Here is a 121,296-nt window from a genome sequence, read left to right on the forward strand (position 1 = left end):
CATTTAAAAAAAGTCAGTTATTTTAGATTGTAAACTACAACACGAGTATGAGAGCTATGCAGACTAACCCACTGTCACGTCATTTAAAGGGGTGGCGCATCTCACCCCACCGAATCAGGTGGTGACAGTACCACCCACAATCGTTCTAGGAAGCGGACTCTGACTGAACACGTAGTATTTTCTTTGATAAATAAAATTTATAATTTAATTTTGTAAATTTAAGAGTGCTTCAAATATGACGTTAAAACAGGGTTTTATGTCGTTACAAGTGGGTTTTTTAACATTATCTAGTATAGTAAAGTTGTGGGACCGATAAAAATTTGACGTTATTTTAGGGTTGTCGTTACATCCGATGTCGTTATAATCGGGTTAAACTGTATTAATAAATGTAAAAACAAAAAAAATTATATTTTGAAAGTTAGATTTAATATAAAAATTATGCCAATTAGCGACATCTAATGTCAAAAACATCCCAGTGCAGAAATGAGATATCTCGGGTCCACAGGTGAATGTCATTATGTTTCGACCTGAGATATTTGGGAATAGCGGGAATAGGTTAAGATTTCTATAATTAATTTATATTATAGTTCTTTACTTATAAATATCTTTTATTAAATAAAAATGTAAAACTCTTTCTTGTACAGAATTTGTTGGTGGAAATATCAAAACCACTCTGGAGCCTCTTTCATATGATTCCCCATGATATATTTTGATATGTTTATTCCATTCTATAATTTTTGCTAGCCACTCACCAGTAGGTTTAATAAGCTCTCCATAAGACAAATGCTGAACCCATGATGGAATGCTATAGTTATGGTGATTTTTAATTTTGCTAGTGGAATTACCCAGATTTGGGAATTTTTCTTTATATTTATAGGCAAGATATTCTGCTATATATTCGAGAGCATTGTGAGAAGTTTCTTCAGAGATTGTGTTAAAGTCTGGATTGCAAGTAGAGTTTTATGAAGATATATTTGAAGAAAAAGTAGTTCTACATTCAATAGATTGGTTTGTATTTTCATATGATACTTCTACATGTGCTTGCTCTAAAAGTTTGGGTATAATATATTCCTCTTGTGTTTGATCTGTAGTATTTACTTTTGACTCTAAAATACCAGGATTCTTACCTAAAATAATAAATTTAATCCTATTTATAGGATTCAATGGGCTTGAATGTTCATTAGAATAATTTGAAAAAAAAAGTTTTCATGACAATCTTGATAACTTCTGAGTGCAGATGTATTTTATGTCAAAAATTGATTTCATATCTTGGAAAAGATCGATTATAGATTTCATTGAGATGATCATTTCTTTTTGGAAAATTTGGAGGACATTTTTTCCACTTGCTCTCATTGTTGAGATTATTTTTATCATTTTATTTAAATGTGCTTCTTGTAATTCCAAATCTACACCATATACAGTTTTGCTTGGAACAAAACCTTTTGATGCATAGTTATTAAAAATGTCAAACCACATATTTATATCTCTAATAAAATTACCTAATCTCTGCCATTTTCTTGTCTGTATTGGGAAGGTAATGTAAAAGAGCTGTAGCCACAGTATTTGATAAAATCTGAGCTGCCAATTTAACATTTTAGTGCTGGCTTTTTTGACAGTTTAAATGTTTTTGATTAATTTTTTAACATGAATTCACTTTGGTATTGATAAGAGAAATGAAGGCTTGCAATGAATTTTTGTTTATTACAGAACCATTTTCAAACTTATAACCTACATCAATGAGTCAGTTTTGCAATAATTTTGGTAAATGAGGAGCATCTGCAAATATATATACATCATTTTTTATATTTGGATGAAAGAAGAACGTTTCATTGATATTCGCATTTAATTCTCTCCATAAACTTATGTTACTGCAACTACAGTCACTGATGCAAGTTATTACATTATATGATATTGAATAAAGTTCTGCTATTATTTTTAAAAGTATCTCCCTTTGTCATTTTTTGATCAAATCCAATATAAACAGGTTGCTTTCAGTTTGAAAAAAGACCTCTTGCCATGATGACTTGCATTTGATTGCAGATCCTAGAACTTCATCTGCAGAGACATCATACTCTTCAAATGCTTTAATTTTGACTTTATCAAATGAAAGCACACTGTTTTTTTGAAAGGTGTAAAATTTTCTTCAGCCAATTTCAACATTAATAAGACATCTTTTAATATATATTCCTTGTTGTAAATTTACTTCAGATGTCCATTTCTTCAAAGATGATAAAGATGGCAAAAGATAATGCAGTTTATTTTTTAAATATGAGTAGCATTTCTTGCTGTAATACCTATCTTAATGTAAAGGCTATCAACATATGTGTTCCAGTTAACTTGAATTTTCTTTTTTGATTGTAATAAAATTTGATTTTTTGTAAAGACCTGTGTCAACAAATCTGTAGTTATCTGGTTTGATTTTGTAGATTTGGATGACAGATATTTCTTCTTTTGTAATATCGTAGCAAATCGTTTACTACTATTTTTTTTATAATCTTCTTTCCATTTTTCATATTCTGATTTAAAACATTATATTCTAACAGCTTCTTATGTTTAATTTTGTAATGGTATTCATCTTTAAGAGTGTTACTATTTTTATCATTATGTTTTAAAAGATTATTAACTTGTTTTTGTTTTGAACTTTTCTCGTTCTATAACTGTTAGGTTCATTCTGTCTGGTAAATTTAATGTAGAGACAGCTGTTTTCTTCAGAATCTTTCTAACTGGTAAACCTAAAATAGAAAAATATTCTTCAATTTTATACTAAAACAAGCAAATTAATATTCACATGCAAAAACAAGTAACATATATGAATGTACTATACTTATGACTTACCCAACAATTCACTTTGTAAATCTCTTTCATAATCACTTTGAACAAAATGAACAGAACATATTCTATTTGCATCTGGATTAAATTTATTATCCCTTTTGCAATGATTCATCCATTCAGACCTAATACTTTTAGAAATTAAGTCTCTTTGTCTAGGATGTTACACTTTCTCTTTTAGCTTTTACTGCAACAAGGTTATTATTGCAACCATACACAGGCATTTTGTTTTTCACCTAACATAAAAATATAGCTTTGAATATGTAATGACTTATATTTAAATCGTCTTACTTTATAAGCAACTTAGTCAAATAAACAATTACAGAAATATTAAAATAAATCACTTTGTTAATCACAAAATTGGACAAATATTGAAATGAAAACTAAACGTGCGCATGCTGCTATATGTAAACAAAGTGGTTGGGTCTCATGCTGACATCACTAACTTTACATTCCTGGCTAACATTGCAGAAAAGGAATCTGGCTATCCTAGTATATAGTATATAGTCCTTGCCAATTACCCATAGATGAGTTTTGGGGTCATTTTTTTCCCTCTCCAAAATAAATATCTAAAATACATAGGTTTTTTTGTCATAGGAGCATGATCCTACAACATGTTTATGGCAATTGGTGAAATAATAAATGTTTTAATAAGGCAGTTAGTATGGATTGATATTCTTTCCTACAGAAATAATTTGCAAAATAATTACTACTATGTTTTCTAATAATTATTATGTAATTAATTTTTTTTAACAAATCAAGCAGATAAAAATATAATGAAATAAAATACAAGAATATCCAGTTTTTTAAATAGAATAATGTAATAACTATGATTCAAAAAACAAAATATTTTAAAAAAGAATTGAGATGATATACAAAAAGTCAATATCATTAGTATCATCATTCTGTTAAAAATATTAAAATATATATATATAACTTGTATTTACTCAAATGTAAGACATCATTGAATTTAAGACACACCTTAATTCCTGCATACTTACCCACAGATTTTCTTTTGAAAATAGCAAGTTTGAGACAAATTTATTTCACAGGAAAATAACTTATATATTAATGTCTTTTGTGGTATCAAAGTCAGAAACTGCTTCACTTTGTGTTAGATTCTTCTGAATTAACACTGGATTCGTTGTTCTTCCATTTTCTTATGTGTAATCACCTTCAATGCCATTTTAAACATTAAAAATGCAGTTTCTTGAAAGAGTGCAGCACAACTTTTTCTGTTTTTTTTTAACTGACTATTTATGAGACTATATTAATAGAGTAATGAGATTGAACTTATATATTTACTATTACAAATATTGTTTAAATAAGATCATTAAAATTATATAATGGAAGTAATGACAGAATTAAGACACATGGCACTAGAGGTTATTACTTATAATATATTACATTGAATCTGATGTACACCCTTTTTTAGATACAAAAGTATGAAAAAAGTGCATCTTACATTAGAGTAAATACAATATATTAAAATTAACTAAAATTTGCATTAATAAACAATTCTTATATAGTTTTTTTTATGTCAAATTAAGCTTTTTGTTAGAAATAATAGCCCTTTCATTCTTTTGCTACATGGAAAAATAACAATAGATACTTATAATGCAACTAGATTTACAATTAATTATAAAAAAAGTTTGGATAATTTCAAATTTTATGAATCCAAGAATCTAATTTTAAGTAAGATCTTAATTATCTCTCTTTAAAATTTTAACTACATTGTTTTTATTTATTTGTTGCAGTGATTCACAATGACTAAGAAAGAAATTTTAAATAGTTGTTAAAATTTTGAGAAAGTTATAAAATAACAGGATTTGTACTTTTAGGTTTTTATATTTAAATTGTAAAATTAAGTATAAAAATAAAATATTAAACTTTTATAAGAATTATTATATAAAATCTCATTTAATTAATTTGTTATACTAAGCAAGCTTTAACAAACCTGTTACAATTAAAAATTTGGTCAAAAAAGTTCACATTAATTAAAATAGAAAAAAAAATTTGACTGCCTTACATAAAGTTATACATATACTTCATATATATTTTATGTAATAAAAATAAATTATAAGAAAATAAAATTATGAATCTTATTTTAACTAAATTTTATTAAATTTATCTTATGTGTTAAAAGTATATTTAATGATGATAAATAATACTTTTTAGGTTATGCCTGGACTATTGCTTTGTTTTGTTTTAAGATATGATGCTTACAAAAAATCACAACTAAGCTCAGCAGAAGCAGGTGTTCCTCCTCCTAATCAACTTAATAAAATATCTTATTTCCATTGTTCATTGATAGGATATTTTTTAGGTAAATCATTAAGAGAGATTTATTCTTTTATTTTAGTTGTTTTATATCATAAGACATTCATAATATCTAGCATTATTCAAATACTGATGGAAAAAAATCACTAATAAATGCATAATGACATATAATTAATTATCTCTGTTCATACTACACATGTTGCATACCTCTATACATTCATAAAAATTAACTTTATTAATTGAAAAATATTGAGTAATTGATAAAACAACAAAGTTAGATGTTAAAAATTCTCATACTGTTACAAATAAACTATTACTGTACAAATAACTACTGTTTATATCTTAATATAAACAGAAGTATCATGATGCATTTAATTAATAGTGATAGGTAAGAAGTGTTTTGAAACACATGCCATAAGCAAATATTTGCATTTTCTATTTTGTTTCTACCTTCTGCATGTATCATGCAATATTTTGAATTCACCATTTCACTAGAGACTAATTGAAAAACTATCTAAAAATGATCATTATTGATGATAAATTTAGCATCATTTACCTTAAACAAGCAGCATTTTGTTGTGTTCTTACAGTTTAAATGTTGTTGAAATAGAAAAGTTATGTTATTAAATAGAAATATCTTTTTTGTTTTTTTAATGAAAGTTTAAACTATTTTACTGTTAAATATCTGTAATGATATATTTTTCAAACATTCAAAGAATTCTATTCTATTCTAGAAAGTATAGATTAATGAAATGTAGTAACTGTTAAAATTATTGATTGTGTAAAAGCTAGAAGGCTGTAAAACAGTTATTAAGAAGTAAAATGATTGCTTCATTTGTATGAAACAATCATACTTGCTTCATACAAGTGAAACAATTAAGCTTGCATTTTAAGCTCAATTATAAATCAGATACAATGAAAGATGTGAAGACATCTTTTAGTTATATATGATTTATAATTGAACTTACAATATAAGTAGTTTAAACGAAGAAAGAGTAACTTTGATTGAATTCTAATTAGTAGTTTGTTCTTGTTCTTTCTAAATTGACATCATACAAAAGGTGCCGAAGAAAGATTCTTATTATACAAACTCATAATACAAAAATAAAGCAGTCTATTGAAATGAGGTTTGTGATAAAAGAAAGAATAACTCAAAAGTGTTTTAGTGCAAATGTTTATAATGGTACAGTACTAGTGGCTTGCGGAATTAAAAATGGTGTTAATATAGGTAAAAGTGTAATGTGTGTGTTGTGATTAGCTAAAACAAAATCATTAAAACTGTGCAAAGAAAATATTACTGAAACTACAGAACACCACAAACACCACCACCAAGTGTCCCTTCAATTTACGCTTGAATGCAGAAATTTAAAGATACAAGAAGTGTTCAGAACTCAAAAGATTATGGCTGCTCATCAACATTGTATGAATCCGGAACAGGCTAGAGAATTGTTCTGTTAGAGTCTAAGGAATTCAGAGGTTTTTTGAATGTGTGCTAATAAAATAATCTTTGATTTCTTTTACTGTAAACTGCATGTCAATAGACCATTTTGTTTTTGTGTTTATGAATTTGAATTACTGAATCTTTACTACTATTCAAAGTAGTAAAGATCTTTCTCAGACACCCTGTATATTTTTGGAGATATTTATAATTATGAAGTAGTTAAAATATAATTAAAATATATTTCTCTCTATTAAAATATGTTTAGTTAAAAAAAAAATTAATACCTTTACATAATACAAGTATTTAAAAATTTTGTTTTGAAGGTAATTTTAAATGATATAATTTTTTTAAAAGGTTTATTGACAGCTACTGTATCATCAGAAGTATTTAAAGCTGCTCAGCCAGCTCTTCTCTACTTAGTTCCATTTACTCTGTTACCTTTACTTACGATGGCTTATCTAAAGGTAAGAATAAATTCTGAAATTACCAGACTAATTACTATTGAATATATTGAGATTAAAATTATTCAAAAACAAGACTTTTTTTTCTGCTGTCAAAATTTAATAGACCTTTTTTATATACCGTATTTACTCTCATATAAGACAAGGTTTTTATTCATTTATCACAGCTTCAAATTCCTAGGTCATCCTATAAGCGTGAACGAAAGATTCTTTGCATTTTTGCAAGTAATTTTTGTGAACAGTGTATTCGCAATTTTTACTGGATGCTTACCGTCTTGTATTTAAAAACAAGTATTTTATCTGGATCATTTGAATCATTCTTGTATCTTGTCAGGAGTAAAGATGAATAGCAATAAGAATAGCAAAGCTTTTGAATTGAATTCCAGATTGAAATTCCAAAATCACACAGGAGCCCGATATAAGTTTTAATCCATTCCCACGTGAAAACAGATGATTATTCGGAAATCAGAATTTGGATAAACTCGTAAGTGTAATTGATGGAGAGTGGATTTGACTGTTAAGAATTGGCAAAAAAAAAGGTTCCCGTTTGTCCAGCTTTACATAAACAAATTATGTTGTCGATTATTTTGATCTTTAAAGTCACACCTTGTCCTATATGCGAATAAATACAATATTTTTTAAATAATTGTTTTAAAGGTTATGTTATTCAAAAATTTAAATGTGTATAAATTAAATACTTTGAATAATATACTCAAATATTCTAGGTTAAAATGTTAAAAGTCTGTTTAAATAATCTTTTTGATATAGATTAATAGTTTTATTTATTCTATATATTAATCAAACCAAAAAGATGTAAAAATAAATCATTTATAAGAAAATATAATTAAGTTTTGATTTTAAAATATTAAAAGATTTCAGTGTCTTTGAGTTTTAATTATCCATAATCAAGAGCCTAGTTCTTTATTCTGTAATGTCGTTATTATTTCAGTTTGTTTGTAGAGAACTGTTTAAAAAAGTCGTATTTGTTTTACAGAAAATTTAGAACTTTCCATTAAACAGATTATAATTTTGTGTAATTATATACTCAAGAAATACTTGAATATTTTATTTTTTTGTTCATATGCAGATGTATAATATTTTTTGAATAGTTACATATATTTTCTTAATAGTTATTTTAAAAGTCTTTAGTTTTCTCAAACTCTTTTATATCATGAATACAGTAGATTCTTGCTGATCCAGCATCTCAGTTATCGGGCATACCCATCCAGTGTAATTGCTTATGCACTGTCTTGTTTACCAGGTTTCATTTCTTTGTAGAATATTGAATTTTAGTGCACTGTATTATTTGCCATCCTGCCTCCAAAAAGAATTGCTACTGAAGGGCAACAGGTCCTACCATTCATTGATTTTAGGCCCACACACACTCATGCAATCTGCCACCCAAGGTTGGCTATATTAGCATAGTCTGCTGTACATAAAATATGATTTTTAGAAATGTATGTTTTTAAAGTTAACTTATAATTTTAATTACTTACATTAATTGATGAATATATATAATATTTGCATCCATGCCAAATCTTATACTTTTTAAATGAATATGAATATGATATTTTTGAATATTTTTTATTTTTAATAATACTTTAGTTTTCTAATTTTGAAGTTTAGTGTTTAATTGTTGGCATTCAATAGGATTTTAACATTGTTTAAATGTTATAATTTGTAAACAATCTGTACAATAACTTTCAAATGGACTAGAATTTTATTTTAATACCACAATTTAGTTATACTTCTCTCTGTGTTGTCTTGTATTTTCAACTTTTAATATATACAATTTCTCTTTTTTTCTTATTAATTAGAGAACTCATTATATTTAATAGGTATCATCTGTATCAATAATTTAATTTTAGGCTGTGTACACATTCGGCGTTTTGCATTGCGTTAAACGTGCGTTAGCAGCGTACACACCACGCGTTAGCTCGGTGTTCGATGACCATTTAGTGGAGCGTGAGCACTGGCTCAGTTTGGAAATGGACGTGAAAGTAATTGCTTGTGTGTGCCTCCTCCATCATCGCTATAAAAGACGATGGCAGAGGCAAAAAGAATTTTGGGTGCACTCAATATTACGAGATAGACTGACGCATGGAATGTTTGTGACGTTGTATCCAAAACTAAGACAATATGAACCCAAATTTTAAAATTCTTCTAGAATATCTATAAAATCATTTGACAATGGCTGGTCTCTTTTAGATTTCATCAATAAATAGATCAGTATCAAAATGATCATTCTCCATTTTGGCCAACGTACGTCCACTCTACCCGAAAGCGTGCGATTGAATGTACAACAACATGGCAGCACATATATCTCAAAGTGTGCGGCTGACACCCACGAAACACGTGTTCTAACAAAAATCTATCAACGCACGTTTGAGTATGTATACCTATGCAGAACTCTTGGTTCTTTAAAACTCCTAATGTGTACATGGCCTTATTTTAAATTTTTTTAACAAAGTCAATAAATGAATTAAAAATACTTGTATTATATTTAATGAGACATGCCATTATATAATTTGTAACATTTTTATGAAACTTTTTTTAACATTTCTATTTATTGACAAATTAATTGAATGTAATTTATAATAATTGTAATATTTTAAACTTTTTACAGGGAGATCTGCGACGCATGTGGAGCGAACCTTTTATAGTTACTCAACCATCTAAACATCAAGAAGTTTGAATTAATCATAAAAATAAGACTATTATAATAATTGACTTGACTGTTGCTAGGCAACTGCACTGCCCAAACCAAATGCTATAGCCCCAGGCAACTAGTCCTTTGATCTCCTGAGGCTAGAAGATATTTTGGAGGCCATCAAAGAATCTCATCTAAATTTTACAATAAGGTGTAGAAATTTGCTAGATATCTGTTATTGGAATTAAGTTGGCAAGATTGGAGTGCCTTATAAGTTGTGAAGAACTTTCATGTTTGGAAACTTTGTTTGAGAAGTTTATAAACTTGATGCTGAAAGGAAAGTCAGTTTAGCAAGACTTTAAAAAAGCTTAAAAAGTGAAATTAAATATCAAACAAACAGATCATGACGTCAATATTTAAATCCACATAGAGAATTTGAACAGAACTTTATACAAGATTTTTTTGTGTATTAGTCTAATTTGTTGTTTGTGTTTTTAGAGATCAATTTTTTTAAGTTTCACAAAAGTAAAAATAACTCACATAGGGTTGTCTCGTTAAATATTTTGCATTTTAATTTGAAAAAATGTCATTGCCGACAAGCAGATAACACATGAAAGCTTTTCTGTAAGAAAGGCAAAAAAAAACAATTTTGGTGCATTCCCAGAGTTTTATAAATGCATGTTTTGTTGGGCTTCCAGAATATTTGTTTTTCATATATAAAATTAATATATAGTTAAATTGCCAGTTTGAATCTAGATCTGACAATTTGAAATAACTCAAGATTGTGAGATATAAATATATTATATATATAAATATAAAATATATCTGGCAGCTGTAAATATAGAAATTTATTATGGGAATATACAATTACCCATAATTTATTCACAAATAGAAACAAAACAAGTACTATTGTTTTAAATCATCAGGGAAAAGCAACATAGTTTCTGACACTCATGGTGCAAAGTAATTTAAAAATCTAAGGTATGGTACCAGCAGAGTCGAAAAAGGAAAAGAGTGAAATGGTCTTGTACAGATACATCTTATTTTAATTCCCTACATTTTACAATTTATTCTCCAGTAGGGGTTGTGGATAGAACACTTTTGTTGTATAATGTGTCACATTTGTAAGATTTTGTATGTGATTTTGTTCTTTATTGTGAATGCACACTGTGTGTGTATACAAAGTCTGCAATATACATAAGTCATTGAAATGTCCCCTAGTAGAAAGATGTTCTGCCATTTTGATACTTGAATATATTTAAAGGTCTCTGTAATAAAGTAATCATACCTTTTACAATTACTTATGTGGAGTGTTTCTTTTAATTATTCTTGCATGTACAGTTTTTTATAATCTGTCATAATATTGAAATTTAAAATTTTAAATATTATTAAAATCTGGATGACAAAAACTCTGATTTTTAATGGCACTTGCATAATTTGGTAAGTATTGTATGTTTAAAACATTCTAAAACCCACTAACACCAAAGCACTTATGAACAACTTTTTCTGGATGCAAGCTTTGTAGGTTCTGGTGGGTTGCATGCATTTTTTCTTGCAGAGTTGTAGATTTTAAGCCTGTCAAGTCATCATTATCACTGTCCATGGGAGTAGTGCCCGTACCATTTTCACCATCCTTTTCCACCTTTCTCTGTCTAGGGCACAGTGAACCAGTTCCTGAATACTATTTTTGCATCATTCTTTCACATCATCCATCCATTTCCCATGTGGGTTGTCTCTTATTTGTCTCCTCCATGATTCAAAGTGTTAGTTTTAATTTCTCACGTGCTCATTCTACAGATGTGACCAGAGAGACCGTGTTTCCTTTGGATGGCACATTGGAATAGCATTTTCTCATATTGGACTCTTATAAACTGTCATTTGTAACCCTATCATGCCAATCTACTCTGAGTAGCTTCCTATAGCATTTTCTTTCAAAGACTTCTAGTCGTCTTCTTGCTTCCTAGTGTAAGACCCATGCCTCACAGCCATTGAGTATGTCCAGAATTTTTAATTTTGTTTTTATTGTAATGGTTTGACTTTTTCAAATGTCCAAGGCTTTGCAGATCCTTTGGCTACTCTTATTTTTATTTCTTTAGGATAGTCTAGATTTTCAGTCAGCTTTCTCCCTAGATATATAAATTCTGTATCCTTTTCAATTCTTGTTCCATTTTGTTAATTCCTTTTGCCTTAATTTGACCTTCCAAATAACATCATCATGGTCTTTTCTAAGTTCATGTGCAGTCTGTATCTCATGCATTCTTCATTTAAGATAACTGTGTTTTCCAGATCAGTTGCATTTTCTTCAAGAATTACAGTATCGTATGCTAATCTAAGGTGGTTGATTCTTTGATCATGCACAGATGTGTCTTTGATATCACTTCTGATGCATTCCATTGCCCTTTCTAGCAGAATTATGAATAAAAGTGGCAATATTGGGTCTCCCTGTCAGGTACTTTTCTTGTTTTAAACCATCTTTTAAGACTTCCAAAATTTCTCACTGCTGCCTTGAATTTTATTAATGTCCTGTAGAAGTTATTTTTATGTCCACTGAAAGGTACCGTCCTATCGAGTATCAACATACTATATAATCTCCAGTTCACTAGTTACTAAAATAAGATATGCTAATGATATGCATACTAGTAATATCAATAATCTCTTCTATACACACTGTAAAATAAACGACTTACTTCTGCTGTAAACCAAAACAGTGCTTATTTCCAAATGTTTTCACAAACATTTTCGAACTTAGTTCTTCTTCAGGTGAATAAAACGGGTAGAATCGATGTTGTTCGAAATATGAACGCAATGTTCTAAGGAAACTCGTGCAATCATCGTATTAAACTTGCGCATGCTCTGTAGATAGAAGGATCGCTTTTGGCTTCACGGACCCTGACATACAAGCTGTATTTGACGAGGCAAAGATAATTTACACCACACAGCTAATACACCATTTGCGCTGGATGGAAGCGATATATATCTATAAAACAGCAAGAGAAGACAAGTGTATAAACAATAAGGATGAACTATCCTTATCGATAGCATGGCAAACTCTTATTTACGACACTTGAGAAGCCAAAAGCGATCCTTCTATCTACAGAGCATGCGCAAGTTTAATACAATGATTGCACGAGTTTCCTTAGAACATTGCGTTCAGATTTCGAATAACATCAATTCTACTCGTTTTATTCACCTGAAGAAGAACTAAGTTTGAAAACGTTTGTGGAAATAAGCACTGTTTTGGTTTACAGCAGAAGTAAGTTGTACTAGTAATATATAGTTTATTCTCATTTTTTCACTGGTCAAGTTTAGTTTGAATGTATTTTACCATGAATATTGGCTTAATTACAGTTGCATAATGGCTCAAAACAGAAAACAGGTAAATAAAATTGATGTCAAAGTCCTGGGGAGCTGCACATTAGGACCTCACAAACTGTAGGTTGCTCATGATTGTTTCAAAGAATCTCTCATTAAATTTGCTAAATTACTTGAGGTTTTATTTTGCAATATGCTAATAAATTGACAAAATATATATCAGTAAAATATTCAACTTCATGTATGAAAATTATTAAAAGCATTTTTTCTGTATTTGGTTAATAATTGATTTTCAAATAAAATTAAAATATTTTTGTTAACTGAGAAAAGTAAACAAGAAAAAGCAGTTTTGTTGAAATTAAAATACTACATGATTTTAAAATATTCTATTAGAATTACTCTATTTCTCTTAAGAATGCTTTCATGTATAATAAAGATTAATATAATTACATAAAATTAAAAAATATATACCTTGTATAATTTCTGTAGAAAATAACCATACTGGTTATTCAATGATGCTGACTGGGAATGATTGGTGCCCACAGCTTCCTACTATGGTACTCGCTGGCTATTACTTTATTCTGGCATGGTGTTGTGTATATATATATACAAATATAAACATAATAACTATAAAAGACTATAAAAAAAATTATTTTCGTTACTTAGTTTCATTATAAATCTAAAAATTAATACAGAATATATAAACTTTCTAATACTTTGATAAGTTTATTTTAACATTAAGCATAATGACGAATATGCTTTTAATTATTATTATCCTCATTTTGTCATTTACTTTAAAAAAAGGAATTCACTTTGTAGTGCTGAAAGACTAGTTGTAAGGTTTAATGTTGATTATTTCCTATTGGATGTCTATTGGCATCCAGTTTGAAATATTACAATATTGAAATATGGTATTTTAAAGATTTTAAGATAAAAGTCAATGGAAATATATAGGAATAACTGTAGAAAGAAGCTGCGTAGAGCTTTACATTGGGTGCATTGCCTGGTAAAGCTGCTCTAATATAGCTGGATAAGCAAACCAACATGACCCATTTTATTTGAAAAGGACTGTGTTGTTGGTTTATCCAGCTGTATTAAAGCTACAAGGCAACACATTTGCTGTTATAGAAGAGTAAATATCTTTTAGTCAAGATCATCTGATAACTTGCCTCAAAAGAGTTATTCAACATGTATATCTTACTAAATGGGGTATTCCTTTTCTAAACCTTGGATTTGAAATTTACCATCAGTCTGTCAATGATTTCCATGCTATATTATGTTTGAAGATAACTGAAATTTTAAACTATCTATGAAAATGTTACTTTAGTATGAATTCAGCTTACACTCCACATTAACATTCCACCAGTGGCAAGTAGATAAAAACCACTAAATGTGGAGTTTTCTTCTTGTTAGTAATATCTAAATGGGCCAGTTTCCCATAAGAGACCATGCCAGTGGCATCCCCTAGACAGGTCAGCTATGTCTCCCATTGCTGTATATGAATAAAACCAAACCATATTTTATCATCATTGGCTGTATCCAGAAATTTGCTCTTTTAGTTCAAAGCAAAGTAAGCGACAGTATATAAACATATATAAACATCGCTAAACCCGATGTAATATAGCTAATCACCAAACATATGCCGTAAGTGACAGTGATATCTGTACACAGTTTTTATATCATGAATAACATATTTAGCAGATTTCTTAAAACTTTCTTCCCTGTGGGCACTAAGAGCCGTTTTTTAGCAAGCCCTTTATGGTATGGGTTCACTGGGGTAGTGAGGGGCAGAATGCCCATCTGAAAAATTGTTGGGACCCTCAATCCATCCAGATTAGATCCCAGTTAGAGAGGTAGGCTGTCATTTGGCCATCCAGCTGTTGCATCTTTAGCATTTCTGCACCCATAGTAATTAACCTGATAATTGACTATTAAATAATTATCTTGAAGCAAGACATTGTATAGTTTTAAAAAGATTTAACTCTAACATAACTAATCTAACTGTTCATGTATAAAATTCATATTGTATGTAAAGACAAGCAAACAATTCTCTATCAATTTTCATCTTTTCTCTCTTGCCATTATCAATAAAAGAGAACGATAATCGGGCTAGCCGCGAGAAATCCAGATAGGACTCGAATTTGGACTCCTATGGTGGATAATGTCTCACCGCTCCTCTAACCGGCGGATTTTATTATTTAAAAAAATTAATTATACATTAACATAAAATTAAATAAAATTTAATTATTACATAAATTTCATATAAGACATACAATAAGAATAAATTTTATATTGATTTTATATAATAACTAGTAATAAATTTCAATTATTATATAAACCAAAAACACGAAAGGTCATCTAAAAAAAAAGCAAAAATATGGCAGAAATTATAATTTAAAAAAAATACAAAATTGTTTAATACTTTAATAAATATTGCAATATTATTAATTAAAAAATATAAATTAAAAGAAAAAAAAAACTGAAATACTGTATAGAGCGACACAGTTTAACATACGCCGAATTAGGTTCAATTAGAGTGACAAAAAATTATAGTAATGGTAATAATTACTTTAATCTACTTTATAATTTTAATAAGCAGAAATTATAATTAATTAATTATATTTCGGCTAATTTATGTTTAATTACGATTTAGTATACGTTGCGGACATGTACGATTTCATCCGATAACGGCGGATGTAAAGATGGCGAGGGAGTGGTTGACATAAGTCCTCTGTTTCGACATCAGGAAGTTTGTTTATCTAATACGAATCAGTATTAGATATAACGATGATAGATAAGTAATAGTTGATACTGGTAATTTGAGGAGCGTGTATGTGTGAGTGTGTGTACAGTAAATAGGAAGATGAGTGTGTTTAGTGATTTTCAAACAGCCTGGGCTCAACGTTTTCCTGGATGCGAGTTGCCAAAAGCTTGGGAAGATGATGTTCGAGCGAATTTGGCTAAACATCAGCACAGGGTATCTTATCTTAGAGAAGAATTAGAAAAAGAAGAATTCTATGTAGAATACTTGGAAAGTTTATTGGCTGATGTCGATAGAGTTAAAAAATCCTATGGAAGCGAAGCCAGTGCTGTTGGCGAAGAAAAATCGTCACATTCGAGCGATTATAATAGACGCAGCTTGCAGAACAGCTGTGAAACGCTGGAAGGAGGGTTTGACGGAGCTTCCTGCGAAAGCCTGTTCGATAAACACGGCGGCAGTGGTGTTCGAGAAGGCAGTGAAAAGGAGAATGTCCCCGTTACGAATCCGGAGAGTCAGACAAGTAAGAAAGTCGGAAGCAGCAGCAGTAGGACGAGCACTGCCAGTTCCTCCAGCCTTCACGAGGGTGCAAGCGCCGATTATGACGGAGAACATTCCAATCCGTATGTGACGGTCATCGAAGTTGGAGGTGGTGCCGGACAGTCCGATGCGCAGGGTCGCGGCGAGAAGATTCGCCCGTCTGGGTCGGAATCATCCATTAGTGAAACTGCGGTTGGTTGCGAAGAGACGAGTAAACACAGACTGGAAGAGAAAAGAAGTTCAGGATCATACCAGAAGAAGAAACCGCCGACGCCTCCTCCTAAAAAGTCTAGAAATTTAATTTCGACACAGCTCAGTAGGACTGAATTAAAACTGAATAAATCCAAAGTGTCCAGTGATTTGCCAATCGTGGGGCAGCTGAAAAACGATTTGAAACAGAATGAGACGGAAGCTACAAAATTGCCAGGAAATATTGAAAAATTGGATTCTAATTCGTTTCGTCCTCCTTTACCACCCAAACACGAAATAAGTCAAGAATTATTAGACTGTTTGCATTCCCCGTTGCAAGAAACAGAAAATTTTGAATTTGACAATGGCAACGTGACTAATACTAACCAAGAAGGGAATGATAAAACTTCTTTGCAGCTAGATTATTTTAACGACAATCAGACTATATACGATACAGTGGCACCCGACGAAGTTGTACAAACTGATCTTCCAGAAAATACGTACCGTTTATCACAAAATTTATCAAATAATAATACCATAGATAATGCAGAAAGCGAAGGCGATTATGTTGTATTTTCGGAATGTGCTTTTATTCCACAGAAAAGCATATCACACGATATTCCAGTGTCAAAATCTGTTACTAGTGGTGATTCGAATAAAGGTCTAGACAGTCCAGATTATGCAACATATATGAATATTGATTACTTCTTGAAGAAGAAAGAGAAATTCAGTATAACTTCGCACGGAGAATCATTTGCCGTAGATTCGGACGACGACGATCATGACGACGCCTTATTAGTACATTCTTTTTCTAGTGATCAAGAATTGGGCGATAGTGGGACGACAAACGAGGATGTTAAAGGTTTAGAAAGTAATCCATCAACTGTAACCGACGATGTGTTTGATGTAGATTCTGGTAAGTCAGCTGTTATGTATTATTTTGTCTTTATCAAAATTGTCTTTCTTTTTTCCAAATTATTGAATATTTTAAAAGATCTTTTGCAGATAAGATCCATTTCAAAATTTTTTTTTTTTGGACTTGCATTGAATATATTGATAATTTACAATTATATTATTAATGGTGGTAAGATTTATCTCAAAAATATATTTAGTAAGACATTTTTTGGATGATGATGATGTAAATTTAATCTAATTAGCCATAAGTAATGTAACTACTAGTCTACTTAAATTACATTTGGATTTTGAACTCTATTACATTAAAAAATAATAAACTATACATAATAACCATATGAATCATATGGTTGGGATTGATATATCTTTAACTTTGATCTGCAACAATGGCATCTCTAATGCCTTACTAATGTTATCTTTAATAAAATTATTTCTTGATTTATGACGATTATACAATTATTATGTATTAACAAAACTATAACAGTTAACTTTGTAGACTACCTTTACCTCCTATTTGTAAATATTAATTAGTTAAAGTTTTTTTCTTTTCAATTTATTATTGAAAATAGTTTTATTTATCCATTGGTAGGAAGTAATATTTGACTAAGAGCTTTGGAAGATAAACATTTGCTTGCCACTCTAGTTTGATTATTCAGTTTATAGATTAATTGTACATGATCTTGAACATTAAAACTACATTTTAACTCATTTGAATGGTTGAATTTATTCCATTTTTTGTGCATGTTTTACGTAAAAGAACAGTCTAAATGTTGGTTGTGAATCTTGTCATTATACCCAGGTGCATCATTTGTTACCACCTGCTTGACTTATTGCAGCTGTAACTGTTAAAGTGTAGTGGAAAATTGTAGACATAATAATATTTATTTTTAATAATGTCTAAAATTACATTAATTTAATAACTGTTTAATGAGACTATTTAAATCAATGATTATCTGCAGTTTTTTTTTTGGCACTATAATGTCTAGTACCTCTGAAAATTATTTGAATAAAAATGTTTATAGAATTAATAGATTTTAAATGGATATGATGTAAAAATAATTATTGTAATAAAATTAGTAACAGTTTATGCTCTGTAAATTTTATATAAATTATGCTACATTTTGATTCTGTCAAATTTTTTATTTTTAATTACTGCAGTAGCTTCGCACTGTCATAAATTTTAATTTAACATAATTATAATAGCAACTTTATGTATTAAGGTCAAAATTAACATTTTAGTAATAGTTGGAATAGCCAATGACAATTTATAATTGCATATTCTATATCATATATAATAATAGTTTCCTAATATGATGGTTTATAACTATGTTTGATACAATCTATTATAATTTTGCAAAGTATAGATGATGAATTATTAATGATTCTCTATGTTATAATTAGTATGTAGAATTAATTCAGGAAAATTATCTATTAAAATAATGGTTAACAACAAAATAAATTAAAATAATGCAATTATCAGTGTACTTAATTAAAGAATGATTATTAATGAAGAAATTCAAGCAACACCAAATTATACCAATATCAATTCATTAATTGAATTCCATCTATATCATAATTTGTTATAGGACATTATGAAAAATTACCTTGATGTTTTATTAAACAGTAATTATTAAGAACAAGTCTATATTTAAAGTTCGGGAAATTTATCCTTTAAAACTGAATCTATTTTGTGTATTATATATTAAAGAGGTGATGACTATCTAATTAAAGGTCACACTGACACTTATATTTGTAGTTCAAATACTTGATTATATAAAAGTAAAAAAAAAAATGCATGATTCAGCTAAGTTAAATTTTCTGCATTTTCATAATTGACTTAATGAGGGGTAAATGATATTGAAATATACAGTATCTGATACTATTTTAGTATAACTGCATTGAGCTCATTTATCTATGTCAAGATTATTTTGTAAGAAGCACCTATATTAATATTTGGATTAGAATTTTGCAAGAATGAACTAGCCATTGTAGTTAATCTGCTGAATTAATCAATGCATCTTTAACAGTGGGTGAAGTGCACTTTCATCTGTCCATGCCTGAAGAGGACCATTAACTGGGTTAAAAATATTAGCATTTCTTCAACTTTATGTACTGTTAAAAGTGCTTTAAGTTACAGAATTTAACTATATTGATATATTTGGAATGTATATTTTGAAGAAAGTTTTTAAATTGTTCTTGTTATAATCAAATATGTTGTACAAAAACAAAAATTACTTTTGACATCATTGAGGCTCTTTTTAATATATATCAATATAAAAATACCAATGCTTTGAAAAAGAAGTGGCAGCAGCAAGTAAAATGTCTGAAGTTAAAAAAAAAAATTGTTAGTACCATACATTTCATGTGAAGATTTTAATCTTCACATGAAATGTATGGTACTAAAAGTTTTTTTAAGATGAAAAAATCTTACCAAATGTTTCATTAGTTTTATTTTACTTACGTATCTAACAAATGAAAACTGTTGAATGTGAATATTGTTTTATGCATTTAGTTTAATGTAGAAGTAACTTAGATGCATTTCATTTTAAAACAATTTAATATGACATGAATTTGAATATAAAAAACACATAAATGTATTTTAGTAAATTATATCTATTTACTCTAATGATATTTTTAAGAACTATATTTTGCCTGTTGTATTATTTGTAACTTTTCAATTAATACATCTATTATGGTTTCATTGATCATTATAGATGAATTAATAGAACTGTGAATTGTATTATCCATAGAAGTGGTTTTACTGTATTACCAGTAATCAACTGAAGTTAATGGATTAATTAATGAAACTTGGAAAAATATATATATAGTCATATTCTTTTTAATGTTTGTTTATGATACAAAACAAATTTTTTATGTTCATTTATTTAAATATTAAAATATGAATTTATTTATGAATGATTTTTATTATATGATAACATAAAGTAACTGTTAAAAAAATCTTAACCATGCTTTTTTGAGGTCCTTTAGTAGATAAGTGAAATTACTTTAACTTATTAGTTATGATATGTACTGTATATAATAATCAATCCTGCTCTGTCCAAATATAATCTGATGATCAATCACTATGGTGAATGATTGTTATAATTAAATTTGGATAGTAATATATATAGTAATAGTATAGTAATATATATTTCAGATCTTTTGTACATAAAAAAATTAATGTCATAAGAAGATTATATATGCAAAGCAGAGATTAAAAATATTAAAAGTAACTATATAATAAGTTTAAAAATTAAAGTATTAATATCTTTTTAATCATGCTGATAAAATTGTTTATAAACAGAATAATAATTACTTTGATTTTTTAGGAAAATTGATAAGAATCTCATATTTTTTTTTAAGATTTCATCTATTGAGATAAAAATAAATGATTTATAATTCATTTCTTAGATCTTCAACAAGCTTCAACAAGAGTTTATAATGATTAGTGACACTCTTAAATGTTTAAACATTTTGCAACTAACAATATATTATATTCTTTCTTCTAAATTTTCTTTTTTTTTAAGAATTAAAATGTTTTTGTTAGCTTAGATAATAAGTTTATCCACAGTTAAAAATGTTTTTTGTAAATGTTAAAATGTATAACAAATGTATTTGTTTAAGCAGTTTCATCAAAGTTCATAAATTTATTACTTTTTATCAAAAATTTGAAACATTTATTTTTGATTTAAAGAAACAATAAAATTAAACTTATAACTTATCAGTTAGGAGTATTATTAAAGCCAAAAGTTACAGAGAAAATAAAAGTTAAAATATTATATATCAAATTACAGTATTTAATTTATAATTTAACATGATTATATGAATATAAATATTAATTGTATCAATATTATTTTTCTAACACTTTGGTTTTTCATTTTATCATTATGCTGATATTACTCCTAACAACAATATTGTTTGTTAAATTATCAGGAATTCATTGTTTTGAATTAAAATTTAATTATTATTCACAAAATATTTTAGTCAAAACATTTTTAAAGAGTGTAATAATGTTTTTTTATATTGTTTAAATAAATTTTTTAAATGTTTAATATATATATATATATAATTTATATAAATCATTTGCAGTTAACATTTTCCGATAAAGAAAAATATAAACTAGATAATTTTTTTTATATAAGAATTAGGCTAATTGTTTCAGTTTTCTGTATCCCTTTCCACTCTGTTGAATATCTGACATTTAAAGTAACTGTTCAAAGTTCAATAAATTATGCTTAATTACAATGCTGTAGTTTTGTAATACATTCTGATGCTGTAAACTATAAAAATGATTAATAAAATAGATCATTTTTATAATTACAACATCAGAATTGATTTTTACGTCTTTATTTTGATTCATAAAATTTATTAATTAATTAATTTTTTCTAGTACATTTTTTAAACAATTGTTTATTTGTAAAATTAACCATTTGATAATTGCTTACTATGTAATGTAGACTTTAATAATTAAAAATAGCAATTTAAAAAGACAGTAAATAAGATAATTATTTTTAATTTTAAATTAAATCATGAATACTGTATTAAATAAATTTAACTTTGATTTTGATTGGAGTAAATTGAAAGTTTAATATAATTTCTCATTTTTTTAATCAAAATATTATAAACTCTAATGGTTTATTTTTATCAAAATAATATATAAATGGTTAATATAGTAAAAATCCATAAATGTAAGTAAAGATAAAATTCCTTATTCTTAGAGTTCAAAATCTTTTTGATATTGCTTTCTAGTGCTTTTGAATAAGTGATGCTGAAAAGCACTAAAAATGTCAATATTAAAAGTCTACAAAAACATTCACAGAAGCTTGAAACGAGATTTCTAATCATTATCTAATGCTTTAACACACACTTTTTTTTTCTCCTGCTTGTATGCCTGAAGATGGCTGATGAAGAGACTGAAAATGTTTGTTTTTTTAAGAAAATAATTGCTGAAAGAAGTGTTAAAGCATTAGGTAATAATTAATTAAATGTGTCTTTAAACTGCAAGAAAATATTTAATATAAAATAAGTTTATCATTAAAACATTTTTATTGAAGTAAACCTTGCAGTTTTAATATTTAAATATTAATTTCAAACGGTTCAAACAGTGTAAAAACAAATCTTAATTTAATATTTATAAGAATTCTGAAAAGAGTTTTAAAAGTCTTTCTATAAATATTTAATTAAATTAATTTCATATCTATCATATAAAAAAAACTTGTTTATTCATTAATTTTTCTTAAATAATAGAAGTGGAGTCATAATATGAATCAAAAAGTTGTTTAAATTATTTATTAATAATATAATAATTAATTTCTTAAAAAATTATGCCAATAATTTATGAGTATTGACACAATATAAAGATAAAACTGAATTATATTCCAAGTGCAAAAATCAAATTCTACTTGGTTTTTCTCAGTCATTAATTATACCGTTTTTAAGATAGCATAATTCTAGTGCTAAAAATTTAGAAAGTATTTAATTTATGTATTTGGAACAATCTTAGATGCTATTGTGTGTTATTATTTACAATTTTTATACATTTTTGATGGTATTCTAATAATTTTCAAATATAAAAAAAGTGATGTTGGTTTATGCAAAGAGAAGTTGGCACACAGTCAAATATCTGATAGAAATATTATATATTGTGTAACTGCAGAGATAAAAAAATTATTGTATATGTACTATGGTGTAAAATTCTAATTTCTTACAAATTTTAAAAGTAAATACTTTTATTTCTAAACAAAAAATATTTAAATTAAAAATTGCAACATAAATATCTTTTAACTTGAATTTTTTTTAAGAAAACTTGTTTACAAAATGGAATGACTTTGCACTCAGATAATAACTTAAAAATATTAATCATTTAAAATTTCTTAAACATGAGAGTTTTCCATAAAAAATTTTATGACAATTCGTTGAATGTTGTATTACGATGGTAATGACACTCATTTTCTTTAAATTTGTTTAGTTCTGAGGAAGAATGTTACCTTGAAGACATTAGTACTTTATTGCTTTTATATATTTTCTTAAAATAAATAGTTTGGATTGCTTAATAATATAATTGAATAAGATATATAGGATAAATATTTGAGTGTAGAAGACAGAGAAAAATAGAGAAACAAGTTATGAAAGGAAAGAATGACAGAGGAGATAATCGTCAATGAGATTGGAACAGGCAACTTGCAAATAAAAGTTTGAATTTTTAATATTTATTGTCAATAATACTAAATTATTCAAAATATAGGAAAGATTTGTTTACTAACTGCTCATCATTTTCGATCTTCAGACAGTTTGGAATTATAATGTACAAACAAATTGTCTACAAATTTCAAGAAAAATTTTTTTTACTTAAGCAAACTACAGTAAAATGTTTAAATTATCTGAAAAATTGATTAAGCAAAAGCAACTTCAGAGAGTATTAATTAGTTTCAGAGAAATTAAAAACATTTTATGTAATAACTAAGACTAGGGTATCTAGGCATTAAAAGTCATATAAATAATTATAAAAAAATATCATATAATATATGATTTTTAGTGCCTAGATGACCTAGCTTTAATTATAATAATTGTCCATAGGCCTGCTATTAAACTATCCTATTATCAGCACCAGTGTTAAGTTTTAAGTATTACAGTGAAAATGGAAAGGCATAATTAATGAATCAAAGGCTTGTAATGCTTCACTGTGCTTAGGTACAGTGAAGCATTAGAATGAGCACAGTGATGCATAAAAACCAGCATTCTGAAGCATAGGCTGATTTTTTTAACTCTCATGACAATGAAGGAAGCCAGGGATTTACCAGAGTTAAAGAAAAAAAACTATGTAAAAGAAGCAAAATAAGTCCCAAAAAAAACTTCACTTTACATAATAGTAAAAGATGTATTAAATTTTTACTTTAAAGTTTTATCAATATGTTATAGATAGCAATGAAAGACTAGTGCTTGGTTTTTTAATAAATTAGATTTTTTTTTATTACTTCTTCCCATCGTATGAATTAGATCTTTACATTTTATGTTTTTGCTTTGTGCTAGAGTTAAAATTAATATTCATAGTTTATTTAAGATATTTATCTTTATTCTTTCCCTACAGTTGTGATCAATTATCCAAAATTGTCTTGCCCTGATTATCTGAAATAATCGAGGTGGGACAATTTTTACCATAAGATTCTACTTTAATTTTAGATGTATTAAATTCATATAATACCATGTTGATGAATTAGATTCTTCTTGTACATTTGACATATAAGTTATTTTAATATTAAAAAATTCTTATTAATGTAATAATATGTACTTCTGAAACATGTTTTCTAGTAAAACTTTTTATTTATATAAAATGTAAATCAAAATTACATGTTTAAGTAAATGAACACTATTTATTTTTAATTTCCACTTTTGATGATTATTAACTTTGGTTTTATCAATAACTTCATGCTTAATACTGTATTTCTTTGGCTGTTATGCCATTTGAAGTCCATCCATTCATTTACTGTTTATTTCATTATAAAATTTAAACAATTTAACATTTCATTTTTGTAAATTTAAAAACTTTCTTAATATTTATTATTAGATTTAATAAATTTCTAATTTTTAAATTAAATGTAAGAGAATTTTTAGTAATGATTAAAAGTTTAAACTGTTTATAATTTTATGAATTATCATTCAGTTCTATAAATAAATAAATAAATGTACAGTTGAGTCTACTTGAGAGCACTCTTGGGATTGGGAGCTCTAAGTAAAGCTAGATGATTTGCTGAATTATTGGGCTATGATTAGGCTAAGCTAATAATTAGATATTAATTAATTTGTCTATAAGTAGGTGGTTAAGCTGTTATCTTGTGATAATTTTAATAATTATAGTAAATTAATTTTAATTTAAAATTTCTGGAAAAAAACAGTCGGTCTGGAGCAGGACTGAAACCTGCAATTTTTGCTTACCATGTAGATTCATTGCCAGTTATGCTATCCAGACCTCTGTCTGATCTTTGTCAGATCATCTGACTTTACTCAAAAATCAGGAGCTCTGTATAACTTACAATACACTTGGAAATGTTAAAATTTATTATCATATAATTTCAGTGTACTTACATATTGGTTTCCATTTTTGTGTCATCAGTTTTATTGTTCTATCAAATAACCAGTTAAAACAGCATATTTACCAATCACACTATCTTTCATTTCTTTCCAAAAATATAGTAGGTGATCTAGCTGAAAAGCAGTGAACATTTTTCTTCCAAAATTTCTGAATACTCTTTAATGGGATGTACAGTACAGTGTAAAAACTAAGTAAAATATTGTTTTAAAGTAACTATCATATGATTTCTTAAATTCAATTACTAATCACTATTTGGTTTGTGAAGATATAGTACATGTGATCTGCACTGTTTACTCATATATGGACTGTTTATTTTGAAAGTAGTATATAAGTCCATTTTTTCTTCTTTCAAGATATTTAAAGGTTGCATTTTAGTTGATTCAAAAATATAAGTGTACTAAGTTCAGCAATTTTTCTATGAATTTAGAAATATATAAGCTGATTATATAAATGAGTTTTATGTGAATTTAACAAAATGAATTTATTCTTCCTGGGCTGTAAATGGACTTACACTACTTTCATAATTATTGAACTGTAAAAGTCACTAAATTTTGTGAATTGCTTTTTGTCCTTATGTTATAATATGAAACTATGAGCATTAATTTTTGGCTCTATGGAAGAATTATCACACACTATTGATGTAGTTGGAGTAATCACACAGAAGTTGGTAGATACAGGTTTACCAACTTCTGTGTGATTACTCCAACTACATCAATAGTGTGTGATAAGTCTTCCATAGAGCCAAAACTTAGTGCTCATAGTTTCACATCATTAAATTTCAATTATTGGGCTGCAATTTGAAAAAATTGTAGATCTGTAAATTACCACTCTTTTGTCTGTCTGTCATTTCTTAATGTCAAGAATAGAGTTAGATAGATGAAAGCCGATACCAAATGTTGAAATCTTTGGGATAGGAGGCTCCGATTAACTATATATGAACTTCCAATCCAATAGAAACTGGAAGTCATGTTATTTCAATGAAAAAATGTTTCCTTGAAAAAGTTAGCAAGAGAGTTGTGCCATCATTTATCTAACAGGAAAAGCATGAAGAAAAGGGGCAAGACAGTACTAATTTGAGATGGAGAACATATATTTTAAATTAAATAAATTAAAAATATGATTAAAAATTGCAGCCCAACATTGCGACAATGCCACAATAAATAATTGCTTGTTAAATAAGTTTTATTCTTCTCTGATAAGAAGCAGTCCATAAATGATGTCCACACTGGAAAAGGGTGTGGGTTAAGACAAGTTGGACAAGGAAAAGGGAAGGGGTTGAGTGTCACTGGATGCCCGTTTATTTTATTAAATTTGTTTAACCATTTTATTGTATTTATTTCAAAATTCCATGTATGTTTCATTTCTACTTATGGTATCTATCATTTATAAGGTGATAGAGGTTTTAGTGGAGGTTGAGTTTTATTGGACATCTGAAAAGTGGAAGGTGATACGGAAACTTGAACAAACTGGGACAAGGAAGGAGGGAATGTAAAAATTTCAAGAAAAATATGGACGTAATTTATAGACAGCTCCTAAGTGCTTAATTAGACTGTGGAAAATGGACTTGCACCACTTTCATAATTAATGGTTATGCAATGTCATTTACTGACAAAGTCTTCAATTGATCAAAGTGTATGGTTATTTTAAAATACTAATTGTGAATTGTTTTTAAATAAAAAAAGTTCACACTAAATTATACGTGAATTATGTGATTTCTCAACTTTTTTCCGTAAATAGACTTACACCACTTTCAAAATAAACAGTTTATACATTTTGTAAAAATAAGGCTGACGGATTTACAATTTAATAAAATATAACAGAGACTAAAAATGTCTTCACATTTTCATCACATCCAATCACCAGTAACAACTATCTTCGACTGAAGATATGACCTTTCTTTAGAGGCTACGCCTCTGCTAAAAAAAATGCAAAACAGCTGTTTTTTTACAAAAGAAATATTATATTTATAATTGTGCTGGGATTGTAATCTGTAAATTTTTAGACTGTTTTGCATTTTTTAGCAAAGGCATAGCCTCTAAAGAAAGGTTGTCTCTTCAGTCGAAGATAGTTGTTACTGGTGATTGGACGTGATGAAAAAGTGAAGACATTTTTAGTCTCTGTTACATTTTATTAAAGTTTATACATTTTATTGCATTTTTTAAATACATAATGTGTAAAAATTCTCATATGTGTCTAATAAAATGGGTTCATTATGATTCTGTAAGAAATCTTTTGATTGTTCATTTATAAGAAAACTGGCCAATAGAAGGTTTTATCAAAGTTCAACAAAAATAACATAGTATAAAGAACCCTGTTGTCATGTGCCCATGTACCATAAGATTAAAGATAGATGACCCTTAATTACCCCCATATCCCACCTGACAAGACTAACAAAAAAGGGAATATTAGTTAAGGTACAAGGTTCATTTGGTGTCAAATTGTATTAATAAACAATTTGTTTTTCGGGAACCGGTTTGGTCTAATTTTACCTGGTAACAGAGAAAGACCAGTCTGGGACCAAGAAAGGGGAATTATAACCAATAAAGTGACAATTTGCAAGACGAAAAGATATTTAAGCCCAGGCTACAAGAACACTTCGTTCTTTGCCATGGTGTTCCATGAGGCTATGTCCTTTGTTGGGGTGCTTCCTGCAAGGTTCCATCTTGTCCTTTGCTGATGTATCCTCCAAAAGTTATAGACCTTTGTTGAGAGAAACTTCAGAAATTTCAATCTGCATTCACTGGACATGGTTTTCTGTTTGAGAACTGGACTTTGAATGCAACATCCAGTCAGCGATAGGAAACCACCCTCATCGCTGGACTTTCCTCTTCTTTGAAGACTATGAACCAAAGTATACAAGGACTTCAATCCTTCATGCTTTTTGTAAGTTATTTGTAAGTTAATTGTCTAATAAATGGGTTGTGTTGTTTGTAGACGAGGCGTCAATCTCTGACTCCACTGTTCCCATTTGTCATTGACTGTTACTACTGACAGTCCAGACTGCAGTGGAGATGATAACGATATCAGATATAATCATTATTATTTCATTTTGAAATCTCCCCCCCTCAGCCTCTCACATTAATTAATATTTCAACTTGCTAACTCAATTCAGGTTGTCTTTATAATTTCTTTCATAAAACTAACAATTTTTATAATACTGTTCAACCCTTTACTAACACCGGAAGTATACTACACTTACAATTAAAAATTGTAATCTTCATAAAGTTCGAAAACATTTGTGGGACGATCTTTTATAGGATACACGCCGATAACAGGTTCGATTTTTAATTGTAAATTTTTACAATGCTAACATATATATTCTAAATGAATAAAAGTTGAATATTAGATTTAAATAAAAAATACAAAAAATTTTAAAAGTTTTCTGTGCTGAAACTAACTTAAAACTTCAAGTATGACTAAAATTAAGCTTATTATATCATAAAAACTGTCGAAATGTGCTTCATCAATGAATAAACTTGAAATGTAGGCCTAAATTTCTTATTTTGGTTTTTTTTTTAGTTAGAAATATAAAGTATTATTATTAATACAGTACTTACAAATATTGAAACTTGAAAATGACTTAAAATAAAAATTAAAGAATATAAATTTTTAATGTGTGAATGTTTTACAAATATAAATTTATATTCTTTAATTATTGACATCAGAACTTGTTAGCACATCAGTTACATCAGGTTTTATGCAACTAATGATGGATTGGCAAGTTCAAAAGTATTTCTACATTTTTTAAAAAGTTTGTTTCTTTATTAAATTTATATGAATATACTTACTTCATAAATGTAATGTGTACTTTTATCATTTAAAATTTACAAAAATAACTTATTAATTGATACTTTTTACATAATATCTATTATGTTAAACTTCAAGGAAATTAACAAACTCTCAAACATCACTGTAATGAAATATAACTGAATAGCATGGCAAGACATTAATTAAGTTAATTTCATAGTTATTGGACTGCAATTTGGAAAAATTGTAGACCTATAAATTTCCACTGTTGCTGTCTGTCCTTACTTAATCTCGAGAATGGTGTTAGATAGATGAAAGTCAAGATCAGATATGGAAATCTTGGGAGCTGGAGGCCCCAATTAACTATATAAGAACTTTTGGTCGAGACTGGAAGTCATGTGAATTTAATTTAAAAATTTTTCCCTAAACTGAGATACTGTACATAATGTCTGACATGACACTTGTTATCAGGAAAAGTATGATGTACAGGGGCAAGACACTACTAATTTGAAATGGAGAACATATACTTTTAAATTAAATGTGAAATGAAGATAATTTAACGAGTAATTTCACTTTTTCTTATCTAATTAAGAATATGATTAAAATGATAAATTATTTCTGTACATTAATTGTAAAATCATTTTACCGATCTTATATTTATTAATGGAAATTTATAATCAAAAGCAATTCAATAAATCATTAATATATGTCGGTTAGGCCCTTTAGTCAGTTAATTTTGTTTTTTTTCGTCACGGATAATAAACTTAAAACACTACAATAACGGCACAGTTATTTGATAGAGCGGCACTCGATTCTTCCTTTCGTGACAAAATCGTAACACTCTTAACGAGCATATTAAGAAAGCGTTAATCCAACTGATATTAATTAAATTTAGGTGTTGTGAAGCCACAAGTGGATGAGGAAATAATTGAGGCGACATTGAGGGGGCAGAGAGGGTGCTGTCTCCGTGAAAGATATCTATGAGACATGTAGTCTTGGCCAACGTTTTGGAACCGGTTAGCCTGTGGAAGAAGTCGCATTGCTTGCAGGTGCGTTGTCTCGTNGTATCAGTTGATATAATTTTTATATTTATTGCAAACCATAATTATGGAGCACACAAAAGCTTTAAGTGTTTTTTAATTATACATATAAGTTATGTAATCATATTTGATATTATTTCATGTTAATAATATACTGTAAAATATTTAACATAGTTCTGTAAATATATATTATCATTGTGCTATAACCTCTGGTATTGATTCTAAATTAAGAGATTTTTGAGTAAATGCCAGATATTAGCTAACTTATGTAGAAGATAAAGATCTGTTTTTATTCATTAGTCTAAGACATTGATCATTTGATGTCTGAACTTAAAGTTTACTCACTATATGCAGACATTTATGATTGCTACTTTTCCTGAATGAATATAAGTATCCATGCCATTTAATTTTGTGATAAGTTATTTATAGGTAAATTTACTGCCTGTAAACTTAATATAGCGTGTCCTGGAAAAATCAGCAATATTGAGACTGTAAGAAATATTTTGATATATAAAGTATAATGTTACATGATTTAGTATATTTGATTGAACAATAGCAATGTAATTTTGTTTAAAAATTTTAAAAAGTTGTCATTTTGTTTTGTTTGAATCCATTCCTTAGAAGTCTAAGATTATAAAACTGATGATGAAGATATTTAAATAATTATTCACGATTATGTTTTTGTTTTGTAAGTTATCTCAAAGTGAACCAGAATAAGAAATATTCTCATTTCAAAAGTTATGTGATGAATGCCAATTACATACAAAAAAAGTAATTCCTTTTATCATTTTTAAACTAGTAATTTATGTCTTGGTTGATTTGTATTCTATTTTATAGACATGCATATTAATCCAAATGTATTTAATTAGAGATTTAGGTCATTTGCTAATTCTTTATAGGAAAATATATTGATAATTTTTTGTAATATATTTAAATTATTTTCTTTCTGAACTTATAAAAATTTGTTTAAAAATTTTAAAAATTATATAATATATTTTTGTATCATATTAGGTATAATTTTTCCCTTAAATTTAACTTTAACTTTAAACTTTAAAATGTTTGACAATGATCAAACTATTAACTTATGCATAAAGATGGGTATGATTTAAATTCATGATTTAAAATCTGTTAAAGTAAATTATGATTTTAAATTAAAATCAGTATTACTCAAAGATTTATGATTTTTGATTTTACATCGTATAAAATTGATAATGAATTCATATCAGTAACATTAAAAAATTATCAGTAAGCAACAAAATATATTTTGTAATATATGTGTTCAAGATTTTAATGTTTTATTCCTAGAAATAGGAAGAGCAATTCAAAAACATTCTCAGCTTTTTAGATGGGAAGAAGTTATTTAAGAAATATCATACGTATTTGTATCTCATCCAATGAGGAATGGCTTTGATGACAGTACATATAGTAGACTACAGTAATCTGTAGAAATTAGTAGCAAAGTGAAGTCATTCATAAATAATGTATTTTAAAAATATAAAAAAATTGTATAATTTTATAAAATTAGCTAAAAGTTTTAGTTTTTGATGAAGACATGCATAACATTTAATTTTCAGTAGATTTTTTATGAATTTTGGTAATTTTTGGACAGTAATTTGCAGTTTTAAGTGAATTATTATCATCTTCCTTATCACATTGAATTTGATATTAATCACTGATATTGATAGAAAGCATACCAACTGACTCTAGGTCTCATCGTAGTGCCATGGAAAAGTGTCAGGCCTTGTGGAATTCCATTGTTAGCAGTTCAAAGGCATTTGATGAAATAGAAAACATTTTTGGAAAACAAAATTATCTTGTTTTACTCACTGGAATTCAAAGTATGAGCAGTTAAGAGGCTACTGGAATTGATCAACTCTTTATCAGATGTCTGCATAGCTTTAAACCTTTTCATCTTTCAAACCCAATGAGCTGGATTTCCTTAAAGAATACGTGGTCTGTTCAAAAAATATGTGAACTGTTTGAATTGCGTGGCTCCAGTTGGTTCCAAGGGAATCCACTAGGTTTGTACAGATTGTCTGGTGATAAAGCCATTTCTCGATTACAGATATCTTTATTTGTTGATTAGCTATGCGGTTTTTAGTGAAGTGCGATTTTTTCATTTGTCAGATTTCAGAATGAATGATCTGATGGAGCAACAACTTGCTGTGAAATTTTGTGTTAAACTTGCAAAATCTGCGACTGAAACATTTGCTATGCTCAACACGGCTTATGGTGATATTGCTATTGAAGCGTACAGCATGTTTCAAGTGGCATGAATGTTTTAAGGGTGGTTGACAGTTGATTGAAGACAATGAGCATCCTGGACATCCTTCCACGTCAACTGATGACCCACACATCGACAAAATCAACACCCTGGTGCAGGGAAATCAACGTCTGACCATCAGGGAGTTTGCTGAAGAGTGTGGGATATCAGTTGGATCTTGTTACGAAATTTTGACCAAAAAATTGAAGATGCACCACATTGCTGCAAAATTTGTGCCATGCCTGATGATGGATGACCAAAAGCCATTCGCGTCCAGATTTGTCAGGAACTGCTTGATCATTCAGAAAAAGATGAAAACTTCTTGTCAAGGATCATAACAGGTGTTGAATCATGGGTTTACAGTTATGACATTGAAACAAAGGTCCAAGTTCCAGTGGGTGGGTGAAACGTTCCCCAGACCCAAAAAAGCTTGCCAAGTTCAATCCAATGTCAAGGTGATGCTGACAGTTTTCTCTGATGCTAAGGGTGTTGTTCACCATGAGTACCTCCCCCAAGGCTCCACAGTGAACTAGACTTACTACATTCAATTTCTGAAATGTCTGAGGGACCCCATCCATTGCAAAAGGCCAGAAATGTGGAGGAGTGGCAACTGGTTTCTCCATCACAACAATGCTCCAGCCCATTCAGCCCTCAGAACTCATGAGTTTTAGGCCAAACACTCGATCACTGTTCTTTCCCATCCCCCTACTCACCTGACCTTGCTCCTTGTGACTTTTTCTTGTTCCCCAAACTAAAAAGACCCTTGAAAGGAAGATTTGAGATGATTCCCTAGATTAAGGCAAATGCGACAAAGGTGCTGAAGGACATTATAAAAAAAGCATACCAGGACTGTTTCAACAAGTGGAAACACCATTAGGAAAAGTGTGTGTTGAGAAGAAGAGTACTTTGAAGGGAACCCAGACATGTAACTTCTACATAAAGTACATTTTGTTTTATGACGTCAGTCTGCGTATTTTTTGAACAGACCTTGTATGTGAAGAGCATGAACCTATTGCAGTACAATACTACTTATACATTAGTATTCAAGGTTATTTTCTTCATAATATACAATACATAAAAGTAAATTATTGTTAAAATTAATTTTTAAATCTGTGATGAGAGACAACATATAAGCTGTATTCATTAAACAGATTCAAAGTTCGAACACTAATCAAAAAATTGAACAGTCAATTTTGTATTCTGATAATGAGGAATTTGTTTCTTAAAAGTACTAAATAAACAAAGCATTAAAATTTCTAAAAGACATCTGTATTTTAAAAATATGAGGAGTTATAAAGAGTAAACAAGTAAAATATTTCAGTTGTAGAATTACACTGTCTATTATTTTCTTTATTTGTTGCAATTTGTTATAAGGCCAGGAAATCTTAAATATTTGTAGTGTGTAATTTTTTAAAAGTTGTAATTCAGATGATCAAAGAGAACCAAAACACTCAAAATGCATATCACAGAACAACGTTGTTGTATCAAGTTAAGCATTTATTCATTGTATTTCAAAAAAATTAAGAGTAAAATATTTTTAATGATATATGTTTTAGTCAATACTTGGATATGGATTTTTATCTTAAATTACTTGAACAAGTTTTATCTAAATTTTGTGTATGGTTATATTAAGTAAAAAAATAGGACATTTAAAATTTTATTCATTTCAAATCAAAAATTTTTATTAATAAATGAATTTTTATTCATTTCCTTCCACTCATTTCTATTCTGATAAAAGTTCCTCAATTATTAATTGTTTCTATTCCTCTAAATAAATTGAAACTTTGTAAACTTTTATTTATTTACTTAAATATAAAGGAAACTTAATGCATATTTTAAAAATCATTTCTAATAATTTTTAAATGGTGATTTTTATAATTTGATAAAGTAAAAATACATTCATATAATTATAAAAATTACATATAAGTATTTTTCTTTTATGTGAATGCAAAATTCAGTTATTTTTTAATGAGAGAGTGCATGCTCATTGTCAAAATTCTCATAAGAAAGAATTATTTATATAATTTAGGATAAATAATGTAATTATATATAATGTAGGGAGGATAAAAACTTTAGAGTTTTTATCCTCCCTACAAGTCTGTTGGGAGGTGTAAGCTTTAGTCTTTGTGGAACTTTCTTATCAATGCAAACTTTTTATTGTGCTTTAAAATATAATGCGATGAAGCTCTTTTACAGGAATTTTTAATATTTTTGTAATTTTACTATTATATAATATTAAATATCTGAACATTTATATATTTATATGTGGAGAAAATGGATAATATTTTGATTTTTCTTTTTCATTTGTTTATTTTAAATATCACTTTTACTTTTATTTGAAATTAAGATTAGTTTATAATTTTATGATGAATTTATTGAAAAATTGACCAGAAATTTGTTTAAAAAATAATTAATTTATACAACAATAACACAGGTATATAATTATAAGACATTAAGTACTAAAATCATATATATATTTTAAAATAAAACAATTTGTTTTATCTGTTTTCTAAAAACTGCATTTTAAAATGTCTATTCTTATCTATTGAATAACCTTGAAGTACTGTTTGTAAGTGAAATAAGGGTTTCCAGTTTATTTCCAATTGTTTTTAAGGAAATATTTCTAAAATCTCATTATTTATTGACAAAAACTTACTTTCCTTTATTTAAATTGACTGCTTAATAATATATATCTAAGAAATTTTAAACAAACTGGAGATTAGAATGTTACAATCAATGAAATTGGATCTCTGATAAAAATTTTATTGAGATTCCTGAAATTTATTTTATAACTTATTAATTGAATTTAATAATTTCAAGAATTAATATCAGTTTAAAGTTACAAATATTCCAAGCTTTCTTCCAGATATCATTCTTCTATCTTCATTTTAGTTAATTCTTTAGATTAAATGAAAATTATATAAATAATAAGGAAAAGTTATGAGAAATGTTTTATATGAATAGCATTTTTGATTTTGTTCGTTGTTTACCTTTGTTATCATCATCATTACTATTATTATTTATGAGATTCAGACATGCCAAGAGAATTAAGCATAACAGAATAAACATATTGAAAATATCCTTATTTCTCAACATATATCTATATTTTACAAATGCTCTTTATTAAAATAAATTAATGAAAGTGCATTTCTGAAATGAATAATTAATTAATTATATGCAATATGAGAATTTAATTTGTTTTTCCTAATGTCTTATAATAATTTTAATACATAAAAAGATTTATTGTACTTGTAATTAGTAGTCAAATATAATTAAATAAGCATAGAGCTCTCTCTATATATAAATCTGTAAGTTTTAACAGCATGTATTGATGATGAATAAAGCAGTAGTTTTTAACATTAATATATTAGCATAACAATTAACTTTTCATTGATAAATTCTTTCAATTATATACTATCTATTAGGAGAGTTCAAGCACCCTTTCTAATTTAGTGCCCAGAGGGGCATATGTTTGTCTCTGCTTCTCTGTCACTGTTCCTCTATATAATTAAATTAATTTGGATATATTTAACTTATTACAATAAGCTTCTTAAATGATATATAAACTTGGTATAAGTAGTATGTTAAAGTTAAATGTAGTTTAACATATTAGGTAATAAGCCATGAAATTTAGATCTGTTAAATTGCATTGATTTAATATGTTTTGATTGTTAAACTTTAAACATGTTATAGAGATTTGTCAGAAGTAATTTCAATCAACAATGAATTGAAATAATGATAAAATTATGTTTTTGTCTCTTTTAGTACATGAAATTGCTTGATTTTGATAAATTTAAGTATTTCCTCTATGCATGTTATAAGAAGTGTGCAATTATTTTAGACTGGACAAAAAAATTGCTTGTTTTTAATTTTGTAATCTTATCATTTTTTTTTCATTATTAATGCTCTAAAATAGCATATTTCACTTATCTGACTTTTTTCATTGAGGATAAGCTATAAATATCAAATAAAATAACAGGCTCAAGCATTCTGTTTATAATACAATAAAAATTTTGATAGAACAAAAAATTTAAGTAAATTTCACCGAAAATTTAGAATAAATTGAAACTATAAGACTAAAATAGCTGTTATTAAAAGAAATGCTAATAAAATATATTGAAAAATTTTATTGCTTTTCATAATGTGAGAAAAGATCCATAATTGAAAATCAATGAGAATAAGTGTCAATTTTCATTTTAATATTAATTATGACAAATTTTTTTGTTAATAGAAATTTTAAAAAAATGTCAAAATATTTACAAAATTTATGTTTAAATCGGAGAAGTTGCTTACGTGAATGTAAGAATTACTAAAAATTCTTGTATTATTTTTCAAATATTTAAAAATACAGAGCTTACAGAGTAAATCTTAATTGAAAAGTTAATTTGTATGTAATTTTTAAGTTTATTCATGCATTTCATTGAAATAATTCAAGCAATTTTAACTATAAAAGATGGGTTAAAAATAAGAATAAACTGAAAAATTTAATCTGAATGCAAATTCTGCATTCCATCTCAATTCCAGTCTATCATATTTACAATCTTCTCTTAAAACTGCTTCCAAAAAATTTAATAATATATCCAATATTCAATTTTAATTAGAATTCAATAATAATAATAATAAAAATTCTGAAAATTAATTCTGATCAATTTATTTATTAATTATGGAATCAAGAAATATTCAAATTGAATGCTGTGATAGATAAATCATGTTATAATAAGATGTAGTATCATTATCATCATTTCTATTAATAAAGATATTGTATTAATATGTTGGTACATAATAAAAATAAAACATTTGCAAAGTTAAATGGAAAAAAATAATATAAATAATTTTCTATTTAATTTGTTAATTATTCTAAATATAACTTACTCCAATTAGAAATTATTATTGCTTTCCCTCTCTATTATATACGTATGCTATAAATGTTGATATTTAATTGTTTCATCAGTATTTATATATTATGACTATAATTATTACTATTTTTTAAATTAATAATAACCATTACATGCACCAATTTCAATACAATTTAAATGGAAACTGTTAAAGTCTGTTTCTACTTCATTTAAAACTTAAAACACCTCGACAAAACTTCAAATAAAATGGTCATTATTAATTTTGTTAGTTAAACAGAAGTGATTTTGTAGATTGAGTTACATATCGTAGAGAAATTCAATACTAGCAAACCAAACTAAATAATGAAGTCTGCTGTTATGATGTTTTTGATGGAAAAAAAATATTTTGTTATATCAATTTCTTAAATCGCAGATTTTTGATTTTTCTCTCTTATAGTTTAAAAGCTTTATTTTTAGAAATTTTTGATAAATACTTTCATATTTTTTTACCTATAATATTTAGTAGAGTCCAGTACTTGAACTTTATGATGTAAATGAATGTTTCATATACATAAAGTTGTAATATTTTATAATTTCGAAATTGTTATTCATGTGTTTTAGCCATTATTTCTATCCAAGAACCAGTATTTTACAGAAGAATTTTAATTTAAAATCAAATAAAAATGTTATTAAATATAAATTATTTAATTTGTTACTTAAATGATTGTTTTTCTTGTTTCTTTTTTTATTTTGAAAATTATAATTTAAAAAAATTTGAAATTATAATATAATTATGAAATTCTTATTGAAAATATTTTATTTAGTTATTTATTTTTATAATAAACTTTCTAAAAAATCTATTTATACAACTATTCTCTAATTTTATGAAAATCTTTCTGTGTTAATATAGTTTTTTTTTTCTAATTGCTTTTTATATAGACAAATAAAATTAATAGTAATAATTTAATTACATAAATATTGATTACTTCAAAGATTTTAGTGTATATTTTGATAATTTTTTGTCTAATTTATTATTTAAAATGAATTTATTCTGCTTAAATTTTATCGAAACTGTCAAATTTTATTTCATAAAATATTAAGCTGCTGCTTCCTTTTCACCAATATAAAAGCATTGTTAACCATTATCAGAAGTAATCTGATAATCTAGCTCTGTCTGCTGGATAGAAAAATTGACATATATATCCTTTATTTTTTTTAAACTTCCCTTTATATATTTTTCTAGAATTGTTCCGTTAAGCTTTAAAAACAAAATTTTATTTAAAAAAAACCCGAATAATTATAAATTTTCAAACTAAAACCTGTATATTGTTTTTAAAAATATATTTATAATAATAAAATGTGTTCAATTCAACATTTATTTTAATATATTATCTACATTACATCAATGTTTGTGCAGTAATTTTTTTTAAACTTATATTTTAGTCTAATAATAAACTGCTAAAAAAAATAACCATAAAAGCACTTCTAATTTGGCCTATATTCATTCATTCAGGTGTAACGTACTAAATAGACCTTGACACTAATATGTAGGTGTTTGCTACTAAGCACTTCTGTTAAAATACTTACAATTTGACAAATATTATTGTTAATAAATGTTATTTTAATCATTTTAATATATTTACTTATTTATGAAATTTTAAAAATTAATAATTTCTTTCTCAATTAATTTTGAAAATTTGGCAAGTAATTTTTTTTTTAACTTATCAGATTTTTATTTAATTATTTTATTTATCTTTTATTAGTAAATTTATTTAATCCATCATATGCCAAATTTAATATTATTAAATGAGATTTTAAAATTAAATTTAAAAAACTTTCTTTTGAGAAATTTTAAATGTTTTAATCATGAAAATCGAATTTAAGATATCATCTTTCTAAATAAATTTTATTACTTTTAGGTGTTTATAGCAGCTCTGTTGAATCGACTTCGTGTTTATATGCATCTGGATCTTCCACACCTCCCAATAACCAAAAAGTAAGAAGAGGAAAATNTTTTTAAATTAATAATAACCATTACATGCACCAATTTCAATACAATTTAAATGGAAACTGTTAAAGTCTGTTTCTACTTCATTTAAAACTTAAAACACCTCGACAAAACTTCAAATAAAATGGTCATTATTAATTTTGTTAGTTAAACAGAAGTGATTTTGTAGATTGAGTTACATATCGTAGAGAAATTCAATACTAGCAAACCAAACTAAATAATGAAGTCTGCTGTTATGATGTTTTTGATGGAAAAAAAATATTTTGTTATATCAATTTCTTAAATCGCAGATTTTTGATTTTTCTCTCTTATAGTTTAAAAGCTTTATTTTTAGAAATTTTTGATAAATACTTTCATATTTTTTTACCTATAATATTTAGTAGAGTCCAGTACTTGAACTTTATGATGTAAATGAATGTTTCATATACATAAAGTTGTAATATTTTATAATTTCGAAATTGTTATTCATGTGTTTTAGCCATTATTTCTATCCAAGAACCAGTATTTTACAGAAGAATTTTAATTTAAAATCAAATAAAAATGTTATTAAATATAAATTATTTAATTTGTTACTTAAATGATTGTTTTTCTTGTTTCTTTTTTTATTTTGAAAATTATAATTTAAAAAAATTTGAAATTATAATATAATTATGAAATTCTTATTGAAAATATTTTATTTAGTTATTTATTTTTATAATAAACTTTCTAAAAAATCTATTTATACAACTATTCTCTAATTTTATGAAAATCTTTCTGTGTTAATATAGTTTTTTTTTTCTAATTGCTTTTTATATAGACAAATAAAATTAATAGTAATAATTTAATTACATAAATATTGATTACTTCAAAGATTTTAGTGTATATTTTGATAATTTTTTGTCTAATTTATTATTTAAAATGAATTTATTCTGCTTAAATTTTATCGAAACTGTCAAATTTTATTTCATAAAATATTAAGCTGCTGCTTCCTTTTCACCAATATAAAAGCATTGTTAACCATTATCAGAAGTAATCTGATAATCTAGCTCTGTCTGCTGGATAGAAAAATTGACATATATATCCTTTATTTTTTTTAAACTTCCCTTTATATATTTTTCTAGAATTGTTCCGTTAAGCTTTAAAAACAAAATTTTATTTAAAAAAAACCCGAATAATTATAAATTTTCAAACTAAAACCTGTATATTGTTTTTAAAAATATATTTATAATAATAAAATGTGTTCAATTCAACATTTATTTTAATATATTATCTACATTACATCAATGTTTGTGCAGTAATTTTTTTTAAACTTATATTTTAGTCTAATAATAAACTGCTAAAAAAAATAACCATAAAAGCACTTCTAATTTGGCCTATATTCATTCATTCAGGTGTAACGTACTAAATAGACCTTGACACTAATATGTAGGTGTTTGCTACTAAGCACTTCTGTTAAAATACTTACAATTTGACAAATATTATTGTTAATAAATGTTATTTTAATCATTTTAATATATTTACTTATTTATGAAATTTTAAAAATTAATAATTTCTTNTAATTATAATGACTCTAATTTTTTTTTTTGTGAAACCAAAATACATTGTTAGCAATAAATCAGTAGTTTTCGATATACAAGTCAATAGTTTTCTTACATAAGAACAATTATGAGAAATTTAAAAATGCTTTAAAATAGTAGTTACAGTAGATTTTCAATTATCCAAATGCAGATTAACTGAATATACAATTATCTGAACCATTACTTGTCCTCCTTTCTCTCTCCCACTGACATCACACTGCAATTCTCTTACATCATGCAACTGCATGATCACTGATACCTATTAGCTTTGACAAATGAAAATGATCAGTATGATGCTACTTGCACATTGATGAATAATAAATACAGTACAATAATATGCTCTTACTCTGTAATTTCATTTTTACATGTTAATCTGCTTATCTGAATTTTTGATTATCCAAATCATCTGCAGAATGAATCAATTTGGATAATTGGAGTTCTATTATACATTCATTAATTTTTTCTTTTTGCTAGAAAAATATAAAATTTAGAACATAAATATAATTAGATATAAATTCAGTATGTACAGTTTTGATATAATTAGATATATCTGTATTTATATAATATGTCAAGATTTATTAATATATTCATTTAGTATATGAAGGCTCTAAAGGCAACTATTGGGACATCGCAGCCATTACTTTCCTTAGAAGATTTCAACACAGTATTTTTTAGGATTCCAGAATTGCATAATATCCATTTGAGTTTTCTTCAAGGATTAAAAGCCTATACTGAAAGTCAAGATGGAAAACATGCAGTTGGAGAACATTTTAAAATATTGGTATACATTATTAAGAATTTTTTTAAACATATTTCCTTTATTTGGAAAGCTAATTTTTTTATAAATACAAAATGGATACATAGACATTTATTGTATTAAGTTCTTGAAAAATGTTAGTTATAATTTATAGGTTAAATAAAAAAAATAATCTATTTTTTCTAAATTATTTTTAAATAATTTTTACTAGTTTTTGAAACCTATTTAAGTCAGTGATTGTAATATGATCATTTTAAGTTATTTATGTAATTCAGAAGTAGTTTATATCATGATTTCACACATCTAACATTTGAATTAAAGAAATTTTTACACCTTAATATAATTGTTTTTGTAAATTTATAATTAATAATGTAATTTGACTTTTGAAATAATTAAAATAATTTGTCTTTTGAATTAGGCTAGCAAGTTGGGTGTTTATGCAGCTTTTCTTCAGAACTATTCTAAAGCAATTGAAACTGTAAAAAAGTGTAGTGTTGAAAATGCAAAATTTGCAGAAATTATTAAGGTATGTATTAAATAAATTAATTGTAGTAATTCGTTATCCATTTTTTCATTACTTTATTTATTTTAATATATTTTTTTTTCATTATATCAGTTTGAAACAAAACTATTACTTTAATATAGTTTAATTTCAAAATGCCTTAACAGACTACAAATTTTGTGCAGAGTAATGCTGTATAAGGCATTTGCTTTTATTTACCATATTGCAGGACTGAGTCCCATTTTGGACATGGATTTGGATATTTCTATAAAATTGTAATGTGTTTGGGCTTTAAAAACATTCTCTTCAAACAGGACAAATTGTATATACTGTAAACTTTGATTAATTACATTTTTTTCCCCTTTATCTATTGCCACAACGCTATCCCAATGCATTACAAATGCTGTCTATAATAGCTAATTAAGTTGTCAATTCATACATCATGATTCAAACATGAATCATACTTTTATAGAAATAAAACAGAAATTTGTGCCAGAATTCTTATATGAATTTTTGGCAAATGATATGGATAGAATCCTATATAAGATGGTACAGATGTTTATATAAATATATATTTGTATTCATTAGATATCAATATTGATTGTTGTTTAGAAAAGAGAGTATGATAACCACAACAATGTGCCATTGCTCTTAATTAAATTGGAATTTAATATATAAGTTATCAAAAAATTAAACAAATCATGATTTAAAATATTTTGTTATTATATAATAATAATAATTATTATTATTTTAATGTANATGGAATTGATGTGTACATAGTGATTTACATTGTTTGTAATCATATAAAAGTATTTTTTTTTTCCTTCCATTACAAACTCATTTTGACAGTTGATAACAAACACATTTGCTTTTTCACATTTGATACTAATGAATTTAATGTGGAACAACATGTAACTGCAGTCTGTTAATTTAAGAAATATAAATGCAATTTATACAATTATTTGATCATAATTTAAATTATATTACAAATCTTTCAGATTTATGGTATTAATTCATGATTAGATAATTTCATAGATTGCCTTTTAAACTTTTCAAGAAAAAAAATGAAAATATCAAAACATGTTATTAACATTAGCATATCTATTTTTATTGGAATGTAAAGAATCTTTTAAGATTATGAATATTATGATAATTGTAAACTACTTTTAAAATTTTAATTTTATATATATATATAAATCCATTAAAATCATTTAAATTAAATTAATCAACAATTGAAGGAAATTATATTTGATGCAAAAGCAATTATTTGTAAAATAAATTTTTAAAAACCTATTACATAGCTGATAAATTGATATTCTAATCTCTATTCTACTGTAAGAATTAAGTATTATTATGGAAATTATTCATTATAAAATTGTCTTTGTTGGAATTTTCTTAATACATATTTGATAAATTATTTTTGGTGTGTTATTTTTATTTTAAAAGAACAATGACAATTTAAAAGCTCTTCATTTTCCATAACAATGCATTTTTATACTCAATTGATATACAGTATTTGTAATCTACCTAACTTTTGCATAATGAAGATAATTTTAAATATATTATTTTCAGTTTTATAATTTAAATAAATTATAATATATATATTTAGAAAAGTTTGTAAAGGAAGAAAGTTAAAAATTACAAACCTATTATTAAAGAACAATCAGATATTTGGAAATGGATATAAAATAATTAAAAAAATATTTAAAATTAATTATAATGACTCTAATTTTTTTTTTTGTGAAACCAAAATACATTGTTAGCAATAAATCAGTAGTTTTCGATATACAAGTCAATAGTTTTCTTACATAAGAACAATTATGAGAAATTTAAAAATGCTTTAAAATAGTAGTTACAGTAGATTTTCAATTATCCAAATGCAGATTAACTGAATATACAATTATCTGAACCATTACTTGTCCTCCTTTCTCTCTCCCACTGACATCACACTGCAATTCTCTTACATCATGCAACTGCATGATCACTGATACCTATTAGCTTTGACAAATGAAAATGATCAGTATGATGCTACTTGCACATTGATGAATAATAAATACAGTACAATAATATGCTCTTACTCTGTAATTTCATTTTTACATGTTAATCTGCTTATCTGAATTTTTGATTATCCAAATCATCTGCAGAATGAATCAATTTGGATAATTGGAGTTCTATTATACATTCATTAATTTTTTCTTTTTGCTAGAAAAATATAAAATTTAGAACATAAATATAATTAGATATAAATTCAGTATGTACAGTTTTGATATAATTAGATATATCTGTATTTATATAATATGTCAAGATTTATTAATATATTCATTTAGTATATGAAGGCTCTAAAGGCAACTATTGGGACATCGCAGCCATTACTTTCCTTAGAAGATTTCAACACAGTATTTTTTAGGATTCCAGAATTGCATAATATCCATTTGAGTTTTCTTCAAGGATTAAAAGCCTATACTGAAAGTCAAGATGGAAAACATGCAGTTGGAGAACATTTTAAAATATTGGTATACATTATTAAGAATTTTTTTAAACATATTTCCTTTATTTGGAAAGCTAATTTTTTTATAAATACAAAATGGATACATAGACATTTATTGTATTAAGTTCTTGAAAAATGTTAGTTATAATTTATAGGTTAAATAAAAAAAATAATCTATTTTTTCTAAATTATTTTTAAATAATTTTTACTAGTTTTTGAAACCTATTTAAGTCAGTGATTGTAATATGATCATTTTAAGTTATTTATGTAATTCAGAAGTAGTTTATATCATGATTTCACACATCTAACATTTGAATTAAAGAAATTTTTACACCTTAATATAATTGTTTTTGTAAATTTATAATTAATAATGTAATTTGACTTTTGAAATAATTAAAATAATTTGTCTTTTGAATTAGGCTAGCAAGTTGGGTGTTTATGCAGCTTTTCTTCAGAACTATTCTAAAGCAATTGAAACTGTAAAAAAGTGTAGTGTTGAAAATGCAAAATTTGCAGAAATTATTAAGGTATGTATTAAATAAATTAATTGTAGTAATTCGTTATCCATTTTTTCATTACTTTATTTATTTTAATATATTTTTTTTTCATTATATCAGTTTGAAACAAAACTATTACTTTAATATAGTTTAATTTCAAAATGCCTTAACAGACTACAAATTTTGTGCAGAGTAATGCTGTATAAGGCATTTGCTTTTATTTACCATATTGCAGGACTGAGTCCCATTTTGGACATGGATTTGGATATTTCTATAAAATTGTAATGTGTTTGGGCTTTAAAAACATTCTCTTCAAACAGGACAAATTGTATATACTGTAAACTTTGATTAATTACATTTTTTTCCCCTTTATCTATTGCCACAACGCTATCCCAATGCATTACAAATGCTGTCTATAATAGCTAATTAAGTTGTCAATTCATACATCATGATTCAAACATGAATCATACTTTTATAGAAATAAAACAGAAATTTGTGCCAGAATTCTTATATGAATTTTTGGCAAATGATATGGATAGAATCCTATATAAGATGGTACAGATGTTTATATAAATATATATTTGTATTCATTAGATATCAATATTGATTGTTGTTTAGAAAAGAGAGTATGATAACCACAACAATGTGCCATTGCTCTTAATTAAATTGGAATTTAATATATAAGTTATCAAAAAATTAAACAAATCATGATTTAAAATATTTTGTTATTATATAATAATAATAATTATTATTATTTTAATGCTTTAAAATTTTATGAAAAATGTTTTTAAATATTATATTAAATTACAATTGCTTTATTATATTCACTATCTTTAAATTTTTATATTTTTTATTATTATAGAGCATTAAATTAAAATATATGAAAGGACAAGCCACAACATTAGAAGGTAGCTTTATATATTTATAGCTCTGTTATATTTCATAAGTGATGATAAAAATAAATTAAATTTACAATTTTTTATTTTAGATTTACTTCATAAACCTGTAGCTAGAGTTCAGAAAAATGCCTTGGTCTTGCATGTAAGTTTTTAGTTACTTTTATATTTTTATTTATATTTTATATTAATTTTTATTTAAAATCTTAATGGATTTTTTGAAGACTTCTGGAATCAAAATTGAATTTATTAATATTTTTAATTGAATTTTAAAATTTTAATTTGAAAGTTATATTCATGTTTCAAAACATTAATATTTTATTGTATTGTTCTCTCATCCTCCTTTTGAGTATAATTTTAATTGTTTGTTTAATTTTACTTCATCATTTCTGAAATATTACCAGTGGATGATGATCCAATATTTTATTTTTTTATTCTAAAGTAATAGTTTAGTTTTTATCACTAATAGAAAGAAAAAAACACTATTATTAATTAAGTTGGAGAAGCAAATAAAATATAAGGCTTAAGGTGGCATTGTGCAACTGTTGGTAGGAATTCTAATGCTGAGTTTAAAAACCTATTTATTGTCTAATTAATATTTTATAATGTATAGAATTTGTCAACAAATATTTATAAATGACTTCTGTTGTGTATTGTCTGTGCACTGGCCTCCTCCTTTTTTGTACAAGAAAGTTGGCAACTTTCTTGTACAAAAAATTAATATCCAGACACTGCTAGATTGCATGCAAAGTAAGCACTGTGTTGGCTATAAACACATTTGCTGGGCTTTGAACAGACCATAACAAAAGGGAACTTGCAAAATACCACATTCAGTGAAATTAACCAACTTTCAAAATGGAATGATAGTAGATCCAAGGTCACATTTACAAATGTTCTGTATGAGATATTGCAGTTAGTCTTGGGGTTCTGAAGTCAACAGTTGATGATATCATATGCGAACTGAAGTGAACTTGGGCTGAATTCTCCAAGAAACATGCTAGAAAACCTCTCAAAATAACAGAGAGACAAGAGAGTTTTGTGCAAAACAGTGTGCACAATAAGCAGCTCAACACTTCCTATAGTTTTTCTAGCAAAAAGCTGGAAAGAGTATGGAAGGTGTTGAGTTGCTTATTGTTAGTGTTCCAGCGTCTCAAGAGTATGTTAGTGTGCACAAGCTGTATATTACCATTGTCTTAGGTTGCACAAATCCTATGTGAGATTTCTGGAATGACTGTCAGGACAAATATGGTATGAAGAACTTCATATTCTGGGTTACAATGGCTGTGCAACTATTTCTAAGCCAATAATCACCATGACTAATGCTAGATACCAATTGACATAGTGTAAGGAATGCAAATGCTGGATTTAAATCTGTCCATTGAAAGGATTTTCACTGGTCTAATCAAGATTTGCAATCTACCAGTCAGATGCCTATATCCAGATGTGGTAAATACCGGGGGAAGAGCTCCTTCCAGATTGTATCATCCCAACAAAAGAGTTTGTTTGATAGAGGAAATAGCATGGCATGGCTTGAACCCATTAATTGCTATTGATAAAACTATAAATGCTGTGTGGTATCTGGACATTTTGGACAATTATACACTTTCAACATTATAAGTACTTCAAGGAAGGTCCCTACATCTGCAGCAAGATAATGCACCTTCCACATTACTTTGGTTGTAACAGTGTGGTTTGTAGGCATAAATATTGGAAAGTTGGATTGGTCAGCCCAAGCCCTAGTCTGTATTTTAATGAGCATCTTTGGGATAGATTTGAATGTCAGTTCTGTGCATACAAGGACCATACAAAGAACAAATCTAAACTTGATGGTTGTGTTAGACTGAATATTTATAAACAATTGGTGGAGAGTATGTCACAAAGAGGAAAAACCATTATAGCAGGTTTTAGTATCATGATATTAGAAATATAATAAATAATGTGTCTTTTTTAAAATTTTAGTGACCAGATATTAATATATTAATGTTAGGGTAATGTATTTCTTATTTGAGTAACTTCTCTTATATTAAAAAGGAATTATATTACTTCAGAATTAATACATGTTTATGAAAAATAAAATGATTTTAGAATTAGTGTAAATAATTGTATTGATTATTTGTAAATTAATGATAAATTAGGAAAAAGTTTGATGTAGAATAGCTAAACTGTTAGTTAGGCAGCATGCATTTCTTGCAATGACATTGGGGTGTCATGAGGGTGTTGATGAAAGCTGGCACGGGGGAGGTCATCCAAGTGTTTGTGCATACAAAATAATTCATTTATTTTGGAATATTTGGTTGTTAATTGACATTTGTTGTACACATGATTAGGCAAATGGGGAGAGGGAAGTAGTGGTGATGAATTGTATAAAACGGAAGGTGGACGTAAAAAATGAAGCAAAATTTATCATTGCAATATGTGCACATCACCTTACAATAGTAGGTTTCATAAAATATCAAAGTAATTGTTTTAAATTGACAAAAACAAAAGATTTTAAATTATCATTTAATTACCTAAATATTTCTAAATCAAACGAAATAGAATATAATGTTTTCTTTTTAAATTTTATTTCATTTTTATAAAGAAAAATCAAATATTGCTTTTTAACATAATGAAATATAAGATATATATAATTAATTAAAGTAGTAATTTTTAATGTTGTTATTAATTAAAATTTATATCTATTATGCAATAGTAATTTTGATGTATAATAACTTTATTCTGCTCTCCTTTTTATACTGGCAATGGTTCTATTTATCTTAATAGTTTAGAATTTGTATTTGTATTTAACATTTATTTATTTCATTTTAATGAGATTAATGACTGATTAAGTTTGAATATATTTTTCCTGTAGTGTAATTAACATTTAAGAATAATGAGAAAATGAAACCATAATGCTTATCATAAAGGATATTTTAAAATTTACTGCTGTCTAGACATGATGTCTGATTTTTGTAGAGGAAGTTTTAACCTATACATCAGATTTTCATTGAAAAATGTTGTTATAACTTATTTAAATGCCAATCTAATACTTTAACATTTTGTATATTGCATCTTAAAATTGAATCTCTATAACAATTATTCTATGGACTTGCAAATCATGTAATGTTTGATTAGTGTGTAGATTATTGACAGATTTCATTAACCTAATAAATTTTAAGTATCTAAATACAGTATTGGTTAAAGATGAAATAGAGTTTAAACAAGTATATTTCCACTATGTAATAATGTTATACTAATTTATATTAGACTTTGCTGATTTTTAATATTAAAGATAATTTCAACATATAAAGTATTTAGGATATATTTTGTTTGCAGGTCATTGTTTTTCTCTCTTTCAGATGCAAATAAAAATATGTGTTGAAAAATATTCCAGCAAATATGGAACGTTGAACAATTCAATTTGCTGTCTCAGTAAAGGAATAAATATAATGCAATATTTCAATACAGAATTTAGATCTGAAGTTTGATGAAAAATACCCAGTCTTTTTTATAAAAAATTAATGTATTAAATGTGAATGTTTAAAGGAATGCATAGCATGGAAATTTACCTTATTTAATTCCAATTTTTACAAAAATGAAATTCTATATGAATATTTTTAAAACAAAATTATAACCAATAAGTATATAAAATTTTATGATATAAATTTTTGGTTTCATTGTAATGGAAAAAAATGTTTTAAACTTTGGCTTCCTGTAGTTAATTGCTGACATAATTTCCAAAGCAGGATTTCCCAAGTAATTATCTCATCATTACACTGAGTTCATCACTGTATTTTATATGAAAGATGGTTTTGAGTTTTAATCATGTCATTAGTTTTTGTAGTGAGTTGAGAGTTTCCTCATTAAAGAATTCTAAAAATGATACTATTTATACTAAGAAATAACTAAATTTTTTAAAGAATTTTTATCAAAAATTTAGTGCTTTTGTTAACTTAAAAAATATATAACATACTTTAACTACTCTAACTCCTTGACTGTCTAAATTATTACTTTGATAAATCTTTTTAATATACAAAAATGAGTTTTTTGAAGTTTTAATTTTATTTATATTGATGTAATGTGATGATCCCTTATAAAAAACCAAAAATATCAGTTAAATAAAAATATCCTGCTGAATGTTAATATTGATTTGAATACTTGTGTTTTTTGAGTATTGAATACATTAGGAATTATTTTAATATTTGAACAAAAATAATTTTAAATATTCAAAGTGAATGTTGTTTTTTCAGAAATTCATAAATATTGTATTTTTTAATTTAAATTGTGGATAATATATTGCTATATATAAATAATTTTCATTTATATTGCATTATTACATAACTAAAGCATAATTTTCACAATTTATGTTTATAGGATTTATTAAGATACACTCCCCAGTCCTGTCCTGATCAAAAAACTCTGAAATTGGCATTAAAAATGACTCAGTGTTTCTTGAATGATTTGAATTTTACTGCTACTGATAATATGTTTCCAGTAAGTATGATATGATTGTAGCAAAACAAAATTTTATATCTAATTCATTTTTATAATCAAACAAATTTTAGAAAATACTACAATACTCTTCAAATTACAAATGTAAACAAAGTTTACATTTGTAATTTGAAGAGTATTGTAGTATTTTTTAATGATAAAACATTATGGTATTGTACCGTGTTTCCCCGAAAATAAGACATCCGCAGAAAATAAGACCTANATATATATATATATATATATATATATATACACTGTGTCATTTAAAAACAGTTCCACATAGAATGCAACATTTCTTTTCAAAATTATTTTAATAAAATAATCAGCTCCTTTGCTTCTGACTCAAAGACCTTTTGGAGTTTTATACCTAAATTTTCCAGAAAGGTTTCCTATAAATCATCTGTTGTACTGGACCAACAGGTTTACAAAGTATAGAATAATTTCAAAAATAGATTCACTAATATTTTACCAAAGACCAAATTCAAATCACACTCAAATAGATACCACCATTCTTTTTCCTTTTCTGACATGATTGATGCAACAGATACTTTAAAAATTTCTAATTTTAGTTCAGACTATGTACCTGCTATCTTCTACAAGTAAAACCCATGTCTGCAATCATATTATCTAGATTATTCACAAAATTTTCCAGATTTAGTTTTGTTCCTAAACAGTGGTATTCATCTTCTATAAAAGCCATTCCAAAAAAGGACAAAATCTTATACCACCTTATTACCATATTGCCCGCTATGCTCAAAATATTTTAAATTTGTGTCTACCGAAAAATATACCTACCCATTTCAACACTGTGTGCTCCATCATCACTTCACTTCCACTAATTTATTCGCTATTTTATCAGTAATCATCAATAACTTAGAAAGAAAACGCCCCATTTATGTTGGTCACTTAGACATCAGGCAAGCTTTCAACTCATCTTGGCCCCATTTATCAATTCTGGTTCAATAATTACTTTCTATCATGTACAGTACTTACAAAATTAAAATAGGAAAATTTGAGTTTCTAGATTTTGCATCAATTTGTATATTACAACAGGGTTCATTATTAAGTTGCCTTTTCTTCTCTGTTTATATAAACAACATTCTTGGCTAACTCAAATCTACTATTAATGATATCAGAATAATAATTCAGAACATGGACGTCTTTCAACAAAATTTACATCATTTGTCAGAACTCTACCAAAAATATAATCTGAAAATTAACACTCATAAAACTGTGGTAATGTGTTTCTCATTTGGAATACCCCTTTTCCACCATTTTCTATTAATACAAATCCTTTAAAATACATCAATTCCATAAATAATCTCAATTGTAATTTTATTGTCAAAAATTATGCTAAGTGTCACATCGATAAAATAGTAAAAGCGTTTAGCAATACATCATGGCATCACCTATCAATTCTGTAAACACATTTCATCGAATAATGTGCTACACACTATTTTTTTCACAAATTTTCAGTTTATTGTAGATTACAGTTTATCAATTTGGGCCATGGCTGCACTGTCTCTTTTAAATAAAATCATGAAAGAATTTGACAAACTTTATTTAACTTTAAATTTACTCTGCAATGTACTATGTACTTATCATCCAAACATCACCAGGTCCAGACTGGGTCTTCTGGTTTTTAAAGAGCACATCAAATACTTTGATTGTTTGCACTTCCATAAATATTTTAACAGAAACATACAGTCGGATTGGCTACGATTAATAATTCCTCAACAGAACTGCATAACACATCATGTGTTTTTACTCCCTTTTATAAACTAAGCATTTCTCAAAGATCATACTTTTATTGCATCTCTCATAATATGATAATTTTAAAAATTTATTACATGAAGATTTTAGTTGTTTTAAACAAATACTTTATAATTCTTAGAACAAAAATACTAGAAAACAAACACTGTCATTTTTCTTTTTTTTTCTATTTACATTTGTATTTTTATATATTATATTTGATGTATCTGGGTTATACTGTTAATTGAGGAGTGGAAATCTTTTGTCATATACATGACATTTTTATTTTTAAAGAAAATAAATAAATCTATTAAAAAATATTTCCATAAAATTTGATTAATTAAAGGAAATTACCTCTTCAGTATTTTTATGTTATATAAAAATTATATTAAACTCATTAAAATATGACTTATCTATTCAAATATATAACACACACAAAACACTGCATTATTAAGCTTGAAAATATTTGGAAAAATGTTCTGTAGTATTTTTTTTAGAATATTTACTTGATTATTGATGAAATATAATATATATATTATATTATAATTATATATATATAAATATATTATTCCCTAATTTTCAGTTTTTTTTTTACAAGAATCAAAGCAATTGAAAAATGTTAAGATTAGTTCACATTGAATGAAAAGGAAAGTGAATGAGAATAGTAAAAAGTGATTTTTATTTGCTTAGAGAAATTGATCTGCACAACCAAAAGTGAAAAGCAATTGCAAATTTTAAGCACCAATCATTTGCAAGCAAGAGAAAACATCATCTTGAAAAACAAAACGACTAACAACAGAATATTGAAAGCAGCCAGTCATGTTTATTTACCAAGAAAAAAAAGACATATCAAAAAGAAAATGATGATGTGTGAGTGGAATATTAAAAAACCATAAATTACAATATTCTATTGCATGAGAAAGTTTTGTAGCCATCTTGAAAACAAGAACCATGTGATAACTAGCAGGAATACAATTGGTGGCAAAATTTTTTCACTAGCAAAAAGCAGTTCCAAACTTCAAAACAATTTGCAAAATGGTAAATTTGCCAGAAATGATGTCATGTCTGATGTGTTATTTGCTCTGTTTTTCACTTTTTCCAGCGAATCGAACTCGGAGTGAACTAAGCTTTACCATAAATATTTTCTAATATAACTATCTTAGAAAAATACATTGTTTCAAAAAATTGAAAATAATATAAAATGGTTAATAGTTATTCACAATAGAAAATCAGTTCAGAATTTATTCTTTGATTTTCATAGTTTGATATAACAAAGTTTAGATTCATAATCTTCCAAATAACTTGCAGTAAATACATATTTGCTGGCCTTTAAGACACCATACTTTCCAAAAAAAAGGAATATATCCAAATATTACACTTTGTCTAGTATGTCATGGATAGGAAGATGAGTTGTATAGCTATAGTGTTGTGATGAATTGTGATGAAAGTGATAACAAAATAATTTGAATTTTCTTCTTTATTTTGTATGCTTAGTAGCCTAATAATTATACTAATACAATAACATAAAACACTGATATAATTTTACTTGTTTTTCAAACTTAGAGTTTTTCAAGATGTAATTTAACAACTTATCTGTGCATTGGCTAAAAGTAGAAGAAAACTTGGTACATTCAGTTTACCCTTTTCCCAGCAAATGTAACCAAAACTCCTCTTTGTTACTCTATGTACTGGCTTAAAATATATTGTTTCATGAAAAAATTACTTTAAAATAATTTTTAGTAAATAAAAATTGTATTAAAATTCTTTNCTTTTTTGTACAAGAAAGTTGGCAACTTTCTTGTACAAAAAATTAATATCCAGACACTGCTAGATTGCATGCAAAGTAAGCACTGTGTTGGCTATAAACACATTTGCTGGGCTTTGAACAGACCATAACAAAAGGGAACTTGCAAAATACCACATTCAGTGAAATTAACCAACTTTCAAAATGGAATGATAGTAGATCCAAGGTCACATTTACAAATGTTCTGTATGAGATATTGCAGTTAGTCTTGGGGTTCTGAAGTCAACAGTTGATGATATCATATGCGAACTGAAGTGAACTTGGGCTGAATTCTCCAAGAAACATGCTAGAAAACCTCTCAAAATAACAGAGAGACAAGAGAGTTTTGTGCAAAACAGTGTGCACAATAAGCAGCTCAACACTTCCTATAGTTTTTCTAGCAAAAAGCTGGAAAGAGTATGGAAGGTGTTGAGTTGCTTATTGTTAGTGTTCCAGCGTCTCAAGAGTATGTTAGTGTGCACAAGCTGTATATTACCATTGTCTTAGGTTGCACAAATCCTATGTGAGATTTCTGGAATGACTGTCAGGACAAATATGGTATGAAGAACTTCATATTCTGGGTTACAATGGCTGTGCAACTATTTCTAAGCCAATAATCACCATGACTAATGCTAGATACCAATTGACATAGTGTAAGGAATGCAAATGCTGGATTTAAATCTGTCCATTGAAAGGATTTTCACTGGTCTAATCAAGATTTGCAATCTACCAGTCAGATGCCTATATCCAGATGTGGTAAATACCGGGGGAAGAGCTCCTTCCAGATTGTATCATCCCAACAAAAGAGTTTGTTTGATAGAGGAAATAGCATGGCATGGCTTGAACCCATTAATTGCTATTGATAAAACTATAAATGCTGTGTGGTATCTGGACATTTTGGACAATTATACACTTTCAACATTATAAGTACTTCAAGGAAGGTCCCTACATCTGCAGCAAGATAATGCACCTTCCACATTACTTTGGTTGTAACAGTGTGGTTTGTAGGCATAAATATTGGAAAGTTGGATTGGTCAGCCCAAGCCCTAGTCTGTATTTTAATGAGCATCTTTGGGATAGATTTGAATGTCAGTTCTGTGCATACAAGGACCATACAAAGAACAAATCTAAACTTGATGGTTGTGTTAGACTGAATATTTATAAACAATTGGTGGAGAGTATGTCACAAAGAGGAAAAACCATTATAGCAGGTTTTAGTATCATGATATTAGAAATATAATAAATAATGTGTCTTTTTTAAAATTTTAGTGACCAGATATTAATATATTAATGTTAGGGTAATGTATTTCTTATTTGAGTAACTTCTCTTATATTAAAAAGGAATTATATTACTTCAGAATTAATACATGTTTATGAAAAATAAAATGATTTTAGAATTAGTGTAAATAATTGTATTGATTATTTGTAAATTAATGATAAATTAGGAAAAAGTTTGATGTAGAATAGCTAAACTGTTAGTTAGGCAGCATGCATTTCTTGCAATGACATCGGGGTGTCATGAGGGTGTTGATGAAAGCTGGCACGGGGGAGGTCATCCAAGTGTTTGTGCATACAAAATAATTCATTTATTTTGGAATATTTGGTTGTTAATTGACATTTGTTGTACACATGATTAGGCAAATGGGGAGAGGGAAGTAGTGGTGATGAATTGTATAAAACGGAAGGTGGACGTAAAAAATGAAGCAAAATTTATCATTGCAATATGTGCACATCACCTTACAATAGTAGGTTTCATAAAATATCAAAGTAATTGTTTTAAATTGACAAAAACAAAAGATTTTAAATTATCATTTAATTACCTAAATATTTCTAAATCAAACGAAATAGAATATAATGTTTTCTTTTTAAATTTTATTTCATTTTTATAAAGAAAAATCAAATATTGCTTTTTAACATAATGAAATATAAGATATATATAATTAATTAAAGTAGTAATTTTTAATGTTGTTATTAATTAAAATTTATATCTATTATGCAATAGTAATTTTGATGTATAATAACTTTATTCTGCTCTCCTTTTTATACTGGCAATGGTTCTATTTATCTTAATAGTTTAGAATTTGTATTTGTATTTAACATTTATTTATTTCATTTTAATGAGATTAATGACTGATTAAGTTTGAATATATTTTTCCTGTAGTGTAATTAACATTTAAGAATAATGAGAAAATGAAACCATAATGCTTATCATAAAGGATATTTTAAAATTTACTGCTGTCTAGACATGATGTCTGATTTTTGTAGAGGAAGTTTTAACCTATACATCAGATTTTCATTGAAAAATGTTGTTATAACTTATTTAAATGCCAATCTAATACTTTAACATTTTGTATATTGCATCTTAAAATTGAATCTCTATAACAATTATTCTATGGACTTGCAAATCATGTAATGTTTGATTAGTGTGTAGATTATTGACAGATTTCATTAACCTAATAAATTTTAAGTATCTAAATACAGTATTGGTTAAAGATGAAATAGAGTTTAAACAAGTATATTTCCACTATGTAATAATGTTATACTAATTTATATTAGACTTTGCTGATTTTTAATATTAAAGATAATTTCAACATATAAAGTATTTAGGATATATTTTGTTTGCAGGTCATTGTTTTTCTCTCTTTCAGATGCAAATAAAAATATGTGTTGAAAAATATTCCAGCAAATATGGAACGTTGAACAATTCAATTTGCTGTCTCAGTAAAGGAATAAATATAATGCAATATTTCAATACAGAATTTAGATCTGAAGTTTGATGAAAAATACCCAGTCTTTTTTATAAAAAATTAATGTATTAAATGTGAATGTTTAAAGGAATGCATAGCATGGAAATTTACCTTATTTAATTCCAATTTTTACAAAAATGAAATTCTATATGAATATTTTTAAAACAAAATTATAACCAATAAGTATATAAAATTTTATGATATAAATTTTTGGTTTCATTGTAATGGAAAAAAATGTTTTAAACTTTGGCTTCCTGTAGTTAATTGCTGACATAATTTCCAAAGCAGGATTTCCCAAGTAATTATCTCATCATTACACTGAGTTCATCACTGTATTTTATATGAAAGATGGTTTTGAGTTTTAATCATGTCATTAGTTTTTGTAGTGAGTTGAGAGTTTCCTCATTAAAGAATTCTAAAAATGATACTATTTATACTAAGAAATAACTAAATTTTTTAAAGAATTTTTATCAAAAATTTAGTGCTTTTGTTAACTTAAAAAATATATAACATACTTTAACTACTCTAACTCCTTGACTGTCTAAATTATTACTTTGATAAATCTTTTTAATATACAAAAATGAGTTTTTTGAAGTTTTAATTTTATTTATATTGATGTAATGTGATGATCCCTTATAAAAAACCAAAAATATCAGTTAAATAAAAATATCCTGCTGAATGTTAATATTGATTTGAATACTTGTGTTTTTTGAGTATTGAATACATTAGGAATTATTTTAATATTTGAACAAAAATAATTTTAAATATTCAAAGTGAATGTTGTTTTTTCAGAAATTCATAAATATTGTATTTTTTAATTTAAATTGTGGATAATATATTGCTATATATAAATAATTTTCATTTATATTGCATTATTACATAACTAAAGCATAATTTTCACAATTTATGTTTATAGGATTTATTAAGATACACTCCCCAGTCCTGTCCTGATCAAAAAACTCTGAAATTGGCATTAAAAATGACTCAGTGTTTCTTGAATGATTTGAATTTTACTGCTACTGATAATATGTTTCCAGTAAGTATGATATGATTGTAGCAAAACAAAATTTTATATCTAATTCATTTTTATAATCAAACAAATTTTAGAAAATACTACAATACTCTTCAAATTACAAATGTAAACAAAGTTTACATTTGTAATTTGAAGAGTATTGTAGTATTTTTTAATGATAAAACATTATGGTATTGTACCGTGTTTCCCCGAAAATAAGACATCCGCAGAAAATAAGACCTAGCACAGATTTTGCTGAATTGCGAAATATAAGACCTCCCCCTGAAAGTAAGACCTAGCGAAGTTTTTTTTAGTCGTAACGGTCATCGACAAATGGTTGAAAGTGGCCGTTGGATTTTTGAAAGTACAGCCACTGATTGGTCAGCAGACAATTACGCCACACGGCATGATTTGCATAAGACTATGGCTTGGGAATCACAGATTTGCATAACGTTACGGCTGGTGATGGCTAATTGGTCGGCCGGGAATCACGCCACATGACATTTGCATAGTGCTACGGTTCAGTAAGCACTAATTGGTCATCGAGTCCGATGTTGACGCTATAAAAAGGCGACAGTTCGACACACCGGATATACGTCACTCTCGTCTAAGTTCGACTTGGGAATTTTTTTGTTCAATAATAAATGTGAATTCTTCTTCCTGGAAAAAATAAGACATTCCCTGAAAATAAGACCTAGCGCATTTTTCAGAGCAAAAATTAATATAAGACACTGTCTTATTTTCGGGGAAACACGGTAGTATATTTTTTAATGATAAAACACTTCAAATTACAAATGTAAACTTTGTTTACATTTGTAATTTGAAGTGTTTTATCATTAAAAAAAAAAAAACATGATTTTGTTTCTTCGTTTTACAAATTTTAAAGCTTCTTCAGACTTCCTATTTGTAAAAACTTTATGACAAAGTTAATTTAAATGTTTTAAAAATCACAAAATTAAAAAAAAATTAATATCCTTTAAATTTTATGTTTTTTTTATATTATTTGCATTTAAAGAAGTCTGTTATTCTGGATTTTAATTCTTAGATGCGTTATTCTAAGTACTTATGAAATGATAGAAGGATGATTCAGATGTAGAAGCCCTGATTCCCAGCCTATCCTGGGAGATTCAGGCTTGATTCTTAGTGGCTCAAAAATTTTCATGGAAAAGTTGACCCAGTTATATATTCTCCATCATCCAGCTATCCATATTGTTGATTGCTGGATGGAAAAAAATTACTTGAAAAAAGTGGCTATGAAAATAATGTAAATCATAAAATAATTTTGTTTCAATATATTTTTACAAATTTCAAGGAGTTAATTTACAATATTATAAAAAAGGTTTCCTTAAAATTTTATTATAATTTTAAAAAATGACCTATTCTTTTTGATAGGTTCCAGACAGAGCACAAAGGCACTTGGTCAAAAACAGTTTCATAGTAGAGTTATCGGAAGGCCATCGCAAGTTGAGGCATTTGTTTTTATTCAATGATGTTGTTGTTTGTGCCAAATATAAACCTTCTGCTAGGTAAATAATGATAAAAATTAAAATTGTTAACTATAAGTTTCATTTATAAAATTTTAGTTAATGATTTATTTCAGTATGTTTGATTACATCTGTAAATTTAAATATTTCAGGCAAAAGTTTACATTTGAAATAAAATGGTATATACCTTTAGTAGAGGTTGTATTGCCAAGTCATGAAAGTAAGTTTTTGAGTAAACTAATTTATTTTATTAACTTTAAAAAAAATAAATATTCAAAATAAAAATTTAAAAGATTAATTACATCATCAAAAAGTTGAATTAAAAAATTGTTGAATACATATTAATTAAAACTAAATGTTATAGAACCAATAAAATACGATTAATTAAATACTCATCCTTCAATTTCTTGGCCATGTGTATTTTAATATAGATTATTGTATTTTAAATATAATTGAGTTCTGGTTGTCTGAGGTAATATGGATAAAAAATTTTTAATATAAGATGGAAATTTTTGCAAATTGTTGAATAAACTGGATTTGTATGCAGTAACATGTATAATGTACTGAATTTTTAGATTACTACTTACTTAGACTTATTTATTGTTTATCAAAATTTTATGCTAAGTATAATTTTAAACATTTTTGTAAATAAAATTAATGCAAATGTAAACCTACCATACAATTAAAATTTCTTCAATATTTTTAACAATTCATACTGTTATGAGAAGTCATCATTCTTTTTAAAACTTCTAGAGCCTGTTTTGATTACCTGGCCAAGATTTGCAAAGTGAATTATACTGCTTTGTTGACAAAGTATGCTTTCATAATTTATCTTGGATAACTTGCAGACATGATTAATCATGAATATTAACTATATAGAGTTTCATCTAATGTGATAAATAATAATAAAGGTCCATAATTTTGAAACTTTGACTTACAAATGGTTTTCCCCACCTACACGTCTAAAAAACTAAGAAACCTACTTAGAAGACAATGGAAAAAATACAGCAACCTGTGAAATATATATATATATATATATATATATACACTGTGTCATTTAAAAACAGTTCCACATAGAATGCAACATTTCTTTTCAAAATTATTTTAATAAAATAATCAGCTCCTTTGCTTCTGACTCAAAGACCTTTTGGAGTTTTATACCTAAATTTTCCAGAAAGGTTTCCTATAAATCATCTGTTGTACTGGACCAACAGGTTTACAAAGTATAGAATAATTTCAAAAATAGATTCACTAATATTTTACCAAAGACCAAATTCAAATCACACTCAAATAGATACCACCATTCTTTTTCCTTTTCTGACATGATTGATGCAACAGATACTTTAAAAATTTCTAATTTTAGTTCAGACTATGTACCTGCTATCTTCTACAAGTAAAACCCATGTCTGCAATCATATTATCTAGATTATTCACAAAATTTTCCAGATTTAGTTTTGTTCCTAAACAGTGGTATTCATCTTCTATAAAAGCCATTCCAAAAAAGGACAAAATCTTATACCACCTTATTACCATATTGCCCGCTATGCTCAAAATATTTTAAATTTGTGTCTACCGAAAAATATACCTACCCATTTCAACACTGTGTGCTCCATCATCACTTCACTTCCACTAATTTATTCGCTATTTTATCAGTAATCATCAATAACTTAGAAAGAAAACGCCCCATTTATGTTGGTCACTTAGACATCAGGCAAGCTTTCAACTCATCTTGGCCCCATTTATCAATTCTGGTTCAATAATTACTTTCTATCATGTACAGTACTTACAAAATTAAAATAGGAAAATTTGAGTTTCTAGATTTTGCATCAATTTGTATATTACAACAGGGTTCATTATTAAGTTGCCTTTTCTTCTCTGTTTATATAAACAACATTCTTGGCTAACTCAAATCTACTATTAATGATATCAGAATAATAATTCAGAACATGGACGTCTTTCAACAAAATTTACATCATTTGTCAGAACTCTACCAAAAATATAATCTGAAAATTAACACTCATAAAACTGTGGTAATGTGTTTCTCATTTGGAATACCCCTTTTCCACCATTTTCTATTAATACAAATCCTTTAAAATACATCAATTCCATAAATAATCTCAATTGTAATTTTATTGTCAAAAATTATGCTAAGTGTCACATCGATAAAATAGTAAAAGCGTTTAGCAATACATCATGGCATCACCTATCAATTCTGTAAACACATTTCATCGAATAATGTGCTACACACTATTTTTTTCACAAATTTTCAGTTTATTGTAGATTACAGTTTATCAATTTGGGCCATGGCTGCACTGTCTCTTTTAAATAAAATCATGAAAGAATTTGACAAACTTTATTTAACTTTAAATTTACTCTGCAATGTACTATGTACTTATCATCCAAACATCACCAGGTCCAGACTGGGTCTTCTGGTTTTTAAAGAGCACATCAAATACTTTGATTGTTTGCACTTCCATAAATATTTTAACAGAAACATACAGTCGGATTGGCTACGATTAATAATTCCTCAACAGAACTGCATAACACATCATGTGTTTTTACTCCCTTTTATAAACTAAGCATTTCTCAAAGATCATACTTTTATTGCATCTCTCATAATATGATAATTTTAAAAATTTATTACATGAAGATTTTAGTTGTTTTAAACAAATACTTTATAATTCTTAGAACAAAAATACTAGAAAACAAACACTGTCATTTTTCTTTTTTTTTCTATTTACATTTGTATTTTTATATATTATATTTGATGTNTTTAATATTACTATTTTTTAGGTGATCAAGAAACGGCACAAGAGAATTCACCTTTTGATATTTTAATGTTAAAATCACGAGCTAGTAATGTTAGAGACCAGATTTTAAAAGAAGAACGAATTCATCAAGCCAAAGATGTAAGTAGCTATTTTAATGTTTTTAAGTAATCTTATTTTATAATGCATGAAAGAAAGTTGTAACAAAAAGAAGTATTTTTGACAAGACTATATCTTGTTTATAAAATCGTACTGCCCGATTTTCTTACCAGCATAGAGGTATGAAGAAATACATGTCGAGAGTTGATATTTGGCACAGAGTATTAGGTGCCCAAATCATTTGTGCATAAAAAAATCCAGACTCATAGGTAGTCAAGGAACTGAGAATCGAGTCAAAATAAAATACAAAATGGCGACCCTCTTCTACAAACAGGCAAAACAGCCACCTCACCCCACCGAAGTCAGGTATGGGAGAGTACCACCCGCAGTCATTCTAAGAAGTGAACTCTGACCTTAGGACCGAACATGTAGTTTCTTCTATGTTAACATCAAGGTCGATCGTGTGGCAGTGGTGAGAGACGTCTATAGTCATCAAAGGCTTTTGAGGGGTATCACCTAAAACTACCGTGGAAAATAATTCAGATAAAAAATAAATTATGTAACAATTAAAAACGACTTTTTTTTACTAGACATAACAGTTTACAAAATCTTTTTCCTAAACAGTAATGAAAAAAACACAAGGAAAAATACTTTAAAAATTTCCTACGTTTATTCTCCACTACTAGGGGTAGAACCATACCTGTCTAGTCCACTGTTGAAAGGTTAAATAAAATTTGTAATCTGATTTTGTAAATTTGGGAGTGCTTCAAATATGATGTTAAAATGGTTTTATGTCATTACAAGTGAGTTTTTTTAACATTATCTAGCATAGTAAAACCGTAGGACCGATAAAAATTTGACATTATATTAGGGCTGTCATTACATTTGATGACATTATAATTGGGTTAAACTGTATATTGTTTGTGCAAAATAAAAAAATAATTTCAGATGATACAATAGCCACAATTATTTTTTTCAAAAACGAAAACTTTTCGTTATGCATCGTCAAAAATTCAACCCAGGCCAGAGAGACGGAACAAAGAGAAATTTTGAAATTAGATAGGTTAATTTCATCAGAGATGAATCGTGGATGATGTCATGGCCGGTGCCCAAAAGCAGCGATATCAAAGAAGATAGGAGAATGAGAATGAGACCTGCCTTGAGCATCAAAGTGATTCTGTCTCCGAGACATAGTCTTGTCCCAAATATGGTTTTGCTGTTTTACTTGTTATACAGTAGAGCGTCATTTATCTGAATCAGTTGGGACTGAGGTTGTTCGGATAACTTATTTTTCGGATAACCGATTATGCACAAAAAAATATATTAACCTATCCCATGTTGAAATTTTTCTCCATTGCGTATCGCTTCACGTTGAATTTTTGTCGATGTTAAGCCTAACATATACTTTTTAAAATAATAATCGTGGCTATTGTATTGTTAAAAATTATTTCTTTATTTATTGAAAAATATAAAAACCAAAAAATATATACTTTAGAAGATGATCTAGTATCAAAAACATCCTCAGAAAAACAACACTCAAAAGTGCCAGTGCTGCCAGCTAAAAAAAAACCAACAAAAAAAATATTGGAGTAGCCCAAGATATAGCCAAAGATTGCAGCGCCACAGCACTAGCGAAAATTTAAATTTACTGACTGGAATGCTTTCGGATAAACAATGCTCTACTGTATAATTAATTTTAACACTTCCATTTTATTTTCAATAATCTTTAAAATGTAATTTACCTTTAAAGATAAATTATTTTTCCATCTGTTATAGAATATAATATAGAGAAAGTATGGTGATTGGTCAAATTTTGTCCCCTGATTTTTTTGCATTTTGTGACATTTCGAACACACACAGTTTTATAAGGGGTGTGTACTGGTGGCTGTTTCCAAAAGTTTTGTAACTTGGGACGATAAATGGGCATTGATGCTATTAAATTTTGGTAGTTAAGTCAAGGGAGTTGGGAAATACAGGTGGTCATGGTTCATCTCAAGTGGGGTCAGATTTAATTGAAAATTTTATTCATTATTGGCATTTACAGTTTTGTGAGAAACTCATCTCTACCCTCAAAATTAAGTCTTTTGCCTTTCACTAATACAGGTAACCCCCATATAACACAGGAGTTATGTTCCAAAAAATTGCCGTGTTATGCGAATCCGTGTTATACAAAACAAAGAACTAGTACAAAAAGGGGGGTTGGGTTCCAAAAATTAAAAAAAACATGCTATTATATTTTCATAATTACAATAAATATCTTTATTAAAATTTTCTTAAGCGATACATATTAATATAAATTAAGCAATGTTTTCTTTGTCATCACCAAGCACTGTTAACTGAGGGCGTTCTCTTTTTGGCAAGATATCCTTATCCTCTGAGCATTTTTCTGCATTATCTTCAGATCAGTGCTCTACCTTTTGCAAAAAATGTTACTTTAGATTGCTTGCTTTTATTTAAAACATCTTTATAAATTTCCTTATATGTATGGAATAAGGGAAAACATCTGGCAACACTGAAACAAGTTTTGAGAAGGATTACGCGTATCAACAGAAGGCAGAAAAGAAGATTTACATACTTAAGTACTAATAGTTCACGAAAATTATTATTTTCATGAACTATTAGTACTTAAGTATGTGAAAATTTATTACATTTCATGTTGTATGAGGGTTTTACCCAATTCTCGAACCATGTTAGAGTGAATCCATGCTATAGAAGTGCTGTGTTATACGGGGATTACCTGTACTAATAATTTTTATATTATTAATTATTATATAAAAATTATTTTTAATAAAATTAATGATAGATGGTCACAATGACATTTACAAGGAAACTGTTGGAATGTCTTTTAATAAATATTAATAAAATTTAGTTAATAATTATGTTAAAAGCATACAAACTCTTAGTGAATATTACAAATTTAATATAAAGTGTTAATCAGAGTTAATAACAATCAAATGTCCTACTATTTTATATTAATTTAACACAAATATGCAAATTTTTAGAAGTAAAAGGGTCGTGGAGGAAGACGACAATATTACATTTACAGAGTAGAATAAGGAATAAACTCAAATATTACATGAAAGATTAGATTGTGGCAGTTGGCAACATGGCATCTGACCACTTTAGTTCTGTAAAATAAGCTCGTGACAATGACTATTGGACTCCATTGTCTCTCCTGGAATCATTCATTCAACACAACGACAACACTACTCACAGATGTTAATCAGATTAATTGACATAACTGATTTCTTTTTCATGAGGTATGCCTATGTCGATCAATCCGATATATAAATTCCCACTGTCATGTCTATCATCTAGATTTCCTTAATCTCAAGAACAGAGTTAGATAGCTGAAATCTGAGACCAGATATGGAAACCTTAGGAGCAGGAAGCCTCAATTAACTATATATGAACATTCACTGCAACTGGAAGCCATGTTATTTCAATTCAAAACTTAGTAGAAAAAAGAATTAGATGAAGAAGTTCCCATAGAAAAAGCATTACATTTTTAATGCCACCTGCTGGAGATCATGTGCATAACCAAAGAGGTTACAATCAGCCTTAAGTTCTTAAAATGAATGTTAAATCTTTTTTTATAAGTAGAATGAACTCTTAAAATTTTAAAATGTTTTAATGTTTAAGAATTTTTGATAAAATGGTAAACTGGAAAAATTGCTCAAAACATGTTATTAGAAACACTATCTTATATGACTGAATTAAATTTAAATTTTTCAGAAGCAAAAAGTTGCTGGTAGAAATTTAGATAAGCAAAAGAAGAAGCTTGCTGAACTGGTATGTATAAAAATTATTTTATTTTTGTCTAGTATAAATTAATAATTTTTATAAATGTAATTNATTTTTTTGGGTTAATTTTTAAATTAGAGTCTTCACAGTATTTTTCCAAAGCTTTGATTTTTCGTCGAAGTGCAGCTGCAGTCGGCGCTAATACAACAATAGAAATTTAGATTTAGAATTGTGAATGATTTATTTAAACGTCCGCCATTTTGAAAAAGTAAGCAAGAAAAATCTATATATAAATCTAAAGCTGCTTTAGAAATAATTTTAAAGATATCATTATAAAATCCCGTACGTCTTATTATTTGATCTATCTTCAAGATACTTAGTTTTTCTCAAATACTAATTAGTCTGAAGAGGAATATAATTTAATGAGATTTGTATAACGTTTATTTTTTCCTTTTTTCTTGTTTTTTCAATTAGAATATATCCTAAATATCAAACATTTTAGCTTTAAAACTTTTTAAATACAAACAGACTAACAAATTGCAACATACAAAAGAAATAAGCAATTTTATCTTTTCTTAAAGCTTGAAAATTGTGAGTGAATCTTCCTGATAATGTATCTTGTCTCTTTATTCTTGATAATATAAAAATTAAAAAAATTCATTTTATATCTCATTATAATAGTTAATTATCGAATAGTAAAACACTTAAAATCAAATCTTTCGTTCAAATTTTAGATTTTTTAAAGGAAATAGTCACATGAAGTAGTCCTATTATATAGAGTCAATACCTAATATACCTTTTCTTTCGTTTGAAAGCTCAATAAAAAATATTTTTAGTATTTTATTGTATAAATAGACCTATATTTGGGTTATAACATATCTATAATGTTCACATTTATATCTTGAAGATCAAATCTATATCTGAAGCAACAATTTCTATTTTTACTATCTGGAAATTTTATTTATATCTAACAAATTGTTCGATAAAATTAAATTTGATTTTTATATTAAAATATTATTTCTGTAAATTCATATATTTATTTAATACTTTTATCTTATTTAAAACGATAGTTAGTTCTTACAGAGATTTTTAAACTAAATTTCTCGTATTCGATGCAATTTTAAGAGGAAATAAATTTGTAAATATTTGCTGCATTGCCACTTTCATTTTGAATGGATAATATAAAATACTTTTCAGTGAATTTGCAAAATATTTTTTCTTTTAAATTCTAGAAAATGATCGTTTCGAAACTAAAGAAAGGATTTAAATGATCTTCAAATTAGACTATTAATAATAGACTACTTATTTGAATAGACACTAAATCGGAAAAAAAACAGTGCCTTCCGACTAAATACGATTTAAATTGGTTACAGAAAAGTTTTTGGAGACGTAAGATTTCCAGATTATAAAGAAATTGTGGCATTAATGGTAGAGTCGTTTCATGATTTAGGATGTATTTTCCTCAAATTAAATTTTCCGAATTCTAACTTTGATTTTTCTTTTTTAAAAAACTTAGATCTATGTAAAGTATCTGAGTGCTTCCATCAAAATATTACGAGGATTGAATAATAATAATAAAAGCTTAAATTTAATTTTATCACTATTGACTTTGTTAAAGCATATTAATGACCATTATTTATATGAAATAGTTATTATTGCTTTATTCTTTAGTTATATTTATTGTATAATAAATACAACTAACTCGATAATTACTTCAAATATCAAATGAACAACCGATTTCCTTCATCACGCTATCTCTTAATAGCCCAATAAATGAATCTTGCTGTTCGTTTGATATATTTATTATAATTAGATATGTTTTATGTTTTAATAAAAAGTGTGTGATATAAAAATATTTCAATAAATATTTTCACACATTTTAAGAATTCACTATTGCCATTTCTTCTTTAAATTTTACAATATGTAAATTTTTAATATGGTGACTAGAAAATGGAAACAAGTAGCGACAGAGTATAATATTGTTTCTTCTACCACAGTCTACAATAAAAGGTGTTTAGAAGTTGGTCCACTTTCTGTAAATGTGAAGTGGTCGTCAACTTCTAATTTATTTATTTCAGAGAACATTTTTTCGTGAACTTTTGAAATATTTTAAGTTTTTGAATTATTTAACCATTGTCACTTTATTTTTGAATTTGGAAAAAATATTCCAAAATCACGAATATTTATAACATTTCGTTTAAGAATATAAAGATTAGTATTTATAGTATGATTTCAACAATAATTAATAAAGATTAAATAGATAAAAAATTTAAATAAATTATAAAAAATTTAAGCGATTTTCATTACCTCACTTTTGACTTCATGTTAATGGGCTGCCCATTTTTATTCCATATTATTGTCATTGGCTTGTCTCCTACAGCTCGACATCTTAAATTTGTTTCTTGGGATAAACCAACAGTTTTATTCGAAGGACGATCTTCAAAATGGGCCGGAACTAAAATCATAAAATCGATAAAAATATTTTATAATAAATAATCTCGTAAAAATTTTATATTGGTAATAAAGATAAATGATAAAATTTGTGTAACCGCATATGAATTTCAATTTATTGATTTATTTTAATGTTTTTACTTTCCCAGCTATTTTATATAACGAAAGGACGGAAAGAAAGTGTGGCTATCGGTCAAATAAGGACCCCTCTCAAGATTTTTGCATTTTTGTACTCAGACGACCTTGAAACGTCGAGGAGAAAAAATTCCTGGGGTTTTTCGACCTGGCCGGATTCGTTTCGAATTTTCCAGAGCAGCAGGCTGACATCTTAAGCGTTCGTCTTATTTTAATCATTGAAATTAATTCAATAATAATAAATTCCTTCGTCAAATAAAAGTTTTAAAAATAAATATTTCTTTCATATGAAATTACATAATATTTACGAGTGAGTTTTTAATATTTTAATCAATAATATAGCTTTAAATACTAGCATTTTTCTGTACATTTATGTCCATACAGCAAAGGAAAAAAACGGTGAAGTAAAAAATTCTTTGAATTCTTTAAAGAAGTTTTTCACNAAACTTAGAGCTTAATGATTTGTTGTTATGTAACAATTATATACTTTATATAGAGTATTAATCAATTCAACTGTTGGAAATTACAGGCTATTTTTACGCTATAATTCAGTTCAATTATTGAATAATTTGCCACTAAAGATAGGTGATAATTAAGTTTTTAATTATTAGTGCTGTTATCACAAAATCTTACCTACTGGTGCCAATTATAGTATAAAAATGACTTATAATTTCTGGCTGTTCAGTTGATTAATATACATTTAATGTTTTTATGATTGAACCAAAGGAAAAAAGACAAAACTTTAAATGAAATAATAACTTTTAGCATATTAATATTTTATGTAAATAATTCTAGACAAAAATAAATTTGATTCACTGATACGGAATTGAGTTCAAAGATGTCACAAAGAATATTAATCTGTTCTTTAATAAGACTGAATTTTTTAAAAGGTCTTAGATGAAGATTGTACTGACAAAAAAAAAAATTCATCTCACAAAATACTGGATTGAGATATGCATGAGATGGTCTGAGAAATAGTAATTTCAAACTATTTTTTTATTTCATTTGGCTCAGTGATTGAGTTATATTTGAAATACACTTGATTCTGTTGGAGTAAACATGAAGCATTACTGGGTGAACTCAATCAACAATAATCTTTAGTTTGTACTCTTCATTTGCTTTTATCTCTTCTGAAAAATGTAAACTGGAATTCTTAAAACTATATGGTTTGCTTCCACTTTTTCAGTGTGTATTCTTTGTGTTCTTAATAGGGAAAAATACTGCTTATGTGATGTAGGTGGTATTACTAGCACTGCAGTTTAAAAGTCAACAAACAAGTCAATACATTTAAAACAGATTTTATACAAATGTTTTCAATAGAACTAAGCAAATACAAAGCTTTTCAAAACATTTTGTAAGATTGAGGTTTCTCAACTTTTTTTTTGTGACACACTCTTACATTACAGGTTTGAACAAAAAAAAAAAAAACCATATATGTAATAAAGACTATTTCAAATTAAACTGTTGCAATATTCTACAAATGGTTATTTGAACAGCAGTTGCTATTCAATGACAAAATTTCTATCATCATTATAAACTCTTAGGTTTTTTTAATATATATTTTTTGTGTCTCTAAATTACTGCTCAGTAATAGCACCATGTAAATCATTTTTCTAGTGTATGATTTTTTTTTACAAATTTTAGGACATTATTATGATAAATAATCTACAAATTTACTTTGAAAATTGCGCACATAAATTTATATACATATATATACATAATAGACAGCTTTTACGACTAGTATAAATTTTCTGTTATGATTTATGAAAATGCCATGTTTAAGCACCATGTTTTGTTAGCCACTTCGACATGAAAATAGAACTAAAATTTACGACATTTAACCTACGGGAGTTCGATTTGCGATAGTTTGTTCAACGACGGGTTTCCCAGGAAGCAATTAGGCTGTAAAAGCGGAGGATTGTTTGCTGTGCCTATATATACAGTATATAAACAAAAATGATAACAACTGACATTAGTGAAATTGATAATAAATACGTGATTGTTTTGTTAAAGTGAAGCAATTATTGTTGAATATAATCAGTTTACTCATTTAATAAGCTTAAGTAATCGATAATAAATAGATGAATAAAACAAATATATTAAAGTGTTATTATAAAATGAAGTTAAGTAATAGTTAATAAGCGTACACAAAATTAAATACTTTATGTAAGAAGTTTCGTAAAATATTGTAAAATATATTCGCAGAAACCTTTTTAACTAAATTTTTCTTTTATTATATTTTAAAATTATTATATTCATTTGTGGATTGCAAAATATACACAAACTATTTATTTATGTATATTAGCTTAACTTTATAAAAATTTAGTTTTAAATGTAAATATGAAAATAAACTAACAAATTCCTAAATTTACGATTAATAGTTCTTTTTAACGATAGTTTCAATATTAAGTAATTTACAGTATTACCAGAAGGATCCATGAAAAGATTTTTACAGTATTTCTATATTTACTTGTATTAAGTGGGGCAGATTAACCTGACGGATATTAATATTAAAATAATATACAAGTTACGTAATTATGCTACATTAATTTATCATCATCCTACACTTAACAACAAAGCATTTAACATAGGATTCATGAATAATCATCTTTTGAATATAGTGTCTGTGAGATGGCGTCTATTGTTGTCTACACATTCTTGCAATCGTTCCGTACAGATTTGTATGACTTTCTACATTTCAGGAGAAATTGTCGCCACTTCATTCTTGATGTTCCGTTTCATATCCGCCGCAGTCCTTGAATTGCTTCCAGTATGAGCCGTTGCCTCGTCCTGTTGAAACCACAGATTCTGGTATTCAACACCACACTGGCTCAACTCCAGTTCAAGAAAGCTGGGAAGCATTTCGATGCAGCGAGCTGAATTTATTGTCACAGCCCCGTCTTCTTCGTCAAAGAAATATGGACCAATCATTCCAAAAATTTCTACATCACACCACACAATAACTTTAACAGTAGGTAAAGTTTGCTCATGTAACTCGAGGGTTTCACAAAACAAAAATGTATTTTTATTACAGTATTTTACATCGATTTCAATTGTTATTAAATGGCCTCGAGTTAAAGAGCCTGTGAACTTTAGGACTTCAGGCCACTCTTTCACCCTTAATGTTTCAGTTACAACCGTATTTAAAAACAGTCAGGTTAATCTGTCACACCCTGTAGAATAGAATCTAATCAAATTTATTTTTCAATTTAATAATATTTATTTTGGTTCTTATTCTATCAACGATAGGAATTTTTATGAAATTGGGATTTTAGTTTCGTGTTTATATTTAAGTGATTACTGAATGTTTACGACACGAATTTTAATATTCAATTTAATTACTTGATAATGTGACATTCTGAAAGTAGCATTTATATTAAGTACGATTGCTTTAGCAATATATAATACAGAACATGATGAAAAATTTGCTTCATTGAACAAGAATTTCATTAGAAATTTTCCAATAACTTCCGCTAAAACAGAAATCGCTTTAGCCGAATAATCTTTACATAGATCTATAAAACGATATTAAAACTAAAGCTGTATTGAAATTAATCAATTAAAAATATTAAATTTACATTAATCAATTATTAAATTTATTANTTATTATTAACTTTAATTTCTTACAAATTGATATCTGTTTATTCAAGGTCTAAAATTAAAGAGCATGAAATAAACAATTTCTGAAGTTTAGTAATAGATCTTCTTGTCATCAAGAAGAAACTCCTAATCTGCTGTCTAAGTTGAAACCCTATTTCCTTAACTTCGCTTGATCCTCAGCTTTACATCATTCTTTCGTAGTTTGTCTCTCTTTTTATAGTGATGGGACGGTGACTTTACATTGGTATGTCTACTTGACCCTATTTACATAACCAGAGTAGCGAAAATGTTAAATACAGTATTCTTTCAACTTCCCTTCGGAAGTCTCCCTCCCGAGATGTCATTTCTAGATTGACATATTTGATTTGATTTGCCTTTGTCATTTGTTGTCATGAGGTGATTTTCTGTTTTCTTTGTTTTAGAATTTTGTCCAGGCGAAAAGCAGTAGTCTATCCTTAACAAAAAAAGCCCCAAAATAAATAAGAAAACAAACTAAAAATAATCCCCAAACAATAAAACAGATTGCTGATGCTATTGCAAAGTTACTTGTTTTGTTGTAGCACCAGCATGCAATGACAACCACTCGTTTTTATAAATTCCCTTTGATTTGCATATAAGTTAATCATTTGGCATTATAATAAAATAGTCAATGTATGTTGGATCACATTGAGCTATATTAATACTAGTAATTACTAATTAGGATTATGGTTGTTTATATTTGTAAGTTATATTCTTATTTTACAATTATATATACATAAAATGTAAGTAGGCAAAGAAGTTTAGTATATGTATTTTTTTTTTTTTTTATAGGAAGCCCAACTTGTTTTAGCTTCTCCTAATTTAATATTTCGTCTCAGTCAAAAAAATAGCAAAACATACACATTTTTCTTATCTTCAGAGTTTGAGAGAACCCAGTGGATTGAAGCAATTGGCATTCTTCAGTCATCAGGTTGAAATTTAATGTGTTTTGAGATTTCCAAACTTGCATTTTGTCATATAATTTTTGCAAATGCTAATTTGAATTCTTTTTAATATAGCACCTGCAACCACTCTTCCTCTTAGTACATATGAATTGCAAGCATGGATAACATCTTGTAGAAAAGTAAGTTGACAAATGCTTATAGTATTTTAAAATATTATAGCACACAAGAAATTTAAAAATTTCTGACAAAAGTCCCTAAAGTTTAGCTGCTACCTAGGTATTTCAGGTCAGATATGGAAAAAATTTAAATAATGCTTCATTACAGCTAATGAGTACTACTTTCTGATTACATATTATCTGACATTACTTTTTGCCATTTATTATTTTTAATAATACAAAGAACATGTTACAATAAATCTCTTCACTTATTACTGGTATCAGTTTTAGAGCTGGTAAATGAAGTGTGTGTGATACATCTGGACCCAAATGGTTGTAAGACCATATGCAATGTGGAGGAACATAAATGTCATGACTTTTCCTCATCCTTTTCAGTGGTGTGTTGTACAGATGTTTTGTTGTCATTTTTATATGTCATTAATTTGGTAAAATGGACATCACTAGTGTGTTCACAGTAACCCCCAAAAGATGGTCTAAGTTGTATGTAAGTTTGAAGCTATGAATTTATTCCCTTTATCAGTTACACTGTTTTTGTAAAATCTTTGAAAGTGTTGCATTACTCCAAAAATATGCACTGATCTATCTGCAGCAGAGAACAGAATTATTATGATGATAGAAATGGCTAAGTCATGACACATGGTTCTTGCACAGAATTAAAGACTAAACTTGAAGGGATGGGTGTAAAAAATAAACTTTTTATCTCAAATATGTCCTAATTATATTACTTTTTGTTTTTTAGCATTTAGGAACAAACCTAGGTTCATTTCTTTTGAGATCAGGTAATCATCTTGGTTCATTACTATCATTTTTTATGATTTTCTAGCACAACTTATTGAAATAGATATTATATAATATCTATTCTCTCCTCTAATAGATAAAGATGAAGATTTGTTAGTGGGTGACCTCTATTTAGTGGTACATTGTTTGCATGGACTGTCCAGGCCATCGGGTGAGACTTTTGATAGTATTTAATAATGACAACAAATTGTTTTAGTTTTTCTAATACAATGTTAAAAAATATTGTTTCAATATTCTTACAGACATCTATCTCTGCTTTGAAGTAGATTCATACGGACATTTTTTTAACAAGGCTAAAACAAAAATTTGCAGAAATTCACCTGATGTATGTTTTAATCAAGTAAGTATATTGTATTTTTTAATTTATGAGTAATATTGTATTACTTTTAGAGATAGCTATAGAAATATAATTAAAGATTTGAAAAAACAAGTCATGCATTTTGTAAAGTACTATTATTTAATCGATAAGACGATTACTGACATGAAACTTTGTGCCAGTGAAATGTCTGTTAACCTAACGGGTACTTTACGTGGATTTGCGGTTAATTTGTCAGGCCTGGACTTATGCATGTACCGAAAGAATTAATTACAAAGTTAATAATAGATCAAATATTTAATAGTAACTCAAGTAACAACTATGTACAAGATTGAATAAATTGTTTTTTGCTTTTTACTAAAGAAAATCAATATGAATAAACCTCACAAAACTCAATTCAATCTACATACTAACTTAACACTATTCCCCTTTAGAACTTGACAAAACTCAAGGACTTAACCTATATACAACAAGTCTTATCAACTAAGGTCCTAACTTTCACCTCAATATACTAGGAACCTTTTATCCTTAATCGTCGATCCTCTAACTGGAAATAACTTCTATCACTTGGAATCGCTTCGATCGCTATCAGACTTCACTCATTTGCTGCTATCAGGAGCTCACCTTGATCATCTTCGCTTGAGGTACTGGTTTTATACTCTGAGGTGAGATCACTCCCCTCATTTACATACTTACACCTAACATTTACTTTTTTCTCTTTGCCTGGCAGCCTAGTTTCTGACAATACTCGCTAACCTTTTATATTATTCTTTCTTACATTTTTTGGGATATTTTAATTCTTAAGGTTTAGCAAGTTCCCTATTTTACTGCTTGTGGCGTGGACTTACTTTTTTTCTGCTTGGGAGCGCAAGTGCGTGGGAATTTTTCCTATGGTGCTTCGTGTTGAGGGAACCTTCGTCCTAACAAAATATAAACCCTGAACAAAAATAGAATAAAAAGCAAAATAAAAAGTAACGCTTGGACTCAGTTCCTTACAATTTGTCACCATGCCCAATGTTCTGTAATAATTACAGAATGTTTTTTATGCTAGATATTGGGTAATATTAATTAGGCATGACTTGATTTTCAATTTTTTTTTTTCCAGAACACTTGTGTGTAACATTGAAAGCAAAAAATATTTAAATTTAATGACAATACAACAAACTTTGATTTGTTGTTACTGAAAAATGTTCAAACAGTTAAGTAAAAGCTGGAGATTAGCAATAACAAATAATGGGCAAACCAGGTTTGCAATGATGTGATATCTAATGATTTTTCACAAGTAATTCATAATTGAAAATGTGTGTTTGATTAGTGCTTAAAATAATCAAGACAATTCCTTAAAATATAACAAATGTTAGATGACTGTGAACACACTGAGCAACAAGTGTTCTAATATCTAAATGATAATCTCCATCCAGGAGTGACAGTTGCTATACCAGTGATGATTTTATTTCTGCATTGACCATGTTCTCTAGAATTTTTTTTCTTTAAGAAGCCAGATTGTGGCTATTTGCTGGCCAGGAAATGTACTCAATGGATTCTATCTCAAACATAGATATACCATCTTTCTTCAGCAAGATGATATTGAAAAAGTTCTAGCCTGTCCAAACACATTTGTAAATGCTCCATGATACATTTATCTGGGAAGAGTCACAAACATGTAGAATTTGGGAGTTTGAACAATCAAATAAGATTTTTTCAATTTTGATGAGGCAACTGTCATTTCATTAAGGTATCATTACTAATCATGAATTCAACTCAAGAATGAAATCAAGTCTGGTAAGTATGCAGTTTCAGATGTTTATGAAGCACAATTTGTATGGTTGTTTTAGGAATACCAAGCTCCAAGCCATGCTTACGATTGTTTTAAATGATCCACGGTTTCTTCCAACATAGAAGGTTGGCCTGGATATTTCTTAATGTGTACACTTCTGGTTTCTTTAAACTGATTCAATGCTTTAATTTTGTCTTTCACTGTATGTATAGTCAAGATCACTAACTTTCCTAAAAAATTTTACTGAGAAAATCATAGTTGCATATGCATTGTTTGTTATTACCTTTTCATAAATATATTAATAAGTTAAAAACTACAAATAAAAGTTTTATATTATCACAGAGTAAACTTTTATCTTATTTTTAACATTATTAATCACAATGCTTTATGTTCAAAGACTTAGGTATTTGGAGAGAATATTATCAACCCTATAAAATTCTATTCCAAGCAGAAATGATGTCTGCTTTCAGTTCCTTGATGATGTATTACTTTCTGGCACAATACACTATGATGCAGTTCTGATCTTAATCAACACACATGTTAGTCACTTCAGCACTATTTAGCTCACATTTTAATGGCATATGATGTTTTATAAGAACATTTTGATAGTCACTCTTTGGCATTTAATTTTAGTCTTGGGGAACAGTCTTTATTATTGTAACAATCTCTATTTTGAACTTGATGAGAAAGAAGCTATCGATCTTTCTGTAGATCACTCCAATTCCAATGACAATGAAACCCATCAGGATCTTTATAGATGAGAAAAAATTTAACTTTTTCCCAAAATGAACTGTTTGAAACATACATCTTTGCAAAAGAAAATCCTGCTAGTTGTGACTTTGCTTTCATTTCCACATATTGAAGATCATCTGATGTTGCCATCACTCCAAGAGTAGTTATTGAGCAGACTAGAAGCTGCAGATGTATTTGCGATACTTACACATCTCAGACAGATAACTTAGATGACCTTACTTTGTTTGATTTCTTTCCATAATAGTCAGGATCTGTTCAGAATGTAAAATTGAAAATTACTTATTTTCCACATTGATTTTAATGCTCTTTGTTCAGTTATAATTTTTATCTTGCACTGTATGTCGATATTGATATTACACTGTTATGACTGAGATGGCTACTACATGCTTGGTGATCAAAAGAAAACACTCTGGGCTGGTTGTCTAAATTGGTAGTAATTGAAACCAAGTCTACACAACAGACTTTGATGATAATGTCAATGTCATTTAATCTTACACTGTTCTTGTTGTAATTGTGCCTCTCTGATATTGTCCAGTTACGAGAAAGAATAACTATAAATGTAATAAAACTATACTCTAATGCTTTATGGATAATAATAATATTACTTACCTCAAACTTGTCGACTTATGAACACCTCTCAGATCTTCAATTAGAAAATACTACAGGGTTAGTGACAATTTCTGTTCAGATGTGAGTGGTTATTGGTAATCCTCCTTCATCAGTGCTCTGTATATGAGGGAGAATGTCTTATCCTTCCTTAGGAAATCTTTCAATATATTTTGGGTGACAATTTCTAAATTCTTTATTGTCATACAGTACAGGATGGTTTACTTGCCCTTTAAATATTCTAAGTTTTCTAAATTCTCTGTAAAAAATTTTTGCATACACTTCAGTCCAACTAAGAAATCAGTTACTTTCACCAGCTCTGTTATTTTGAAACAGTTTTGAAACATGGTTGTTTGTATTGTTCTGTAATAATGTGAAGCAAAGGAAAATGGCTGAGTAACTCAGCCATTTTCCTTTGCTTCATATTATTACAGAACAAAAAACTATGCATGTCCAATGTTTACACACTTCACAATGCTTCAATCTTTAAGTAGACTGAGTTTTAACAAATGGCTATTAATGCTTCTACACAATTTAAGGTAACAATAAATGATTGAAATCATAGACATGTTTTTCAATGGCACTGAATTTACAGGTTAAATTTATACTCTTAAATTTTTTAATTTTTGGCAAACAATTTTAATCCACATAAATTTTTTAGGATTTTGTTATCGAACTGGAAGGATCGCAGACACTTCGAATATTGTGCTATGAGAATCATCCCACTCAAGGTGCTATTCTAAGAGGAAAGGCTGCATTAGAACTGACACGTTTGTGGCTAAATGATAAAATGCAAGAAAAATCCATAAGTTTGCAAGAAGTAATAAAATTTGCATTTTGATTATTATTTTTAATTACAGATTTAATATGCTAAAAAACATGCACTAATTTTATTGTTTTGCAGTTCATGTTGACCGTCAGTTTGAAATTTGTGTCAGCAGAAACAATATTGCAAAGGATTCCGTCTTCAAAAACGGTCGGTCTTTTCGGAGTTAAAATACAACAAGTCTGCAAGTGAGTAAAACCCTGTTTTGAATTATTATTCTTTTCTTATTTCATATTAAAATTTCATGTATAATAGAGGAATATGAAAGGACAAGTAATTAAAGATGGTTTGATCTTTCAGAAAAGAGAAATCATCCGTACCGTTTATCATCACCAGTTGTATACGAGAGGTGGAGAGGAGAGGGATGAATGAAATTGGAATCTATAGAGTTTCTGGTTCAGCATCCGACGTTCAGAAGCTGAAGAAAACATTTGAAACTAGTAAATATTGTTTTTTCTCCATAGAGTCTAGGAAATAAAATTAATAACAGAATCTGATAAAAAATTTTACTTTAATTTTTCCTAAAAAGCTAACACAAATAGTAAATATGCTTACTGTCTTAAGTTTTTTTTTTTTTTTAGCTAAAGTTTCTAGGATATATTATTATTAAGTAGTTAGTGGCAGATTAAATTTTATTAATATAATTTTTAAGTTGAAAAACTTCACAATATAGAAAATTTAGCAAAACATGCAAAGATTTATAATCTTAACCCTCTAAATACTTCTTTCTATGAATTTTTTATAGACGATGTGGGTATATTTTCATTTCCACAGATTTTAGTTAATGCAATTAACATTTTTAATTCTACATGCTGTGTGGCAAAGGAGTTGATGACAATGTTTTTCATATACATTCATTTTATTTATAAGAACAATTTGACCATATATCTAAAACTTACATTTCACATATTCTTGCTGGTCATGGGGTGGTGTTAAACTACGTCTTAAATCCACATTAATTATTTTTGTGGAAGTTGGTAACATTGGAATAACAGTGTTTTTCACTAAACTACGTCTTAAATCCACATTAATTATTTTTGTGGAAGTTGGTAACATTGGAATAACAGTGTTTTTCACTGTTGTTTGCAATTTTTATAAACTTTTACAATTAATGCTTCAGAAATGTGTCCAAAACGTAATAGTAAATCTAATAGTGCAGATAATGTGTTGCTCTATTACCATGGAAACTAAACCTGTCCTTATAAAAAGCAAGCACAGTTTAAAAAAATCTGCATTCAAAACACCCCTATTAAGCAGTAGTGAGCAGATAAATGAGCTTCAATGTACTTAGTAGAATACATTAAGGATTAAACACTAACAATGTGTGATTATTCTGGGTACAAATGTACAGTACATTCTAGGTTCATTTTTGACTTAAAACTACACTTTGGGAACCTAACCTGATTGTAAGTAGAGGAGCACCTGTACTCAAAATTGCTATTAATTTGATTTGGGGAATGAAATATTCTATATCCCTCTTAGGCTGTGTTTGTGCACATTAGGTAAGAGAAATGCACAAGTTTCCTTTTTTGTTGAAAGTTAAATCTGTCAAACTTTCTCTCATATTTTTCTTGTTTCCCGAGTCGGTGCACAGTAGTTTGGCAGCCTGTCTTTCGTGCAACAACGAGGCATGCCATATATAAAAGGAAGGAAATATTAATAGAGTTAGTAAGGGAATGGCCTGAAATTTAGAACCGAAGAATGGAAGGTTGTCAGACACTTCCTTCCTGCTTTTTCACAAATGCAACTAGAGATAAATCAGGGAGAGTATGCTTGTGGGCAAGTTCTCTTCCTATGTGGCTTTGTTTGCTTGGTATTTCTCTCTCCTACATAAATGTAGCCTTAGTCCCTCAATTTGTTGGATGTTAAATTGTCTTTAAAGACTGTAGAATGTACAATGGTTAAATGTAGGCCTTGCAGTCTTTCAAAGAAGAGAAGACCTAACCCCAAGGAAGAATGAAGAGTTTAGTTGAAGTGAGAAGGGTGAATGAAAGAAAAGAATGATAGGAAAGTGTGAAAACATGAGATCCAGAGCAGTCACCAGGTCCTGTTTATTTAAACAACCAGAGTTACAATATTGTATGTGATTGTAATTCTACACTTGAGAACAGTAAACATGCCTCGGCACTTTGAGGTGAGGGAAAACCCTAGGACAGCCTTTGGCTTTGAATTCCCCCCAATAAAATCATGGGAGTAGAGCCCAACCTGGTGGGGGGATGGGGGCAACAAAGAAAATTCCCCCTTGGCTCCAGAGGGTAAGAGCCGCCACAAACTAGTGCTTTGCAAGAGCAAAACACTAGCAAACATGTTCTAGTACAACCGATGACGTTGAAGGCTCTGCCCCTTTCTTCTTGCCCGCACGGTTTTTCCTTTGCTAGCGCAGCAATATGAGAGTATACTCACCGATCACAGAATTCAACAACTAGAGCAGTCATGCTAGCAAGAGAGAGCAGGGAAGACGGGTGACTACTTAAACATGTCAAAAAAGAAATAATTTATGTACATCAATAAAATTCTATTACATGATTAAGACATTCAGTATTGAGAAGAAAATAGTATAAACATTGTATGTAAATAGTAATATACAGTATAAATAGTTTTTGGCTAGTTAAGCCTAACCAGGCTTAACTAGTAAACATGTTTTTCCCATGCTGTTTCAAAGTTTGGAACGAAAACTGACTGATTACAAGTATAGGCTATAATAAAATCTTGTTCTATAGCCAATCCACATCTGTGGAATCCACGTCATGTGGATTATGTTACACGAGCAAATGTTGTGTAGTTTGTGGCTGCTTCTTGCCCGCATAGCTTACCTAGCAAAAATGGCTCATAGCCTCGTGGGAAAAAAGGCAGAACTTGGGAGCACGACCAAGTGTACGCTAGCTCCTGCATCCTGTAGTTTGCGACAGCTCTAACAATGCTAACGCAGAACATAATGCCAGATTGTTGAAACAGAACAAGTGATAGATTGCTTCCTCCAGACTTTGGAGGGCACAGGTGACAAAACAGAAATTTACAATTTACAGAGAGGCAGTGTGTGCACTGAATAACAAAAGGTGACCAAGTAGCCTTATGCTGAAGCACAACTGAAAGTCAATAAGAGAATACCTGCTTCATTTATAGTACTTTGAAGAGGATACAACATTAGAACAGTGCCAACTGTGAGTGATGTCCTCCTCGACTGGCAGCTAGGACCTGATGTGTAACAATGTTCGTGCCCTTCATGAAGTTGACCAATGCTTTGTAATTGTTCCTGTTGCTAACTAAGTCAAGAAGCTTACACATCCAGTTGACTCCTGTCTTGTAAATTTCTTCTTTCAGTTTCCTCCTGTTGTTGTGGTATTTCGGGCAGAAGTAGATGATATGGTGTAAGTCCTCTGGTTCTCCCATGACACAGTCACATTCTCCATTCCCCTTTCTGAGAAAGCAATGTTTCCACGGCAAGTCATAAGTTACTATAGACAGTGATTTGGTGTCAGATGTCCCATGTGTTCTCTGTTGGAGAGGTTTGGGATAAACTCGTGCGAGTCTCCCAGTAACCTCAGTGTCCCATCGTTGTTACCATATGCCTGTAATGTAATCATTGAGGCGCCCAAGTACCCAGCTAGGTGGGATGTATCCAAAGGAGGTGGTGGTGATGTTGTTGATGGCTTTTTTTGGCCAGTAGATCGGCCCTATCGTTTCACTGGTCTCCAGTGTGCCCCTTCATCCATTTGAAGGACCAATTGCTTAAGCTTATCTAGGCATGTGAGAGAGTCACAGATCTGCTGGATTATGGTAAACTCTTTATTTCGTTTATGTATCTGATGAAGAGCAATATCCTGCTGTCTGTGTGGATGGTGATTGGTTCCTTGGAAAACTGTTTGTGATTAGTTTGTATGTACAGTACTTAAAGCCCTAAGTATGGCAAAGCACTCGGCTTGATTGGTTAGAGTAATATTCCATGGGCTGAGAGTTGGCCTGATGTGTGGAGTGTCCCCTTCGGGTTGACACAAACAAAAGCACACTTGATCCCACTGAGGGATTTGGACCCATCTGTATAGAAGTGATGCCCCTATTTTCTTTCGCCTGGGATGAGCAGGACTTCAGGAGAGTTGAGTGATGGATGGTCAGGAAGTCACAGTGCAGGGTTTTGATTTTGTCCCACAGATATTTGATGTCAGGTGGAATGTGGTAGATTCAAGGATGCTTTGGGGGAGGTAGATTGGCCATGACTTGCATTGTGTTTGTTGGGGAGTTCCTGTAAGCCTTAGTGATCAGTATAGGGAAATTCCTTTGAGTGGAAAGGAGCTTCCTTGTAATGTTAGCTTTTGCGACAGCCTTCCCTCAAATCTCAGCTCCATAAAGAATGGAGGGTTCTATGGTGGCAGTGTTGTAATTAAGTTCCATGTATTATGTGTGATGGAGCACAGTGAGTGGGCCATGGTTAGGGCCTTTTGGCGAATGAATTCAACGTGGGTAGTCCAAGTAAGTTTATCATCAACTTAGAGCCCCAGGTATATGATAGTGTCCCAATTGACTATTTTCTGCCCATTGATTTTTAGGATGTGTTTTTTGGCCAAAGTGTTTCTTCTTGGGAATATGATACAGTCACATTTTACTAGATTTATAATCAATTGGTTGGACTTGAACCATTTGCTGATGTCCTGAAGTAGTTGGTTCATTTTCGACTGCAAGACACTCTTATATTAATGAGACATAAAAATCAGGAGATCATCAGCATATGCTTGTATGCTGACTGTTGGATATCTTGGGAGATCATGCTGAATTTTAAGTAGACTGTTGTAAGTCATGAGCCATAGAAGTGGGCCAGAGCTGGAACCCTTGGATTTTCTTTGAAATAGTAGTGGTTTGGAGGTCAATTGTAATCCTTCTCTCTGAGAGAAAGCTGTTGGAGATGTTGTAAATGTTCCTAGAGCAGCCTGAGGGCAACCACCAGGCATGATCAAATGCACCCTTGAAGTCGATAGTGACTGCAAGGGTGTGCTCATTATCATGTTTTGCAGAGAAGATGGTCTACCATGTACTGTAAAGCAGAACACTATCACTTCAGAACACTTCTGTACAATGTACAGTATAGAAGAAATAATTTGAAACTAAATTTAAAGTTATTTAGTTAAATGAAAATGAAAATTCATTGAATGAGATATTTATTGCTTCATAATTAAAAATATAAATAAAGCAGCAATGTGAATGAATTAGCATGTAGAGGAAATGATTGGAGTGCTCAGTTCTTAAAAGAGATTATCCTTTAACATGCTAAAATGTAGAATACATATGCAAGATGATTCTTATAAAGAAATAACTTGTTAAACAATTGTGTTAAATATACAAAAATTTGATTAGAATTTTATTTTGTTAGCTTAATTTTTTATAATTAAAACTAAATTGTAAAGTCAGATTTTCACAGAAAATAAGTGGTGCATAAAATATCCAAGTTATTTTTTTCTTATTTCTTTTTGAAATGAGTATTAAAAAATTGCACTAATTACTTGCAACTATCATTCAATACTAAGTTGTACAGGATGCAGCAGAAAGAACGTTCTGATTTGGAACAACAATAAAAAAATAGATATCTTGCTTTTTTTTTTTTTTTTTTGTCGTCCCAAATCAGAACGTTCTTTCTGCCGCATCCTGTATATGTAGAAATTAAAAATGATCAGATTGAGTGCTATTACAATAAAATTATTTACAAACTGAAAAAAATACATTTTATATTTATTTTAGACGTTTATGAAGCTGAACAGTTACTGAAAGAAGTGGACATTCACACCGTGACGGGGCTTCTCAAATTATATTTACGAGAATTGCCGGAAGCTCTGTTTACTGACCATCTTTATCCAAAATTCTTCTCTGCATTCAGTAAGTTTCTTTTTCTAAAATATAAATATTAACTTTTAATGTTTAATATACTGGTAAGATCGATGTTAAAAGCAGGTATATAGCCATTGGGGTGGCATTTCCCCACACGAATATTACTGGCTACATTCCTGTAAAGGTTAATTCATCAAATTAATTCAATTACATACAAAAAGATTTGTTAAATTCTGGCAATTAATTACTCTCCAATACTGGAATATATTATTTAAACACAGATGAAACACCTAAACCAGATAACATATGCTGGTTTAGGTGTTTTGTCTGTGTTCCAGCAATTATGAAGTGCATCAAATGATGATTGATTACACTTGCATGTTACGTTAAATGTATGGGTGCTGTCTTTTCATACTACCAGCTTCAAATACATCACTAGGTAAGTTAAAATACACTGTATTGGAATTAGCATGTTACAATAAATGGATTCTGCTTATTATATATGCCTGTACAAATGAAATTAGGAGTCTCAATTTTGATTTTATTACTTTTTTCAAATAAATTAATTTCATTCTTTTAGCATTTCATGATCAAGACGAAAAGAGAAAGCAGCTATTAGCATTATTTGAAACACTGCCACAGGTTAACCAAGCAATCATTTTACATCTACTTGACCATTTAGTGAGGTAAGCTTATAAAATGGCACGTTTAAAACTTTTAACTTATTTACCTGCTTTACCATGTCATTAATTAGCTAAATAATACATTCTGCCTTTTAATAAAACATAGGGTCAATCATCATGAAGCCAACAACAAAATGTCATTACACAATCTGGCTACGGTTTTCGGACCGACTGTTCTGAGGCAGGGGAGCAATTCATCCAATTCCAACCCCACGGACCTTCTGACCGCAGGGACAGTGGACGTCATGGCACAGGCGGGCATCCTCTATTTCTTTCTGAAGAGGAGGGCATCGGGACTTCTGGTCAAGACAGAACCAGAACCAGCCGCCAAACAGTAATTTTATAATTCATGTTTGTATTTGGATCAAAAGAAATTTTTTTAGAATATATGAAAATGTACAAATTTCTTATATCGTTTATAGTCTAGATACGTGTTACCATAAGAAAAAGGATAAAAAAAAACATTATACCCCGATATATAAGAATTTATATGTTAATATGTTAAATAGGGCATTCTGATATTGTATATATAAATATATAGTTATATAATAGAACTGTGCATATCAGAATCTGTAAATGATTGTAAAAAACAAAAAAAAACTCACTAATTAGATATTAATTGCAAAAGTAAAACTTTAAATTTTGCACGTGATGGTTTTATTTAGACATCTGTTATTTTTCTCTCTGTTTCTTTTTATGATATTTATATTACCAAAAGGAGATTTAATTATTGCATAAAACAGCTATTTTTCAGAGAAAAAAAAGTATATATATAAAACATACCATTTGACTATTATTTTTGTATATATTAGTTTGTGGTATTAAAAGAACTATCATTCCACTGGAAACCTCTGTATGAACAAGATGGAGATATTCCAGTTCTCGTCCACGTGGCCGTCATGTGTCTAGTGTTAGTGCCGGTGGCGTATCTTGTATAAATTCTCCATGTGGTCATTCGAGTAGCTCTTCTCGTAGTTCTACATGAAACGTGTTCGATCCGAGCTATTAATGTCAAGTCTACGACCGAAATGTTATCCGTATCGACTAATACCAATTTTTTAAGGTACTTACCGAAGATAAGACAGCTTCCCAGAATAATTTTAGTTACTAGATGGGTTTGTAGATAAGCAAAACTTTGTATTACTTTTCTAATCGTGTGTCGAAACGACAAATATTAGGACTATAATTTTGCTATATTTATACGTCACAAGAACATGGTCATTTATCTGTCTGTACCGTTCAATTCTCGTCTTCTGTAATTCTGTGCTTTATGTTCCTGTGGTAGAAGTTATACCAGTTTTTAGATTCCGGTACGTATAGTACACACAATCGGAAATCATTACGTCCCATTTATTTCGGTGCACAATCGTTACCAAATAAACAAGACTGCCATTATGAGATCGAAACTTTTTATATTTAATATACTATTAACAATCTTTTACGGACCGTATATTTTTGATCTGAACATCGTAGGAGATCTTAGACTAATCCAATGGACCCCAGACAGCTTCCCAGTCTGATTTTTAAACGTGCAAAGTAATAGCGGGCGTAAGATAGTTTTGTAGCATTCGGTATCTTCGTATTCTATATATGCATTTATATAATTATGCAAGAATAAGTAAAAAAAAACATGTAACTTTTTGCAATGTAGACGATAATAATGAGAAATTTTTGAATTTGTTGCACCGTCGTCGATCGTTATTATTTCCTTTTGTATAGAAAGTGCGTTTTCGATGTAAATTCTAGTTTAATAAATTCTAGCTGGTGCTTTTGTAATTTATACCTTCAAATTATTAATATAAAGTAGAAATCAATAAAAGTTCTTTTACAAGAAAGAAATTTCTGTCTTGTCAAACCTTTCGTTGCAACAAAGATCGTAAAAGATTTATCCTCAACTCGAAAAGGATGTAAATCTTTCACAATCTTTGAATATTTGATAAAATGTTAACTTATGTGTATTTATTTGTGTTTAACAATTCATATAAACTGTGGAGTACTACAAAGATTAAATATACTAATGCATGCACTGTTTTTGCAGGCAAAATACAGGGTGATCATAAAGTTCTCAAACTGAATTTAAAAAATTTTTGTTTGTGTTATACATATATAATATATGTTACTTACATATTTCTTTGATATCAAACTTATAAATTGACAAATGTTTAAAATTTTTCTATCTAAGAACTTTACAATTACCTTGTATATATCAATCAACATTCTTCTTGTACTTGTCTTCAATGTAACTGTGTTAAAATGTTTGCTTTGGGAATTTTGTCTTGTCTTTTTGGGTATTATAAACTAAAGTGGATGTATGATTTATGCAATAATTTTAAATTATAAGGCAAACTATTTTCCAAGACAATTAGAAGAAAGGATGAGAACTTTCACGTGACTCAAGATCTGTTTTTAATTTTTTCTCATAATTAAAACAGAACTGGAGTGGTACGAAAGTTCTCATATCTCATTCTTACTCTTAATTGTCTCTCATTCCTCATTTCTTTTCATGTCTTGTCTATCCCCACTTTCTGTGCTAGACTGAGGTCATATGCATCAACACAAATATACTCTTCCTTTTTTTTTTCTTATGTTCCCACATTCTGTTTTACTGCTATAACATAATATGAAAATTTGTTTATTAATTAATGTACTTTCTATTTTATCAAGTTTAATTAAAATAAATGGTATAAGTTTGTATAAACCTTCCACATAGAAAGAGGAAAGCTGCCAGACCGAATCATTCTGTTACAGCTACTGGAACTACAGCGACCTTAGAGAAACTTTAAAGTCCATGCCTTGCCTTGGGTGGGAAGTTACATAGCATCCGCCTTACAGCCCAAATGTGTTTTTGGGCCTTTGTGACCTTTGCTGTGTGGTGGAGATTAAAGTCCAAGCATCTGTAGCAATCTGGCAGTCTTCCTCGTTCTATGTGGAGACTCACCCTGTTAGGATACACACGAATGCAGGAGATGATTTATATCTAGTTTAGCTGAAATAACAACAATACACTAATGGATTACTGGATTGATACAAGTAAGTTATTTCTAAGTGTCTTGCTATTCTTTTCTGTAAGATGCCAACGGAAAAAAAAAGGATTCTTTTATCATAGTTACGATTATATTAAAACCAGATTTAGGCCATTGTAACTCTCGATTACGTTAAAATTAAATCGAATTTTAAGTAGAGAAGTGCCACAATTAATTCCAGCCAAAGTCGTAACGCTAAATCCACGAAAATAAATTAATCATTAACTTCTGTGGTATTAACGTTCTTTGCGAAGATTTAATGAATAGACGATTACATGTATATTTTAACGAATCCGTAACAATTTTTAAATGACATTTAGTTTACGGCAAGGACTAAACGATTTAAGGAATGGCGAAAACTACAGTTTTAAGACACTGCATAAATTACAGTACTTGAAAATTTTCCACTTACTATCAAGAATTTAAGTCTAAATCGGTAATTCAGTTGTACGGTGTGTATAAATGAACGATGATTGATATATGCAACACTCGACAAATTGTTGGAACAAAATTGTTGCCAAGAAAACTAATATGCAAAGTTTTGTATGTTGTAGAGGCGGTTGCTATTTACGAATAGGCTCGTGTGGGTGTGACTAGAGTCGAGAACTATTTTTATGCAATGTCCCTACACTGACGTTATAAGAGTCCACTGGAGGGATATACAGTATATAATCTTATATATAAGTGCCCTTATATATCTTATATATATACCCTTACGATTAGTAAAAAAAAAAAAAAAAAAGGATATCAGGCCGAGGGCAAGGTCCCTGGCATGTCTTGATGATCGGTGACAGAATTTCTCCGGGGCACGACCTCTTCTGATCGCACTAGGGTAATTTTAGTTGTAATACAGACCCGTAGCTACGGGAGTTACGAAGTGGCTAAACCCCTCCGATTTAGTCAGTAGTGCTCATCTGCAGTGTATTATATACGTTTATGTTTTCACGTAAATTTAGGATACCGTTATTATTTTTATACTTAAATCGTAGTTAATAGACCTAGTGCTTTTTCAGTTTGTTCCTCTAGTCCTCCAGTGATTTCTTCGTGGCCGCGGGATCGTCGTAACACGGAAGTGTCGCCCGTGTACACGGCTGCATTTGAACTCGATGAATACGTAAAGGCAAGAAAATGTTTCAACAATTTGTCGACCGTGTACGCACGGCACATTAAAGGATTTCGATTAATAATCGACGAGCCAAAATATCCTTCCCAAAAACACAAACAGCAGCAATAACGTATTCGGAAGGACGACTGCAGTCTTCGAATAATAAACCGTTCTTCCATTCAGCTCCTGAAGGGGTCTAGCATTTCCTCTTGCACTTACCGACAGGTTAAAAGCATTCATTTCCAGAGAACGAAATTTCTCCAACTAATGAATTAATTCAAAATAATAATCAGTTATCGAATTAAGTATAAGGAAAGATGCCAATGTACCCGAAGTGCCTACTTGATTGATTCCTATCTCGTTTGTGTTTCTAAAAACAATCCAAACGACGTCCTCCGTACATGGCGGGGTGGTTAACGATCCGGAATAGGTAAAATATTTCAATTTTCCGTTAGGAATGAGGTTGGAAAGTCGAAAATCCTGCTCTAGACCCGTGGTAAGTCCTACCTTTCGAACGTGGCGCAGAACTTCCACAATGGGTTCGAGGTCTCCGTTGTCTTTTTCCACCGCCTTTAACCAGAATAAAACTTGTCATTTAAGTCTAACACCATCATGGATTTGTGTTGTCTTACTTTGAACAAAACCGCCACAACTGCCAGTCGGTTCGGTCGTTTAACTTCCTGGTGTACTAAGTGTACCTGAGTTCACCGTTAAATACATACTGGTTAGGAGTACCCAAACAAAGTATCGACTTAAATCGCCATTTTATATTTACCTCTAGAGCCAAATGTCTGTCGTCGAAGCTATGTTCTGAGCCTTTGTCGTTTTCGCTTCCCCAATGAAAATGCAGTTGGACGAAGTTATATTTTTTCGAAGAATCCGAATTAGTGAACTGGGCTTGAAAATCTTCGATTTTTAACTGAACTGCATAATGGAATAGTCTTTACTTGCAATTATTTTAAATAATTCCGTGTGATAATAGACGAGTTTTGTACGACTTACCGCTGTGACCGTTATTTGTTAGGCTGCAGCTCTTCGAATATTTGTTATAGTTTACGAAGTTCTCCAGAGGAGGATCCCGTGTCTTCGATTTTGTATCGCTTCCTTTTATGTCGATGGGAGATTGTCGTTTTCCTCCACAATTTCGATATCCTTTTACCCAATTCTCCGGACCTTAGTTTAAACGGCTATATTAATTTAATGTACAGTGTGGCCCAAAATTCGGTTAACCGTATTTTTGTACGTAACGGCTACACTTACGAACACGAATCGTTGTAGTTTGCGTATCACACAAAGAAATGATTTTAAATATTGATAATAATAAAATATCTAAGCAAGACAAATTAGTCTCTACAACGGTTAAGTGATTTTTGGACCACCCTCTGTTAGTTCATCTCTTTTCATTATATCTAAGACATTGCAAAAATTATTCTAGATCAAATTTTCCCAACTTATTTTTTATCCTAAATCGTTTAATTTCAAAATATTCTTGATACCTTTGAAAGATGATGCATCCGTTATGTTGTAAGATTTAAACTCCTGTATACAAGGTTTTCTTATTAAGAGTAACTACGTTTTCCTCAACAGCCTTCTTTGCGGATAAATTTTGGAAGAATATCGGCGTGAGTCATATAATGAATGAATATAAAACACTAGTGGAGTATTCTTCCAAAAGTTGTCTACGGCAAAACGCGTTGATAAGGATCACAACACCGTGTAGAAAGCGAGATTGGTATATTTGATTAAGTCACTAGAGAGGTTGAGGCGCACGTTTTAAACGTGTAAACGTGTACGTGTGACAGTGACGTTCGGCGCCGCTTTCCCGTAAGCCTAAAAGTTTGGCAATGGTGTTTGGACAGTCGGTGGAATCACGCTCGACATTCCAAACACCATCGTCAAACTTTTAGGCTTACGGGAAAGCGGCGCCGAACGTCACACGTACACGTTTACACGTTTAAAACGTGCGCCTCAACCTCTCTACTAAGCTACAATGATAGACGTAGGCTTCATCATTGTACATAACAATATTCGCCGCCACATTTCTCCGATTTCAAAGGAATTTGGCGTGATTAGAAGTAATTTTACATCTGTGATGGAATCTCCAATCGAATTATTACACACAAATCACTTTTTACATTCGTCGTCACTAGGTCCTTACAAAAACGGGGACTTAAGGCCATTTTGGACATGCCCCGAACACGGAGGACCCCAAAATTTTGTATTTTATAGTAATTAAACACTCGTGATGTACAGTACATGAAAATTCCTTTACGATACGAACGAGTATCAAATGCAATTTCGTCAGATAAGTTATTATAATCAGAGATATCAATTCTCTGGAATAAATTACTCGAAAACTTTCATTTTTAAGCAATCACTATTTCTATGTAATTCAATTAAAAAAAAATAAAGACGATAAAGAAATTAAATCATCATTAAACCGATCTGTAACTTTACAAGGATCTGCATATGGACTCACCATCATCACCTTCGTAACTCCATCCATCTTCGGATGCTCGAGCTAAATTGCAACCTTCGAATAATAATAAATTAAGATACAAAATTCGATGCAATTACGAATAAATTCCGTTCTTTATATCAATTAAATCACTGTATAATTTGTACTTACTTGAAGATAAAAGAACGACTAGAATGATGGAAATCATTACTTACGAGATAGAGTAAATTAGAATTTCACTTTATCTTAATATAATAAAGAGTCTACGTCGAAATTCTAAAAATCGGGATCGAATTTACACAATTGGATACGATTAAATCCTCACACAGATGTGTTGTATCATTCGATAAATGTTATCGAAAGTGGGTAGAACCGATTCAAGCTTTGATAGAATTAACAATAAGGCTTCAGACTGATATTTAGGTTATCGTTAAATGTTATCTGGATATTTTTCTGATGGATTTATATAATTTACGTGATTTATTTACACGTTTTGACGTTTCTTTTAAAGTTTTGCATTAACTTTTTAAAACGTCAATTTAGAATATAATGAAGATAATTTAGTAAGCAGTAGAATAATTTCTAATTTATATTATATACTACGGTTCACGCTTCTATTATAATTTACGTAATTTTATCAACTGAAGACGTTTTTTACCGTAATAGTCTTAAGCAATCTTTTATTAAGCAGGACTTTTCGAGCGAGGTCCTGGCCAGTTTTTATATATTGGGGTCCAAATATATTAAACACCTTTTATCACTTAATACACAAGAAATGCAACGGAATGAAGAATTTGTAACAAGTGTATTTATTTATATTTGCCCTTACACGCGCCAGGCACAGGCCAAATAATCCTGCGAAGGCGCCTACATTAACCTCAACTTTTACTGTATAAATTGCATTTACTGAATTTTTACAGTATATAGAAACTGATTGCTATATCAGCTTCGCATATTAAAGCCTTATTTTTTAAAATAAAATATAATTAATGAATAAATAGTGACAAAGAAAACATTTGGCGAGACAGTAATAGTTGAAGATTGGAGAATTCTTCTTCCATTTAAATTTTGCAAAAGGTCGTACGTTAGTAACAGTTGCAAATGTAACACGGTTAATAACCAAATTTTCCAACCAGTAGGAAAATATTTAGAAATTAGACGATAAAAAAACACAAAGTATTAGGCTAAACAAGATATAAGATGTCCCAAAAAATAGCTGCCATGATTTAACTAATTGAGTAATTCAAATCATCAATTGAATATTACATGTTTAACATTTTTGCCCCCCCTCGATCGCCCTCAATCTTATCCCAAATTCTGTAAAACGGTCTCTTGGAACAGCGAAGATATCGCACACTACAGACGACTCGAGCTGCTCGAAAGTCTTTAGTACACATCTTCGAGAAGTCTCCCCGAAAAGAAGTCGAAGATCGACGCCTGAAGAACATGCAAACCAATTAATTTCTTTTCACGGTGCCTGTTCAAATTAAAGGAAAAGCCGACATCTGTGATATCATTCAAAATGCTAGTAATGGAAACAATATTGAAATTTTCATTCTTGTTTACCTTTACAATAAAAACTAGGTCAGCCCGGCAAAAAATTACAAACAATAAGTTTATTAGATTATTTTGTACTTCTAATCCTTCTATTATAGTATCTGATTTATGTAACTACGAAGATTATCTTACGTAAGTGTGTTAGATTGGTCACTCTGTGTGATAAACCCTTACCTAAGATAACCTTTGTACTCATATAAATCAAATACTATAATATAACAAACATTAAAACGAAAACCGTATAAAGAATTTGGTTATTTTAGCCTACCATTGTCACGTTTACCGCGATACTCGGATGGTACAAATTGGCACAATTTTCTTGTAAAAATGCGAGAATTTTACGTGATCTTATTTTCAACCTGGTTTCACCAGGATTTTCTAAAGTAAAAAGATCAACAAAAACATCTAAGTAAGTTTGAAAGTTGTGGCATAAGAATAGTGGAAGAAGATTTGACAGTAAGGCCAGGAACACACATGCGTAAAATTCGGTTTAAAATCTAGCATAAAACAGAAAACGTAAAAATTTTTCTGAAATTTTGGCTGAAACAGAACTGAAAATAGAGTAGAGCATGTCTCTACTTTTTACGCCAAAATTCCTCCAATAAAAGAGAAGTCTTTTCTGTGACGTCAAAGTAGACACGTGGTTTTTATTCTAACAATGGCGGCGATGAGGGTTAAGCTGTATCACTGAAGGAAGTTTGGGGCAATGGGTTTATGAGTTAATAAGGGGAGATGAAAATCAAGGGAAGAGCAGGTATTCAGGTTTCTTGGTAGTTATATATGTCCTCGAAAATATCGCGTTTATAGTAAAACTAATAGAATTAGGTTGGTTTCTTCGGTTATGGCAATGCGACACGTGAGCGATATGCCGAAGAAAATGAATCCCGGGAGGACTTGTGTAAAGCTGACCTCTATTCAGCTGTTACTAACGTGAAAAAAACCCAGAAAACTCCACGGAGCTAGTCTGTTGGCCACGCCGAACCCACGACCGACTTCCGGTGTTCAGTGGTTTTATCCACTCGGTTACTTATTGGGCTGTATTTTGAAAAACTTATAGATTTACATTTTGCCTTTAAGCGCCAAGCTTATCTATACCAAAGAAAAACTCATAAGAAAAATTTTGACCATCGTCTAAATTAGCGAAATTTTTTTTATATCTCATATGTTTTTGTTTGGATTAACTATATATGAACTTTAATTTAAATATATAACCGGCACGACTTTATTGCTAGCAGGAAAGTATGATGTACTGTACGGGGGCAAAACACTAGGGCTGTATGTACAGTACAGTACCTGTCGCAGTAATGGCGTAATGGCGCGTCTATTTTGCCTATATACAATGGCTAGATAAGTACGGTGTGGCCATGACTTAGACCAGTGTTTCTCAACCTCTAACGAATCGTCGCCCCCCCTTCAACGTAGTATCGCCCCCTTCAATAAAATTTTTATGTAGTATCGCCCCCTTCACTTCAAAATTCCGATGCCGAGGGCCAAGACTAACGCCAAATTCATACTGCATTGAATAGACTAGTGACTAGTATAATGTTATTTGTTTAATTATTGTACGATATAACGAATAAAATATCCAATTTTTCTTAATATAATGTTTTACTATACCGCCCAGAAAATTGTTTTTCGCCCCCCAAAATATAAATTGTTACTAATCGCTCCTCAACATGGAAAAACGTCCACATGGGAGCGATATCGCCCCCGTTGAGAAACACTGACTTAGACCGTATGAATACATACTATACAACTTTTTTAAAGAAAAAGTGGCCAAATATAAGCAACCCAAAATGTGTTCATCATTGGCCCGAAGAGCATTCTTTAATTCTCTAATATATATAGAGGTTATGCGGTATTCTTACGGATTTCAGACATTCCAAATGCATGAAGCGTATATCGTTATATGGGTATAAATTACTTAAATTTAACTACAGTTAAAAATAATACAGCAACGAGTTGCTTAACTTTCCCGGCAACATTTAAAACTGCGTGTGCGACATCATCTGTTACGATATTTTTAATAATTATAAAATAGTAAAAAGCTTAATTTCGAGAGTAGGGATGAGTTTTACTAAGAATTGTAAATGCTAATAACGAGTAAAGTCGTCATTAAGCCGTACCTGACTCGAGATACGACCCCTTCTATCTCCCCACCCCGTCGATCTTTTACCACCAAAATTTAATACCATCGATCCCCCCAATACATAAACCTTCCTGCAAAATTTCAGAAATTATCGATAAGACAAAGGCGTTATTAAGCTTCACAGAGAATGAACAAAATCGTGCCCCCCACACACATTCATACATACAGAAAAAACCCACGATATTTTAAAATTACAATTACTTACTCTTCCTTTAATAAATTTATTGAAAAAAATAAACGAATAAACCGATTTCACGAAATACTTCAACATATTTAATCATATAACAACAAATACAATAAGACCAAGTCGGGAAAATAAGTAAATATAATTAAAATAATATATATTGAATTAATAATATAATGAATTAATAAAACAATAAAAATTAATTAATTTATCAAAAAGTATGCACGAATTTAGTATTATTTTTTAATAAGAGAAATTTATGAGAGCATTGACTTATATATGTTAAAGAATAATAAATAATTTAAAAAAAGTAATATACTTTAATCAACAAATCCTTAAAATAATATTTCTGAAATTATAATTAAATTTCAGAAATGCAAATGAAGAGTTAATTAGAAAATCAAGTTAGGCTCTATTCAGTTAACAATTCCGCACGCAATTGTGTTTATAGTTCACGACAAATAAACAATAAATTTATAGCAACCAACGACGGCTAGTTTCATATATTATTTATAAACCATCAAAAAAATTCCCTAGCATTTATATCATGCTTGAGAATTTTGATTTTTTTGTTATGGATTAGTATCAAAGAACTCTTTCCCTCTTTCCTAAGGGCGATCACACCAACAAAAATATAATGCAACATCGAAAAGAATGAAGTAAATTATATAACTAGCAATATTTGCATTATTTACAGACCCCAACTACATGGGGGGAACTAACAGAAAACTTTAGTCCAAGCGTCGTGTGAAATGTATTTGTTAAGATTATTTTTTCCATTACATTCTTTGTATATATAAAAGTGTATTTAAAAATCCAAAACCTTAAATTAGGAAGAAAATCTATAAAAGAAGAGAAACGAAATTTGTATTTGTTACAAAAGATAAAACAGAAGTTATTATGACATAAGATTACGTCACGAATTACATAAAAACGAGAAAAATCGATTCTTTTGAAAAATTTTATTTATTTATCATTGTTATTAAATGTTTATTATTATTATTTTAATCGGTAAAAATATCCGAAAGCCAACGTATAAAAAATGTTTTACCCTTTTATTACATTGGGAAAGATTCTTACGACGTAACAATACGTCATTAAACGTCACAGACGACCCCGATCGTTTCGCACATTGGTGTTTGACATTTTGCGTTTCGGAGGGAGAAAAACTGAAATGTATAGTAATTACTTTTTAATAATATTTTCTTCCCTCATATTCTTATCAGAGGGTGAGTATTTTTCAATTATCTAAACCTCATTTCATTCGTCGTTATGACGTCAAATTAGAATTTTAACGAAGCAACGAGTTTCTTAATTATAATATATATACACAGTATATATTAATAATTCGAATTAATTGCGACAATTTCGAGTTAATTAGTACACAGAAGAGTGTCGAAACGTAATAGTGTTTGTTTAGTATTGATTGTTTATGTAATTTCTCTTTCGTAACCGATTTATTAAAGATATTCCTGATTTTTACGAGACAAATTTGTACTTTCTGATTAGAAAAGAGAAGAGATCTTAGTCAAAAAGTCAAAAACAAGATAAAATATTGAACAGGTGAAAATAAAAATATCTTGTTTTCAGTGGCGTGCCATCATTGGAAGCGGTGGAAGCGCCGTTTCCCTTGTATTTTCTAAAAATAAATACATATTGTGCGATTATTTTCATATAATTAAACAATATTTTATTATAACCGCTTCCAATGATTCTATCCAGGACCTGTTCTGGGCTGTTAGCCGCCTGTCCGCTAGGTATTTGGCTGATATTACGATTTCGTATATCCCATTTTTAAGGGGATGTAGAAAAAAGCGTACAATTCTTGTATAATGTTAAAAAATTAACTGTTACTTTGGTAGCATCATTTACAACTAAATTTAATGAATGAGAGATATGCACGAGGTACAGAAAAAGCTCTAGAATTTATTTTCCTTGTTGTCATAATTTGTGTTTCCACTTCTTTCCCAAGACTACAAATATTCGAGTACAAAGTAACCGGTTTAAACTTATTTCTACTTAAGAAATAGTTAAATAATTAAGCGATTAGGGAATTGAGGACATAAACAAAACCCTGACGAAAGAGCCGAAATTTTACTTAAACAAAAGCTTAACCAAACCATCTCTAGCCGAGTACAGTGGAGACTGATTTCTTCGTATTATTAATGTAATAAAGACCATTTTTCCAGTTCAACGAGAGTGACCGAAAGGTTGTAAATTTTGGAAATTTCCGTGGACACCTGGTCCTAAAACGAAATAGAAAACAAATGACTATTAAATTTAACAAATTTAGATTTTTACAGCTATGGTGAGAAACGTTTAAAATTTATAACACTGTCGCGTCCTTTGAGATATACTAATGATGCGACAAAAGAGGCATTTGACATTAACCGGTATCGGCACCCTCGGGATTTGGTAGCCCGCGTGCATGCACGCACCGCACATCTAGCAGGACCGTCTTTAATTCCACTCGTAGGGAGCTATTTGACTAAGTGATTAAGATTTAAAGAGTAAAGAATATTTTGTTATTTTTATGTACGTTTCTTTACAAAGCTATATTTAATTATAATTTTCTTTAAAAGTATATTCATACAATTGAATAATATTTTGTACCAGGTATGTATAATTGTATATCCATCACATATTTTATTTCACCAAGTAAGTTTTTATAGTTTTATTTTTAATTTTAGCCTTTATGTTATGGCTAGCGATTCAGAATGTAATTGCGATATTGAAAATTTATTTTAAAAAAGTTTTGGCTCGAGATCATATAATGAAAAAGAAAACATTATTAAAAGAGAAAGGCCAATGCCTAAGTTAAATATAAACNATTCCTACAACGTAAAATTCGATTAGCGTGGAACGTATCTAAGCGTTATAGGGGGGTCTACTGTAGTTTATCGTATGAGACCTTATTGATAAAATAAGGGCAGTGTGATTTAATATATAAATTCAAATTTTACACTTAAAAGTACTGTCGAATATACTCGTGTAAGGTAATAATTTTACGCTAATTTAAGCTTATTTTATCATAAAATCTGTCTCTAAAATACTGGCAAGGAGTTTTGTTACACCCCGTGTAATTATTACATTTAGCATCTTTCAAATATGTTAAATACAGTTATTATGAAATTAAAAGATTCAAGTTACTAAAAGGATGGCGTTAACATTGAAAGAATAATCACCATGTTCGGATCACACATTATTGCGTGACCAATAAAATGAAGTAAGAGATTAACGTGATATTTTCTGTATAAATTAGGTATGTAAATAAACAGGATATGACATAAGTTTTCCATTAATTAATAGAAAAGATTCTAAAATATGATAATTCTTCGTTGATATTTTAAGAGTAATGTGCTAATTTTTACTTTCCTGGCTGTTATATATAACAGAGGGAAATTATGGCTATCGGTCAAAAAATAAACCCCATCAAGATATGTATATTTTTGGACTTGGGACACATCGAAACGTTGAGAAATGTAAAAAAAATCGGGTGTAATTTCTGTTTATATGGATGTTTGTGTGTGGGGGCACGATTTTGTTCACCCTGTTTCAAGCTTAATAAGTCCTGTGCTTTTTGTCGAAAATTTCTGAAATTTTGCAGGGATGTTTGTTTATTAGGGGGATTGATGCTATACAATTTAAGTGGTTAAAGGTCGAGGGATTGGAGAGATAATAGGGGGTTGCGTATATATGTCCAGTAGGGCCGGATTTAATGACGATTTTACTCGTTATTAGCATTTACAATGTTTTTATATATATATAATAACGAATAAAATCGTCATATTACTCGTCAAATAGAGCCGAGTTTTATATATATATATATAAAACTCGGCTCTATTTGACGAGTAATATGACGATTTTATTCGTTATTATATATATATAAAAACATTGTAAATGCTAATAACGAGTAAAATCGTCATTAAATCCGGCCCTACTGGACATATATACGCAACCCCCTATTATCTCTCCAATCCCTCGACCTTTAACCACTTAAATTGTATAGCATCAATCCCCCTAATAAACAAACATCCCTGCAAAATTTCAGAAATTTTCGACAAAAAGCACAGGACTTATTAAGCTTGAAACAGGGTGAACAAAATCGTGCCCCCACACACAAACATCCATATAAACAGAAATTACACCCGATTTTTTTTACATTTCTCAACGTTTCGATGTGTCCCAAGTCCAAAAATATACATATCTTGATGGGGTTTATTTTTTGACCGATAGCCATAATTTCCCTCTGTTATATATAACAGCCAGGAAAGTAAAAATTAGCACATTACTCTTAAAATATCAACGAAGAATTATCATATTTTAGAATCTTTTCTATTAATTAATGGAAAACTTATGTCATATCCTGTTTATTTACATACCTAATTTATACAGAAAATATCACGTTAATCTCTTACTTCATTTTATTGGTCACGCAATAATGTGTGATCCGAACATGGTGATTATTCTTTCAATGTTAACGCCATCCTTTTAGTAACTTGAATCTTTTAATTTCATAATAACTGTATTTAACATATTTGAAAGATGCTAAATGTAATAATTACACGGGGTGTAACAAAACTCCTTGNCAGGACTTATTAAGCTTGAACAGGTTGAACAAAATCGTGCCCCCACACACAAACATCCATACAAACAGAAATTACCCCCGAATTTTTTTTCATTTCTCGACGTTTCAATGTGTCCCGAGTCCAAAAATATACGTATCTTGATGGGGTTTATTTTTTGACCAATAGCCATAATTTCCCTCTGTTATATATAACAGCCAGGAAAGTAAAAAGTAGCACATTACTCTTAAAATATCAGCGAAGAATTATCATATTTTAGAACCTTTTCTATTAATTAATGGAAAACTTATGTCATATCCTGTTTATTTACACACACAATTTATACAGAAGATATCACGCTAATCTCTTACTTCATTTTATTGGGTCACGCAATAATGTGTGATCCGAACATGGTGATTATTCTTTCAATGTTAACGCCATCCTTTCAGTAACTCGAATCTTTTAATTTCATAATAACTGTATTTAACATATTTGAAAGATGCTAAATGTAATAATTACACGGGGTGTAACAAAACTCCTTGCCAGTATTTTAGGGATAGATTTTATGATAAAATAAGCTTAAATTAGCGTAAAATTATTACCTTACACGAGTATATTCGACAGACAGACTTGAATTTATTAAATCACACTGCCCTTATTTTATCAATAAGATCTCATGCGATAAACTATTATAACTTATTATTTTAAAAAATTATGTAATTTAGATTCAATTAAAGAATTTATATAGACAAGATAAGCTGTGGATATTCAAAATTTATATATAGTCGACCCCCCTATAACACTGTTGATAATTCTGTTTTATATGAATTCCATGTTGTACAAGTCACTTAGATTTTACAAATACGTGAGCCGTTCACAGCCCTGCACACGTATTTGTAAAATCTAGGAGACTCGTACAACATGGAATTCATATAAAACGGAATTATCAACAGTGTTATAGGGGATCGACTGGACTTGTATTAATATTGTATCATCAACTGAATTATTGAACATATATTTTTTTATTGTAAACAGTAATTGTTATTGTAGAAATATGTAAAGATATTATACAAGAAAAATATTTAAATTATAATTTCACTCGCTCCTTTTTAATAAGTTTTATAATTAAATTATTATTTACCTCGTTTTATAGGAAAAGAAGAAAATCGAAATAACAATGCATCAGTTTTAGATCATGACGGCGATGCAGGCGAGTTGATCGTTATTTTTTTTAATATAAATTTATTATTTATACTTAAATATCATTAAATCATTAAAATGTAAAGCAATAAATTTCTAATTTAATTGTAACTTTTTAAGATTCAATTAAATGTGTTTTTTAAATTCAGTTTTTGACATTTAAATCCGTGCGTAAAAAAAAAATTTAATTTTGACACCGACATTTTTCGAATTCTTGTGCTACGTATACAACATAAATACAACACAGCGTCGATTATCCGAAACGTCAATTATCCGAAAGAATTCGTCGGCAAATTTAAATTTTCGCCAGTGCTGTGGCGCTGCAATCTTTGGCTATGTCTTGGGCTACTCAAATATTTTACGTTTTTGATACTAAATTAACTTCTGAAGTATAATTTTTTATTGTTTTTATATTTATCAATATATTCATTTTGTTCGTACAAAATAAAAAAATAATTTTTAACGATACAATAGTCTTCGTTAGGCTTAACATCGACGAAAATTCAACGAGAAGCGACACGCAACGGAGAAAANCTATAACACTGTTGATAATTCTGTTTTATATGAATTCCATGTTGTACAAGTCACTTAGATTTTACAAATACGTGAGCCGTTCACAGCCCTGCACACGTATTTGTAAAATCTAGGAGACTCGTACAACATGGAATTCATATAAAACGGAATTATCAACAGTGTTATAGGGGATCGACTGGACTTGTATTAATATTGTATCATCAACTGAATTATTGAACATATATTTTTTTATTGTAAACAGTAATTGTTATTGTAGAAATATGTAAAGATATTATACAAGAAAAATATTTAAATTATAATTTCACTCGCTCCTTTTTAATAAGTTTTATAATTAAATTATTATTTACCTCGTTTTATAGGAAAAGAAGAAAATCGAAATAACAATGCATCAGTTTTAGATCATGACGGCGATGCAGGCGAGTTGATCGTTATTTTTTTTAATATAAATTTATTATTTATACTTAAATATCATTAAATCATTAAAATGTAAAGCAATAAATTTCTAATTTAATTGTAACTTTTTAAGATTCAATTAAATGTGTTTTTTAAATTCAGTTTTTGACATTTAAATCCGTGCGTAAAAAAAAAATTTAATTTTGACACCGACATTTTTCGAATTCTTGTGCTACGTATACAACATAAATACAACACAGCGTCGATTATCCGAAACGTCAATTATCCGAAAGAATTCGTCGGCAAATTTAAATTTTCGCCAGTGCTGTGGCGCTGCAATCTTTGGCTATGTCTTGGGCTACTCAAATATTTTACGTTTTTGATACTAAATTAACTTCTGAAGTATAATTTTTTTTTTATTGTTTTTATATTTTTCAATATATTTATTTTGTTTGTACAAAATAAAGAAATAATTTTTAACGATACAATAGTCACGATTATTATTTTAAAAAGTTTACGTTAGGCTTAACATCGACGAAAATTCAACGCGAAGCGACACGCAACGGAGAAAATTTCAACATGGGATAGGTTAATATATTTTTTTCGTGCATAATCGGTTATCCGAAATAGCGTTTATTTTTTCCGGAAATCCCCAGTTCCCCAATTGATTCGGATAATCGACGCTCTACTGTATTAATTTGTGACCAAATTAATTATTATAATATGCATCAAAAAGGCTTATCTTGCAATTAAAAATTTGAATCGACAATAATATAAATAAATTTTTCGTGGGTGATTTTTGTCCGTGATATGTTGGCCCCGGTTACCAAATTAGTGCCATTGGAGAAGAGCAGCGGTAGTATAATAAGTACTAACTAACTTCTACAATTGTTATATGTACTTCATTTTATTCTTCCAGCTTACCGTAAAGCTGAAAGTAGAAGAAAGCAAATGAAAAAAACTTTTTTTTATCGGGTTTAGCAATTTAAAAAAAATAAAAGAATAATTTTATATCCTTCTTTGAAGGTTCGGATAAGTGGAAAGAACTTCATCCTTCTTGTAACGGTACGAGACAATCGCCAATCGATCTGTTCAAAGCTAAAATCGAAAATATGGCACAATACGAAGTGATCAAATTTAACGATTACGATACCGTCGTTAAAAATGCCAAAGTCAAAACCAATGGAATTTCAGGTAAAAATATCTCCTATTTGTTTTAATAGTACGAATTAAATATCAATTTCATTTAATTTGATACGTTTTTAGTTCAATTAACAATCGAAAATCCGATACAAAGCATTTCCATTAGAGGCTTAAACGACGACAAGTATAAATTTCAAAAAATCATCTTTCACTGGCCATCCCAGCACGCTTTTTCTGCAACTTATTCTCCCTTGGAGGTTGGTCTGCTAATATCTATTGTAAAATATTAACCGTATAAACGAAAATATAAATGTCTATCGAATTTTAATTTAATTTATTCTGTATCAGATGCAAATCGTTCACTACAATACTCGATACGAGGAAGAAGATGAAGCCATAACTGAAAAAGACGGTTTGGCAATCTTGGCATTTCTCTTTCGGGTAAATTTCATAGCCTTAATTAATTTACATAAGAAAATGACAAACATTCACTTAATTATTTAAAACTAATGTATATAACAAGCACGAAATCAAGGAATGTACTGTATTAGATCATCATTCCGTCCTTTTATCTAACTGCAATCGTTTCATTAAATTCTTATAGAATCTGTAAATATAGTTCAACTTTACGACTTAAATTGGTTTGTTCATCGTTCGATCTATACAATTTATGTAGTTAAATTATTAAGAGAATTTATTCGATTATAACTTTCACCTTCTTTCCAGATTTCCAACGAAGAAAATCTTATATTGAGACCAATTACCGATGCTCTAGACTACATTATGAAGGAAAACACATCGAAGACCATTCGTAATTTTTTATTGCCTTACGATAGAGATATCGCTTCAACGGATTATTATAGATATTGGGGATCTTTGACTTCTTCCCCTTGTTACCAATCCGCACCGTGGACAATATTTAAGGAGAGACTAACAATTAGCCAATCGCAGGTAAATTAAAACATTTAAAAATTTTTAAAGCAAATATTCTCACACGCATTTCATTTTAAAGCTTGAAAAATTCCACCGACTGAAAAAGAAAACCGGAGCTAGTTCAGTAAATAACTCCCAATTGGTAGAACTCACAAACGGAAAAATTGTACAGTTTTATTCGATAAAGCCAGAGGATGACGATGACACTTCAGAGGAAGATCACAAGAAGAAGAAACCTGTCAAAATCAAACCTATATTCATACCTAAATTCAAAGTTAAGAGATCTAAAGGAGGGCGAAGCAGCAGAAGAGGCAGAGGTCGCAATAACGGTGTTTCTACCGAAACTCCAAAAGTGACACTGTTATTATTAATAGTAGTATGGGGTGGTGCCTACGACTATTTGGTCATCTAGAACTTTGTAACGTTGATAAAAATCAAACGCAAGACAATTATGAAATCCTAAGAGGATTTGCTGCTTTATCCAGTTAAAACCATAGAAACAGATCCATTAGAAAAGTATCTTCGTCTCTCGAAAGGTATTAAAATGCCGTTCTTTCAGAAATTAGCCGCTTTTCTGTGGAAAATACTCTAATTTCTGTTATGTACTGTACAGTACAACTTAATTATATTCTCTTATACTTGAGGTACACAATGATTTTATATATTCTTTTTCATTTATATCTTTTAAAAAACTTAACTTATATATGACATAGGCCTTATGTGAATACAAACTGTGTAATTTATTATTTACAGTAAAACCTGCTAATGTAATAGGTGACCACTTTGAGCTTGTCCCTTCAGTGGTCACATTAGCAGGTTTCACTGTATATGAATCGTATACTATGTATATGATAAGAACAGGTATAAAGTATTGATATATGGTATTTTTCTTATGGTTTTGTTAGGAAACACTATTAAAATGTATAATTTTTGGCGAAATTTATTACATATTATCGTTAAGCCAGGAAATTAGACTAGTGAATAAATTTATCACTTAAAATATCAAGCATTCATAAAATTTTTTAATTATATACGAATTTCAAATGCTGTATATGCATTAACAGAAAAATATGATAAAGCGAGAAAATTGTCAGGAAGAAAATTGAAATTTTAACACATTTTACATTAAACATAATGTAATTTTTATGTAATATGATTGTTACTAGCTCAGATGCACTTTTATAAGTGTTAAATATAATTCGAAATTAAATCATCACGTGTGAACGAATATAAATGCATATAGACTAAAAAATGATAATTATTTTTTTATGCATTCTATTATCTATAATCTCAGTTTATTTTAATTGTAACGTTCAATCGACAACCATTTCTACGCATTATATATTGAAATAAATCATGTTGAAAATATCAGTGAATGAGTTTTATTACATTTTCAACTACTTAATATTTTGTCCATGAGCACGTAATTTTGAATAGCTTGCTTCAATAACTGTAAATAGATGCAGTTCTTTTCATTATCACCAGTGCATGAATTAGAAAAAGTATGAAAACAAGATTATGAATAATTCGTTAATAAAGCCCAATAATTCGTTATTCTGTGTTATTAAGTAATAATTTTCATAAATTACATAAGTGAAGTTACTTAAAATGTATTTAAAACATTACTTTCCAGTGGCATGAGCATAGGCTCATGCCACTGGAAAGTAATGTTTTAATTGAAAAGTTTTTAAAAATTCCTAATGTTAATTCCTTAAATTATTACATACAAGTAAATAAAGAGAATAATTTCTAGAAATTTAAAATAGTCTTTCTATTGTTAGTGTTATTCTTTATACTTTGCAAGGAGGGTGAAAACATTGGCTATTATTTAATTTGGCATGAAAAACACACAGTCTACTGTAATTTCTTATGCATATTATGCATAAAAGTACAAAAGCAGTACGTGGAAAATGACGTAAACCAAAATTTCTCTTCGTATAAGTAAGTCGACATAGGACTATTGAAATCACATAAACACGAATTTTTCATACTAAAATTATTTTTGTTCGATAAATTATTATTTAAAAACTTCTTTTAAATATAACAACTACACTTTTCATATTTTTATTTGTATTTTCGCAGCGTATTTGTAAATACTAATATTATATTGATATAAAATATTTATCTATGGTTTATTTCATATTTATATATTCAGTTTGGCAATTGTAATTATCTAAATTTCCTTTATTATATTAAAATAAAAGAAAATGATCTCTGCTGCAAGCAAAAAACATGTATATAATTATTACATTATATTATATTCTGCTGTGCTTCGAGTGATAAAACATTGAATACTTTGAAGAAAATCCATTATTTATCGCCATCATAATCGAAATACATATTTTTTCCACTTTTTTTAAATAAAAGAAAGGCAAAATTTAAATTCTCAGAAGCGAGAATGTGTCAAAATTATAATTTTAAGTTTTAAGCGAAAGAAAATGAAAATAAAAATTATGAATTTTGATTCTGTCTTGAACACATTCTAGAATTTCTGAATTAAAAAAATTGAATTAAATCTCCCCATTCCCTCTTTCTTTAACCAACCTAAATTTAATAGCATCAATCCCCGTAATAAATAGAAAACCTGTCTGCAGAATTTCAGAAATTTTCGACAAAAAGCACAGGAGTTATTAAGCTTTAAACAGAGTAAACAAAGAACGGAAATTTTTATGTACAGTACATCTGATAGTTAAAATAAAATTGAGATTTTTTAAAAACTTTACATGTAATTTAATACAAACTGAATTTTATTACATATCTTGTACAATTAATGTAACTGTTGTATTAATTAAATATGAAATACGTTTACAATACGTTTCCAATTTGCATTTTATAACAACAAAAGATCGCTATCAGAAACGAAATTTACGGATTAAATAATAAAATCTTGAAAGTATTCAATTATAAATAAATAAAAAGATGTAATTTCTAGTTGAATGAATAAATGTATTAAAAACATTATCAAGTTCAAATAATAAAGTTATGAAACATTTGAATAAAAAATGAATAAGTTCGATGATATTAAAACATGAAGAATAATCATTGGATAGTTAAAACTGCTGGTGGAATAAACCTCGACTTTTCTTAGAAACCTTCCAGTTAATGGTCTGATATTACCCCAAGCATTTGTAGAAAGGTTAAATTTCGTCATTGATAATTTTCGAAATTTACTAATCTGTAAGATAAAAACTAATTTTATGCACAATTTCGAAACCTATTTTTATATTAACAGCTGTGCAAATTAATCCAAACAGTTCTTTATTATTATTTTTAACACTAAAATTTCTAAATCATGTTCATTACACTAAACTATATTCCTACTCGTAACAGCTTCTATTAGTAAAAAATTTCTTAATCTTTAAACTAATTTACCTATTTTTTTTATTAGTTTTCTGTATATAAAACATACTTATTACTATTTATAATTAACTTTTTCATTTTGTTGGCATTATCAGTTGGCTAAAGGCCATTGTAAACGTGTCTTAAAGGACACGAATGCACGAAGTAGGCTGTTTTATAAAATCCATATAATTATTAGCCGATTGCTGCTGTAAGGGAATGTTAGGGGATGTTTGATGATCTTATTTAATTAAGATCAACAAATTGAATTTAAATAGAAATATGCCCCTTACATGGAAATATACTTGGCCCATTTGACTACAGTATCCTAACTGCATTCCAGCATATCTTTGGAGATTTAAGCAAATTTTAACCAAGAGCAACTCAAGGAACTTTCTCAATACTGCAGAGAAATTTAATGGACCTTCTTTATCCTTTCGCCAACCTGAACCTACAAGTGTTGTTCAAGCAATGGGTTTCAATTACCCCCAAGTTGCAAAATTTTACAATTTGCTGCAAGAACTATAGGCTATAAAACATAACATTTGGACCCACAAAAATATTTAACATGGATGGAACTGGAATCAGCGCAGTACCCGGCAAATTCCCAAACGTAATTTCTGAAAAAAAGCAAAAACTGTTAAAGTCATATTTGCAATCAAAAATATGAAGAACTACCATCAGAAAAATGGATAAAATGTAAAGAATGGTGGCATGAAGAATGTACTGGCTATGAAGAATCAGGAGTATGTAATCTTTGTTAATATAAAAATATAAGATATAATAATACAATCACATGGGTACCCTTTCTAATGCGTACTCTTATCCCGCTATTGAAGAAAGAGTACACAAAAAAAAAAGGTTATAATAATTACTGTTTTTGTGTATGTCTCATATACATACTACAGTAATTAGATAAATAAAACACCCATAAAAGCCAAATGTGTGTAGTATTGTTTTGTAGAGAGTTTAAGAATACTGATAAATGTGAGTGCATTAATTCAAAATCTAAAAACCACGTACTCTTGCCCCATATTCCCTTATTTGTTATCGTAAAATCCAATGAAACAATCGGCCGCATTCACAACGAAGAATCGACAGTTAAAGTTAAAAGTTCATCACTAAAAAGTTAATTCTTACTCGTTAGTTGTGAGTACGACCGTATGTTTTTAAGTAAGATGTTTAAAAACAGTATTCCAAATCACTTCTAATATTCGACTTAGAATTTTCTTTTAATTTGAAAGATAAAAGGAAAAAAAATCACGAAATAAAATAGAGATTAAATATGATATTTTAGACTGTTGGGGAGATTATCAGCACCGAGCTCCGAAAAGTCTCATAAGTGTACTAAAGTCGTTCGGAAGTTAATAAGCGAAGAAAAACATATCTGATATTTCTCTCTTCTGAAAGTCCGCAGCTTCTCAAAACGAATCCAGCAAATAGCACGCAACAAAAAAATTCCACAAAAGTAGCAGCGTTATACTTACTTTAATTCTCGGTACAATGAACTAGCAAAAGACTAAACTACATTATTCACTGTATGAGAGTTCACTATATACATAAAGAATAATTTGGACAACAAAATTGTTCGCTATATCAAGAGTCTACTGAGTATATTATAATTATTATCATCTAATATTATTTTTTAGTAATAAATATATTTCCTATTATTATTATTATACAAAAACTATTCACGAAAAATGGCTTCAGTTAATTTGCACAGCATTACAAATATCTATTTTTTTAGTTAACGTAAGGTACCTGAAAGTCGCTTATATGATGCAAATCTCGATAAATCCACCAGGATACTCCCGACGTACAAGGAGGTATTGTCAAGCTACCGTCGTATCTAATAAAATCGAGAGAGGAGGGTAGCATATCGCGTAATTTCATGGCATACTTTAATCTAGCTTCTTGATTAACATACGTAATCTCGTCTAATGTTTCGATAATAGAAGTTAGATGTTTATTTTCTTTAGTGGAAGCCTTAATTGATAAGTAACGAATTCGTAAATAAAAAACAGTATATATGAATTTAAAAAAACAGAAGAAACCACCTCATATAATACTGCAAGAATAGCGATATTGGATCCATTCACTTTAGCTACATCATAACTTTCAAATCTGTTGTCGTAATGAATTAATTGCATCTGAATAATAAAGAATTATAGAAAATAAATTTTTTCTCATTAATTACTACTGTGTTTTCTAATTTAGTTATTTTTTTGGAATACCTCTAAAGCAAAATGTTCTCCATCAAAGACATGTTCTGTACCTTTACTGTTTGTATCTCCCCAATGAAATCTTATTTCTTCGAAATTAAATGTTACCTTAAAATGGGTTTCGAAGGTAATTGATGGCTTGATATCTTTAATATGCAATGTTACTATGCGACAATTAAAATTTATTATATGAGAAATTTTCTTATAATTATTGTTTATTATAAATGTATATTTTATAAGCGTACAATAAGAATTATTTAAAAGGATGCTTACCAGTAGAACCAACATTTTTCATAATTCCATGAGTCACGTAGTTTTCGTAATGGTTATAAGTTAATGGTGAAGTTTTTCTTCTAAGTATTGTTTTTATACCTTTTTTAAAAATATCAATAGGTGATTGATCTCCTCTTCCACAAGCAGGATAATATTTCTTCCAGTGTTTTGGACCTATATTGTTAGAACACATTATCAGTGTTTCATGAACATTTGAACGTAACACGAGAGAAAGAGCGATACCGTATACTCTTATTCAATCTATATATATATATATTAATATAACAGATTTTATTAAGAACATTTGTTAACCCAAAAACACGTAAAAAATCCCTACAAAATTCTGTGCCCGCGTCTATTTTGCATTGTAACTCGGTATTACATAAACCAAAAATTTTGAAACTTGGCAGGTTTATTTCTATGTATTCTACGTTTATGCTATTAAATTTTGATAATTAAAAGTTAAGGGAATGGGGAGATAGAGGGGCAGTCATTTGTCATATCCAGAGTAGGCAACGAAAAGTTTACTCGTTACTTGCATTTGAAAATTAAAAATAAAAAAAAATTCATCTGTACCCTCAAAATTAAGCCTTTTATCCTTATTCGTGTGCGTGTAAAATCGATCAAGAGCCCTTAAATATCACGTGGCAATCCTAGACATAATGATGTGGCTACAGGAAAACGAAAAGAAAACATTTTTGTCATTCTAAATATTGGAAATTAAAGCAATTTCCAATAATTAGAATTACAAGTGAAAATATACAGTACTGTATAGTACCTGTTAGGCCTTCATAAGACCAATTGTCTTGTACAGCTTCTAATTCAATACCTGTATTTGCAAGAAAAGCATTAAAAATTAGAAGTAATAAAACATTAATATTTCATTTTGATAAAAGAGAATCAATTATAATGTATTACTTATTATTAAATTAATTAAGAAATAAGTTACAAAAGCGGCCATTTTGTTTGTAATAAAAAAAACCTAAAGTGATCACGTGATCGGATTATTAACTATGATTTATAATCATTAAAAATTGTATATTTTCTCGTAAAAATTTATTAATTTTTAAATTATGTAATAAAAGCGGAAGGAATTCTATAGTAGTAATTACTTTAACAAATTAACTTTTGAAAATTTTAAATAAATTTAGGTTTAATTCAACGAGATTAAGAACAATTATTATTGAGAATTTAATGTAGAAAGTGAATAAATATATTTCATTTAAAATAAAATGTATTATTAGATAAATTTAAAACTTATTAAATACTTTTATAAATATATTTAATCGACCATCTTAAATTTATATCCCAGATGGCGTTTTGAAAGATTTTAAAGCCATAGATATCAATTGCTAACCTATTAATGTAAACTGGACACGAAATAAAAACTGATTATTTAATAAACAAACAAACTATACTTCAATTAATAAATTATTTTTTAAAGAAATATTAAATAGTTTATCTCTGAGAAAAGAAGCCGAGAAATATAATATGTCTGGCTGTCCAGAAGAATCTCTCGGAGATGACAAGAGGAATAACAAATTACAGCCACATTTGTGATATCCTTATTTCGATAATCCGAAAACAATTTATCTACCGTTGTTGATCCAAAATTGAAGCGGGTTGGAATCTGGAATCTCGTTAGATCATTCGATATACTGTACTGTCTAAAAACAGTGGCGAGGTAGCGGCCGACGTTTTCAAAGCGAAAACGTGGGCAGTAACCTCGATAGTAATCGCGTCCTCTGTTGAATCATTTTAATTTGGTGAATGTCTACTTTTTCTTAAGAAAGTCCAGCAACGAGTTGCTTAACTTTCCCGGAAACATTGGTGGCGCCATCTATTATAATATTTTGTTTTAAAAACTTGTTATATTTTTAACTATTATAAAATAGCAAAAGACTTAATTTTGAGGGTAGGAATGGGTTTTATAAAAAAAATTGTAAATGTTAATAACGAGTAAAATCGCCGTAATAAATATTGTTTGAAATATTAAAGAAAAAACATTAAGCGCGTTTGTACACGTTATCATAAAGACAATTTCGAAAAATAACGAACACCATAAATTACGTAAATTAAAATATAAATATTGAACTTAACGTTGCCAAAGTGTGGCCAACCCGTTGGTCAGGCACGAACCCACGACCGGTATTCAGTGGTCTTATCTGTTCGGCCATTGGTGGGCCCTTTAGTGGCGCATTCAGGATTTAATCTCGGGGAGGCTGAGTTGAACGGATGAAAAATTTTAATGCGAATTCAATAAAATTCATTAGGTGATTATAAAAATTTTTTAAAGAATGAAATCCAGTTTTGTTTTTAGAAAGCTCTTTAATTACTTTCAGTCGTGGTCACACAGATGCGCCGTTGCTTATCTTTATACTTTAAAAGCGATAGATTATCGGAATTTATTGGCTCCCGGCGTGAAAGCGTGTTAAAATATCAGAGTTTGAGATGGTAAGTTACTTTTACAACGAACATTTAAATAATAATGGATTAACTTTTATTTTGGTTTACGCGATCGATCGAGGAAGAGTGGCGTCATGTGTTTATCTCCACAAAGTATCATACGTCATGCCCTCGCCACACCTAAATACATTCGATTCGTCGACGATGTCAGCAACACACTTCTCGTTCAGGTTTTAAATTAGCGGTTCATAACATTAAATGCGTGACTGATGCTCGACTTATTTATAGCTTTCTTCCTCCTCTTCCTTTCGAGGGGTGAGTAATTATTTACCAAATTTACTCGATTTTAGTTTTTTCTTCCACTTTTCGTATTATTTATTATCTCTTCTTTTTAAAAACAACAAAATTATAAGATTTAATTAATATCAGTTTCACTATTTGATTGCTTAAATGCTTGTCAGGAGAGAAAATACCTCTTTACGACTAAAAATAGATACAACACTGCTCTACTACTACGAATTCTCCCATCCAACTCGTCCTTGAAGTTCTGTGTGATCGATATGTTCATTACGTACGAATAAAAACAATTTTTAACAAACAAACAAATGAAAAAATACAATTTAAAAACTAAAATATGGAGAAATGATCAATGAGATCATCTCAAAAACCTAATCCTTTTCGGATTGTTCCCACCAGTGACCGAGTGAATAAAACCCCCGAATACCGGTGATTGGTTTGCGGGTTCGAACCCGACAAACGGGCCGAACACCGGGAGTTTGCCGGGTTTCTTCGCGTGTCTAACACTTAAATAAGAGAGATTTCCATTGAAAGTCCACACGAGGGGCATCCTCACTTGGCAGATGGCCAAAATGCATGCGCCCATTAATTCAATCCAATTTCTTTCCAATTCATTCTTTTCAAGGAAGTTTTTATTTGTTAGAATTATTTAAAATGGAAAGTTATATACAATCAAACATGTCTACAGTTACAACTTCGAGAATAAAATGCTTTAGCTGAGACTTTAGAAAACAAGTGATTTTTATAGAGAAAACTAAAATTTAAAAAAATCAAATGCAGTTTGNCGGCTTCTACTGTACTATTTTAGATGCAATTTTTTGTTTTTATATGCGTGTTAGTAGGGTATGCCATGGTAATGCACACTAAGAAGGGATTTTTCAAAATTCTCCCGCGGTGGAAAGAGGGGGAGGATTAAGTCTTAACCGGAAGAACGGCTTCTACTGTACTATTTAGATGCGATTTTTTGTTTTTATATGCGTTTTAGTAGGGTATGACATGGTAATGCACACTAAGAAGGGATTTTTCGAAATTCCCCCGCGGTGGAAAGAGGGGGAGGATTAAGTCTTAACCGGAAGAACGGCTTCTACTGTTCTATTTTAAATGCGATTTTTTGTTTCTGGTGGTAATAACTTAATTTCCAAATGTACGATATTTACATATTACGATTTTTTAATTAAATGTTCGAACCGTTTTAAAATTCGAATTTGTTACTGCATATTTGTTCGATTATAGAATTATTGCAAACGTTCTAGAAAATTGGTCAGATTGAAAACATTCGATTGAATTAGAAGATTCTCAGTAATAAGGGGTATGTTTAACGCAATAATTTTATACATTTGGATTGTTATAAATTACATCATAACTATGGTTGTTGAAATAATAAATATAAATGGTGTTATGACGTCCCACACCATTCGAAAAATGTTAAACGTTTTAGTTGGGTACGCCATGGCAATGCACACTAAGAAGGGATTTTTCGAAATTCCCCAGCGGGGGGGAGAGTGAGAGCATTTAAGGCTTAACAGGAAGAATGGCTTCTACTGTACTATTTCACACGCGATTTTTTGTTACGATTAGTCTTCATTAAGTACTTAGGTGTATTAAATTATAACATTTCAGACATTGTTATAAATATTTTTATATATTTCGATTTTTTAACCAAATGTTCGAACCTTTTTAGATTCGAATTTGTTATTGCGTATCGGTTCGATTATAGAACGATTGTAAACGTTCCAGAAAATTGATCAAATTGAAAATTGTTTGTTTGATTCTCGGCAATTCTCATCATTCTCGGCGGTAGGTGTTATATAACAATTACTATGGTTGTTGAAATACTGAATATAAATGGGGTTTGCTTGCAAAACCTCCGCGGGCGAAGTCGCGGGCAACAGCTAGTTTTAAACATATTTTTAAGAGTCTAAACAAAAATGTCGAAACTTCACAGCTGTTAACGGTCGAAATTAACATTTACATGATCCGATGTATCGATTTTATTACAGGCTTTTTGTCAAAAAATATCATGGATCATGAGACAGCAACTTGAAACTATAAGATCCAAGAATCAGAAAAGATGGTTGGATCTTAATGCAGTTTTATACTTATGCTCCTCACGTTTAGGAATTTCAATGCAGCTATGAGTATTTAATGCTTCTATAAACAGTTATATAAACTTTATATGTCTTTCAAATATCTGAACTGGCTCAATAAGTATTTCGGAATATTCGATTAAAGTAACCAATCAGCATTACATTTCGTTGTAGCGTGAATTTGGTTTTTACTTTAATACCATTCATTTTAGATTCATAGGAAGAGATAATAAACATGTAATAAATGTCCGAAATTTCTGAGATCTTTAATTCTTTCAATGTAAGCTCTCACTACAGTTTAAAATTGGCAATACATTGTTAATACAGTAATTTGTGCTTTCTTAAATAGAACTTCTAGTAATGTCAGTGCCTCTATCATTTATAGAAATGCATGACTCAAGCTTAGATATAATACATAAATAAAACCGTTTCTTATTAAGTTCATTAATAAGAAAAGATTTTAATTTAATAATGTAATAATTGTAATAATATTGTATAAGTATAATTATTCCAATTCAAAAATTTTCCCCCGAAAGGAGTTAGATAGTTGACGGCACGACTCTCTTGCTAACGGGAAAAGCATGATGTACAGGGGCAAGCCACTACTAATTTGAGGTGGAGAGCATATATTTTTAAATTAAATAAATTAAAAATACGATAAAAATTGCAGTCAGGCATTGTGACCATGTCACAATAAATAATTGTTTTCTTTTATATTTCTAGTCCAATTAGAAATCCGACAAGATACAGGTTTACCGAGATTTACAGGAGGTGGTTTAATAGGCGTATACAAATTTTTGAAAATCATCTTTCATTGGGGACACACAAATGAAGTCGGTTCCGAGCACGCTTTCTCCGGTCGTTATTCTCCTTTAGAAGTAAGTTTCTTTAATCTAAGCGATAGAAACAGATATGATTAAGCTAACCTAATCTTTCATCTCTGCCGTAGATGCAGTTGATCCATTACAACACTCAATATGAACCAGAAGAGGCTGCAACTAAACCGGACGGTTTGGCAGTTTTATCGGTACTATTCAGAGTAAGTTATAATTAAATTTATTTGCTGTATATTCTAAATATATTATAATACGAGTACAAACAAAAAGTCCAAAATTGTTTCAAACTTTCCTTTAGATTTCTTCAGTAGATAATATAAAATTAAGACCTATTCTCCGCAGCATGCATAAAATTATCGAAGCAAATTCTTCGACGGAAATTCCGAATTTATTTTATCTGATCAATCTTCTACCCTCCACTTCTAAGGATTATTATAGATATATGGGATCTCTGACTTCGCCTCCGTGTCACGAATCTGTACATTGGACAGTATTTAAAGACAGAGTGCCGATTAGTGAACGTCAGGTATTTAAAATGATACTTTTTTTTAGCAAATTAAAAACTGATAATTTCATATTTTCGTTTATTTTCAAAGCTGGAAAGATTTCGACAGTTGAAAAAGAGTTCCGGATATAATTTGGTTAATAATTTTCGACCGGTGGAACCAATAAACGGAAGAATAGTGATGTTTTTCAAAGAACCTAATGATTACAGGGATCGGAACGCTTTCGTCATAACAGATGATGACGATGATGATGACGACGACGACATCGACATAGACATCGATTTGAAAATCAAGAATAAAGATAAACATAAAAACAAGTACAAAGATAAAGATAAAAAGTACAAAGACAAAAGCAAGAATAAGTATAAAAAACATAAAGGAGCCACCACCATTCCAATCCCGACCACTTTTCTAATTTTAACGGCAGTTCTGGTCAGTACAAATCTCGTTTAATTTTGTACTTCATAATTCTCAGAATCATGAAGCGTGCATTTGTTTGCCATTGCCTTCAAATAATGGTTAAATGTCATCGTTTTATTTAGCATTTAGCTAAGAGAGAAACTTTGTTACTGAAATCCGCTTTAAATTACGATGGCGTTTAACTAAATTTATATAATGCGAAAATATGAAAATAAGAAGCCTTTCCCAGTTGGCAATTTCATTGTTCTGACATAATACCATTAATGTGATTCAATAGTTTAGAGTATATGAAAAAACTATACTTTTCGATGTCGTCGTTTAAATTGTTTAAAAATTTTATGCAAATTTTTATGATGTGGATCCATTTTCAGAAACTTAAAATCATTTTTCAGTCTCAAGTGATACGATACTGTAATTATATAGATTTTCAGTCTATATGTAGGACCATAAAGATGTAGGTCAACTGGCGTTAATAGAAATATATAGGAAGTCTTACAAGTGTGTTAAAGGTCAGATGGAATAAACTGTACGCTTGTAAGCTTTGCTACGTAAGTATAATGATGCTCACATTTTGCTAAATTTATTTTACCTGATCTAACAGCGACTTGTTTACAGTAGACCCCCTATAACACTGTAGATAATTCCGTATTATATTAATCCATGTTGTACGAGTCACTTAGATTTTAAAAATACGTGAGCCGTTCACAGCCCGGCACACGTATTTGTAAAATCTAAGTGACTCGTACAACATGGATTCATATAATACGGAATTATCTACAGTGTTATAGGGGTCTACTGTATATGCTTTATACATTTACGGGTACAGGATATTGACCACAATATAAAAGCTAACTAAACACATACGTTGCTAATAGAAAATTGTAGACGGGAAGATATCTATTGTCAACGAGACGACTAATCATAGTCGACTTGCTGATGCAGGTTGTGAATCACTCGTCCAAAATTTCAAAACACCAAAACACTTCCAAAATATGAAAGTTTGAGTGTCGACACGACGCACCACTAATGGAAAATTCCACGAAGTACTGGGAATATTTCAGTGTTCTCCACAGAACGTTTTTTTAGGGCTGGTAAACTTCGTGAGAAGTACTGTACGTACTATACTGTAAACATACAACTATGATTGTTTCATATTCTTCGAGTGTAATTCGATCCTAATTTTCAACCTATGTTTACCAGACCACATTCAAAATCTACACAAATATGCGCTATTTCCAACAGATCAATTAACATCTCTACGTGAACACATCTAAAATTGATAAAAATTCCCAAATAAGTGACACAGTAAAAGAAGTCAAATCAGACCAACAAAGATCAAATGAAATCAGATGAAAACACCTCCGGTCCCATCCATTTCGGATAAAGGATCCTTAACCTATAATAAAAAATAAACACAAAGGAAATCTAGACTGAATGAATTGATAAAATAAGGCAACGTGCGGGAGATCGATTGATTGATGGATAAAACCATCGAACTTATCCACCAATCAATCGAAGCCTGACAATCAATAAACGATTTCGTTTCATATTAAATTAACATCGTTGAATGCCAATGCGATTTACTTCATTTTATCCAAACTTGTTCCATCGAAGCAATTAATACAATGTGATGGAGTTATAGCAAACTCAACGTGTTAGATCATGCTTTTTCTAGCAGTAGTCAAAAATTACAAATACATATTTCTTATTTTAACTTTTTATCTAGGTTTTTATATTTGAATGAAGTAGTCCATTTATCTATTTATTACTCACTCAACTGAAATTAGAATCATTTCATGAGGCTGGAATTTTCGATATTCCTTATCAATACCGGTAGACAAAGTTCTTTCGTGTCTTACGTACACACCTAAGAATAATTTTAAGATTATCTATTACTATTATATGTTTATACAATAAGGCAAATATGTATATAAGATATAAAAACAAAAACAGCGTGTCTGCTGGCTAATTGATAACATTAGATTACGTTCAACATGTATCTACTACATTACATAAAATTCATTTATTTTTCTATACTATTTCATTTCACTTAAAAAGTTTCCTGAATATGGATCCCGACTATAATTAGAGACGTGTTATATAAGCATATTTTTATATAAAGTGTACAAATTTTTCAAAAGAAATTTTTTCTATAATTTATCATCTCTTCAATAGTAAAAAGAACAAATAAATAAATGTTCATACAAAGTAAAATTTACTTTCTATAAAGCAAATTTAATGAGGCAGCATCTGTTCTAATCCTTAAGCATCAAATAAGATGGAAATATTAAAATACTCTGCCATTCGAAAATTTATTTCAACTAATGCAAGAAGAAATACATACATACAGTATTTTCAATTTTTTCGAGAAATACAATTCAGGAACCATTTTATCAATTTGAACCTCCCACATTCATTGTTGCTATTTTATACGAAGATGTTTGTAAATTTAACTGCCTTTTTATACATTTTAATTTCATAAATAGTATTACATCAGTCGACTTATGTAATCGATCCTCAATTATGACTGTACAGTAGTATAATAGAATATGGGATTGTTAGAATTGATGTCAATATAGATTTATTATTATGGCTTTTTTATTCATTGTCTTTGAAATTCATAATTAAGGAAACTTAAAATTTAGAAATAAGGAATCAAAATAAAGAAGTTAATTACTGTAAAGCAGCGATTCTTAAACTCTTTCCTTTTTTGATATTGAGGCATGTATCAAAAAAGGGGATGTATGCACGTTATCCTATGGGCAAAAAAGGGCAATTGCCTTGGCCCCCCACCAACAGGGAGCCTCCAAACAATCTTTTGTAAGAAAATATTTCCCCCCAAAAAAGTGTGTGAGTCAATACTGTACACGAGGTCCACTAATTCAAATTTATCTGGGCCCATGAAGTTATAACGCGTTGCTAATGCAGTTAGAGTTGAAATATCGAAACGTCTGAGAATTTCTGCTGTATTTGATTCAACAGTTTGTAAAATAATACCAATAATGACAACTTTAAACAAATATAAAAAACGTTTTCGTGTATTACGCATGATAAACTTATCGATATTTTGTTAAAGATTGTAAATATTTTGTTTAATTATAAATTTTTATTTTAAATAAATTACATACAAGAGTAGGCTATTTTAACTATATTCAGGCATATTATAAACATTCATTACTTTAACATAGATAATAACATCTTTTAAATATATTCATTTAGTATCTAGCGATACTAAAACTTTGTAATAATACATTTAAAAGCATTAAACCATGATAATAGTTTAAAAAGATCTAATCTGGATATTTATAATAAGTGATATCGACCAATTAGATAAGGACACGGCATATATATATATATATATACCCAAACCTCTGAACAATGGCCACTGCAGAAACAGAAAAATGGCTGTTGTTGGGAATGGTCGTTGCTTTCAGGTTCTTTAGTTAAGACCCCGCTTAACGCTGATTCGATATAAGGCCATCTGCTCGAAGCCTAAAAAAAAGTTCAAAAGTTACGCTGATTTAAACTATCGCGGCATTTCATTGATTCGTGTACAATACGATTATTTGTGAACACAAACCAATGATTAAAAAATGGCGAAAAGGGGTACTTTCTTTAAATCTGTTTGTGCAATTTTGGAAAAAATATATCATCATGGATGCCATAGGAAATATCGACTTCGCTTGGCAAAAATTAACTGATAATTGCATGAACTAAGTGTGGAAGAAGTTATCACTGAAGGTATCCAAGCATTCTCAACCAGAAGAGCCTATCGCTGTATCGTTAGGTTGATTAAACTCAATCTAATCGGTACAGCAGGACTAGGAAATGAAACTTCTTCTGCTACCGACATTTGCTTAAGGAAAGAAGAAAGCGACGGATGAAACTTCACGACTTTATTGCAAAAGAACAAGAATTTCAGAAAAGTCAGGACAAAAAATAAACTTTACATTTCTGTGTGTGCATATGTTTATGTGTTATTTAACATATATTATTATACAAATTAATATAAAAACAACTTAAATTATAGTAAAATTTGTAGAATTTTGGTCCCTATCCCTATTTACTCTATGTTAAAATGACCTCGTTTAACGCTGTTTAGCTTAGCGCTTTGTTGTCTAGAAACGCATCCCCACCGTGTTAAGCGGAGTCTTACTGTACTATACATTTTTGTTCAACGATCCTGAAACAATAGCCGTTTAGAAGTGGGTGTTATTGGGGGTTCGATTATATAGCCCTGTTTTTTGAAAATTAGAAGTCTTGTATATTGTAATTTGTTAGGAGATACTTATTCAGGTTGATAAAAGTCATACATTTGAACGGATTCTACTAAGGAAGATGCGGCACAAATTATAGTTCACAGAATAGTTTAATGAAGTTAAGGAACATATAGGAAGAGGAACAGAAAAATTCGACAGTTCCATTAATTCTTTATTGTCTTTATTAACGCCTATTGAACCCTTGAAGAAATTGAAAAATGAAAAAAAAAAAAAAATCAATGTAGCTGACAAATGAATCAAAATGCTTAATGAAATGGACGAAAAGATCTATAATTCCTAGATTTGAAAAATTTGATAAAATTAGTCCTTTATCAGAATTACAACTTTCATAGAAAGAATATTTTCACTCGTGAATTCCGTGGTCAAAATTAAATATTGAAGCCTTGAATGCAATCTATATATATAAAAATAAATGTATGTCTGTCTGTGTGTCTGTCTGTATGTCCTCCACGCATTACCACACCGTTTATCCGATTGCCATGAAACTTTGGAAAGTTTTTTAATACACTCCCGCGAAGGTTTCTGGCATAGTACATTTATCCTACGATAGATGGCGCGCGTTTATATGAGCATATCACTGTGTTCGATCGATTTTAAATTGTGAAGACCATTTCCCCCC

At 29.0% G+C, this 121,296-nt stretch overlaps 6 protein-coding genes across 6 annotated transcripts; 4 read left to right on the forward strand and 2 right to left on the reverse strand.

Annotated features, from left to right (window-relative positions):
- Positions 1–4,184: 4,184 nt before the first annotated feature.
- On the forward strand, positions 4,185–10,961 carry LOC111612768 (signal peptide peptidase-like 3). The gene is made up of 4 exons (XM_023354019.1): positions 4,185–4,214; positions 5,008–5,155; positions 6,905–7,014; positions 9,638–10,961. Exons 1-4 carry the CDS (start codon positions 4,185–4,187, stop codon positions 9,704–9,706), a joined length of 357 nt encoding a protein of 118 aa, XP_023209787.1. The 3' UTR covers positions 9,707–10,961.
- A 4,617-nt stretch (positions 10,962–15,578) lies between these two features.
- LOC111612772 lies at positions 15,579–85,120 on the forward strand. The gene is given in 26 exon segments (XM_023354024.1): positions 15,579–17,376; positions 39,266–39,359; positions 41,484–41,691; positions 42,086–42,193; positions 42,782–42,789; positions 44,475–44,682; positions 45,077–45,184; positions 46,017–46,062; positions 46,143–46,195; positions 50,404–50,523; positions 57,719–57,838; positions 59,207–59,340; positions 59,451–59,518; positions 62,092–62,207; positions 65,901–65,957; positions 72,906–73,044; positions 73,133–73,197; positions 73,934–73,973; positions 74,069–74,143; positions 74,235–74,332; positions 78,106–78,264; positions 78,349–78,458; positions 78,571–78,710; positions 83,998–84,132; positions 84,665–84,770; positions 84,874–85,120. Coding segments are annotated over 26 exon segments (4,287 nt in total). The 5' UTR covers positions 15,579–15,836; the 3' UTR covers positions 85,106–85,120.
- Positions 85,121–86,425: 1,305 nt separating this feature from the next.
- LOC111612770 (carbonic anhydrase 2-like) lies at positions 86,426–91,728 on the reverse strand. The gene is made up of 7 exons (XM_023354021.1): positions 91,525–91,728; positions 91,375–91,428; positions 89,898–90,068; positions 89,671–89,819; positions 89,528–89,593; positions 89,238–89,465; positions 86,426–89,159 (listed from the first exon to the last, which is right to left on the reverse strand). Exons 1-7 carry the CDS (start codon positions 91,559–91,561, stop codon positions 88,971–88,973), a joined length of 894 nt encoding a protein of 297 aa, XP_023209789.1. The 5' UTR covers positions 91,562–91,728; the 3' UTR covers positions 86,426–88,970.
- An 11,302-nt stretch (positions 91,729–103,030) lies between these two features.
- Positions 103,031–105,088, forward strand: LOC111612771 (carbonic anhydrase 2-like). The gene is made up of 5 exons (XM_023354023.1): positions 103,031–103,129; positions 103,202–103,335; positions 103,427–103,519; positions 103,805–104,029; positions 104,091–105,088. The coding sequence occupies exons 1-5, from the start codon at positions 103,048–103,050 to the stop codon at positions 104,421–104,423; spliced, it is 867 nt and encodes a 288-aa protein (XP_023209791.1). The 5' UTR covers positions 103,031–103,047; the 3' UTR covers positions 104,424–105,088.
- Positions 105,089–106,938: 1,850 nt separating this feature from the next.
- On the reverse strand, positions 106,939–110,813 carry LOC111612769 (carbonic anhydrase 1-like). The gene is made up of 7 exons (XM_023354020.1): positions 110,764–110,813; positions 110,624–110,674; positions 109,846–110,019; positions 109,585–109,736; positions 109,408–109,500; positions 109,112–109,336; positions 106,939–107,186 (listed from the first exon to the last, which is right to left on the reverse strand). The coding sequence occupies exons 1-7, from the start codon at positions 110,804–110,806 to the stop codon at positions 106,992–106,994; spliced, it is 933 nt and encodes a 310-aa protein (XP_023209788.1). The 5' UTR covers positions 110,807–110,813; the 3' UTR covers positions 106,939–106,991.
- A 3,869-nt stretch (positions 110,814–114,682) lies between these two features.
- On the forward strand, positions 114,683–117,060 carry LOC111612773 (carbonic anhydrase-like). Its single transcript, XM_023354025.1, has 5 exons — positions 114,683–114,686; positions 115,359–115,513; positions 115,585–115,674; positions 115,770–115,997; positions 116,068–117,060. Exons 1-5 carry the CDS (start codon positions 114,683–114,685, stop codon positions 116,428–116,430), a joined length of 840 nt encoding a protein of 279 aa, XP_023209793.1. The 3' UTR covers positions 116,431–117,060.
- The last annotated feature ends 4,236 nt before the right edge of the window (positions 117,061–121,296 follow it).

Source organism: Centruroides sculpturatus, unplaced genomic scaffold (assembly GCF_000671375.1).
Source record: "Centruroides sculpturatus isolate CEXI.00-Female unplaced genomic scaffold, Cexi_2.0 scaffold1814, whole genome shotgun sequence".
In the NCBI taxonomy this organism is placed as follows: domain Eukaryota; kingdom Metazoa; phylum Arthropoda; class Arachnida; order Scorpiones; family Buthidae; genus Centruroides; species Centruroides sculpturatus.

Bases quoted from the DNA above. Each gene is read 5' to 3' on its own strand.
- LOC111612768 (XM_023354019.1), top strand. From the start codon at position 4,185: ATGACAGAATTAAGACACATGGCACTAGAG. The intron at 5,156-6,904 runs GTAAATCATTAA...TTTTTTTAAAAG, and splicing joins ATTGATAGGATATTTTTTAG to GTTTATTGACAGCTACTGTA. The intron at 7,015-9,637 runs GTAAGAATAAAT...AACTTTTTACAG, and splicing joins TTACGATGGCTTATCTAAAG to GGAGATCTGCGACGCATGTG.
- LOC111612771 (XM_023354023.1), top strand. From the start codon at position 103,048: ATGGCACAATACGAAGTGATCAAATTTAACGATTACGATACCGTCGTT. The intron at 103,130-103,201 runs GTAAAAATATCT...ATACGTTTTTAG, and splicing joins CAAAACCAATGGAATTTCAG to TTCAATTAACAATCGAAAAT. The intron at 103,336-103,426 runs GTTGGTCTGCTA...ATTCTGTATCAG, and splicing joins CAACTTATTCTCCCTTGGAG to ATGCAAATCGTTCACTACAA.
- LOC111612773 (XM_023354025.1), top strand. The intron at 115,514-115,584 runs GTAAGTTTCTTT...TCTCTGCCGTAG, and splicing joins GTCGTTATTCTCCTTTAGAA to ATGCAGTTGATCCATTACAA. The intron at 115,675-115,769 runs GTAAGTTATAAT...ACTTTCCTTTAG, and splicing joins TTTTATCGGTACTATTCAGA to ATTTCTTCAGTAGATAATAT.
- LOC111612770 (XM_023354021.1), bottom strand. From the start codon at position 91,561: ATGATTTCCATCATTCTAGTCGTTCTTTTATCTTCAA. The intron at 90,069-91,374 runs GTGAGTCCATAT...GTTTAAACTAAG, and splicing joins GAGTTACGAAGGTGATGATG to GTCCGGAGAATTGGGTAAAA. The intron at 89,466-89,527 runs GTAAGACAACAC...TTCTGGTTAAAG, and splicing joins TTGTGGCGGTTTTGTTCAAA to GCGGTGGAAAAAGACAACGG.
- LOC111612769 (XM_023354020.1), bottom strand. From the start codon at position 110,806: ATGGCCGCTTTTGTAACTTATTTCTTAATTAATTTAATAATAA. The intron at 110,675-110,763 runs GTAATACATTAT...TTGCAAATACAG, and splicing joins CTTAATTAATTTAATAATAA to GTATTGAATTAGAAGCTGTA. The intron at 107,187-109,111 runs GTACCTTACGTT...TTTATCTTACAG, and splicing joins ATCATATAAGCGACTTTCAG to ATTAGTAAATTTCGAAAATT.